Source organism: Bufo bufo, chromosome 4 (genome assembly GCF_905171765.1).
Source record: "Bufo bufo chromosome 4, aBufBuf1.1, whole genome shotgun sequence".
NCBI classification, from domain to species: domain Eukaryota; kingdom Metazoa; phylum Chordata; class Amphibia; order Anura; family Bufonidae; genus Bufo; species Bufo bufo.
In genome coordinates, this window is record NC_053392.1 from 244,426,762 (window position 1) to 244,570,940 (window position 144,179).

General features: G+C 44.6%; 3 protein-coding genes across 3 annotated transcripts; 1 reads left to right on the top strand and 2 right to left on the bottom strand.

Moving 5' to 3' along the window:
- Positions 1-1,245: 1,245 nt before the first annotated feature.
- Positions 1,246-20,094, top strand: EIF4E2 (eukaryotic translation initiation factor 4E family member 2). Its single transcript, XM_040428423.1, has 7 exons — positions 1,246-1,342; positions 3,085-3,199; positions 5,599-5,733; positions 8,727-8,831; positions 8,972-9,124; positions 13,342-13,478; positions 19,476-20,094. Exons 1-7 carry the CDS (start codon positions 1,323-1,325, stop codon positions 19,513-19,515), a joined length of 705 nt encoding a protein of 234 aa, XP_040284357.1. The 5' UTR covers positions 1,246-1,322; the 3' UTR covers positions 19,516-20,094.
- Positions 20,095-20,925: 831 nt separating this feature from the next.
- On the bottom strand, positions 20,926-49,952 carry LOC120999140 (phospholipid scramblase family member 5-like). Its single transcript, XM_040430013.1, has 8 exons — positions 49,819-49,952; positions 49,549-49,673; positions 48,383-48,457; positions 38,163-38,355; positions 35,581-35,692; positions 32,357-32,456; positions 21,463-21,521; positions 20,926-21,370 (listed from the first exon to the last, which is right to left on the bottom strand). Exons 1-8 carry the CDS (start codon positions 49,950-49,952, stop codon positions 21,344-21,346), a joined length of 825 nt encoding a protein of 274 aa, XP_040285947.1. The 3' UTR covers positions 20,926-21,343.
- A 52,048-nt stretch (positions 49,953-102,000) lies between these two features.
- On the bottom strand, positions 102,001-132,721 carry CHRNG (cholinergic receptor nicotinic gamma subunit). Its single transcript, XM_040428424.1, has 12 exons — positions 132,669-132,721; positions 130,703-130,842; positions 123,850-123,894; positions 123,511-123,620; positions 121,118-121,273; positions 117,846-117,943; positions 116,771-116,971; positions 116,052-116,166; positions 113,033-113,147; positions 109,959-110,197; positions 109,653-109,749; positions 102,001-102,300 (listed from the first exon to the last, which is right to left on the bottom strand). Exons 1-12 carry the CDS (start codon positions 132,706-132,708, stop codon positions 102,118-102,120), a joined length of 1,539 nt encoding a protein of 512 aa, XP_040284358.1. The 5' UTR covers positions 132,709-132,721; the 3' UTR covers positions 102,001-102,117.
- Positions 132,722-144,179: the final 11,458 nt, after the last annotated feature.

Here is a 144,179-nt window from a genome sequence, read left to right on the forward strand (position 1 = left end):
TAGGCCTAAACCATGTGGCGGGCTTTTCTAGCAATACCTTTTGGGGTACGGCCACATGATCAGGTTTCTTGATGCAGTTTTGAGAACGCTCCTGGTTTTCAAAGCTGTATCAGGAGGCCTGTCCGTGTGGCCGTACCCCAACAGCTATGGTAACAGCAGTAACAATTATCACCAGAGAGGAATATCAAATAAACAAGGTCATAGATAAAGGCTCATGGGCCCCGGTGCAAGAGTTCAGCTTGGGCCCCCCTTCCCTCAGTGCTTTGTGGCAAGCATATAGCTTTCATGCTGCCTGAGGCAAAAACTGAAACCGCACCCCCCATCCCCACCACCATGCCAAATTCTTGACCTAATCCCTCCAGCCAGAGGTGTAACTTGACCTGCATGCCCTTTCTCTAAAGGTACTTTCACATTAGCGGCAGGGGACTCCAGCAGGCTGTCCCGGCGGGTGAACAGCCTGTCCGATCCGTCCTGCCACTCTGTCTCCATTGACTATAATGGGGGCGGAGTTACGGCGGCAGCACGGCGAGAGGCAGCCGGACAAAAAGTACAGCATGCAGTACTTTTAGTCCGGCTGCCTCTCGCTGTGCGCTGCCGCCGGAACTCCGCCCCCATTATAGTCAATGGAGACAGAGCGGCAGTCCGGGGGCACACGTGAACTAGCGGCAGGACGGATCGGACAGGCTGTTCACCCGCCGGAACAGCCTGCCGCTAATGTGAAACTAGCCTAATACTGCTGTCTTGGAGGTCACTTATCATGACACCGTATGCCAGTTTTTGGTGTAAAAAAGTCACATGTCCCCAATGTGCAACTTTTTAAACCACTGTATATATAAATTTAGGCGCATGCTGTGTTTTTACACAGCCCTTGACACTTGGGACCATCAGTCACAGTAAATTCACCAACATGATTACTTTATATAGTGTGAATAAGGTCTTTTTTTTTTTTTATATGGATGAACTGTACCTATAGTAGGGAGGTGTAAGGGGAAAATGGTTTAGTGATCCATAGCAACCAATCAGATTCCCCCCCCCCCCCCTTCATTTTCCAAAGGAGCTTTGAAAAATAAAAGGTGGAATCTGATTGGTTGCTATGGGAAACTAAAACAGTTTTCCTTTACACCAATTTTGCTAAATCTCCCCCTAAATATTGACCACACTCAAAATGGCCGCCAGATATCGCTGTTGTGCATGCCCTGTATTCGTCCGGTCGGAAACCTATATTCAGCTGCAGAGTTCCCTCTGTTGCAGGAAGCGACGGCTAGTGTGCGGAGGAATGTTATGCTGGAAGCGGAAGTGGCCGGGAGAGGAGCACAGAGACGATGAACAACAAATTTGATGCGTGAGTTTGGGGCTTGGAGCGGCTGGGAGTGACCCCCTCATGGCCGGACTGTAATACCGCAGATGTGCGGTTCGGATATCTGTGGACTAGCGCTGGATCATATAGAGGCTGGCTGCAGCCCGATGTCTGGCCAGTATCTGGACAGTTTCTGAGACCCTCACACATGCGGAGATATTCGTATGGGCTAAGAGCAGCAATCTGCTTATCTCCATGAGCCATGACTGCTAGTGATAACAACAGGGCTCCATGGTTAACATAAGGCGGCCACAGGTTTGATGTACCATGAGCACCAAGGTGTGACTGTTCGGACCCCTCTCCAGTAGAGCGTTCAGCTGGCCAAGCACTGCATGTGTTCTCCATGGTGACAGACGCCTGCAGTGGCTTATCTCTTGTAGGAACAAAAGGATCAGGCACGATCCTTCTTTCCGCTTTCACATCTGTGTCTTTGCTGGATCCGTCAGGATAATACAACCGCCTGCATCCATTATAAACGGATCCGGTTGTATTATCTCTAAAATGGCCAAGACGGATCAGTCTCTAAAACCATTGTAAGTCATTGGGGTTCGGATCCGTTTTCTATTGTGTCAGAGAAAACGGATCCGTCCCCATTGACTTGCATTGTGAGTCATGACGGATCGGTCTTGCACTGCTTGCAGCACTTTTTTGTGCATCATGGGAACGCAATGAAATGGAACGGAATGTATTCTGGTGTACTCCATTCCGTTCAGTTCCGTTTTGTCCCCATTGACAATGAATGGGGACAAAACTGAAGCATTTTACTCTGCTGTTGAGACCCTATGACGGATCTCGATAGCGGAATTGAAAATGCTAATGTCAAAGTAGCCCTAGGGTCCATTCACACGTCTGCAAAATGGGTCCGCATCCATTCCACAATTTTGCGGACCCTTTCATTTTCAATAGGTCCGGAATGTGCTGTCCGCATTTGCGGATCTGCACTTCCCTTCCGCAAAAAAATAGAACATGTCCTATTCTTGTCCGCAATTGTACATTGCCGGTGTCTGTGTTTTCCGGATCCGCAAAACACATATGAACGTGTGAATGGACCCTTAGGTGGTTAGACAGTCCCACCAAAATCTGTGGGTTCGGCTAGCATTAATCTGACGTGATTGGCTCCTCTAGCCATACATAGTCACTCTGTAGGGCATACACATAGGATAGCTATCTACACATAGGTGCATCTGCTGTTGGGAGACCCCCGTGCACATGATAATATTGGTGGATATCATCTAAAGGGGTTGTCCAGGCTGCAGGGATTGATGAACTGTCCTTAAGACCGGGGCAGGGATCAGCAACCTCTGGCACTCCAGCTGTGGAGAAACTACAACTCCCAGTATGCTCCATTCACTGCCATGGGAGTTCTCACAACAGTCAAGCAAGTGTGCATGCTGGGAGTGGTAGTTTCACCACAGCTGGAGTGCTGGAGGTTGCTGATCCCTGCTATACAGTGTTCAAAGATGGGAGCAGACAGCTCCACACAATGTGTAGTGGCCATTCCGGGTACTGCAGCTCATCTCCCAGAAATGGGAACTGACCTGCAGTACTCCAGCAAGTGAAAGCACACAGTGTGCAGAGCCGGCTGGCCTGTGAGTGTGTCAAACCCCCACCCCTGTGATATTCATGACCTGTCCTGAGAAAAGGTTTATCAGTGGTAAAACCCATTTAACCAGTATGAAGTATATTCTTGTTGGCCTATGGCACTGATTGTGTTGTCTTGGGTGTAGTCTGAAGGATGATGACAGTGGGGATCATGATCAGAATGAGGAGAACGGCACACAGAAAGACAGTGAGAAGGAAAAAAACGACAAGGACAAGAACCAGAGTTCATGCAGGAAGAAGGTAGGACATCCGCTGTTCTTCATCACCTAAACATAGCGCATTGGGTGACAGTTCTGTGACACCCACCAAAGGGGTGGCTGCAAGCTCTGCTGCGAAAAGAAGTATTCAGCGCTGCAGCTCCTTTATACTGTGGAGCAGAGCGAAGTCTGCCAGTCAGAAAGTGAATGCATATTCTACAGGTGTGCCTTCGCTCTCTAGGAAGGGAACACCCCTGTAAAGAGGACCCTTTAGTTCCCCTGATATGTCTGTTTTAGTGACTACTTGCATACCTTATCCCACCACAATTCTCAAGCTTCTTTTCATATAACTATATGGTGCGTTGTTCCTCTATTAATTGTACTAGAAGTTTATGAATGAATTGCCAAACGGCTGCAGTAGAGCCATATGAAATGCTACAGAATTGTGATTATATGGGGAATGCACATAGTTATGAAAACAGACATGTCAGCCGAAGGGACAGGTTCTCTTGGTTTCCATGGTCGTAACTTGGGAGCAGGGCTGCGGAGTCGGAGTCGGAGTCAAAGCTAGTTTTGGGTGGATCGGTAGGAATGCACTGACTCCACTGCAAAGAAAATGTTCTGTTATTAGTATGTTATTTATTCACTTTTATATCAATTTAGAAAAGTATAGAAATGTTAATTATATATTTATATTCTATCAATCTAAGACCCCTATTTATCAAAAACAGCGATAAGCATTCTAGTAGTAGAACATCAGTTCTCACCTCTCCTGTGTTCTCCCCTGACCTTATACTATAATCAGTGATAAGCAGGGTGTCCTAGTGGTGATAGATAATCTGTTCTCACCTCTCCTGTGTTCTCCCCTGACCTTATACTATAATCAGTGATAAGCAGGGTGTCCTAGTGGTGATAGATAATCAGTTCTCACCTCTCCTGTGTTCTCCCCTGACCTTATACTATAAACAGTGATAAGCAGGGTGTCCTAGTGGTGATAGATAATCTGTTCTCACCTCTCCTGTGTTCTCTCCTGTCCTTATACTATAATCAGTGATAAGCAGGGTGTCCTAGTGGTGATAGATAATCAGTTCTCACCTCTCCTGTGTTCTCCCCTGTCCTTATACTATAATCAGTGATAAGCAGGGTGTCCTAGTGGTGATAGATAATCAGTTCTCACCTCTCCTGTGTTCTCTCCTGTCCTTATACTATAAACAGTGATAAGCAGGGTGTCCTAGTGGTGATAGATAATCAGTTCTCACCTCTCCTGTGTTCTCCCCTGTCCTTATACTATAAACAGTGATAAGCAGGGTGTTCTAGTGGTGATAGATAATCTGTTCTCACCTCTCCTGTGTTCTCTCCTGTTTTTATACTATAATCAGTGATAAGCAGGGTCTTCTAGTGGTGATAGATAATCAGTTCTCACCTCTCCTGTGTTCTCTCCTGTCCCTTACACGTGCCTCCAAGTCCTGAACCTGAATACGTTTGTAATTATATGCAATTAAGAATTTAGTATAGTTTCAGCTGCTGTTTGTTCTTTTCCCTGTTTGTCTATCCCCTTGCTGCGGTGGACGCACATGCTAAGTTCCATCTTTCTGCTGCTCCCAGCCCCATCTATTGTTAGAAGCTGTGACAGTTACAGGGAGCGAGCTGCAGCAGAAAGGACACTCCCACTAAGCTGCTAGCCCAAAATAAATCTGGCAGAGCAATGAATGGTGAGAGGATCCATGTGAAGTACAGGGCTGGTTCTTGCAGTAATTGGAAAGAGATTGTATGATTTTAATTTCTTACATGAATCATGGGATAACCCCTTTAAGGCAAGCACTAAATATAGCAGTCGCACTTGTTTCTTTTATTCCAATTTAGGCTTCTCATGACATTATATAGCTGCATAAAGTTATCTGACTCTGTCGCTGTGCTCTTTTCTTACATTACCAACTACACATACATGTATACACAGCAGACAACTGGTAACACATTTTATAAAGACCTATTGACTGGTCTTGCTGTATATTTTATCTATACAAAATGTACATGTAAGTAGAAAAATACTGGTGTGCTGCGCTATTTGCATATCTGCCATGCACTACGGACTCAGTGGAGCGCCGGCCGCTTGGACGTTTTCATAACTCTGACCGCTGCAGCCACTGCTTACTCTCATCTCGCCATGGAATCAGCGAGATAGGACAACCCCTTGAATTGTTATCTGGACCGCTTTTCGTTTTTATGAAAATGTTGGTTGTTCCATTCTCTTGTATAGTTTAATTGGAATATAACATTTGTTGTTGGCTTTTTTTCCGTGGTGGTGGTGGGGGGGGGGTTAGTTTGCAATTAGACTATGGTTGGCCACAGATCCAGTTTATGTATGGTAGAAGAGTGAAAATGAGCATGATTCTGTGCACAGGTAATTCCATGAATTATGTGTTATATGTTCTGTATCCACAGACCGTTGTGCCAGGCCCAGCAGAGCACCCGTTACAGTACAACTATACATTTTGGTATTCCCGCAGAACTCCAGGAAGACCAACAAGCTCTCAGAGCTATGAACAGAACATCAAGCAGATTGGTACCTTCGCCTCCGTGAGTGCCACTGTTATTTTAGAGTTGTTTTTTTTATTTTATAAATCAATAGAAAAATTCCTCTTTCTCCACTTATCAGACTTTCCTCCTACCGTTTAGTCTCCCACAGTAATCAATTAGTTCACTGCTAAAATCCATCTTTTGTGAAGAGGTTAGCAGCTCACGGATGGATCAGGTTACAGCTGCAGTGCATAGAAATCTGTGGAAAGGGGAAGGGAAGGAGATGCTTCTGCAATGGAGAGACAGAGGCAGAGAGATGAACACATATGCTGCTGCTGTTGCTATATACTGTATAGGCTTATACAGTGGCTACAATCACTCAAGTGTTAAAGGACATCTGTCAGCAGTTGACTTATTGCATTTGAGCTTGGTGGCTGAAGGCATCTTTGTGGTTCCCATGTTCATATGTGAAAAATAGTTTTAATATGTGCAAACGAGCCCCTAGGAGTAACTGTGGTGTTGCTGTTACTCCTAGAGCCTCTGCTCTCTCTGCAACTGCTGCTCCCTCTGGACTTTGATGCAGTTTCAGAGAGAGTAGAGCTTCTAGGAGTAACAGCAACCCCCCCTTCCGCCCCCAATTGCTCCTAGAGGCTCATTTGCATGTATTAAAACTTAAAGGGTTTGTCCAATTTCTCAAACAGCCTCCCCCCCCCCATGTGCCGGCCCCTCACAGGTAATATACTTACGCCGCTTCTGGTCCCTGCACCGCCGCTGCTGGCTACAAAAAGTGTTTACAAGCTGTGATACTTGCCAAAGGAGGCGCTACTAGGTACTAACCATGCTGGGTGCCCAAAGTTTTGCTACAGTCCCTTTTCCTTTTTGTTATTCTGAAAATGTAAAAGATTTTTTATTTTTTTTTTGCTTAAAATAAAAAGGGAATGTGTCATCATTACTTTATGCCTTTTGGAGATCAATTAATCTTCAACTTGCTTAACTGTTCACAGTTTAAGGCCCCATTCACACGTCCGCAATTTCGTTCTGCATTTTGCGGAACGGAATTGCAGACCCATTTATTTCTATGGAGTCGCACGATGTGCGGCCTGGCTCCGGAAATGCGAACCCACACTTCCGGGTCATTTCCGCTCCTGAAAAAAATAGAACATGTCCTATCCTATTCTATTCTATTAGTGCCGCAAAATGCAGAACGCACATTGCCGGTGTCTATGTACGGCGCTGGTGCAATGTGTAAACATGACGCCCACTCCCACGTGCGTCATGGCCGGCAGATCTCTGCTGTTTCATACAGCAGAGACCTGCGGCTAATTACCGTGACCGGCAATAATGCAGATAGCGGTAATTAAATGTTTTAGATCAAGTGACATCACGGCACCTAAATGTGCAAAAACCTGGAAGCTCGTGCTTCCGAGCTTCCTACCTATGCCCCGTGTGTCCAATCCGAGCATAGGTAGTTGCGCTGAATACTGGTAGCCTTACTGAGTAAGCTAACAATATTCAAACTGCAATTCTTATTTTGGCCACCAGATGGCAGGCCAGGATAAGAAATTAGCAAAATAAGCTAATAATAAATTCCTAATAAACCCAATTTTTTTTTTTTTTTTTTAATAATTATTAATTATTAATGATCACAAAAAATAATAATGTAAAAAAATATATAAAAGTTTAAATCACCCCCCTTTCCGTATAATTAAAAAATAAATACCTAAATAACAATAAATATAAACATCATGTGTATCACCGCAACCAAAAATTCCCATACTATCATAATAGAAAAAAAATAATTCCAATACGGCGAATAGCGTAACAGAAAAAAGGGTCAAAATGGCCGATTTGCCATTTTTTCATTGCTTCTCTTACCCAATTTTTTTTATAAATTGTGATTAAAAAAAGTCACGTATACTCCAAAATGGTTTTAATTAAAAGTACAGATTGTTCCGCAAAAAATGAGTCCCTAAACAGCTCATAAGACATAAGTATAAAAAAAAGTTATGGGGGTCAGAATATGGTGATATAAAAAAAATATATAATTCTCAAAGTTAAAAATGTATTTTTACACTATTTAGACATAAAGAACCTATACATATGGGGTATTGTTGTAATCATACTGACCCAGAGAAAGATGGGCATGGGTCAGTTTTGCCGTAAACAAAATGCCGTGGGAACAAAACCCGTAAAACGGTGGAGGAATTGTGTTAATTTTTTTTCATTCCACCCCATTTGGATTTTTTTTTTTACCACTTCCCACAACATTTTATGCCATAATTAATGGGGAATCTCTGCGAAAGGTGCACCACAATGATATACAACTGACAACACTGGCTAATCCCTCAAGCGGATGTTAAAAACTGAGACTTTAGCCAATGTATCCCTGTTAGGAACACATCGGAGCCCTCTTGGCGTGGCATGGGGTCCTATCACTAAGCTACCTACGGTGTGTGAACACGGTTTGAGAGGTGCTAAGATACAACTTACAGCCAAGCTCCCACATACCTCCGTAGTGAGATCACTCAGGTAGTGGGAGAGATGATAAGGCTGTAAGCCCCACCTATAACAGGCCATGTGAGCTACAGGTGCAACAGAATGCTACCAGCAGTACGCAATGGCACATTCTAAACATATCAAGAAAAATAACTGAAATAAAGTGACCATGGGAGGAAATGCTCAAAAACCCCAAACATTGTGGCGTGTTTATAACCGGTGGATTGCCGTTAGCAATGGATCACCAGCAAATGGGGGATGTCGGCAGTGGACCACATGTACCACAATGGCATCCTACACAAGATGGGATAATGTGTGGATGCAAATATAAAAATACATAAATCACTGCGAAAGGTGCACCACAATGATATGCAACTGATTAATGGTGGCATTAGAAAGTACAACTTGTCCCGCAAAAAATAAGCCCTCCTACAGCTATGTGACCTGAAAAATAAAAAAGTTATGGCTCACGGAAAATAGGAAAGAAAAATGAAAACGCAAAAACAAAAAAACTCCGGTAGCCAAAGGGTTAATATTTAATTTGCTGTAATTCCTAGGTGGAGCAATTCTGGAGGTTCTACAGCCACATGGTACGTCCAGGTGACCTGACCGGACATAGTGACTTTCATCTTTTCAAAGAAGGCATCAAACCAATGTGGGAGGTGAGTTAGTTTGTCATAAATATAGATAATATTACTACTGATTGGGCAAAACAGTAAGTAGAAGAGTGTTGAAGGACTCCAGTGTCCGAAGCCTTGTCCACATCAAGCATCTTGTGTCTGTATGGTTCCTTTTTGTCTAGGATGATGCAAACAAGAATGGAGGAAAGTGGATAATCCGCCTGCGCAAAGGGCTGGCTTCTCGCTGCTGGGAGAATCTCATTCTAGCAATGTTGGGGGAGCAGTTCATGGTTGGCGAAGAGATCTGTGGGGCAGTTGTCTCAGTTCGTTTCCAGGTGAGAACTAGCAGAGCTTAAAAACATACTCATGATTCTTAGAGGAAGTTTCCTTTTCTGAAGGATTTGTTTTCATTGTACATGTTTAACCCCTTCTCGACCAGCGCCGTAATAGTACGACGCTGCGGGAAGTGACTTCCTGACCAGCCTACGGTGCACTGATCGGGCGGGTGCAGGAGCTGCGCCGCCCGATCAGCTACAGGGGACCAGCTGTTCCCGTTAGCCGGACCCCTGCTGTATGTGCCGGCATTGGTGAAAACACAGATGCCGCTGCATTAACCCTCACTATGCCGCGGTCAGCACTTTTACCATAATTAGGTAATAAAAGAAATTGTAAAAAATAGAAAAAAAAGAAAAAGTAGACATATTAGGTCTTGCCGCGTCCGTATCGACCAGCTCTATAAAAATATCTCTTGATCCACACTGTCAGGTGAATGCATGAAAAAAAAACTGTGCCAAAACAGCCATTTTTGGTCACCTTCCCTCACAAAAAGTGTAATACCAAGCGATCAAAAAGGCGTATTTAGCCCAAAATGGTACCAATCTAACCGTCATCTCATCCCACAAAAAATGAGGCCCTACCTAAGACAATCGCCCCAAAACTAAAAAAAATATGGCTTTCAGAAAATGGCAACACAAAAACAAGATTTAATTCTGTTCAAAAATGCATTTACTGTGTGAAACTTAACAAAAATAAAATGATAGACATATTTAGGTATCGTCACGTCCTTAACAACCTGCTCTATAAAAAATATCACATGAGATGCCCCCTCAGGTGAATGCTGTGAAAAAATTAATTAAAAAAAACTATGCCAAAACAGCCATTTTTTATCACCTTGCCTCACAAAAAGTGTAATACAGTCCTGATCAAAAGTTTAAAGCGAACCTGTCACCAGTTTTATGGTGTCCTAACTAAGGGCAACATAAATAAGTGACTGATTCTCTTAGCACAATGCTGGGTCACTTTCTTTAATTGACCCAGTCAATCTGCCAACATCTTGTATTAAAAAGCTCCAGCTGATAATGATGAGTCATGAATATTCATGAGCTCCTGACTCTCCCCGCCTACCTGCTGCTGAGTGACAGTTTGTTTCCATAGGAATCAACAGCAGGTGGGCAGGGGAGTGGCTATAGCTCTGAATTAAATATACGCTGGACTCAATGACATCACGCTGGACTCCAATCAGCTCATTAGCATGCGGCATCTTTGTGTGTATATTATGAGGTAACCATCTGTCACACCAGTAAGTGAATACATCTAAGGTACTTTTTAGTAGTTAATGATTGTATATAATTAGTTAGATTATAATCAAATATCCACATGACAGGTTCCCTTTAAGACCACTTGAAAAATGGCAAAAAATCATAATTAGCATGGCTGGATCTTAACAAGGTTCCGAGTGGAGCTTCAACATGCAACAAGAAGAAATGGGAGTGAGACAAAACATTTTTTGAGCATTCAATTTATTGAAAACTACGAATAAACTGAAACAGGCTGTTTTTCAGCTGATCAAAAGTTTAGGACCACATCTCCAAAAAAAATAAAAAATCCAACTTCCAAGCATGAACTCAGTAATGAGTAGCTCCGCCGTTATTGTTTATCACTTCAAAAATTTGTTTCGGCATGCTTGATGCAAGCGTTTCCATGAGGTGAGTGGGAACATTTCTCCAAGTGGTGAAGACGGCCGCACGAAGGCCATCTACTGCCTGGAACTGTTGTCCATTTTTGTAAACTTCCCTTGCCATCCATCCCCAAAGGTTCTCAATTGGATTTAGATCAGGGGAACACGCAGGATGGGCCAAAAGAGTGATGTTATTCTCCTGGAAGAAGTCCCTTGTCCTGCGGGCATTGTGTACTGTAGAAAAACCCAGTCGTTACCACACAGACGAGGGCCCTCCGTCATGAGGAATGCTCTCTGCAACATCTGGACATAGCCAGCGGCCATTTGACGCCCCTGCACTTCCTGAAGCTCCATTGTTCCACTGAAGGAAAAAGCACCCCAGACCATTATGGCGCCCCCTCCATTGTGGCGCGTAGAAAACATCTCAGGCGGGATCTGCTTGTCATGCCAGTAACGTTGGAAACCATCAGGACCATCAAGGTTAAATTTTATCTCATCAGAGAATAAAACTTTCTTCCACCTTTGAATGTCCCATGTTTGGTGCTCTCTTGCAAAGTCCAAACGAGCAGTTCTGTGGCGTTCAAGGAGACGAGGTCTTTGAAGACGTTTTATGTTTTTAAAGCCCTTCAGTCTCGGATGCCATCTGATGGTTATGGGGCTGCAGTCAGCACCAGTAAGGGCCTTAATTTGGGTCAAGGATCGTCCAGCGTCTTGACGGACAGCCAATTGGATCCTCCGGCTCAGTGCTGGTGAAATTTTTTTGGGTCTTCCACTTGACTTTTTTGTTCCATAACCCTCAGGATCATTTAAAAAATTCCAAATGACTTACTGCGTCCAGAGGATAGATCATCAGTTTAAACAAACTGCAGAACCCCTTTAAATAATCCAGGGGGGCATGATCGTCACTTGATCCCATGATCTTTACTTGACCCCCTTGAGAAACATTTACAGCAGTGCTTTATACAAACTGCATACAGCATAATGCATGACCCATAAACTACATCTGCCACCAATCCACAGGATAGGTGATAAGTGTATGATTGCTAGCGGTCCGATAGATCATAGGAATGGGGGTCCCTAAATTAACGGTAATGTGCATGCATGGTCATCACCACTGCATGCACGGTGTATGGGATTGCCGAGTATAGCACTTGGCTTCCTCCAGCAGTCCCAAAGAAGTGAATGGACCATTGAACACACGTGCACTACCACATCATTCACACAGGGGCGCATTGTGGACCTCTGTTCTCCTGATCAATGGGGGTTGCAAAGGTTGGTCCTCAAGCAATCATACGTTTATCACCTGTCTTCTGCATAGGTGATCAATGTTGCTAGTGGGCCTAACCTTTTATGGTTTGCTGCCCCCTAAAATCAGTAGATCTAATTAGGGATCAACCGATATTGATTTTAGAGCCGATACTGATAACCTGTGAACTTTCAGGCCGTTAGCCGATAACTTATACCGATATTCTGTGCATTTTCATTTTTGAAGAAAAAAAATATTTCTGTTACGGCGTTCACCACATAGATTATTTTAAAAAATATATATTTTAATAGTTTGGACTTTTCGGACGTGGCAATATGTGATATGTTTATTTATTGTTTATATATTTTATATGTAAATTTGGGAAAGGGGGTGATTTTAAAGTGTTTATTTTATTTTATTATTTAATAACAATTTCTCCCCTTAGGGGCTAGAACCTGGGCTCTTTTAATCCCTTGTCCTAATCACCCTAATAGATCTCTATTAGGGTGAATAGGATCTTACACTCTCCCTGTGCATAGTGCACACAGCAGCAGGGAGATTACCATGGCAGCCAGGGCTTCAGTAGCGTCCTGGCTGCCATGGTAACCGATCGGAGCCCCGGGATGAAACTTCTGTGGCTGCGAACAGAAGCTGCCACTGCACCACCCATGAAGAGAGCGGAGGGGACCCTGTGGCCACTGCCACCAATGACTTTAATACTGGAGGGGGGAGGGCGCACTGCACCACCAATGATTTTAATACTGGGGAGGGCGCACTGCGCCACCAATGATAATTAACGTTTAATACAGGAGGCGGGTGTGTCGGCACAGAACATAGCCGACACCCTGCCTCTGACAGGGAGCTGCGATCAGCGGTAGCGGTTAACACCTCATGTGCAGCACCTGAGGAGTTAGCTGCCGCTGATCGCAGCTTCCTGTCATATAGGCTGGGCACCGCCTGCTGTATTTGTATTAGACGTTAATTATCATTGGTGGCGCAGTGCGCTTGCCCCTCCTCCTCCCCTCCTCATTGGCAGCGCGGCACAGGGGGAAGGGAGAGAGCGACTCCTTCTCCCGTGCTGCTGAGGGAACATGAGCGCGCTGACAGCAGCTTGCTCCATGTTCTGTAATAGCGTGCTGGACGCAATATCGGCAAGGTTAGATGCAGACACCGATAACTTTAAAAATCATGAATATCGGCCGATTAATATTGGTAACTCCGATAATCGGTCGAACCCTAGATCTAATGATAGGCTGGACTACAGTGCAGACAGATATTAGTCAGAGCTGTTTCTTTAGATTCATTTATCAGAAGATGATTTGTCGATGAATGATTTTCATGCATTTTAGGAAGACATCATCTCTATCTGGAATAAAACAGCAAGTGACCAAGCAACTACAGCTCGGATCCGGGATACGTTACGGCGAGTTTTGAACCTGCCTCCAAATACAGTTATGGAATATAAAACACACACAGACAGTATCAAGTACGTATGTAGCAACATGCATGTCCCTAGAGTCCTGCATCTAAAAGTAATAGCGTTGCTGTAAATTTGGTATGAAGAAAAAAGTGATATCCCTCCATATTCTAGTGGTCCTAAGAGTGAAATATCCAATCTTGACTTTTTCTGATTTTAATTTGATGCTATACACAACAGAAAGTACTAATACTGTAGTACCAGTATTAACTACTATTTCATGGTACAGATTAGATTCACCACTTATATCAGGGTAAGGCTTCCTGTGACTTGTCTATTTTTCATAGACGTGTGCTATCTGCTGTTTCTGCAGACAGTACACATAGTATACCCATTGATTTTAATGTGTTTGTTCACACATCAGTGTTTTTTCACTGACTGTGGGTAAGCCAAAAAATCTCGGAGACTTGCACCACTTTGGTCTGTGATGTGGACCAAACATGCCCCTTTGAAGCCTATGGGTCAGTGAAAAACCACAGATACAACATGGATGGTATCTGTGTTTGGTCTGTTTTTCACAAACCATTGGTAGGAGATGCTCTGGAAATTACTTTTCACCTGAGCAGCGTCCTTGGAATATGGATGACACCTAGAGGGCAAAAAAACGGACACACGGACCAAACATGGATCCATCAAGGATTTTCCATCTACGTCAAAAGGACACGGAAATGTGAACGAGACCTTAAGGTGCTGCCTAGGGTTGGTATTTGCAGTGTTTCATTTCTCTTTCAAGGCTATCTCCAGAAACTCTTAGGCCTCCTGCACTTGTTGTGGAATACATGATTCCTGTGCGGCAAAACCAGATCGTATTACAGTGCCAGAAAAGCGTATGAGATCACACTAATCTCATGTACACTTTGCGGATTTTTTTCTGTGCGGAAATTGACCTGCTGTGTGGATTTCAAAATAAGTAGCATATCAATTATGTTTGCGGTTTTAGCTGTGGGCTTCACCTTTTTCAAAGGAAGGGTGAGATCTGCGGAAAAAACACATCTAATCCGCACCAAAATCTGCAGAAACGCACATAAATCTGTGCAGAACTTGTGTGCGTTCACCCGCAATGGTGTGCAGGTGGCCTCATACGGAGTGCTTGCAGTTTAGCGGAGATCACATAACTTATTCTTGAGCATAATACATTGTGGACGGACAGAAAGAATTTTTGCATTTTGGTTTTTAAAATATTTTGATTCTGAGATGAATACTTGTCATATAACTGTAATTGAACCAAAAAGGAAAGTTCTTGTCACAAAGTTGAAATGAAGTAACATTAATAATGGTTTGTACGTTATACATTTTAATTCCATAGACGCGTGTACAACCACTTTATTTTTTGCTACAGCTGTGGATGTACCCTCCTAGAGAGAAGTAGGACTATAGGATAAGCTTGTCATACAATCATCTGAACCTGTCAAAAGTCCATTTTTGGCAAGGTTAGTTAACAGTCATATATATATATATTGAGGCCCCAGATGTTTGGGGGAAACGGAAGAGTTTGTTTTTAATACATCAAAATCTTTGATCCCCGGGGAAAATCCTTTGCTAGAGGCATCTGGCAGCGAGTATTATTCCCCCTTCTTCATTTGAGCATTCAGCAGTTACTTTAAGGGTACATTCACAAAACCATATGTATTCTGTGGTCCGCAAAATTCAAATGACGTCAGTGTGGCGTAGGTGTTGTATCCGTTTTTATTTTTTATTATCCACTGACTTCAGTGGGTGTGTGAACCACATTTTTCGGCCAAGTTTAGGACCTGTTCTATGTTTTGTGGAACAGACATACGGATGTCTTCAGTGTGCTTTCTGCATCCTTATGTCCATTCCACATAACGGATAGAACATGTAAGTCACACAGATTTCATCCATATTTTGCAGATTTTGAACGCTAAGTGCACAGCCATCTTAAGTTTAACTAGATCAAATCCATTTCTTATTTTTCCTTATATGTTGTTTAAAGGAGGACCTTTCGCCTCTCCTGACATTTCTAATTTAATTCCCCATGTAATCATTTTAGGGAGCAACTATTCCTGTATCTCTGGTGTGTTATTCGTATATTATTCCTGCTAGAGATTTGGAATGAATTACTAGCAGTTTGCAATGACGATCCAGATGGGTGTTAGGCTACTTTCACATCTGCACTTTCCCTTTCCGCTATTGAGATCCGTCATAGGATATCAATAGCGGAGAAAAACGCTTCCATTTTGTCCCCATTCATTGTCAATGGGGACAAAACTGAACTGAACGAAACAGAGTACACCAGAATGCATTCCGTTCCATTTGGCTGCTTCCCCATTCGCGGACAGAATAAGCTGCAAGCAGCGTTTTTCTGTCCGCAATGTACAGACTCAGAGCAAGACGGATCAGTCATGACACAAAATGTAAGCCAATGGTGGCGGATCCATTTTCTCGGACACAAAAGAAAACTGATCCGTCCCCCATTGGCTTACAATGGTTTTAGAGACAGATCCGTCTTGGCTATTTTAGAGATAATACAATCGGATCCGTTTAGAACGGATGCAGACGGTTGTATTATCATGATGGAAGTGTGTTTGCTGCTCCATGACGGATCCAGTAAAAACACTGGTGTGAAAGTAGCCTTACCAGTTGGGAATGTGTCCCTGCACAGTCTGACACTGGGTAGTGTCAGACTATGCAGGGACACACACCCAGATGGATTATTATTGCAGACTTCATTCACAAATGTCTAGTAGGAATAATAGTCGTCACTAAAACAGGCATGTCAGGATTGGTGACAGGTCCTCTTTGAAAGGGGAGGCCAGTGGGTTAGGCTACTTTCACACTTGCGGCAGAATGATCCATCTGATGGCATTTGTAAGACGGATCAGGATCCTGATCAGTCAGAAAAATGCATTAAAATGCCGGATCTGTCTTTCTGGTGTCATCCAGCAAAACGGATCCGGCATTTATTTTTTTTTACCTTTTTTTTTTTTTTTTGGTCTGCGCATTCAGGCAAGTCTTCAGTTTTTTTGGCTGCGGTATTATCTCCGTCCTTAAAAGTCAAAAAGACTGAACTGAAGACTTCCTGATGCATCCTGAACGGATTACTCTCCATTCAGAATGCATGGAGATAAAACTGATCAGTTCTTTTCCGGTATTGAGCCCCTAGGACGGAACTCTATGCTGGAAAAGAAAAACGCTAGTGTGAAAGTACCCTTACTTTGGTCTGTCAGACATGATGGCAGCCATATTTTCAACACTTTTAGCACATAGTGAATCTCAGAGACGAGTGCAGAACAGACATTATCTTGTTTGCCAGGAAAACTCTTCACTCAGATGGCGTTGTATTACTTTGATGTAAAACTATATAGCGTTTTACCAAACTGTAGGGGGGATACATTCATTTCACTGAGTCCGCTATGTGGAGAGACTGCATGTAAAGCCTACAATTACTCAAAACTGAAAATCCATGTACTCCAAGGGGTATAGGAAGCTGGGAACCACGCAGTATTCTCTTATTCCTGTGCACCTTCCCTAGCTGTCCCTGTCCGCTCAGGGTCATCATGACTAGAACAGTGTTGTTACCAGTGAATGTCTCATACTGATTTAGGCTCGGTTCACACTTTGCGCTGATGAGGTCAGTCCTGTATCTTTGAGGGCAAGAAAAGTGCAGCCTGCAGCTATGCTACTGTATCCCTGACCCATATATATTCAGTGGGATCCAAAACATCCACCGGCATAGCTGTCAAGACTCTGTGAGTGAAGTGCGAATAGCCTACAGAGCCACCGAGTTGTAAGCCAGTAAGGACATGTTCACACCAGCTTTGGCATCCTGTTGAAAAATGTTGCTTTTTTCCCCCCAAGATTAGAAAAATGGTACCTTTTTAAAACTGGATGCTTTTACGGGTACATACTGATTCCGTCTGGATGCTGGTCTTCAGCAGGACAGAAATACGGTGTGTCCTGTTGGATCCTGGTTAAAGTGTAATTGCAGTTTCAAAAAACCTTTGTCATGTCATAGTGACATCTGAAAAGTTTAGATTGTTGAGGATAAGGTGTTGACACCGCCACCCCACCGATCACTGAGAAGGCTGAAGCGCCTAGCAGAGTGCTGTATCTCCTCGCCAGCTGAAGACCGGCTGAGCAGTTCTGGAAGATGCCTCCTAGTCCTGGGCTAAGTTGAGAGGATGCATGGCTGAACTGGCAGATGGACTGCAGAGAAATACAACAAACGGTGGTACTGTGGATGGAGCAGCTTTGAACTCATCCCATATTACAGAGAGTCCACATCTCCGTTTCATTTTCCATTCCTGATCCGTCAGAAGAAAAAAAATAAGATCCAGTTGCGCATTTTGCATCCGTTTGAGCGATTTCCGTCTGAGATCCGTTTTTTAGATGGGGAAAAAATTGTACTGCATGCAGGACTTTTCTTTCCATCTAAAAAAAACGTATCTCAGACGTAAATAGCTCAAGCGGATGCAAAATTTGCAACTGGAAAGGTTTCTTTTTCTTCTTTCTTTCTTACAGGATCCTGTGCATAATGGATGCACCGGATCCAGTTTTTTTTTGTTTTTGTTTTTCCTGTTCTTTTGACGGATCAGAAGAACAGAAAATGAAACAGAGATGTGAACTCTCCCTTACCGTAATCTATAGTACATGCTTACTCTACAAAATCAGATTTTTTTTACTTGTTGGATCTTTGGTTGCTCAGGGCCTGGGAAGAATTTCACGGAGTGGTGAACAACAGCAGCTGCTGAGTGCATTCTCCCACACTAAAAAAAAATAAAAAAATCACGGAAAAAAGATACAAAACATCCTGCAGAATATGATAGTAAGGGTCCATTCACACGTCCTTAGAGTATTGCAGATCCGCATACACCCGGCCGGTACCCCCATAGAACAAGAATAGGACATGCTTTATTTTTTCAGGCAGGTCCTACGCTAAACCTACCTATGCAGTTTGTGCATCTACATTCAGGAGTGCAGATCCTGCACATATGGTGCGCTGCTCCTAGTTACCTCTGTGTGGAGCACACACCGCTATATGTACCACCTAATCAAGGTCGCCTGTGGGCTAGGCGGGGCAAAAGTGCACATGAATGCTACTCCCCAGATAATAGGAGTGCATTCACACTTGAAGTTGCCACTCCTTCAAAAGAAATTAAAAAAAATCACGGAAAAAAGATACAAAACATCCTGCACGATATGATAGTAAATATGCGGATTTAAGGTGGTACATATATCTGTGTGTGTTCCTCCCCTCATTGGTTGCTGATGCACACAGAGGTAACTAGGAGCAGCGCACTATATGTGCAGGGTCTGCTCTCCTGAATGTAGATGCCCAATGGCATAGGTAGGTTTAGGCTCCATTCACACGTCCGCAAAATCCGCAAAACACAGAAAGCTGCAATGTGTGTTCCGCATTTTGCGGACCGCACATTGCCGGCACTAATAGAATATGCCTGTTTTTGTCCGCAATTGCGGACAAGAATAGGACATGTTCTATTTTTTGGCGGAACGGAAATGCGGACCCGGAAGTGCGGATCCACAATTCCGTGTCCGGGCAGCACATCGTGCTGCCCCATAGGAATGAATGGGTCCGTAATTCCGTTCCACAAAATGCAGAACGAAATTGCGGACGTGTGAATAAAGCCTAAGCGTAGGACCTGCCTGACATGAGACCACCTTGGTGCTGGTAGGCAGGCACAGATGTGTTTTGATCAAAATATATTGGCTAAGTCTCCGATTTTATCATTAGTCCATATGTTGTGTTTGCCTCTATTGCTATAGTGCATTATTTTCTGTGACATTCTCCCACTCTCCTTGCACGCAGCAGTAGGGCTTACTTTTAATTCTTCCCAAAAGTCACCTTTCTGTCGATCATCTGTGGCAGGATGCCATTTTTGTGTGACTGTGTCCGTGTTTTTGGAGAAAAAAGAGAAGGTTGTGGCTGAGTTTTTCATGTCCATGGCCAATGACAGAGTCAAGTTTCCGTGATTTACCATTCGGCTAATATTTAACCTCTCCTTTTTTACTTCTTTTTCATTTCAGGGACAAGACAAGTTTCCGAAACACAAAAATTGCGTTATGAGAGAGAGTTGTCAACCTCCATTTTGCTTTGTCTGAGTTCACTTCCGGACAGTATTCTGCTTGTGTTCTAGTGACACCCCTAACCCATTCATTGCCAGGGAGCCTAGCAATCCTCCACCAGGGATGTGGGTGAGAATGGCCTTCCTGTCACTCTGCTGCACCAGCCCTCACTTTGTATATAACGTACAACCGCCACTTCATTGGGGAGCAAGAAAAGCACGAAAATGTTACGTTTCTTTAATACTCTTATTTCTGGTTTTATTTTATTTTTTAAAGGGATAGCGGATAATTCTCATGAAATATATATATATATAATTTTTTTTATTTTTTTTTTTAAACTATTGTTGACATGTAACTTGTGGTGACTCCCATGTGGAAGGAGTTAAATGCTTTCATCCCCACATTTGCCTTGTAATGTTTCTTCAGCACTTTGTTAGTTTCCTTTCATGTTTTACGCAAAGGATTTTGTCTGTGTATGATAATAGTAATCATCACCTTATCAGACCCATCAGCTTTATGAGCATGGGTGTAGGAGGTCTAACCTTCATTTCAGCTCTGCCATTAAAATATTGGGTCTTTCGTCCCGTGTTTGCTTTTTTTTTTCTCTTCCAACATGACTGGGCAAACCTAACATTTACAGCAGGATCAACCAACAATTTAAAAGGGTTTTCTAGGCTCTTGATATTGATGACTTAGTCTCACGATAGGTCATTAGCATCTGATCAATACGGATCTAATACCCGCACCCCCACAATCAGATGTTCCCTGCAGCCTTTTGCGCCAGAACTAGCTCTTGAATGGGAGCGGAGCTTTCTGATCGATTCAAAGTGAACAGCTGATCAAGGGTATGAAGGTTGTCAGGCCCCCACTGATTGGATATTGATGACCTATCCTAACGATAGATCATCAATATCAGGAGCCTGGAAAACCCCTTAAATATGTGTGGGGAACTCTCGACTTATGAGTGCATTGAATTTCAACGCCTTATCGATCTGTACTCCTGAGAGATCGAGATATAAGCCACCACTAGAGATGTCTGGCAGCGGCTTTCTCCTCTTTCCCGGTTAAAAACACATACGTGCAGAGCTGAACCGTCCATACGTGTATGGTGGAGTCCGGAGAGGAACATTGGCAAAGCTGAACACGTATGTGGGAGTCAGGAGAGATAGCTGTCTGCTGAATGGCTATTTAAGGTGGGCAGCCTAACCATTCAGCAGATGTTCAACCATCAGCCTATTTCTATCTAATGTGTATGGCTTCCTTTTGTATAGGCAGATTATTGGGCCACTTATTGGGAAGTTCATACGAACACTCATTCCTGATAATTGCCCATTGTAAATGTGCCACTGATCACCCAATGTTTGGGTGTTTTTTGGGTGATCCGATCGTTTATGTGGCACCAAAAATTTATAATTTGGAAGCTCATCGCCATTTAATCAGAGATGTGCTGCTGGCAATCAATGAATCTGTATCAGTATGTAGGATTGCAGTAGCCATCATCAGTCCTCATAAGGAGGGGATGATTGCTGCGTGTAAATACAGCTGATGGTGAATGAGCGGCTCTTTACCGATCATTGCCCCATGCATGTGATGAGCCCTTAGGCTTCATTTAGATTGGTGTGTTGTACAGGTATATGACTATCTGCATTTTGGACCTCCAACGTTTCTATGATAGGGTCCTATGTTGCCATAGGTTTTGTCCAATACATTTTCGTCTACAATATGGGCAGTTACAGGTATGCCTGGCAGGATGAAGCATGAGGGTTTATTACAATTTTGTGCAGTATCTGCATCTCTTTAAATGTCTTTTCCATTCTTCTACATCCCTTTCAGCTCATCTCGAAAAACATGTAATTCTGAAATGAAACAAAGAAATAGACATTTTTGACATTTTATCCCGAGTTGAGAGAGCAAGCGTTCCCCCCCAAAAACAATTCGGCTGTCTTACCAGCAGAAATGTCGCTGACAGAAGAAGAGCCTTGTCTGTTGGACTGATCGAAGCTAAAACTGAAAAGTATAAAAGACATAAATGGCAGGCTTTTACATGTAAAACCATAGCAATTGCAGAGTAAGGCCTTTTTCACACTTGCATTGTGGCTTTCTGGTTTTGAGGTCCAGCAGAGGATCTCAAAACCAGAATTAAACGGACCCGTGCCATTTAATACATATGTATGTATCCGTTTTGGCTGGATCTGGTTGTATTAAATCTTAACTGAACAAACCAGATTCCTTATGAAAATCATTGTAAGTCAATGGGCGTCGGAGTGACTTACATTGATTTTCATGCCAGATCCGGTTTGTCCCGTTTTGCAGATCAGACACAAAAAAGCGCAGCTTGCAGTGTTTTTTTTTTTTGTCCAGTCCAGAAAACGCAACATGCTGGATCTCAAAACTGGAAAGCCATGATGCAAGTGTGAAACAGGCCTTAGACGAAACACTTTGTTCTTGGAGTAGAACATATAGTAATGATTAAAGAGGTTGGTCCATCTCACACATTGGTGGACATATTGCTAGGAAATGCCACCAATGTCAGATAGGTGTAGGTCCTATCTCTGGAACCGTCACCTAGCTCTAAAATGGGACCCCCAAAGTGATCAAGGTGCGTATTCCATTTACTTCTATGGGAGTTCCAGAAATAGCGGGGCATGCTCACAGGCTCTGTTCGGAACTCCCATATAAGTAAATAGAGAGCACGCCACGCATGCGAGGTGCACTCTGCTTTGCTTTGGGGACCCCATTCTAGAGATATGTGCCTGCACCTATCTGACATTGGTGGCATATTCTAGTGATATGCCACCAATGTGTGTGAGATGGGCCAAACCATTTAAAGGTTTTCTCCTAGTTTTATGCAAAGAAAGCGTATTCATTGTGTGATACAAACATATGCATCTTTCTGATACTTCAACTACTTTATAAACTTAATTTCGCCACTCAAGATCCCTGCTGCCTCTTATTGAATGTTGATTGTTTGCAAATCCATCTATAAGGCTGGGTTAGCATCATGATTTTGCCATCCATTTAACGTATACGTTAACATGATGCCTCAGACTGATGCCATTCAGTGCCATCTGTTCATCAAAGATTTCCATTGTAAAAAAAAACTTACATGTAAACATATACTTTTTTTTACAGGACTCGGCAGGATACAAAATCGTGTTGTGCTGCGCTTTTGTATCTTTTTTTTTTTTTTTTACATATCCGTTAAGCAGATCGCAAAAATGTGATGTAAACCCACCCTTAGGCCCCATTCACACGACTGTAAGGGCTCTGTGCTTGTAATGTGGAACGCAGCATTGGCACAGAGCCCTTACATTTGTCTGAATGAGTCCTTACCGTTCCAGGTTCCAGCCCTATGATCCTGCTCCTGACCATGCAACCAGCAGTTCCTACCTCTCCCGTTTGGTCTCCTGGTCATTGCTATGCAACCAGCAGAGCCCACCCATTCCGCTCTAGGCTGGAAGCCTCATGCTGGCCAGTGGCGGCACCAGTCTATGGTGTAATAAAAGGATTCCCAGGTAAATAAGTTTAATATAGGGATATGGGAGTATTACTGGAGTTAAGTCATCATATCTGGGCCATTGACCAAGTCTTTCCAGGGGCATCATATACAGTATCTCACAAAAGTGAGTACACCCCTCGCATTTTTGTAAATATTTTTATTATATCTTTTCATGGGACAACACTGGAGATATGACACTTTGATACAATGGAAAGTAGTCAGTGTACAGCTTGTATAACAGTGTAAATTTGGTGTGCGCTCAAAATAACTCACACAGCCATTAATGTCTAAACTGCTGGTAACAAAAGTGAGTACACCCCTAAGTGAAAATGGCCAACGTGTCAATATTTTGTGTGGCCACCATTATTTTCCAGCACCGCCTTAACTCTCTTGGGCATGGAGTTCACTAGAGCTTCACAGGTTGCCACTGGAATCCTCTTCCACTCCTTTATGATGACATCACGGAGCTGGTGGATGTTAGAGACCTTGTGCTCCTCCACCTTCTGTTTGAGGATGCCCCACAGATGCTCAATAGGGTTTAGGTCTGGAGACATGCTTGGCGAGTCCAGCACCTTTACCCTCGGTTTCTTTAGCAAGGCAATGGTCATCTTAGAGGTGTGGGGTCGTTATCATATTGCAATACTGCCCTGTGGCCCAGTTTCCAAAGGGAGGGGATCATGCTGTGTTTCAGTATGTCACAGTACATGTTGGCATTCATGGTTCCCTCAATGAACTGTAACTCCCCACAGCCGGCAGCACTCATGCAGCCCCAAACCATGACACTCCCACCACCATGCTTGACTGTAGGCAAAGCATACTTGTCTCTGTACTCCTCACCTGGTTGCCGCCAGACACTATTGACGCCATCTGAACCAAAGGACATGGTCCCAGTAATCCATTTCCTTACTCTGCTTGTCTTCAGCACACTGTTTGCGGGCTTTCCTGTACATCATTAGAAGAGGCTTCCTATTGGGATGACAGCCATGCAGACCAATTTGATGCAGTGTGCGGCGTATGGTCTAAGCACTGACAGGCTGACCCCCCACCCCTTTCACCTCTGCAGTAATGTTGGCAGTACTCATACGTCTATTTGGAAAAGACAACCTCTAGATATGACACTGAGCACGTGCACTGCACTTCTTTGGTCGACCATGGCGAGGCCTGTCATGAGTGGAACCTGTCTTGTTAATCCACTGTATGGTCTTGGCCACCGTGCTGCAGCTCAGTTTCAGGATGTTGGCAATCTTCTTATAGCCTAGGCCATCTTTATGTAGAGCAACAATTCATTTTTTCAGTTCCTCAGAGAATTCTTTGCCATGAGGTGCCATGGTAAACTTCCATTGACCAGTAAAAGAGTGTGAGAGCGATAATACCAAATTAAACACCCCTGCTCCCCATTCACAGCTGAGACCTTGTAACACTAATGAGTCACATGATACCATGGAGGGAAAATGGCTACTTGGGCACAATTTGGTCATTTTTCACTTAGGGGTGTGCTTATTTTTGTTGTCAGCGGTTTAGACATTAATGGCTGTGTGTTGAGTTATTTTGAAGGCACACCAAATATACACTGTTATATAAGCTGTATACTGCCTACTTTACATTGTATCAAAGTGTCAGATCTTCTGTGTTGTCCCATGAAAAGATAGAATAAAATATTTACAAAAATGGAGGGGTGTACTCACTTTTGTGAGATACTGTATGTCTATGAATGGTTCAGTGTCGAGGTTGCACAGTTCTTCTGGTCTAGCTCCCTGAGCAACCAATGGGAAATCGGGGGAGCAGAAGTTTTCCTCCAGTTCAATGGTATCGTAGCTGTATGTACCACCTGTAACCATAAAGCTTTATTAAAAGGAGTTTTCGATGGAGGGAGTATATTTAAAAAGAGTTGCTCATCCAAGTGATTTCCTGCCGCTGCATGCTTCCTGGAGATATTGGTATTTGTTTTGCAGGTTTCATTCTGACATTTAGTGACTTTGTCATGCCCCTCATTGTTGACCTTAGCGTTAGCGTGCCTATTGTCATACCTCCGTTATACTCCTTGGACATCTGCTTGGCACTTGTAGATCCACATGGTATTGACCTTTTGGCTTTTTTCTTGACTACGCTTTCTATGTCTTTTGCTGATTCCTGCCTCATCTCTTCATACCTGTCTGTTATTGCTGTGCTACCGCTGCCAGACCCAGACTACTCAGTCTGTGCCTGGGTATTCCCTGCAACGAGATCCAGATCCCTGTAGGGCTCAGCACCTCGGTTTACACAGTACAAATTGGATTGCTGCTTAGTGAGACCATTGCGTATTAGTAGTGTAACACCATCCTGACCATATCCTTATGCCTCATTCACACATCAGTGTTCGGTCAGTGACTTCCATCAGTGATATTGAGCCAAAACCAGGTGCGGCTCTAAACACAGAACAGGAGCAGATCTTTCCTTTTTACCTTATGTCTGTGGATGCTCCAATTCTGGTTTAGGCCGAATGCACGCTGCATTCGGCCGAGAACCAATGACGCTGTGCGCTCCTGCTGTCAGCAGGAATCCCGGCCGGGTTACCACGGACCGCTCTCGGCCGCGGAACACGCCCGTGTGCATGAGGCCTTAGGCTCACAATCACTGATGGAAATCACTGCACAAAACACTGACGTGTTAATGAGACATTATGCAAAGAGGGATTTTCCAAGCCAAGAGAACCATCTCGCTAGCGCCACCTTGTGGAAGTGGTTCTCTATGCATCAAAATCTGACTTTTTATCCAAGTGTTGGGATATGAAAGGAAATATTGCCAAGCCAAATTTCCATCTGCAGACCGCTGTTTCAGGGTGCTTGCCCATCATCAGTATGGAGTAGGATTCTGGCTGCGAAGCCTTGGTAGTGGCTTAGGCGGGGTTCTGGCTTACCTTAAAGAGACCAGCTATGTCTGGAGATTTATTAGCAATGCTCCATAGGAAAAGTATCCAAAGAGGTATTTTTCCTGGGAAAGTGAACCCACTTGCTAGCGCCACCTTATGGAAGTGGCTCCCTATCAGTCAAAGGCCTCTTGCACGTGGCAGTTCCGTACATTGGGGACCGCAGTTTGCGGTCCCCAGCGCACAGGCACCATCCGTGCGGCTACCGCAACAGATCCAGAACTATTCAACTTGAATGAGTCCATGATCCGTCTGCACCGTAAAAAAAACTAGAACAAGTTCTATTTTTTTGCGGGCCGCAATATGGGCAACGGCCGTGTGCATGAGCCTTAAGTCTGACATTTTAACTAAGCCTTGGGAGTGATCTGTGGATGGATATTTGGCTTGGCAATATTCCCTTGTCATGTCCCTTAGTTAAAAAGTAAGATTTTGACTCATAGGCAGCCACTCCAAGGCGGCTGAAGATTATCTCCCTTGGGAAATATCTCTTGGCATATTCCTTTCCCATAGAGCATTGCCAATAAGTCTCCATACATGTTTGCATGGGTTTCATTACCCAAGAGCTCTGATATCCTATTTTCTGCCATGGACATGGGCTACAACTGTTGCATTCCTTGTGTCAAGCTCCTCATAACCCAAAGACAATGTAAAAAGCGTCTTACCTGAGCTAAGGAAAAAAAGGACAGGACTGTTGCTCAGTGGTCCAAAGTCATGTTTTCAGTTTAAAGTAAGGGCTCATGAACACAAACGCATCCGTTTGCAGATGCGGACCCCGCAATCTGCAAGATTCAGTCCGCACCACAAAAAGTGCCCCCCGTAGATGATCCCATAGTACCCACCATAATGTGTCCCAGTATAAAATGCTACTGTACAGAGTCCCCCATATAAAATGCCCCTTCTTTGTGGCCTCAATAGATGCCCGTATAGTGCCCACCAATAATGTGCAAGTAAGAAGTGCCCCCAATAATGTGCCAGTAACAAGAGCCCCTCCTCCCAATGTGCCAGTAACAAGAGCCCCTCCTCCCAATGTGCCAGTAACAAGAGCCCCTCCTCCCAATGTGCCAGTAACAAGAGCCCCTCCTCCCAATGTGCCAGTAACAAGAGCCCCTCCTCCCAATGTGCCAGTAACAAGAGCCCCTCCTCCCAATGTGCCAGTAACAAGAGCCCCTCCTCCCAATGTGCCAGTAACAAGAGCCCCTCCTCCCAATGTGCCAGTAACAAGAGCCCCCCCTCCCAATGTGCCAGTAACAAGAGCCCCCCCTCCCAATGTGCCAGTAACAAGAGGCCCCCCCAATGTCCCAGTAAAACTATTGTACAAAAAAATAAACACTTATACTTACCTCCTTGGCAGCGATGCAATGCAGGCCTCTTCCGGCCTGTGTCCCGCGCTGTACGGCTCAGGCGGCGCGATGACGTCATTGCGCCGCCTGCGCTGGACTCTGATAGGCTGCCGGCCTAGTGCCTGAAGCCTATCAGAGGAAGGGGAAGGGACACGCCTCTCCCTCCCCTGCCCCACAGCACAGGCATCTGTATCGCTGTAGGGAAGCGCTCATCTCCCTGTGCCACATTGCCCAAGGACCCCCCCCCGGATCCGCCAGTGGCCAAAAGTACCAATACCTGGTTTAATAACAATAGTACCAATGTGCTTGACTGGCCAGCAAACTCACCTGACCTAAACCCCATGAAAAATCTATGGAGTATTGTCAAGAGGAACATGAGAGACACCAGAACGAACAATGCAGACGAGCTGAAGGCAGCTATCAAAGCAACCTGGGCTCCCATAACGCCTCCATGCCACACTTTATCGATGCAGAAATTCAGGCAATGGAGCCCCGAAGTATTGAGTGCATGTAATGTACATACATTTCAGTGGGCTAACATTTTTGTATTAAAAATCGTTATTTAATTGGTCTTATATAATTATTTTTTTGAGATACTAACTTTTGGGTTTTCATTAGCTGTAAGCCATAATCATCAACATTTAAAGAAATAAACATTTAAAATTGATCAAACTGTGTGTAATGAATCTATATAATGTACAGTCGTGGCCAAAAGTTTTGAGAATGACACAAATATTAGTTTTCACAAAGTTTGCTGCTAAACTGCTTTTAGATCTTTGTTTCAGTGATGTAGTGAAATATAATTACACGCACTTCATACGTTTCAAAGGCTTTTATCGACAATTACATGACATTTATGCAAAGAGTCAGTATTTGCAGTGTTGGCCCTGCTTTTTCAGGACCTCTGCAATTCGACTGGGCATGCTCTCAATCAACTTCTGGGCCAATTCCTGACTGATAGCAACCCATTCTTTCATAATCACTTCTTGGAGTTTGTCAGAATTAGTGGGTTTTTGTTTGTCCACCCGCCTCTTGAGGATTGACCACAAGTTCTCAATGGGATTAAGATCTGGGCAGTTTCCAGGACATGGACCCAAAATGTCAACGTTTTGGTCCCCGAGCCACTTAGTTATTACTTTTGCCTTATGGCACGGTGCTCCATCGTGACGGAAAATGCATTGTTCTTCACCAAACTGTTGTTGGATTGTTGGAAGAAGTTGCTGTTGGAGGGTGTTTTGGTACCATTCTTTATTCATGGCTGTGTTTTTGGGCAAAATTGTGAGTGAGCCCACTCCCTTGAATGAGAAGCAACCCCACACATGAATGGTCTCAGGATGCTTTACTGTTGGCATGACACAGGACTGATGGTAGCGCTCAACTTTTCTTCTCCGGACAAGCCTTTTTCCAGATGCCCCAAACAATCGGAAAGAGGCTTCATCGGAGAATATGACTTTGCCCCAGTCCTCAGCAGTCCATTCACCATACTTTCTGCAGAAGATCAATCTGTCCCTGATGTTTTTTTGGAGAGAAGTGGCTTCTTTGCTGCCCTTCTTGACACCAGGCCATCTTCCAAAAGTCTTCGCCTCACTGTGCGTGCAGATGCGCTCACACCTGCCTGCTGCCATTCCTGAGCAAGCTCTGCACTGGTGGCACTCCGATCCCGCAGCTGAATCCTCTTTAGGAGACGATCCTGGCGCTTGCTGTACTTTCTTGGACGCCCTGAAGCCTTCTTAACAAGAATTGAACCTCTTTCCTTGAAGTTCTTGATGATCCTATAAATTGTTGATTGAGGTGCAATCTTAGTAGCCACAATATCCTTGCCTGTGAAGCCATTTTTATGCAACGCAATGATGGCTGCACGCGTTTCTTTGCAGGTCACCATGGTTAACAATGGAAGAACAATGATTTCAAGCATCACCCTCCTTTTAACATGTCAAGTCTGCCATTTTAACCCAATCAGCCTGACATAATGATCTCCAGCCTTGTGCTCGTCAACATTCTCACCTTAGTTAACAAGACGATTACTGAAATGATCTCAGCAGGTCCTTTAATGACAGCAATGAAATGCAGTGGAAAGGTTTTTTGGGGATTAAGTTAATTTTCATGGAAAAGAAGGACTATGCAATTCATCTGATCACTCTTCATAACATTCTGGAGTATATGCAATTTGCTATTATAAAAACTTAAGCAGCAACTTTTACAATATTTATGTAATTCTCAAAACTTTTGGCCACGACTGTATGTGTTTTTACTTTGAAATGAATTATTGAAATAAATTCATTTTTCGATGATATTCTAATTTATTGCAATGTACCTGTAGCTCCCACTTCTGGCTCTTGCTTACAAATACTTATGCAAAATGTTGACCCTAAATAGCAGTCTTGGAATCAGGATGGATTTTCAGTGTTTGATTTGATTAAACTTTATTGTCATTACACATGTAAAGTACAGGGTAACGAAATTCAGTTTGCATCTAATCAGAAATGCAAAGGGCAAGTGCCATAAAAACAAGTTATATACAGAGAAGGATAGTGTAGAAAGTAGGGATAGTTATGTACAGATTATGTACAAATAAGTTAAGTATACAGGTGTTTACATTGCTATATAGATAGCAAATATACTGATGTATACAGATAAACTGTTCTATTGCTATACAGATGGCAAATATACAGATGTACTATGAACAGTTATACAGATGTGCTACATATATACAAATTTACAGATGTATAGTAAACAGATCTGCAAAATGCTATGAATATAGCTCCAGAAATGGAAGAGTAGCGCTATGGACAGACGTGCCATTTATGTGGATGGGGTCATGGGTGTCTCTCTTCTCCTTCCTGAAGTCCACAATGAGCTCTTTTGTTTTGCTGGTATTCAGGAACAGGCACCACACAGGTAGGTGCTTTACCTCTTCCCTATAATCAGACTCATCGTTATCAGTGATGAGACCACTGTGGTATCATCTGCAAACTTGATGATGGAATTGGATCCATACCTAGGCCTGCAGTCATAGGTGAAAAGGGAGTAGAGTAAGGCTACGTCTACACGACGACAATAAGTCGCGCGACAGATAGGGCACAACTACACTGCAACATTAGTGCGACAAATGTCGTCGTGTAGACATAGCCTAATGGGCTCAGCACACAGACCTGTAGAGTGCCAGTGTTGAGTGTGATAGTGGAGGAACAGTTATTTCCTGACCTAACATGCTGGGGTCTGTTGGTCAAAAAGTCCATCATCCAGTTACGGATAGGGTTGCTGATTCCAAGATCCACAAGTTTAGTAATCAACTTGGAGGGAATGACTGTATTGAATGCTGATCTGAAATCAACAAACAACATTCTTTCATAAGTATTCTTGTTGTCCAGGTGTGAGAGTAGATACAGCATCCTCTGTACTCCTATTACTTTGATAGGCAAATTGGTGAGGATCCTGTGTGGGGGGCAAGCATAACTTTAGATGTGCCAGGACCAGCCGCTCAAAGCACTTCATAACTATAGGCGTGAGTGCTCCAGGGCCATAGTCGTTCAGGCACATTGGTGATGATTGTTTCGGCACTGGCACAATAGAGGTGGTCTTGAAGCACGCTGGTACTACTGCCTGGGCAAGCGACAGGTTAAAGATGTCATTGAAGACCCCTGCAAGCTGCTCAGCATATGCTCGAAGCACGTGTCCAGGAATGCCATCAGGGCCAGCAGCCTTGAGAGCGTTGATACTGCTCAGTGCCTTATGGACATCTATGATGGTGAGGGTAGATCATCAGTTTAAACAAACTGCAGAACCCCTTTAACCATGAGTAAGTCAGCTGAGCAATGTTTTCCAACAATGACAGAGTTTGTACACAGCCTTGTTAACATACATGCACAGTCCTCCGCCTCCTGTCTTACCGGAATCATCTGCTATTCTGTCCGCCCATAGAGTATGGCGTCCGACCAGCTCGACAGCACTGTCAGATATTCCGCTGTGTAAAGCTTCAAATGAGGAATTTCCAGCACGTAGTTGAATGGAATCTTGCACAGTCTTTATTTGATATCCAAAAGGTAGATACAATGTAGTGGACACAGACCTCCAACATCTCCCATCAGACCGACATGTTTCGAGCCAGTAGGCTCTTAATCATGACCGCTGTGTAGCCATGTTTCCGTGAGTATCATGATATTACAGTCCATAAGTTTCCTGTTGTCAGTGATCCATAGTCGTAACTCATCCATTTTGTTCACCACATTAGCAAAGAAAATGCTGGGTAAAGAAAGCCTTATCTTAGGTGTTAGCCTGCTGCGATTCCCCCGCCTTTGTTTGCGGTCCCTGCGCCGTCTTTGAGCACTTCCGGTCGGCCGAGTAGCCTGCAAAGCATCGAGTGTTCTTATTTCAGGGATGAGTCGAAGGTTGCTGATAAAACAGTCAGAGTTGTGTAATCCTATATCCTCTTGTCGGGTGTAGGATGTAAAAGCGAAGTTGCTCTGAACGAACAGACCCGAAATGAGCAGGAATAAGGCTAGTTTCACATTAGCGGTAGGGGACTCTGTCAAGCTGTTCCGGCGGGTGAACAGCCTGTCGGATCCATCCTGCCGCTAGTTCACGTGTGCCCCCGGACTGCCGCTCCGTCCCCATTGACTATAATGGGGGCGGGGGCAGAGTTCTGGCGGCAGCGCACTGCAAGAGGCAGCCGGACTAAAAGTACTGCATGCCGTACTTTTAGTCCGGCTGCCTCTCGCCGTGCCGCCGCCGGAACTCCGCCCCCGCCCCCATTGTAGTCAGTGGGGACGGAGCAACAGTCCGGGGGCACACGTGAACTAGCGGCAGGATGGATCCGACAGGCTGTTCACCCGCCGGAACAGCTTGACGGAGTCCCCCAACACTGCTAACTTGCAAAAATCTGAAGAGACGCTGGGCCTCGCGTGGTGCACGCGCCGCCATCTTATTCTGTTTGTGTATAATCAATGAATGTTTCTGTTTACTAAAGCAAGCAGAGATCTTAATATGGCCTGACATTGAAACACAAAGTAGATGTTATTAGACTTTGCTGTGTAATTGTGCAACTCAGTTTATGAAGCATTGAAGCATTGTTTGACCCCAGGTCAGTAAAGTTACTTACTGTCAAGACCAAAGAAGTCATGATCCATGTTATAATCTTCATTAAATCCTGGCCACCTCTTCCATATGATAGCAATCTTCTGACCATCCACTGATGTCACCTGCATTGAGAATTAAATATTGGGCATGCCTCACATTTACGTCACTGGTTTATGAGTCTACCCCCTAATACACTATAGTCACAGAAGCCACAAGGGTGTGACTACAGGAGTTCTTATTGTTCTGTCCTAGGAACTGTAGGGACTCTGAGCAGTGCCACTTACACAGCATTGTTTTATAGAGGTCGTCTACTCTAAGGCCACGTTCACATCTGTAGTAAACACATCCGGTAGGCTCTTCCGGCAGAGATGTTGCTGGATGCTGGTGTTCACCACCGGATGCCATAGCCTATAATGGGATCCGGTTGCTTTCTGGCATGAGTGCTGGTTTTCAGCTGGAAAAAACTATTGCATGCGAAGTTCTTTGTTTGGCCGAAACCCTGGCGGGTCTCATTATAGTCAATGGGGTCTGGCTGTGAATGGCAGTATCCGGTGAACAGCAGGCTTTTTTGTGCCGGATACGTTTACCGCAGATGTGAATGTAGCCTAAGAGTAATGCTTCTAGGTGAGAATAAATTTTTGTAATATGGAATGTGCTCAAACATGTTACAGTCTTCGCATTTATGTCAGATTTTGTATGAATATAAATATAATAAATATGTAAAACCAGAGATTATAGCCCTATTAGCTTCTATGGGTGCTGTGTTACTGCTCTGTGCAAGCTATGAGAGGTATATAGGCATGTGCCCGAGGCCTAAGTCACACAATACTGGTGATACAGATCATAGTTCCCTAACTAAACACAGCTTGGAAGGGGTTGTGAAAGAATGGCGGGTTTATGGCAAACCCCCCACTTGGCTGCACCTGTAAAGGGAAAATTTCCCAGCGCTGGCTCTCTGCTCCCTCTCCACCAGGCCTGCGATGCTCTGCTGGCCTCCCTAAGGCTGGGTTCACACCTGAGCGTATTGGGTATGCGCATTTTACAGGCGTTTTTGAGGCATATTTTGGGGCGTTTTTGTATTTAGGAAACGCTCGTAATACGCATGTTTGTGTGATTGACAACAGAGGCATCCAATGAAAAACTGCTGTGTTGTGGGGGATCTGCGGAGGACGCTGTTGTGGGGGATCTGCGGAGGACGCTGTTGTGGGGGATCTGCGGAGGACGCTGTTGTGGGGGATCTGCGGAGGACGCTGTTGTGGGGGATCTGCGGAGGACGCTGTTGTGGGGGATCTGCGGAGGACGCTGTTGTGGGGGATCTGCGGAGGACGCTGTTGTGGGGGATCTGCGGAGGACGCTGTTGTGGGGGATCTGCGGAGGACGCTGTTGTGGGGGATCTGCGGAGGACGCTGTTGTGGGGGATCTGCGGAGGACGCTGTTGTGGGGGATCTGCGGAGGACGCTGTTGTGGGGGATCTGCGGAGGACGCTGTTGTGGGGGATCTGCGGAGGACGCTGTTGTGGGGGATCTGCGGAGGACGCTGTTGTGGGGGATCTGCGGAGGACGCTGTTGTGGGGGATCTGCGGAGGACGCTGTTGTGGGGGATCTGCGGAGGACGCTGTTGTGGGGGATCTGCGGAGGACGCTGTTGTGGGGGATCTGCGGAGGACGCTGTTGTGGGGGATCTGCGGAGGACGCTGTTGTGGGGGATCTGCGGAGGACGCTGTTGTGGGGGATCTGCGGAGGACGCTGTTGTGGGGGATCTGCGGAGGACGCTGTTGTGGGGGATCTGCGGAGGACGCTGTTGTGGGGGATCTGCGGAGGACGCTGTTGTGGGGGATCTGCGGAGGACGCTGTTGTGGGGGATCTGCGGAGGACGCTGTTGTGGGGGATCTGCGGAGGACGCTGTTGTGGGGGATCTGCGGAGGACGCTGTTGTGGGGGATCTGCGGAGGACGCTGTTGTGGGGGATCTGCGGAGGACGCTGTTGTGGGGGATCTGCGGAGGACGCTGTTGTGGGGGATCTGCGGAGGACGCTGTTGTGGGGGATCTGCGGAGGACGCTGTTGTGGGGGATCTGCGGAGGACGCTGTTGTGGGGGATCTGCGGAGGACAGTGTTGTGGGGGATCTGCGGAGGACACTTATGGGGGACCTGCGGATGACGCTGTTATGGGGTGGATCTGTGGATGGCACTGTTATAGGGGATGTGTGCTATGACACATAGGGCCATGAGGGGGGCCAGCATAAGACACACATATAGCATCTTATGCTGGTCCCCCTCATGTGTCCTAAACTGCGCACATAACTGCCTTTGTGTGTAAAGTATTTTACTACTGTCTGAAACAAGCTCTCTCCTATTGATAAAATGGCCAGCCTCTGTACTCACTTTCACTATGAATGCACTGCAGCGAGCGGCAGCGAGCTGGCCGGCCGGCACGTGACTGACGTCACTTAGTCACACTCCTCCCACTTAATTCAGGAAGCAGGAGCGTGACTAAGTGACGTCAGTCACGCGCCGGCTGGCCCGCTCGCTGCCGTGCATTCATAGTGAAAGTGAGTACAGAGGCTGGCCATTTTATAAATAGGAGAGAGCTTGTTTCAGACAGTAGTAAAATACTTTACACACAAAGCCAGTTATGTGCGCGGGGCCCCTTCATATATAATCGCGCGTACGTACTCGCGTTTTTAAATGAGGAAACAAGAAACGCCCATTTAGGCGCGTTCCTGCTGAAGTCTATGGGCAGGAACGCGCGACAATACGCCCCAAAGAAGCTCCTGTACTTCTTGGGGCGTAGGGCGTTTTACAGCGCGTTCGTACGTGCTGTAAAACGCTCAGGTGAGAACCATGCCCATAGGGAATCATTGGTTCTTGCCTGTTGAGCGTTTTACAGCGCGTAGGAACGCGCTGTAAAACGCTCAGGTGTGAACCCAGCCCAATGTCAGCATCCGGTTTCACAACGCGGCAGCCAATCACTGGCTGCGGAGGTGACCAGCTCCCCTTACGACATGAAAAATTGTCACGTGATACAAAGGGATCCAGTCTCTGACGCAGCCAGTGATTGGCTGCAGCGCTGTCAAACTGGATGTTGACATTGAGGAAGCCGCCTGCAAGAGAAGGAAGAGGGGAGACAGTGCCAGGAAGCAGGTAAGTTACCTTTCCTTTACAGCTCCGGCCAAGTGGAAGGGGTTTGCCAATCCCCCCATTCTTGCACAACTCCTTTAAGCAGATGCCATCTACAGAATCAATCGTACCTGGAACTCCTGGTCAGAGTGACAGCGTGCCGCACTCCAGGGACCTTGGATCTCCATTGTTCTCTTTCCGTCCGAGTCATGCACTGAGAGACTTAGGCTAAACAAGCTCCATCTAAACCAGAAAATAGGAGACAACTCTGGACACGGCACAAAGCAAGACCTTATTCACACAACCATGTCTAATCTTCCACCTGCAAAAAATCACTGGGGGGCATTTATCAAAACTGGTAACGGAAAACTGGCTTAGATCCCCATAACCACCAATCAGATTCCACCTTTTATTTTTCAGAGCTCTTTTGGAAAAGGTGGAATCTGATTGGTAGCTTTGGGGACCTAAGCCAGTTTTCCGTTGCACCAGTTTTGATAAATCTCCACCACTGAGTTTCTAGGATCAGGAACAGGGATCTGTGAAAAAAACAGTCAGCGTGAATATCCCCATCAAGTGATACGGGTCTATATCCTCTCCATTTCTAAAACAGCACACGGAAGAGAAAGTGGTCATGTGAATAAGCCCTAAGTTGGTTGTTATAGGTGGCAGGTGTTTCACAACTGGTATATGTGGAAAAGTCGTGAACAGTCTGTTGTCTGATCGGCGTGCACTGTCTACGTGTTTTTTCTCTATATTTCCTGTGGTCACTACCCACATCAAGTATTCACAGTCTGTAGAAAATGTACCAGTCTTGTACCAGGCAATAAACACATGCCGGTGCAAAATGACTGTTTGCCGCCACTTTGTGAAATGCGAAGTGAAAGAGGACCTGAAACCTCTCCTGACACGTCTAAGTAACTACTTGTATTTCCCCAAGTAATAACAATGCTGGAGCATATATTTATATGACTATGTTGTGCCATTCCCCTATTATTCCTGCTGAACAATATGAATAAAATGCTAGCAGTTTGCAATGAAGGTCCAGATGGGTGTTACCAGTTGGAAAAGGGGGGAAGGGGCCTGTACAGGCTGACACTGGCAGTACTGATTGAATAGTGTCAGACTGTGCAGGGACACCTCCCCAACTGGTGACACCCAGCTGGACCTTCATTGCAAACTGCTCGTAATTTATTCATAAACTTGTAGAAGTAATAGTGAATGAATAGTGCAACACAGAGTCGTAAGAATATATGTTCTTCTTATCACATGGGGGATGACATGTTAGGAGAGGTTACAGGTCCTCTTCAAAGGGAGTGTCACCTATATTCCACCTCTATGAGGTGCTGTTTAAAGCATACATTTATCTGTATTACTGATCAGAACAAAGTGAAGTTTGTATGATATGCAAATGAGGCACAAAGTGCACAGCAGGGCGGTTCCAATCTTTCAAAGAGCCCAAATCGCCCCCCCCTGCAACGTCATCTCTGCTTGCCAGGTGATCTTGATGCAGTGTCCAAATCCCGCACAGGAGCAGAGTGCGGCTATCAGCCTTACTGTATGTACTGTACATGCGCTACGCCCCTGAATGGCTGTCTTTCCACTTCCGCTGGTCATATGTTGACGTTGTGCATGTGCAGTACATACAGTGAGTATGTATTGCGGTAAGGCAGTCAGGATGTGTACATAGCGGAGAAGTGACGTTGCGGGCAGAGGTGGAGGGCATTGGTGATGTCACAGGCTGAGGGGACAGAGTTGGTAATGTAAGGGGGGGGGGGGGGGGGGTACTGGAAGCTGGACTCCCAGATTGGGAATGCCCTACTGGGGACTATATGCCCAATTTGCATATCGTACAAACTTTTTTTTCTTGCCATCAGAAATGCAGATAAAGGTACTCACGGTAAGCTTTAAATAGGCTTGAGCGAATCGACCTTCGAAACACAGATCTGTAGTTAATTTGTTAAAATACTTCGTATCTGTACAGCATTAAAATGTATTGGCTCCGTGGACTCAAAGTTCTTCTCGCCCAAAGTTGCGTGAGACTTCGGTTAATTCCTACTGCATGCATGTCTGTGTATTGAAAAACAATCTGAACTGGGCTCTGGTACCGAGCTTAGCTTGAAACATTATTTGAGTGCACAATAGCACCTTAGCATTGGTTATATAGGCAAAATATACTTCACAGATTCCCTTTAAAAGTCTATTTTCACACTCGCGTTTTGTGCGGATCCGTCTTGTATCTGCACAGACGGATCCGCACCAATAATGCAAACGCTTGTATCCGTTCATAATGGATCTGTTTGCATTATTCATTCAAAAAAAGTCTAAGTCAAAACGGATTCATCTTCACTTACATTGAAAGTCAATGGTGGACGGATCCATTTTCAATTGCACCATATTGTGTCAGTGAAAAACAGATCCGTCCCCATTGACTTACATTGTAAGTCTAGACGGATCCGTTTGGCTCCGCATCGTCAGACGGTCACCAAAACGCTGCAAGCTGCGTTTTAGTGACCGTCTAAAAAACGCAACGGAGACCAAACGCAGCCATATTGATGCATTCTGAACGGATCCTTATCCATTCAGAATGCATGGGGGCTGAACTGATCCGTTTTCGGGCCGCTTGTGAGAGCCCTGAAACGGATCTCACAAGCGGACCCAGAAACGGCAGTGTGAAAGTAGCCTAAAGCAACCCATAGTAATACGAAATACTGACCTCTGCTGGACAAAGCCTAGGAGAGCATTAGACTTGGAGAATACTCTGATGACCATAAGGCAGCAGAACAAGCAGCACACATCCACCCGGTAGGGTCTACACAGTCTTAGTACTTCTTCTCTGTTCTGGTCATAGAGTCGCAGGCAGCAGGAGCGGGCAGGCCCACACAGCTGGTAGCACAAGCAACTAGACTCTACAAGAAAGAAGCAGGGTTCAACCAAACAGTGGCCCACTAGTCACATTACTGCAGATTTACTCCAACTAAATTGAGCCAAATTTACCACAGTGGCTCAGGCTGGATGGTAAATTTGGTGCATCTTTAGACACTTTTGTTTAACTTAAAGGGGTATTCCGGTTAAGTAACTTAATTTTAATTTAAAAACTGCATTAAAGCTGCAATCTGTGACCCAACCAGAACCCATACCTATACATATACCTTGCAATCCATTTGTCTAGCTCCTGTGTGAGCCTGCAGCACACTGAGAGGATCATGGCGCCTGATCTTCCCTCACAAAACTACAATCCCCACAATCCCTAGCTTTCCGGCTGTGAGTGTTGATGTTTACTGATTGGCTGCCTGATATACAGTGCAGTCACGCCCTCTCTATTCAGTAATCAGCAGCACACTGACACGCCCTTTGTTTCACAAGACATTTAGCTAGAGAATGGATAGCAACACACTGAGCATGCTCGACCACACAGAGGCTCAGAACTACAGGTCGCTGCCATGGTAATTTATGAGGAAACACAGTGGGTAGTAGAGAAAGAAAACTACTTTTATAACTACTGGACGGTAAATATGTGAAATTTACATTATATTAGGTAATTATTGATGATGAATTTGTCTAAAACATAAGTTATATTTATGGTAACCGGAATATCCCTTTAACACCATATATCAGTTGGCTAACTTTTTATCCAAATTTTAACACAATTTTGGTTCATGTTGACACATCTTAAAGCAGTTTTCCCACAAATAATACTGATCCCTCTATCCACAGGATGAACAACCACCATTCTATTCACTTCTATGAGACTGCTGGCAGTCCCACAGAGGTGAATGGAGTGGGGATCACATGTTTGCACCATCGCTCCATTCTCATGGGGCTCTCTGGGACCTCCAGTCCAGTGTAAAAAGCGATTTTTTAAAATATGCAAATTACCTTGCTACCAGCAAGTAGGGCGGCTACTTGCTGGTAGCAGCCGCATCCTCCGACCCTAATGACGCCCCCTCCGCATTGTGATTGACAGGGCCAGGGAACGGAATCGTTCTCTGCTAGCCCTGCCTGTTTTCATTCAATATCTGGCGCCTGCGCCGCGGCCGTACCTATCTTCAATCTGCGCAGGCGCACTGAAAGACGGCCACTCGCTCGGCCGCTCCATCCTCAATGCGCCTGCGCCGATGACGTCACATCTACACCCGGCGCAGGCGCATTGAGGAGAGAGCGGCCGCCTCTTAGTGCGCCTGCGCAGATTGAAGATACGTACGGCCGCAGCGCAGGCGCCAGATTTTGAATGCTAACAGGCAGGGCCAGCGGAGAATGATTCTGTTCCCTGGCCCTGTCAATCACAATGCGGAGGGGGCGTCATTAGGGTCGGAGGATGCGGCTGCTACCAGCAAGTAGCCGCCCTACTTGCTGGTAGCAAGGTAATTTGCATATTTTAAAAATCGCTTTTTAGCAAATTCTACTGAACAGAAATGATTATTTAACTTATGTATGCATAAATCGCAGTGTAGGGATTATTAGTAAACAAAAAAAAAAAAAAAACGGTTTAGTGGGCTGACAGAAGCCCTTTAAAAGTGCCTCCAATTACCCGATTCATGCAGTCACCTAAATCGTTGTTTGCCAACAGCAGATTGTGCCGTTTAAACACGCTCTGCTACCGACAAACAATGATTTTTTAACGGGACGACCAATGGCATAGTGATCGCTCCTCCCCATACTGTGGAGGAGATCACTGCATGTAAATCCAACGGTCTCCACTGACGAGCAGGCGTTTGTTAGGGAGGAAAGTCTGCAAAATTGGCCCATGTAGAGGGGCCTTTAAACATTAAGAAAATGTGTTGTGAAGCATGTACACCAGCTTTTATATGCAGATTAAGGAGTTCTACCACATTTAGCTTACTGTGACCATTATCTCCATGGTTTGTGTGCAGCTGCCTGGTTACATACAGTGGTGCTTGAAACTTTGTGAACCCTTTAGAATTTTTTATATTTCTGCATAAATTTGACCTAAAACTACATCAGATTTTCACACAAGACCTAATAGTAGATAACAAACCAAATCAAAGAGTCAACATTTTTATTTGTAGAGAAAAATAATCCAATATCACATCTGTGAGTAGTAAACTTATTTCTCGTTAATGTCATTGGGGGACACAGCACCATGGGTATATGCCCAGCTACCACTAGGAGGCGACACTAGATATGAAAAAGGTTGGCTCCGCCCCGGGGGGGCTATAGCCTCTCCACAGACACTAGGCTAACAAGTTTTAGTCTAGTGTCCGTAGGAGGCAGACACAACCTGTTCTTCTCCTGCAAGTCTTGCTGCTACTTGTTTGCTTTTTTCTTTATTTTTTTTATTTTTGCTCTTCACTTTACAGGTGCAGGTTTTATCCTGCAGCAGGGGGTCTTCATCGTGGAAGTCCACTTTAGTAGCACCCCCTGCAGGCGCGTACCTCGGTACCTTGCCGGTCACCCAGTCTCCCATTACTGCATCCGCAGTGGAGTACCGGTAATCCCACTCTCGTGTGAGTTTACTGAAGGGGTGACCCTGTGGTGCCCGAAGACGCCAGATGGTGAGTATGCTCCCTACCCTAGTTAGGGACTCCTTCTCTCCCATCCATTCATACTCCATCAGGGTCCCCTCGCCCCTGGCCGTCCTTCCCTTCCTCGGCCTCCTAATTACTCTGCCTGGACTAGGCCGCGCCAGTTCCCGCCTTTTTCCTGGCATCCAGGATCTCTGTGTGGCTCATTTTCTCTCTATATGTCGCTATGACCCCCCTTCCCTCCCCCTCAGGGCATTCCCTCCTCCCCTCCCCAGGTCCCGTGGTGACCGCCCATTTAGGGTGCTTTATTTTCGGCTGCAGCGTATACTTTAGTCCCCAGCTCCAGCTGTGACAAGGCTGCATCTGTTTTCCGATTTTTCCCTGCCATCCAGGGGTTCTAATGGGTAATTTTTTATCACCAATGGAGGTCGCTTTGACCCCCTTTCCGACCCTTTTTTGTAGCCTTTTAGAGCTTTTTTTCCGTTTCCCAGCACCCTGCAGCATCAGTCCACCGGGGGTGCCTCATTTTCGGCTACACTGTCTACTCTAGCCCCCGGCTTTTGCTGGGACTAGGCCAAACTCTTTCCCGCCATTTTTTCTGGCTTCCTGTTTTTATTCTAGGGGTGTTGCCTTTCTCATGGCCATCTAGAGGTCTCTGCACGCAATTTCCGGTGGGAGGACAAGATGTCGTTCTTCCCAGAGGGTGCTTTCCCAATCTTCACAGTGCCCCCTGCCCGCATTTAGCATCACTGGTGGGACATATTATCTTGGGCCCCTGTTCGATGGTTCATGTTGTGGCAGGTCCCCTTGCTCTCCATCCCTCCCCCTGGGTTGGATCTGCTCCTGCAGTGGCTGGCGGTTGCTGTGCTATAGGCCTTACTGACCTGCATGCGGTGACTGGATACTGGACTCAGTCTGGTTACCCTAAACTCTGTTCAGGGGTCACCTCCCCACGTGGGTCCCTCACCTCCACCGTAGCCTGCGCCTATCTCAGCTATAATGATATTATGGCGCTCTTTTCTGACCTCATGCGGCAGCATCGGCCCCTGGGAGTCCTTTGCTTCCTGCCTCGGTCCATATCAGGGGGGAGAGTCCAATAGCGGCCTAGGGTCTCCCCTCATAGGTCTTGCTCATCCCCTGCATCCTGGTTTCCTCCCAGGACGGGACTAGCACTGAGGGAAACGTCTCAGGTTTCTTCTGCCTCATCGGGGGACTCCTCTACACAGATTGTGACTCGGAACAGAGCATCAGGCGGTCTTCCACCATACAGAATCTCTCTGGGTGGTCAAAGACAAATGTCCACTGAGGAACCTCTCCTCTCCAGGGTTGGTATCCCCTTTAGTGGATTTTCCAATGGCACTCCCCTGGTTGCACAGGTAATTATCCACACAGGTAAGTCAGCTTGCTGCCTGTCCAGTAGGTGGTGCTTTACTCGCCACCGTGTTTAGCACGCCGGCACACCTATGTGGTGTCCCAGGTATTTACGCCTTCCCCTTCACAGGGGGGTACTTGTACCACTGCCAAATGCTGTATCTGGCAGATTTTCCTGGTTCCAATTTATCTCCTTTTCTGCTGGAGTAATTTCACTATTACCAGGGGCTATATTCAACACACCCTCCTAGTCCGAGAGTGTTCCAGGCCACCGTATTACTCCTTCAGACGCTGTAGCCAATACACTATCCTGGTCCTAGTGTGCACCACGCAACCATATTACTCCCTTATTAAGCGGAGTGCCTGTACCATCTTCAGATGCTATAGCCATTTCTCCTGTCTGGTTCTAATGCACCATATTACTCCATTATTGGGTGGAGTACCTGTACTAACTCCAGAGGCTGTAGCCATTATACCTGTCTGATTCTAGTGTGCACTATGCAGCCGTAGGTCTCCCTTACCAGGCGAAGTACAGATGCCATCTTCAGATGCTGTAGCCATTGCACCTGTCACGACAGAGGGAGGGATAAGTGCTGCCCTAAATTCCACCCCATCTCTGTCCCTGCCTACTTGCACGGTCGTCCTAACCGACAGCGTACAACTTGGCAGCAGTCCCTCACTTAGATAAGAGGGGCTCAAGAAGATAAGAGGAATACCGTAACAGAGTCAGGCAAGCCAAAGTCAAAGCCAGGAGGTCACGCAGGTACACAGGGAGCAATACAATAACGAGGTCAAAACACAATCCGGAGTCAGAAGCCAAGAGGTCACGTCAAATCCAGGGAGGTCACAAGGTCGAGGTAAAAAAACAGAGCCAAGGTCCAAGAACACAGAAATGCACAATAGGAAACTGCTGGTGAGGGTAGCAAGACCAATCACAGGCAACCTGTGACCAGCAGGTTACCTGTTTAAATAGGTCCTCCTGATGGGTCATGTGACGTGGCCAGCTGAGCGCTGACTCATCAATATCGGCACTCAGTTCCCCACGTGTTCATTGCCTAGGGAATGGAGGACGCTGGCTACGCCGAGGAAGTCTGTGCGGCCGGGTCCTCCCCGCCCTCTGGTTGCTATGGAGATGAGGACGCCGGCCGCCTCCTCGCTCCTCTTCACTAGCGGGATGCCGGCGGCGCTGCAGAGGGGAAGCACGTCGCCAGCTCCCCGTTACAGCACCTGTCTGGTTCTAGTGTGTACCATGCAGCCACATTGCTCCTTTCTTAGGTAGAGTACCTGTACCATCTCCAAATGCTGTAGCTATCACACCTGTCTGGTTCTAGTGTGCATCACGCAATCATATTACTCCTTTATCAAGCGGAGTACCTATACCATTTCCAGATGCTGTAGCCATGTCTCCACTCTCATTATAGTGTGCACGTGTGCACCATGCAGCCAGATTACTTCTATTCTCAGGCAGAGTATTTGTAGTATCTCCAAGTGCTGTTGTCACAGGTAATGGGGAGGGGAAAACACCAGATAACACACAGAAGGAAATAGACCGGAGTCTAGGCCTCAAAGCTAAGGGAGAGGAATGGTGACCTCCTAGGAATCCCGAGACCTCTCCCTGACTCCTGCCAATATGAGTAGACCCTGAAGGTCTCATACACCGGAACCTTAGCCCTAGAGACCCTTGAAATCCCTAGGAGTGGTGGCAGGGAATGAGACTACTAGTTCCTTCCCAGATGAAGGAACCAGCGTCTCCCTGAGGCCTAGAAAACAACAAAATTCAAAACAAAATGCACTTAGCTTAAAGAAGAATGGAGGAGCAGGAGATCCAAAGAAACAACACACCAGCTCAACCAACTCCAGCAGGAAATATTAACTGCATGTTAAGCAGTGTGAGTCAGAACTAAATAGAGTCTCAGTAATGACCACAAGCTGCACATGACAAGAGGTGTGGTCATTACCAAACAACAACACTGCAAGGAGAAAACAGAGAGACTGTCAGATACCCTCACGTCTCTCAGATCTTCTCACCTCTGTCATGGGAGGGACCATGACAGCTGGGCCCTATTGATGCAATCTGTTGACCATACGGCTCCTACATTGCCCTTTCCTGGCTCTAATGTGTGCTAGGCAATCATGTGGCCCCTCTTCATGCGGAGTGATGGTACCATCCCCAGACACTGTATTCATCATTCTTTTCTGGTTCTAGTATGCATCTGGCACCCCATTACAGTCGTCCTCGGCGGTGTACTTGTACTATGTCAAGGTGCTGTATCCGACAAACCATCCTGGTTGTAGTATGTACCTGGTAACCATATGTCCCCCCCCCCCTTCTTGGGCGGAGTAGAGTTGCAATTGTTAGATCCAGTATATGGCTGGCCTGTTCAGATCTGACACCCGGTGCAGTACCTCCTGAACCAGGCCCTCTGAGTGCACCAAGTCTTCTCATTGCCCCTGTACTAGGCATGATTTTTACTTTATTGCTTGACGCACTACTTAACAGGACTTCTCAGTCCTGTTATGCACCAGAAAACCACACTCCCTCCGCCATGGGCAGGTTGTTGGCTATCATGCTAGGTTTGTTCTTTGTCAGCACCTTTAAAATACTACTATATTCCGCACAGCTGCATTACCCCATTTCATGGATGGAGTACTCGCGTTGTTACGGCCTCTCTGCTTTTTCACAGAGTTACATGGCCCAGTCCTGGCAGAGTACCTGGATCACCACTGGATGCTCTATCATGCAGGGATACGCAGCATTGTGAGCACCAGCCGCTACTGCAGTTTTCGGGGTCATCGCTGGACGTCCACTAGTGAGCGCCACACACCTACTTGGTGGGTGGAATTTTCCGCTGCTCGCTCTGGTATTGGACATGGTCCCGTAGTTCTTCCATGGTCCGGGCGTTCTTGGTACTCCCTAATGTTCTCTGTTGTACATGACAGAAGTGCTGTTCGCTTGAGCTTTGCGGTTGTCTGCACCTGTCAGTTTCTTCCCCCTTCCTTGGGGGTTTCATTGTACTCTGCTGGTAGCTGGTTTCTACATGTCAGTGTAGTCTCTCCTGGCTTCCCCTGACGAATTCCGCATCCTTTTCTGACATATGGATGTCTGGCGATTCTTTTACAAAATCCAGTGTGCCTTACTTGCCTCTTCCGGGGCAATGTTTTACAGTATGCTAGTCACTTACACTTAGGATGGTTGGTAAACCATGGCTGATGTTTTTTTTCCCTATGGTTGCTACATTTCATTTTTCCTTTGATAATCGGGCTGTTATTGTCCTCATGTGGTCCAGTTCTGTGGACCCTACTTGAGCCTCTGACTGGGTAATCCTGCTTCTTGGAGTCTCTGCCCCAAGGATTCTTAGACCATCTAGCTGGCAGGTTCCCTCTGGGAAAGCTACTCATGGCATCTCTGACCACTCATGCTCTGTATGACAGCTGCTTCTTAGGGCCCGGTTTGGTTCTTTTTCCTCCTGGGTCCTCATAGGCTTGTTTCCCTCCTGAGATTCTAACCTCTCTTCCCATCTCCCCAGGTTCAGATCCTGGTACCTGGGAGTTTGTTGCTTCGGTTTGCAATTTACATTCATAGTGGCCACTTCTGGGATGGAGCTTTCCCTCGATTTGAGAACTGTTCCTCCTTAGGCTGTTTGGAGTCCTTTCTCTTCTACTCCAATATCTCTCAGACGAGTGTGTCCCCACTTGTATTACCAGGGTCTGTGGCTGGTTCCTTTTATCCTGAGACTTTATGTGGCCAGGGATTTCTCTGGTCTTACATTTCACAGTGCTATTTTGTTCCAGTTTTTCTGAGGCTCGATTCTCACCTTCTTTGCATGGGAACCATGTCTTTACATTCCCTTCTCCTGGCCATTACCAAGGACCCCCTTCTCCCCCAGAGGTTGGCTGCTTTCTCTGGCAGGATGGGGTTTCCACCTTCTCATAGGGTGTTTCTCTTTTCCCACCTGCCTTTCAGTGGAAGAAGGCTTTCTACCCCTCCCATGGTGAGTCTTTGCTATTCCTTCTCTCAATTGTTCAGCCTCCAGTGCTTCCTTGTTTCCTCTCTACCATGGCCTTCACATGGTGTTTGCCACGGACAGGCCATGTTTTTGGTCTGAGACAGTTTAGAGTTTTTTCCTTGCTGGGTCCTCTTACTGGTCGGGTTCCATTGCTTCCAGGCCTTATGGAATTGCCTTCCTTTTGCCGGGGGTGGTCCACAGGGTCTTCCTTTAGTTTGTCTCCAGGCCCTTTTCCCAGGCATTTTCTTTCCTGCCAGGTTCCCTCATGGTCTAATTTTTCTTATTGGGTCTGTCTTCTTATAGATCCTACTCCTGGAGTATCCTTCTATATGCAGAGCACTAGGCCATTACCAACAGATGCCTTCCGGTTGTGCTGCTCTCCTGTTTCTTCAGGGGGAGCCCTGGTTCTTCCAGGTCATTCCTCTGGCTCTCTAGTGCGCACTTGTTCAACTCTCGGTTCTTGCGCAGGACATCTAGCCCTGCTCCCTATTTTCTAGCTTCTTTATTTTTCCCACCTTGGGTGGAGCTGGGTGTTTCCCTTTGTTCCTTTCTTGCATATGGCCTTTTTTCCCAGGCACTTGTCCTTAGGATCCTGGCGGTCTCCCACAATTTTTTTCTTTGGACTCTTCCTGGTCCTGGAGCCTCTCAGCTCACTTACTTATTTTTCTATCTACCATTTCATGCTATGGCCTCTCCTGGTCCTGTTGGGTCACATGTTCTCCTGCACCTGTGCGCCAAACTTTTTGCATGAGATTATCTTCCCACCCTCGGGGACTGCTTTGGGACGTCCCATGGTGCTGTGTCCCCCAATGACATTAACGAGAAATTTTGATTTTTGTACTTACCGTAAAATCCGTTTCTCGTTCAATTCATTGGGGGACACAGATCCTACCCTTTGTTCTCATTTCTCTTTTTGTCACCGGGCTGCTGTTCTTCTTCCTTCCCCGATCCAGGACATGTTGGTTCTTTGCTTTTGTTTCTCTCTCCTACTGCTATTGGGACAAACTGATTGGCCTAGTGTCTGTGGAGAGGGTATAGCCCACCTGGGCGGAGCCAACCTTTTTGTTATCTAGTGTCGCCTCCTAGTGGTAGCTGGGCATATACCCATGGTGCTGTATCCCCCAATGAATTGAACGAGAAACTGATTTTACGGTAAGTACAAAAATCCAATTTTGAACTTGCACACAGTGCAGTTCTGACATGCATTCAGAATGCATTTTTTTTTATTGTAGCTAGCTGAAATTAATTAAATCATTCCCACATTGCAGAACACCAGGGGTTAACAAGGCTGCTAAACTGGCTACATTGTAAACTGCATCCTGAATGCATGTCAGAACTGCACTGTGTGCCAGCACCCCAAGGAGATAATTTGTGGTCAGGTGTTTGTCATCCCATTGATTAAAATCAGTGAGTGGGTGACCTGTTTTATTTAAGAAACATGAATCTACCAAAATCTGATCAAACACGGGGGATGCAGGTCCAGCACAGCAAAAAAAGGCAACAACTGTTTTGCACCTCCTGCGCTTCCGGAGGCCTGAGGAAGCGAAAGAGGCGCAAAACGGCTGTTGCCTTTTTTTGCTATCTGTACCCGCATCCCCCGTGTTTTAGGGAGGGTAACAATAAAAGCTGCAAAAAGAATGTTGGTGAGTACAGCTGTGTTCTTTTTCTCTATATTGTGGTTCAAGAGTTGGAGCTATAAGTGGGCTGAGCACCGCCAGTGAACACTCACTTCTGAACGCATGTTGTTCCTGTCAATCTATGTGAATACACTCGCGGCAGTGCCGACTGCCTTCTCTACTTAAGTTGTAATGTAATACATATAGCTGTATTATTTATCATGTTTAACCACCTTACTTGGACTTACTTTTTTACATTACTTACTGTAAATACATATTGTATTATGCTACTTGTTGTATGGACAAGATTGATCACTATATTAGGTTATAGTCGCGCAAAATACCTAGAAGAGTTCCAACTCTAAACACTATCTTGGTGGCATAAAAACATGAATTTGAAGCGCACCCAGAGAGATAGTTCTCTAGATTGCTATGTTTTTATAATAACATGGTTACCTTCAATAGCCACAAGTAATTGCTTTGCTGTACGACTGGAAATAATATATAATCTCTTTGAGTGGCAGCCCAATCCTGAAACAGAAAGCAATGATTACATCCATGCGTGTAATAAAATCCATATAACAAAATAGACTCTAATCGTAATGACATTGTGCTCTTGTGTAATGAATGTAGAATGCATTAAGTCATCCGCTGTATGAATATTCAGAACAAACATTGAGCACCCAATGTGAATTACGAGGTGCACCCATTATCATCAATGTTGTGTATAATTTAGGTTTATGTAGTTTTAAAGGGACACATAATTATCTATTTGTGCATACATTATGCAGAGCAGTCTCACTTTTTATTGCTTTATTGTAGAAATTGTTGCTTTCAGTGAACGCTTTTATAGCAGCAGGATTTTTACCAATAGTCTTAAAGGGGTTCTGCAGTTTTGTTAAACTGCTGATCTATCCTCTGTATAGATCATCAGCATCTGACCGACGGGAGTCCGACACCTGGGACCCCTGCCGATCAGCTGTTTGAGAAGGCAGTGGCGCTGGCAGTAGTGCCACTGCCTTCTCGCTGTTTACCGCAGGCCCAGTGACGTCACGACTAGTATCAATGGCCTGGGCGGGGCTAAGCTCTGTTCACTAGTCATGACATCACTGGGCCTGCGGTAAACAGCGAAAAGGCCTCGTCACTACTGCCAGCGCCGCTGCCTTCTCAAACAGGTGATCGGCAAGAGTCCCGAGTGTCGGACCCCCGCCGATCAGATGCTGATTATCTATCCAGAGGATAGATCATCAGTTTAAAAAAACTGCAGAGAGGGGGGCGTGGCCAGCCATGAGAGAGTGAAGACGTGCTCTCCCTGAGCTCCTCTGCATCCCTGGCGAAATCTATCTGCACCCAGCCTCTCCAGATGGGAAAAACAATCAAAAAGGGTAGAGCCCGACCATCGTCTCCCCTAGCAGCCTCACAGGGTGATTTACCCCTTCTCTTTGCCTGGCAAGTCTCCTCTCCGGGTTCCGGACCGACAGGCCTACATGCAGCCTCACAAGATGGCGCCGGCGCTCAGACCACGCGCCCGCCTCCGATTCATTCGGACACACCGGGGAGCCCCACTACACAGCTCCACCGGCACCGATCCCTCTCTGTGCCCCCATTGCCCTTCACCTCACCTGCAGTTGCAGAGCGGCGGGCCCGGGATCGGACCTCCCCGGCCTCCCTGGAGCCGCGCTCATCGCCGCCTTCCTCCCTCCTGGAGTGCGCACCTGTCCTGGACCTGCAGGCGCCCGCCGCAGCGCTGAACACAGCCGATTCGCAGGTCAGTCATGGGGGCTCCCCACAGGACTCTAGCAACGGGGGACTAGGGGCTGGGGACCCCACCACCCCACAAAGTTGCGCCCTGAAGCCCCTTGCCCGCCCTTTCTGGCCTAGTCAGCCCTCACCTGGCAGCATGGACGACTTCACCCTCCAGAGGGGCCCTTTGGTCGATCCCGCAGGCGCTCATCACCCTCCTGGGGAAGGCCCCCACAATGGAGGCACTCCTGCTGTGCTGGACTCCTTCCGTCCTCCCTTCCATTCTCCTGGGCCCTCTCTGGCTGCCTCGCCACACTGGTCCACTGGATCCTCCTGGGACGGGCCCCACCAGCTACCGTCCGGGGCTTCCCCTAAGAAGCCGAGCCTCACACACACTTCCCCCTATGTAGGGGTCCCTTCTGCCTCAGCTGACCTGTTTGGCGATGAAGCCAGGCCACCAACGATGGCAGTCTTGCGCACTCTTATTTGCTCTCTGCCCACCAAAGCAGATTTATCCAGTTTTGCCACTAACATACTGCAGGAATGCAAGCGTGAATTCTCGCAGGTCTGCTCTGAGATGGCCGTGATTGACTCCAGAATGGACTCTGTCGCTCAAGACCACACATCTCTAACGGCCACGGTCTCGGCCCTCCAAGACACCATCCAATCCCACGAGGCCCAGCTCTATACTTTACATCAGCACCTGGATGACATTGAAAATCGCAATCGCCGTAGCAACATACGGATTCGAGGCCTGCCAGAATCGGTGACGGCCCCTGACCTTCTATGCACCATAGTTGTATTGTTTAACAAAGTACTGGGTCGTCCGCCGGGCTCTCACATAGAAATAGATAGAGCGCATAGAGCCCTTAGACCCCCCCAACCCGGATGGTTCTAAACCGAGGGACGTCATCTGTAGAATCCATTTCTACATGATCAAGGAACAAATCCTGAATAAAGCTAGGCAGTCCTCGCCTTTGTCATTTGACGGGTCCACTCTCCAGCTTCTGCAGGACCTTTCCCGCTACACTCTGGCCCAGAGAGCTGCCTTACGACCCCTCTTGGACCTTCTCAGGGAGCAAAGCATTCCCTACCGGTGGGGCTACCCTTTCGCTCTTTATGCGGGACCCAAAGGACATGCTGCGACACTCCGCAAACCTGCGGACCTTCCCGAGTTTCTTCACCTTCTGAACCTCCCGACGGTTGATCTCAGCCCCTGGCCTTCTATTCTCCAATCCGCGCCATTGCAACAGGGCCGCACCCGCCCACTCCAGCCTGTCATTTCCAGGTTGCCGAAAACAACCCTACCGACCCCCTCTAGACGGGGGCAACGTCGCTCCCCAGCCCATGGTGGCAGATCTCCACCCACAGAGGGCATGGGCTCCTGAAGTCGGACGGTTCGCCTTGTTTGAGACTTCCGTTACATTGCTAGTGAGGCGCCCTAGTACAACTAACCCTCATTTACCCTCTTGGTAGCAGGCATGGTTATTATTACTCTTGTTTTAGGCCAGGGTTTGCAGCTGGCTCGCTTTCTCCTGGTTGTTACTTTCTCCAAATAGTTTGAGACAACCTCTGGGGATTGGTTGATCCCTAGCGAATGTCTCTTTGGATCTGTTTGATCCGGGTAGTTAACTATCTATTGTCTTCTTCTTCTTTCTTTCGTCTCCTACTCTTCCTTTTCTTTCTCCCTCTTCCTTTGTTCGTCCATCCTTCCCCTTGTTCCTTGTGTTTTTTCCCTTTGCTACAGATATGACTCCACTCAAGATTGCGTCATTCAACGCAAAAGGCCTCAACGCTCCTGAGAAGAGATCCCAGGTCCTCCATCACTTCCACCACCAAAGGGCACAGATTGTATGTTTCCAAGAAACCCACTTCAAAGAAGGTAAGGCCCCTACCATCCGCCACAGGCACTACACGTCCTGGCACCTCGCGAATAACGCTGAGAGCAAATCTAAAGGAGTCGCCATAGCGATCCACAAATCTCTGGCTCACCAGGTGCTGGGATGTGTTGCTGACCCTGGGGCGCGATACTTGATCCTCACACTTCTTATAGGCGGACGGGAATTCACCATTCTCAACGCTTACGCCCCTAATTGCCATCAGGTCCCCTTTATCACGGATTTAGTGGACAAGGTCCTGCCCCTGATTCGTGGAACGCTCGTGTTCTGCGGTGACCTTAATCTCACTCTCGACCCCACGCTTGACAATTCCTCAGGTAGGGCCTCCCTCTCTTATGCTGCCATCAAAAAGGTGAAAAGAGCACTGCTCCAAGTACAACTGTATGACCCATGACGCATTCACCATCCCGCAGATAGAAATTACACATTTTTTTCAGCTCCCCACTCCTCATATAGCAGAATAGATTATATCCTTGTCCAGCAACCCGCCCTCTCGTGGCTGGTTTCCACGTCCATCGGCAATATCCTTTGGTCTGACCATGCCCTGGTTTTCTGTTCCCTGACGCTCCCTTCCTCAGCTAGAAACGAATGGACCTGGCGGTTAAATGAGTCCCTTCTCCTAGACGCAATATGTGCTGCGGACCTCCACACCACTGTAGCCAACTTTCTCTCTGACCATGCCTCAGACCCAACCTCCCTTCCCATGCAATGGGAGGCCCTAAAATGTGTCCTCCGTGGGATTCTCGTCAAGCATGGCACCCATCTTAAAAAGGAAAAGGCCATTACTCTGAAGACTGCTCTGCAGAAGGTTGCATCTTTAGAGCTCCTTCATAAGCGAGCCCTTTCTCAGTCCGTCCTTTGTGACCTTCAGAACGCGCGCATGGACGCGCGACGCCTTCTGGAAGTGTCCTACAAACGAATGATCCAAACCTGTCGCAGTAAATTTTACGAGTATGGCAATAAATGCGGACGCCTGCTTGCGAGGGCTCTCAGAGGCCATATTGCCGCTTCCCATGTCCCTGCTGTCAAAAATCCAACGGGCCACATGGTGCACACTAATGAGGAAATCGCCTCCTCCTTCCACTCTTTTTACTCCCGATTGTATAACCTTCCTTGACCCCATGATGCGGAGGTTGACCTGACCCCCGATTCACTATCTCGTGGCCCTAAATTGTCTACTGAACAAAGCGCCAGCTTAGAGGCCCCGTTCACAGAAACGGAGTTACAGGGCGTGATCAAGTCCTTACCAGGTGGTAAGAGCCCAGGTCCTGACTGATTTACCGCCAGTTTCTTAAAGTCTTTTTCGGCTCCCCTCACTCCCTTTCCGTTGAAGGTCTTCAATGCTGTGTCCTCTGGATGCCCTTTTCCGGCGCAATCTACCATGGCCCACATTGCAGTCATCCCCAAGCCCGACAAGGACCCACACCTCTGCGCCAGCTATCGTCCCATTTCTTTGCTGAATGTGGACCTTAAGTTATTCAAATAAATTATTTCCTTTATTGGATATCCAAAAACATTAAATTACCCATTTTTGTACTTCGATGTCTGGATCATCACAGAACCACCAGGTAAGATGGGTTCATTTTTAATTATTGTTATTTATTTGTTGATGAAATGACGTATATTTCTTTTAGCAGTGATTTGTTTATGTTTCTTTCCCTTCTTTGACACCGGTGGTGGGCTGCCTATACTTATGCAGCCACACGGTGGTTCTTTTCCTGTTATGTGTTTTAATATGGATACTGATCTTCTATGTATTCCTGTTTTTGGTTCTGGGTTTTTTCAGTATGTTCTGAATACCTGGATAACATGTACCTTGGAATATGGAGCTTTCTGGTTTATGGACTGATATGAGAAAAACTTGCGGCATCAAACATACAGGGCATCAGGAGAAAAAAGTATGAGAGAGAAAAAGTGAAGAAAAAAGAGAGAAAAAGAAGAAAAAGATGTGGAGAAGATCAAGGTGGTCTGGATCTTTCCTATCTGTGGAAACTCCTGAACATGTATATAAACAGGGACACTATACAGTGTCCCCTTGTTTATAGACATAGTCAGAGAAACGATTAAAGGGTTCTTGGAATGGGGTATATGTTGGTTGGGTTTTAAATGACTATAGTGATTTAAATATGAAAGGGCGAGCTGGGCTCTTATACCATCAATGTAACTCTCCTTCACGGAGCACTGGCACTGGGCACCTTTATACTTACACACCCTTTTACTTTTTTTCTTCATTTCTATTTTCTTTCACGCACTTGCACTTGCACTTGCACTTTAATAATTGGTGGTATCAGAACACATTTGGACCCTGAATAGTTATTTGAGGTATGGGTCTACATGTGACCAATTGGATCTTATGTATTAACTTAATGGTTCCTGTGTCGGGATACTTCCATGCTGCAAATTAGATGATGGCAGATATTACGGAATGTCACAGATGTGTCATCAATAATTGATTTTTAATAATCATACATGCACTGGATTCTTGGGGGGGGGGTTTATCATTATGATGTAATCAACACTAAAGTATTTTAAGTACTGTATCGTATTTGTTACACTATGTGGGATATGCAGTATTTGTTCTGTATAATCAATATAATATGTATAATTTTACACAATTAGGTATACACTAAATTGTATATGCACAGGTTATTTTTATTATTTGTAGAGATATATGCCCCAATTTTATGGGTCATATAGAATACCCAACTATTCATGTACAGCAGAGAGGGATGACAACAAGCTATATAGTTATGGACCTTATTTCTCCGTAGGTGGGATGTAATAGTAACATTGAGGATTTAAGATGCCGCTGATCCGATCATGTGACCCGCCTCGTGACTCGGTTGCTAGGAAATGAGGATGCCATGGGAGTACAGAGGGTGACGTCACTCTCTGGCGCCGCTACCTTGTGAGACCGAGTCATGATGCGGATCGCATGGTGGTATGCGATCATCCGAGTGCTACCCATGATCCAATACATAATCACAAGGAGTGATACGGAGGTATAGTAGAAAGAGAAAAGCAGTAGTGGTTGATGCTCAGGATTGAATGGTGCGGCGCTAAGGTCCGGAGAGGTAGGTGAGCGGTGCCAATATTTTGAGATCAGGTGACTGATGACGTGACTGAACATGACTGACTATTGGTTGGGCACTCCCCCCGCTGCCAGGAGCAGCTGATCCGCTCAATTATGGAAAGCTGGGTAGGTGTGTTTTGATTGGTTGAACCTAGATGTCAGGGTATATAGGAGGTCAGTATGGAGGAGTTCAGTATGCCCCAAGAGGAAGCATTAGCGAAACGATCGTCCGGCGGCTGCTTCAGACCAGGGTCAGTAGGTACAAATTGCACTTGCACTTTAAACTGTGTTTTTCTCCCCCGCTCCTTTTGCAGTCCCTGCTTGGTGTGGGCTGCACCCAGGCTTACACTCCCTTAAATGTTTGGAGTGTTGTTGTATGCATGCCCTGGGTGCTACTACTACTATATGTGCCCCACTAAGCTGATACTGCTTTATTTGTGTATGGGGGGATACTAGTCCCTTATTGGTTTGAAGCTTACTCTGTTTTTATACAATTATTTGTAACACCGTAGTGTTCCCATTATGTGCTGTTTTTGTATATGTTTTAATTGATATACCATTTAATGTTTTTGGATATCCAATAAAGGAAATAATTTATTTAAATTGCTCTCTGTGTGGTTGCTCTTTGAGCTGTGTAGGTGATAATACGAATAACTCCATGCGAGATATTTATGATATAGTTGTTTTTGGTGTTTTACCTTAAGTTATTCGCCAAACTGCTTGCCAACAGACTAAATACGTTCCTGCCCTTTTTGATACACCCTGACCAGGTAGGCTTTACCCCCGGGAGGGAAGCCCGTGATAATACCCTCAGAACACTAGACATCGTCCACCACGCCCCTTATGATCTTATCCCTTGACACGGAAAAAGCCTTAGTTTAGTGATGGAGCACCTCCTTGCTTCTATCCGTGAAAATCCAGACATTGCTGGGGTCAAGATAGGTAGCGTGGAGCATAAATGCGCAGCCTTTGCGGATGACCTTTTATTGTACATAACCAACCCACGTATTGCGCTCCCGTCCTTACTCCGTGAACTCATTGGTTTCAGCGAATGGACGAACTTTAAAATAAATATGTCCAAGTCCGAGGCCCTGAACGTCTCCTTGTCTCAGGAATTAGTTTCCTCCCTTAAATCCTCGTTCCCTTTCACCTGGCCGCCCGTGGGAATAAAGTATCTGGGCATAAAAGTCTCGGCGGACCTCTCCCAGCTCTTTCAGATGAACTTCTCTCCGCTTCTCCGGCGGTTCCAGGCGGATCTGGACTCCTGGCATCGCCGCGACTTCTCATGGTTCGGCAGGGTCAGTATCCTGAAGATGAACTTGCTGCCAAAGCTGCTCTACCTCCTGCAGACCATCCCTATCCGATTGATGTCAACCTACTGGTTGCAGTTGAAACAATGCTTTACGCGGTTTGTGTGGGCCCCAGGCAGGCCACGGATGAAATATGAAATACTGACTAGGTCCAAGGAGTTGGGGGGGGGGTGTCTGCCGGACTGTAGATTGTATTATTATTCCACGGTGTATGCCAGACTTCTAGATCTGCTGAGAGTGAACTCCACTAAGACATGGGTCCACATGGCACGGGATTCCTCCCCTACCTCGCTCTCGGCGCTTCCTTGGTTGATCGGGTCGTCTAGCGTCTCTGCCCCAAGCCCCTCTTTCACGGTCAACCATACCCTCGCAATACTCGCCTCCATACATAGCCGCCTTTCCCTCATTGATGCTACGGGTCCTTTAACCCCAATCACAGATCTCCTTCCCGCCTGGAAGCTCCTCTCGTCCCTTTCTGACAGGCACAAGCTTGCGCCCTCCGATTTTGTCACGTCCTTAGCGGGTCATCTTTAAAATCCCTTAATCAGCTAATAGAACCTTCTGCTACTCGCCCTAGACACACTTTTGAGTACCTCCAACTTCAACACTTCTACTCATCCATGCGCAAAACCCATGTTCTGTCTAGAGCCCTTACTGCGTTTGAACAAATGTGCTTAGCCCCATCGACCGGTATTTAGGGGCATCTCCACTATATACAACCTGCTCATACTGCAACACTCTTCCCACCTTCCCCCCTTTTGCCAAGCCTGGGAACGCGACTTAGGCGTCCAACTCACCCCTTCTCAGTGGAAGAGAGCCTTCTTCCTGGCCCACAAGGCGCTGATTTCCAGAAAGGCGCAGGAAACAAACTACAAGGTCCTCTCCAGGTGGTACAGGGTGCCCACTCCTTTACATAAATGGTTCCCGTCTGTATCCGATAGATGCTGGAGATGTCTGTCAGAGGAAGGCACCATGATCCATGTCTGGTGGCAATGCCTCACCCTGCGTCCTTTCTGCGACTCCATACACAAAATCACACGGACAGTGACAGGGATTCCGATACCTAACACTCCTGAATCCCTCTTGTTGTTCATCTTTGACCTGACTATCCCAGCTTATAAGGCCTCCCTTCTGAAATATATGCTTCAAGCTGCAAAAACGGTTATCCCCCGTCATTGGAAATCACCCCCCCCCCCCCCTTTACTGAAGGAGTGGTTCGAGGAAATTGCTCTCCACCAGAGGATGGAGGACCTAATCTGTATCACCCCGCTGGACGTTGCCCGTTACACAAAGGCGTGGAGCCCTTGGGAGACGTTCAGCACTTCTGACGAGTTCCGGGATGCCTATCTGTAGCAAGCGCATTTGTCTGTACCCTGCCTCCCCTCCCCACCTTTCTCCCTCTTGTTTCTTTTCTGTTGTTTCTAATGTTTCCTGACATTTTGTGCTTCATTTTCTTCAGAATTTTCTTCTGCTTTCTACTGCTGATATTGTATTCTGATTATCCTAAACTCATTGCTTAGTATTGTATATTTCATTATGCATTTCTGTCATTGTTTTCTCAGAAAATTCAATAAAAACCTTGAATGAGAAAAAAAAAATGCAGAACCCCTTTAATAAAGGTTGTTATTTTGTACAAAGGCCACATAGACTGGTGCCTATGGAAGCGGAAGTAAAATGGGCTCTTTTAGTTTCAAACGTTTTTGGGTTTGCTGTATTTGTATGTGTCTCACCTAGTTAACTTTTAAAATGCCTGTAATGATTTCCTTCACATTACTTGTGGACTACTCCTAGGGTCGTTATCTAAGTGCCCCCCATGGGCTTTATCCTTTAACTGCAGGGGAACCACCAGGCTGCTATCTGGTCAGTAGCCTACTGACCAAGGGACAAGCTGAAGGCAGGCAGAGTTTGTGCAATCCAAAGTCAATTTGAGGGTCAGTATTGAGATCAGGTAGAGGTCAGGTCAGACAGTGAAGGGTCAAATCCAGAGACAAGCAGAAGTCGGTACACAGGAGAGCAAACAAGACAAATAGTGGACCTTTGCAGGGAACTAGACAACTAGAACATATTGCTCAGGCACCCTCCCACAGGGCAAGGTGCCTTAAATAACCCAGGGGCAGACATCCGTAGGTTGGGGAAGATCTAGGTGCGCACTGGTGCTGCAAGAGGAGAAGGGAGCATGCATGCTCTATGAGCAGAGAGTAAGTGTAGACCAATAGCATGCCTCAGCCGACATGTAGTAGAAGAAGCAGCACATACCGAGCAGCCATACTTGCCGGGAGGGAGGATGAGGCAAGCAGGCATGGACTGCCAGGTTCCCAACAGGGGTAGGAAGGTGATCGTTGCAATGGCTGCCAGGAGAGAGGCCGTGGCAGGCGCACTGTGATAGCAGTTGTGTATATCTTCTATTCAGGTCTGTAGGACCCTATAGAGCAGGGGTCAGCAACCTTTGGCACACTTGCTCAGCTGTTCTCAGACAAATGAAACATGCTGGGAGTTGTACTTTCACAACAGCTGGAGCGCCGGAGATTGCTAATCCCTGCTATAGAGCTACAGAATGCTCTGCACTTGACGGACCACTGCTGCCTTATGATGTTTGGTAACACAGTTATTCTAGAAGACACACCAAAGACACTCTCACAATCAGTGTTGGACTGGGGTACCTAGGGCCCAGCAGTAAAAATTTATTATGGTGGCCCACCTTTTGATACATTCAAATATAATAAATAATCTAACATGTTTTTTATATGCTAAAAAATGTTTTATATGCTAAAAAATGTTTTTTATATGAACATAGGCTGGTTGAGGTGCTGTACATTGGATATATTCACAGAAAACATATTTTTAATTTTTTTTGTCTTTTTCTATTTCATGTTGGCAGTAATATGCCATTGAAAAATAAACACAAAATATTGTCCTTCTGTAGGCATCAGCACAGAGATGTGATGAGAAAGATGTTATCTGCTAGTAGAATATTAGATGTAGAATTGGGATGGCATTATGATAGCGCTATTGTTCTCTAGAAAAAGATGCCCACAGAGTGCATTGCACTTAACTGTGCAATGCTCTAATTGAGTTACTCATCCTACTTCCCCTTTCTGACCACAGTGAATGGTCTGACTGAGAAAGTCAAGTCAGGCTATCTACTGTGCTAAAAGTCCAAACAGGTAGAATACAAATACATGGAGTGACTTAAAAAATGTTATCCAGAAAAAAGAAACACCAGTTTTTTTTTTGTTTTTTTTGTACAAACCGGATTCCAAAAAAGTTGGGACACTAAACAAATTGTGAATAAAAACTGAATGCAATGATGTGGAGATGGCAAATGTCAATATTTTATTTGTAATAGAACGTAGATGACAGATCAAACGTTTAAGGCTACTTTCACACTAGCGTTCGGAGCGGATCCGTCTGATGTTTCATCAGACGGATCCGCTCCGATAATGCAGACGTTCGCATCCGTTCAGAACGGATGCGTCTGCATTAAAACTTAGAAAATTTTCTAAGTGTGAAAGTTGTCTGAGCGGATCCGTTCAGACTTTCCATTGTAAGTCAATGGGGAACGGATCCGCTTGAAGATTGAGCCATATGGTGTCATCTTCAAGCGGATCCGCCCCCATTGACTTACATTATAAGTCTGGACGGATCCGCTCGCCTCCGCACGGCCAGGCGGACACCCGAACGCTGCAAGCAGCGTTCAGCTGTCCGCCTGGCCGTGCGGAGGCGAGCGGAGCGGAGGCTGAACGCCGCCAGACTGATGCAGTCTGAGCGGATCCGCATCCATTCAGACTGCATCAGGGCTGGACGGAAGCGTTCTGCTCCGCTCGTGAGCCCCTTCAAACGGAGCTCACGAGCGGACAGCAGAACGCTAGTGTGAAAGTAGCCTAATCCGAGTAAATGTTCATTTTAAAAGAAAAATACGTTGATTCAAAATTTCACGGTGTCAACAAATCCCCAAAAAGTTGGGACAAATAGCAATAAGAGGCTGGAAAAAGTACATTTGAGCATAACGAAGAGCTGGAAGACCAATTAACACTAATTAGGTCAATTGGCAACATGATTGGGTATAAAAAGAGCTTCTCAGAGTGGCAGTGTCTCTCAGAAGCCAAAATGGGTAGAGGATCACCAATTCCCACAGAAAGATAGTGGAGCAATATCAGAAAGGTGTTACCCAGCGAAAAATTTCAAAGACTTTGCATCTATCATCATCAACTGTGCATAACATCATCCGAAGATTCAGAGAATCTGGAACAATCTCTGTGCGTAAGGGTCAAGGCCGTAAAACCATACTGGATGCCCGTGATCTCCGGGCCCTTAAACGACACTGCACCACAAACAGGAATGCTACTGTAAAGGAAATCACAGAATGGGCTCAGGAATACTTCCAGAAACCATTGTCAGTGAACACAATCCACCGTGCCATCCGCCGTTGCCAGCTGAAACTCTACAGTGCAAAGAAGAAGCCATTTCTAAGCAAGATCCACAAGCTCAGGCGTTTTCATTGGGCCAGGGATCATTTAAAATGGAGTGTGGCCAAATGGAAGACTGTTCTGTGGTCAGACGAGTCACGATTTGAAGTTCTTTTTGGAAATCTGGGACGCCATGTCATCCGGACCAAAGAGGACAAGGACAACCCAAGTTGTTATCAACGCTCAGTTCAGAAGCCTGCATCTCTGATGGTATGGGGTTGCATGAGTGTGTGTGGCATGGGCAGCTTGCATGTCTGGAAAGGCACCATCAATGCAGAAAAATATATTCAGGTTCTAGAACAACATATGCTCCCATCCAGACGTCATCTCTTTCAGGGAAGACCCTGCATTTTTCAACAAGATAATGCCAGACCACATTCTGCATCAATCACAACATCATGGTTGTGTAGGAGAAGGATCCGGGTACTGAAATGGCCAGTCTGCAGTCCAGATCTTTCACCTATAGAGAACATTTGGCGCATCATAAAGAGGAAGGTGCAACAAAGAAGGCCCAAGACGATTGAACAGTTAGAGGCCTGTATTAGACAAGAATGGGAGAGCATTCCTATTTCTAAACTTGAGAAACTGGTCTCCTCGGTCCCCAGACGTCTGTTGAGTGTTGTAAGAAGAAGGGGAGATGCCACACAGTGGTGAAAATGGCCTTGTCCCAACTTTTTGGGGATTTGTTGACACCATGAAATTCTGATTCAACATATTTTTCCCTTAAAATGGTACATTTTCTCAGTTTAAACTTTTATTCCGTGATTTATGTTCTATTCTGAATAAAATATTAGAAGTTGGCACCTCCACATCATTGCATTCAGTTTTTATTCACGATTTGTATAGTGTCCCAACTTTTTTGGAATCCGGTTTGTAAAAAAAAAAAAAAAAGAGGCATAGAATATTCACATATAGGCTGTTAATATGTGGGGGGGGGGGGAATTTGATGGGGGCCTTTAAGTGTCAGTACAAATACAAGCACTCTCCTGTGAAATACTTATGTAATTATTTTAGTACTATATGTGTCTCCCAGGGACTCCGCAAGGATCATATAAAGAAATCAAATAAAATAAGAATATGTTATTAAATGTTTCCTACATTATTGGGAAACTGGGAGCAATAAGATTTTTCTTTCGAGCTTAGAAAAAAGTACTTACTTTTAATGATCAGTAGGTGGCACTACATTACCTCTTAGTTGAGTACCTTCAGAGAACACCACATATTACATATGCACTATCCTTTTTCTTATTTATAGCTATTTGTAATTGAATTTCTAATTATTCAGCACTGTGTATAAACTCCATGAGAAATGCCCCAAATAAACCTCCCTACCAACAACTTTTTTTACAACTGCAATTTTCTTTGGTGTGACAACAGAGGATACGTACAGAAATGTCTCCTGAATATGACAGATATTATGTGCCACTATAGTCCTGAAAATAATCATTATGCCCAATAAAAGAAAATCAGCGTCATGAACTTGTAGCAAAACAAAAGTTAGATTCCCATATTTCCCGGTAGTCATAAATAATACATTCATATGGACAGTGCGTTATTTAGCATTGTCGCCTCGTAGGTCTGAAGTCCTGTTTTTGAATCAGAACAAGGACAACATCTGCATGAAGTCTGTATGTCCTCCTTATGTTGGCATGAGTGTCCTCCTGGTCTCCTCTCACCCCAAAAACCAATTGGTAGGTTAATTGGTTTTCCATGAAACTTCTCCTATTATATATGTGTTTCAGGTTGGTATATTAGATTGTGCGCCCCTTTGGGTCAGATGTAATGACAATCTCTATACAGTGCTGCAGATAATCAACATGAATAAATAGTGTCTAATATCATTTAATTCCTGGCCAGGTTAGAGTGACTTCTAGGCCAGGGCTGCCAAAAGAAAGTAGGGCTCACACCCACCTGTCAAATACCGTCCTACTTTCTGCCAGTCACTATAAATGAAGGCTCTTTTCTGTGAGGTCAAACTGCATGTGCTGTGCATCGGCCCGCAGGGGAAGCGTGAAGTGGAGAAAATAGGAGTGGTAGCTGCAGCAATGAGGGTGATTGTAGTCCTCATGGTGGCTAATCCCTGCTCCAGCGCACTTCTGGGCTGTGCGGGCAGTGAATGGAGGGGCGCACCCTTTGTTGCCCTTGGAGCAAACCCTGGTTTTGCAGTTCCTGCCTGTTAATGGTTGGGGTGCCCTTGATAGTGCATGGTTGGCTGGATGCAAGACAAGAGGACTGGTGCAGGGTCTGGCTTTGGGGGGAGGAACAGGGCACCATGCCCAAAGTGACCCCCTTCTAGTGGCCTTCCAGAGGTCGGGAGTTTATGGCAGGGCACAGGAACATATGCCTTCCATCCTCACCGTTCAGCCTCATAGGCCGCAGGAAACTAGGCCCGAAGCCTATGAAAAAGTAGAATGGCGCAGGGGGTCACAATGACATCTTGTCATCTTGCAGCCTGAGACCCGGCACAGAAAGTCGCTACTCTTCCAGCCTGTGGTCTGCATCACAGATGGTGGCAGTTAAGTATTTTTTTTAATACTATACCTTGGTATTACTGGGTGCACTATGGGGCGAGGTGAAGAGGAGCATTATATGTACTGGCACTACAGGGAAGACATTATATTCTGGTACTACAGGGGGCATTATATACTGGCACTACAGGGGGCAGAGGAACATTACATACTGACATTACGGGGGGAGCATTATATATATATATATATATATATATATATATTGGCAGTACAGGGGACACAACAGGGGCAATATTATTTACTGGCACTATGGGGGAATATTATATACTGCTACTACATGGGGGATGTAGGAGCATTATATATTGGCACTACAGGAGGAAATTATATACTGGCACTACAGGGGGGAGTGGAGAAGCATTATATACTGGCACTACGGGGGAGGGGGCGGTAAAGCAATATATACTGCCATTAAGTGGGGATGGAGCAGAATTATATACTAGCACTACTGGAGGGGGGGCAGAGAAGCATTATACACTGCGTGCAGAATTATTAGGCAAATGAGTATTTTGACCACATCATCCTCTTTATGCATGTTGTCTTACTCCAAGCTGTATAGGCTCGAAAGCCTACTACCAATTAAGCATATTAGGTGATGTGCATCTCTGTAATGAGAAGGGGTGTGGTCTAATGACATCAACACCCTATATTAGGTGTGCATAATTATTAGGCAACTTCCTTTCCTTTGGCAAAATGGGTCAAAAGAAGGACTTGATAGGCTCAGAAAAGTCAAAAATAGTGAGATATCTTGCAGAGGGATGCAGCACTCTTAAAATTGCAAAGCTTCTGAAGCGTGATCATCGAACAATCAAGCGTTTCATTCAAAATAGTCAACAGGGTCGCAAGAAGCGTGTGGAAAAACCAAGGCGCAAAATAACTGCCCATGAACTGAGAAAAGTCAAGCGTGCAGCTGCCAAGATGCCACTTGCCACCAGTTTGGCCATATTTCAGAGCTGCAACATCACTGGAGTGCCCAAAAGCACAAGGTGTGCAATACTCAGAGACATGGCCAAGGTAAGAAAGGCTGAAAGACGACCACCACTGAACAAGACACACAAGCTGAAACGTCAAGACTGGGCCAAGAAATATCTCAAGACTGATTTTTCTAAGGTTTTATGGACTGATGAAATGAGAGTGAGTCTTGATGGGCCAGATGGATGGGCCCGTGGCTGGATTGGTAAAGGGCAGAGAGCTCCAGTCCGACTCAGACGCCAGCAAGGTGGAGGTGGAGTACTGGTTTGGGCTGGTATCATCAAAGATGAGCTTGTGGGGCCTTTTCGGGTTGAGGATGGAGTCAAGCTCAACTCCCAGTCCTACTGCCAGTTTCTGGAAGACACCTTCTTCAAGCAGTGGTACAGGAAGAAGTCTGCATCCTTCAAGAAAAACATGATTTTCATGCAGGACAATGCTCCATCACACGCGTCCAAGTACTCCACAGCGTGGCTGGCAAGAAAGGGTATAAAAGAAGAAAATCTAATGACATGGCCTCCTTGTTCACCTGATCTGAACCCCATTGAGAACCTGTGGTCCATCATCAAATGTGAGATTTACAAGGAGGGAAAACAGTACACCTCTCTGAACAGTGTCTGAGAGGCTGTGGTTGCTGCTGCACGCAATGTTGATGGTGAACAGATCAAAATACTGACAGAATCCATGGATGGCAGGCTTTTGAGTGTCCTTGCAAAGAAAGGTGGCTATATTGGTCACTGATTTGTTTTTGTTTTGTTTCTTAATGTCAGAAATGTATATTTGTGAATGTTGAGATGTTATATTGGTTTCACTGGTAAAAATAAATAATTGAAATGGGTATATATTTGTTTTTTGTTAAGTTGCCTAATAATTATGCACAGTAATAGTCACCTGCACACACAGATATCCCCCTAAAATAGCTAAAACTAAAAACAAACTAAAAACTACTTCCAAAAATATTCAGCTTTGATATTAATGAGTTTTTTGGGTTTATTGAGAACATGGTTGTTGTTCAATAATATAATTAATCCTCAAAAATACAACTTGCCTAATAATTCTGCACTCCCTGTATACTGTGGGGACTCGCTCTGGTAGACAGGATTAGCGAACGCAGTATAGAGGCAACAACAAGTTCTTTGGATCAAACAGTTCAGCGTTTTATTCACACTTTAGGCAAGTGACAAACAAACAGTCATATTCAAACAAAAAGTCACCTTGCGGTGTTGGTGGTAATTCAAACCATGCGGCAATTCTGCCTCAAAGAGTCTTTGCTGATAGCAACACCAACCTGTTTTCACTCCAAACAGGTAGCAAGCCTTTATCCACACACAAGGCTCCCAGATCCCAACACAGAGACCTGGCTTCTGAGCCCAGCTGCCTATTTAAGGACAGCCAGGTGCTGCCAAAACCCGGACCGACATTTAAAATCCGGTCGGGTATTTGACCTCACCTGGCTGTAAATCAGCCCAGCAACACATGCTGGGAGGAAAATACCTGTTTTCCCAGACCAAACCTCTCACTGTGACACATCCCCCCCCCCCCCTTTGTTCAAACCTGAGGGGGGTTACACACGCCGCCCAGACAGTGTACCCGGGACAGGACATCCGTGTTTCCCTGTAACCAGCCTGCTCTGTGTTCCACCGAAAACTTAAAGTTTTGTAGGGAAAGAAACCATTGGGTGAACCGGGCATTTGAGAGAGGAGTGGTCAGTCACCAGGCGGAATTTTCTCCCCAATAAATAATAGCAGAGAGATTCTAGTGCCCACTTGATAGCCAGGCACTCTCTCCACTATACTATACCGGGTCTCGGCTGGGGTGAGCTTACGGCTGAGGAAGACAACGGGATGCTCCTCCCCGTGTACTTCCTGAGACAGTATAGCACCGAGGCCTACTTCGGAGGCATCGGTCTATACTATAAACTCCCAAAACTGGGGACCCACACAGGTAAATTCAAAGCAGAGAAAGCCTCTTCCGCCCGATCATCCCAGCGAACCATCATTGACTTGTGTCCCTTCAAGAGTCCTGTCAAGGGTGCGGCTAGAGTAGCAAAGTGGGGAACAAACCTCATGTAATAGCCCACCATTCCCAGGAATGACTTTATTTGCCTAGTGGTAGAAGGTCAGGGCCAATTCCGTATCGCCTCTATTTTGTTCACTTGGGGTTTGATGACTTCGCGCCCATGCAGACTAAAGGGTAAGACCATATATTGATACAGCCCCTCAGGCATCATGAAGGCAGTTTTCTCTTTGGCAGCCTCCGTTAAGGGCACCTGCCAGTACCCTTTCGTGAGGTCCAAAACAGAAAAATACCGGGCTTGTCCTAACCTCTCCATGAGCTCATCTACCCAGGGCATGGGATACGCATCGAATTTGGAAACCTTGTTAAGTTTTTGAAAGTCGTTACAAAACCGTCCGGCTTGGGTATCAATACTATAGGACTGGCCCACTCACTTTTTGACTCCTCAATGATGTCTAGCTGCAACATTAGCTGCACCTCCTCCGATATGGCTTGTTGCCGAGCCTCGGGCACCCGGTATAGTTTTAATCAGACTTTTGCCTAAGTCTCAGTGACAATGTCATGCTGGATTATTGAAGTGCGTCCAGGGAGGTCCTGAGTCTGTTTAGAGGAGAGGATTGTCAGCAATTTTTACTGTGGCAGCCGCCTCTCTTGATTTCGCCGCCCTGGCTGGTGTACCTTGTAGTTTACATCTCCAATTTTCTCAAGTACCTCGTAGGGCCCCTGCCACCTAGCCAGGAACTTGCTGTCCACGGTCGGCACCAGAACCAAAACCGTATCACCCGAGTTAAAGATCCAGACCCGAGCCTGACGATTATAGACCCGACTCTGGGCTCGCTGAGCTGCCTCCATATGCTCCCTAACAAGAGGCAACACTGTCTCTATCCGATCTTGCATCTGGGTAACGTACTCAATGACACTTTTATGTGGAGTGGGTTGTTGTTCCCACGCCTCTTTGGCCACGTCCAAGAGACCGTGAGGGTGTCTGACATATAGCAGTTCAAAGGGCGATAACCCAGTAGAGGCCTGGGGTACCTCTCGTACTGCGAACATGAGGTAGGACAGAAGGAGGTCCCAGTCCTTCCCATCTTTAGACACTACCTTTTTCAACATATTTTTTAATGTTTGGTTGAACCATTCTACCAGACCGTCCATTTGCGAATGGTAAATGGACGTCCGTAGTGGTTTTATGTGCAGCAACTTACAGAGTTTCCTCATCACCTTGGACATAAAAGGGGTCCCTTGGTCGGTCAGAACCTCTTTAGGTAGTCTTACTCGGGAAAACATCTCCATTAACTACTTATCTATGAGTTTGGCCGAGGTATGTTGCAGTGGCACCGCCTCCGGGCACCGAGTGGCGTAGTCTAGAATGACTAAGATGTGTTGATGCCCTCTGGTGGACTTCGGTACTGGGCCCATGAGGTCCATAGCTATTCGGTCAAACGGTACTTCGATAATTGGGAGAGGTACTAGGGGACTACGGAAATGTGGCTGGGGCTAGTTATCTGGCAGGTCGGGCAAGACTCACAAAACTCTTCCACTTCTTTGAATATGCTGGGCCAGTAAAACCGCTGTAGAATACGATCCTGAGTTTTCTGCAGCCCCAGGTGACCCCCCGAGAACGTGTTGGTGGGCTAGATCTAACACAAGCTTGCGATAAGCCTTGGGGACTACCAACTGTTCAATAGACCCCGTAGTTGGTTTACCCCATACAACATATCTTGATGAACAATTAACACATTTTCCCAGGCGTGGGATAGGGTTGGGTCCCGACGTTGAGCGGTACAAAAATTATCCCCGGAGACATTGAGGTCTGCCAATTCAGGACCCGGCGGCAAGTCCTCCACGTCTCCCACCATCACACTTAGCAGGGTTGTCTCCCCATCTTCCACCGAAGTGGCGGTCACCCCTACTGCTGGCCCTTCGGTCTCAGGTTCCAAGGGTTCTGGTCTCCCCCCAGAGCCGGGCCACTCTGCTAGGGTTACCCCTGTCTCATGGGTATCAGTCACTCTCATAGCAGGCCACAGTGCCGGGAAGCCCGGGAAATCTCTCCCTATTATGAGTTCTTAATGTAAATTTATGGCGACGGCCACCTCTTGGGTTCACCTGCCGGCCACCATGGACAGAGACACCAGGGCAGTGGGATAGTCCTTTAAGTCTCCATGGATGCACACGACCCCGACTTCGGCCAGTATACTGGGCGGACTGCACCAGGGAAGATCTTAACAGGGACACCAGACTCCCTGAGTCCAGCAGAGCTACCGCCAGAGTGTCTCCTACTTCCACCTGGCACAGGTGGCTATTGTCTATAGTCTCTGGGGTACCTGTTGCACACCGCTTCCTGGCATACAAGGAGTGGCGGTAGCCATAGTTAGTATCCATGGGTTCGCCCCGATGGGGACAGTCAGCCCTTATGTGGCCAGGTTCCTGACACCGCCAGCAGATTATCGGAGCTAGGTCTGTAGGGGGTATATCCAGGGCAGGTTTTTCTGGCACCAGTCGCTGGGTCTGGGGTGGAGATTTCTGGGGTTTGACTGCCCCCCTCCCAAAAGAAACCCCCTGTAGAGTCCTGGTAGCCTCATAGCGCTCCAACAGATTGACCATCTCAAGGGCATTACCAGGAGACACCTGGCTGATCCAGTGCTGGAGAGGGTACGGCAAAGCCCTCCATAATACATCAGCCCACAGACGGTCCAGCATAGCAGTGGAACTCAGCACGTCATTTTTGCAACCGGTGTAAGAGATCATAACACTGAGGTCTTCCGGGTTAAACTCCCACTGATGTACCCGCTGGGCCCAGACCTACACATTCACCCCCAGTCTTGCCAGAATATCACCCTTTACTGTCGTGTAATCGGCCGCTTGATCGTCTGGTAAGTCCGGAGGCCAGGAACGGAGCGACGACCTCAGCCCACTGATCGCTGGGTAGTTTCTCCCTCACGGCCACCTTTTCAAACACCGCCAGATAGGTCTCAACGTCGTCCGAGGGGGTCATCTTAGGGATCGCCGCACGGACTGCTTTTCGGGCATCCTGGACACTCTGGGATGCTCCTGCCGCTTGTAAAGCCATCACATGTTGCAATAGCAGCTGGTTGGTTTCCTGCTGCTGCTTATTAGCCTTCCGCTGTTGCAAGTTAGCCTCCACAAGGGCTTTCACGACAGCTTCCATCTTGTCGAGAGACACGGGTTGTAATCTCGCTGGTTTGATGTAAGACATACAACCGTGCCTGGAAAAATATTTCAGCCTTCACGCCAGCCTCACTACACTTCCCCGCATCCTCTACCAATTGTGGGGTCTCGCTCTGGTAGACAGGATTAGCGGACACAGTATAGAGGCAACAACAAGTTCTTTGGATCAAACAGTTCAGTGGTTTTTTTTCACACTTTAGGCAAGTGACAAAACAAACAGTCATATTCAAACAAAAAGTCACCTTGCGGTGTTGGTTGTAATTCACATCATGCAGCATATCTGCCTCAAAGAGTCCTTGCTGATAACAACACCAACCTGTTTTCACACCAAACAGGTAGCAAGCCTTTATCCAGACACAAGGCTCCCAGATCCCAACACAGAGACCTGGCTTCTGAGCCCAGCTGCCTATTTAAGGACAGCCAGGTGCTGTCAAAACCCAGACCAACATTTTAAATCCGGTATACACTGTAAATAAACAATATTGACACACATCTCCCACAGTAGACAACTATATACTAATGTGTGAGAGATAACAGTGAAATGGTTGCTGTGTCCTTATAATTTGTGGACAAACAACGCCCTCTCACATTGAGCCTGTTTTTGTAAATCTAGTGGAGAGCCACAAGTTTTTAATAAGTAGTATTTAATAAAATTGTATTTTAAGCATTCTATTTATTCAGGCAGTTAATAAATGGCATTAAAAAATAATACAATAATTACTCACCTCATCCGCATGATCGCGCAGCCGTTATCGTCTCCTTTCTTCTTCTTGCAGGACCTGCAACAGGACCTTCGATTACGTCATCGCGCTCACCACGTGGTGAGCGCGGTGACGTCAGAGCAGGTCCTGCTGAATGAATATACAGGACCCTTCTATCTTCATTCAGCAGGACCTGCGCTGAGCACGTGGTGAGCGCGATGACGTCATCGAAGGTCCTTTTGCAGGTCCTGCAAAAAGAAGAAAGAAGACGATAACGGCTGCGTGATCAAGCGGATGAGGTGAGTAATTATTTTATTATTTTTTAACCCTCAATGGACATTTTACTTAGCATTCTGTATTAAAGAATGCTATTAAACAATGTCATTGAATTTGTGGCCAGTGGCCAGCGGGGCTCAAGAGGCAGCTGCCTTGGGCCCCCCGGGAGCAACTGGGCCCGGGGCAGCTGCCCATTTTCCCTTGCGTTAAAGATGGCCCTGATGACACTATTGGGGCACTAGGATGGGAAGTATGTGTGGAGAAGGGGGAAAAGATAATGCTAAAATCAGGAGCCTAAGATGTCTGTGTGGCAAACTCAACAAAGACAAGATGTGGCTGAAAGAACTTGTCAAGGCGGTCTGCTCCCAGTGAACAAGAGAGGAAGAGAGCATCCACATCACAGGAGACATTACTGGATGTAAGAGGCATGCAGCGCTGTGTTCTCAGTATGTTTGGTAGCGCAGAATGTATGTCCATTCAGGCAGCCTCAAGCAGTAGAGAACCCATAATTGGTCTAGGCCTTTCTCCAATGTAAGCAGGCTCTTCCTACTGCTCTACCATCCATCCAGAAGCCGGTAACCAATCTTATTTGTGCTGGTTCAGATGCCTGAGAGAGGGAGCACCTCCCTGTAAAACACTTAGATTCTGCAGTCATTATTTACTGCAGCCCCTACGAGGTTAAATGACCTAGATCGGCGCTTTGATGCTGGCTGTCATTTGAGAGCCGAGCTCTAGCTCATCGCTGCACGGGAGACTAGGCCACCGTAAAAATGCCGCTGCCTAGCCTAGGGCCTGTTAGTGAATGCCATAAAAAGACATATTGTCTATGGGTTAACTTTATAGAAAAATATAGCTACAAGCAATAAAGCCTATTTTGTGAAGAAATACAATAGGCACAAAAAAATCTCTGTTGCAGTTATGTTTATATGTTGCAGTTTACTATTAAAGTGACTGCAGGGTATACATGAGCCACCTAGAGGGCAAGAAGGCAGCATTTCCATGGGTATCAATGGGCACTACACTGCTACCTGTCACTTCCCCACTTCCCTTGACCTTTCATGTGTGATGTACACCCTTCATTGATCAGCGAATGTGGACCAATGGTGCCACTGAATGAATCTCATTTATGGCTACAACTAAGTGTGTTATCTAAGGAGTCCCCCTGGTTTTTACCCTCTAGCCCCTATGCAGGGATCTGGTCTTCACTGCAGGAGAACTACCAGACCACTACCTCTTTGAGTAGTCTGTGTTCAGTGACAACTGACCCAGGTGGGTCAAGAGACACCAGTGTGAGGCAAATTGTGGTCAATGGACATGCCAAGGTCAGGGCAGACAGAGTTCATTCAATGTGGTATACCTGCATTGGGGCAGGGCAGGTGCACAGTTCACTATGTGCAACAGGCAGAGGTCAGGGTGGGTGGAACACCACAGTAAACAGCCAGATGTCAGGCATGGGAGTTCAGACAACAATACACCTGTGAAGGGACTAGACTAGCTTATTGCTCAGGCACATTCCCATAGGGGAAGGCGCCCAAAATAATGCAGGGACCGCAAGTATTGGCTGAAGAAAGATTAGGTGCTGCGTATGTGTAACACCCCAGAGTTGTGTTACTACACGCCTCTACCCCGCTACTATCTTCTAAGAGCCATTATATTGTCATCTGATGTAATCTATATTATGTCTCCACAAATGTGCATCTAAAACCATGTTAAATTCAATTGTTCTTGTAATTACCCAGGTTCACCAGAAGGTGGCAGCAACACTTTGGCAAGGTACTAGTTACAGTTTAGTGTATCTAGGCTGGAATGGATTATTCCAGCTTAGCTCCCCCTCTGTGGAAGAGGTGGTGTGTTCCCACATCCTGCAGCATGGGTGGAGAAGGAAGTTAGAGTCAGTGTGTAGCCTCCCCCCTGCTAGGGGAAGGCTGTGTGATAGCGTTCAGGAGAATCCCTGCATAGGGAAGACAGCAAGGATCTTGTCTCGGCTGCGACTTGATCATATTCTCTCTCTTCCATTTTCTAACAATTGCTCCAACAGTTTATCTATTTTCACCAAGCTGCTTGGCAATTGCCCCGTAGCCCTTTTCCAGCCTTGTGGAGGTCCACAATTTTGTCTCTGATGTCTTTTTACAGCTCTTTGGTCTTGCCCATGGTAGTAGTTGGGGTCTGACTGACTGTGGGGTGGACAGGTGTCTTCAAAGAGCTCAGACAGGTGCTACTAAGCTAGATTAATGAGTGGAGTAGACGTGGACTTTTTAAAGGAACAGTAACAGCTCTTTGATAGCCAGAATTCTTGCTGTTTTCTCACGTGTTCAAATACTTAAGTTCAGCAGTGCAAGAAAAATAAATTCTTTAAAAATCCTACAATGATTTCTTTTTTTTTAAATTCTGTCTCTCAGAGTGGGAATGCACCTACAATGTGAATTTCAGACCCCTCCATGATTTCTAAGTGGGAGAACTTGCAGGGTGTTCAAATACTTCTGTTTCTCACTGTATATATGTATTTTTTTTTTTCATTAAGTGTAGGAAATTTTTAAATTTTTAAAAGTGTAGGAAAGATTTAAAAAATCTCTAACCCCATAACAGTCACGTGGTCTGTCTTTGTGATGAGTATGCCAATGGATCTCACAGACTGTTCCCAGGACAGATAACCCCTTTGTCCACTGCTCACAATCCATGAGTCTCTCATGTCCTATGACCTGTTTTTAGGGGGGCTGGATCAAGTTTTCCGTAGCCGAATCCCATCTCGTTATGGATGTCTCTGTGCTAGATGATGGCACCTGCACAGGATCTCAGGAGCATTGCGTACACATCATTAAGGACATGATTACCAGAACTGTGAGGTACTTTTGGTGGTTGGCAGGCCATTAGGGTGGTGACAGGTTCCCTTTAACTACAAGAAGCTAAACTACTATTTAGAAGACAATCAGGCCATAGAGAAGGCCATACATTTACATTGTATAGGTAGATTTATCCAGATCACATTGACATAATTGTATACAAGCTTGCTGCATTGAAATGTTACAAAGGAATACTGAAGCAAAGCTGCTATACAACTACATCCTGATATCTGATACCTTTTTTATACTTATGACTGTGACTCCAGAAACATTCTTGGCCAACAGACATGCTCGCAGCACCTGTGATTTATTATTAATGAGTCATAACCCTTTGCATATGTCATAGCTGGTCTGTGTTTTAATAAAGACGCCTTTCCGAAATCTGAGCTTTGAGGTTACCAGAAGACAGGTGCAGGGAACTGTGAATATGATCGGACAAGAATTGTGCAATATATGACATGAACCAACTCAGTTCATTGTACAGTTATGTAGTCATTGAGGTTGAAACACTATACTGTACGTGTCCATCATGTTGAAACGAACACCTACAAAAAAAGCCCTGATTCTTAATATAACCAATGATGAACATGGATAAACCTCTACAATACCATATACTAATATTTATGTACCGTAGATCCTGATCCGTCCTTAAGGAATTTGTCTGGGATAAAAGGAAAACACTAGTCAATAAATGAGAAATCTGCTCCTTCTTCGTTACAATATGGTTTCTACATGATGCAGCTAGTGGCTAGGATGGGAAAGGTTTAGCAAATGGGCATGATGTGCCAACTAACAAAAATATTAAGGTGCTTATAGATCTCCATTGTACAGTTTTCATACCCAGCCACCATTTGGATCCATCAGGGATGACATCAGTTTTAGATTATGTTTACTGGAGCCTAGAGCCAGCATTATGAAGAGACAAAGGAGGTATTGCTGATACCCTACCCAGGGTAACCTGGGAGATCTCATTTGTCCAGTAGTGGATGTGCTTGCTAGTATTTAGAATGGTCATTACGTGATATTGATATTTTATGTTTAGTATACTCTAAGGAATTAATTTATCAACTCTTCTGCACCAGTTTTTTTGAATAAAAAAGTTACAAATCATGTGTGACGTCTTGGTAGGTATCAGTTTTGAAAAGTCCTGTGAACGGTAGACTGAATTTATGGAAAGATGGGGGATTTAACAAATTTCAGACAGATTTATAAATTTGAAAGCCAAAAAATGGTTTGCTCATAGCAAATTAAATTTTATGACTTCACAATGTGCCAAATTTATTACAAAGCGTACATCATGTCATAAATTTGGTACCAAATACTCCAACAAACTTTATTTAGATTGGTGTCACCAATATTCATAGATGTAGACCTAATGCCTCATTCACATGTCAGTGTTCCGTCAGTTATTTCCATCAGTGATTTTTAGCCAAAACCAGGCACGGCTCTAAACAGAACAGGCACAGATCTTTCCCTTATACCTTATGTCTGTGGAGGCTCCGATCCTGGTTTTGGCTCTCAATCACTGATGGCAATCACTGATCAAAACACTAACATTTGAATAAGCCTACATGCACACGAACGTGGTTTGGTCCCGAATCCGAGACGCATTTTTTGCATTCACTTCAATGGGGCCGTAAAAGATGTGGACAGAACTCCATGTGCTGTCCGCATCCGTTGCTCCGTTTCGTAGCCCCACAAAAAAAATAGAACATGTCCTATTCTTGTCCGTTTTGATAGGCATTGTTACAATGGATCCGCAAAAAAAAGGATGTCATAAGGACGTCATCTGTTTTTTGGCGGATCCGCAATTCGCGGACCGCAAAACACAAACGTTCGCGTGCATGTAGGCTAAGGCATAAGTGTATTTTTAAGATATATAACAGCAACTGGTATTTGTATCACACAACATATTGTATTTTTTTTCAACAGCCAATGATAGGATGAATATGATGTATTCACTTTCAACCAAAATTAATATTCATGTAGTATCATGGATTTTTGTGAGCTTTTCTCCTCAAAATATCCTCCTATATCAGGGAATGCCTATTGCTAACAATATATATCAGATATACTTTGCATATACCAAATATCTGAAGTGGAATAACCCCTTTCAATGAGTTGTCCAGCATGAGATCAGCAGTGCAGTAACCAGCTATGTCTACTACACAATGGATGGATCTGAGAAGTTCTGGTGCGGAAGCTACCCCTGAACTGATGATTAGAGGTGTTGTGGGGTGTGGGACCACCAGATATTGACGGCTTGCCCTGAGGATAGGTTTTTAATAGTAAAATCCTGGACAACACTTTAAGGATCAGCATTGAAATTATACTCTTCTTTTTAGTGAGTGTTACGTTGTACACTGTACCTCTTTTAAATTTCTTTTACTTTAAATTAATTGATATTCAATATTATAAAGGTCTAATTTTTTTATGAACCATTCTCAGAATAGGTAATCAATATCTGATCAGTGGCGGCCTGGCACCTGGTATCCCCACTAGTGTTGGGCGAGCATGTTCGGCCGCACACCATTTTGACTCGAGCAAACATGATTGATAAAAAAGAAAGAAAAAAATGGCTGCACACCATTATACATACAAACAATCTACCTGCGACTTCTGAGCAGAGTACTTATGTAGCTGGTTCCTACACTGCCCTGAAAATTGTAGGCTTAGGTAAGTCCAAAGAGAGGCGGTATATTAGTGTTAGGGACCCATCTGTGGAAGCCACCTTGACGCCTGGTAGATGGGCCTGACACACGTTTGATCAAATATGTGCGCTAAGAGCTTCCATTGACTCATTTATAGTAGGTATGATACCACTTTTATTTAGAATGAGCCCCATTTCTTAGCTCTATTGTTTGTATGTATAATGGTGTGCAGCCATTTTCTTTTTTATCAGTGACACAACCACTGCTACATCTGTTGTGTTACATTTGCGCATCCTAAATATCTGTGACATTCAGAGCAATTGTTTGGCCGATGCTGACAGCGACATTACCTGCACTACATCTCCTGTATAACGTTTGCGCATCCTAAATATCTGTGACATTCAGTGTAATGTTTTCTTAGCCGTTGGTGACAGTGGCATTACCTGCGCTACATCTCCTGTATAATGTTTGCTCATCCTAAATATCTGTGACATTCAGTGTAATTATTTCTTAGCCGTTGGTGACAGCTACATTACCTGCGCTACATCTCCTGTATAATGTTTGCTCATCCTAAATATCTGTGACATTCAGTGTAATTTTTTCTTAGCCGCTGGTGACAGCGACATTACCTGCGCTACATCTCCTGTATAACGTTTGCGCATCTCAAATATCTGTGACATTCAGTGTAATTTATTTGCGCATACACTTACAAAACCTGCGCTACTGTACGTGTGACATACTTGCAAGCATATATACCATTTAATATGCTCAAGGCAAGCAGTAAGGGACGGGGAACTGGCCGTGCTGCTGATTGCAGCAGATAATGCTTCCAGTCGGTTAAGCACCACCTTGTCTTCCACAAAGTCCAGTCTCAGTAGCCAAGAGTCTGATCAACCGAATCCTCACCCTGATCCTCCTTCCTCCCACCATGGCGTGTCTTGGCAAACAAGTGATCCCACACTCGGATATTCCGAGGAGCTCTTTTCAGCGCCATTCCTTGATTTGGGCCTCTCTCAAGCCCGCTTGAAGAGGGACATGAGGAGATCTTGTGCACTGATTCCCAAACTCTTAAGCATCCACAGTCAGAAGAAGATGATGGTCGGGAACGGCAATTAGTGTTTCACAAGGTGGATGATGTTGATGAGACACAGTTGCCAATAAGTGAGGTTCTTGTTAGGTCAACAAATCAGGAGGATGACCAGAGTGAGGAAGAGGAGGTGGTGGACGATGAAATCATTGACCCAACCTGGGAAGGTGGCAAGCCGAGTGAGGACAGCAGTACAGAGGGGGTGGGATCTGCAGGACCGCAACAGGCTTGAAGAGGCAGTGGGGTGGCAAAAGGGATAAGGCGGGCCACACCAAACAGTCCCGCAACTGTTCCCCACAGCACCCCCTTGTGGCAATCTCCCTTGCCAAGGGGTAGGTGTGCCGCAGTCTGGCTCTTTTTTGAGGAAAGTGCAGACACTAAAAGAATTGTCATTTGCAACCTGTGCCGCACCAAAATGAGCAGGGGCGTGAACACTAGCAACCTCACCACCACCAGCATGATCCGCCACACGGCATCCAAGCACCCTAATAGGTGGGCCAAAAGCCTGTGTCCACAATCAGTGTCTACGGGTCACACCACTGCCTCTTCTTCCTTTGTGTTACGTGCTCGCCAATCCCCTGTCCAAGACGCAGGCCTGGATGTCTCCCGCCCTGCACCTGGACCTTCGCAAGCACCATCAGCTAGCACATCTACCTCTGTGTCCCAGCGCAGTGTACAGATATCGATGCCCAAGGCCTTTGAATGAAAGCCATAGCACTAAATGCGCATCTTTCCAAATTGCTGGCCCTGGAAATGTTGCCATTTAGGCTTGTGGACACAGAGGCTTTATGCAGCCTAATGTCGGTGGCCGTCCCTCGTTACTCAGTCCCCAGTCGCCACTATTTTTCCCGGTGTGCTGTCCCCACCTTACACCAGCATGTGTCCCGTAACATCACCCGTGCCCTGACCAACGCAGTTATTGGGAAGGTCCACTTAACAACTGACACATGGACAAGTGCTTTTGGCCAGGGACGCTACATTTCCCTGACAGCACATTGGGTGAACGTTGTGGAGGCTGGGAGTGAGTCGTACCCTGGGATGGCACAGGTGCTACCGACGCCAAGGATTTCGGGCCCTACTTCCATGAGGATTTCCGCCACCACCTACATTAGTGGCTGCAACCCCTCCTTCTCTTTCTCCACCTCCTCCTCCACTTACACCTCTGAATTCTAATGGAACTCCATGTTACACATGTTGGCCAGGCTTTGTGAGCAGGAGAGGGCAGTAGTGGAATACCAGCTGCAACATGGTTGTCGCCTTTCCAGTCAGCTTCTGCTTTTCACAAGCGACGAGTGGGCATGGATGTCTGACCTCTGTGAGGTTTTACGCAACTTTGAGGAATCAACACAGATGGTGAGCGGCGATAACGCTATTATCAGCGTAACCATCCCACTTCTGTGTCTACTGAAATGCTCGCTGCTCACAATGAAGGCGGACGCTTTGCATGTGGAAGAGGTGGAAATGGGGGAAGACAGTACACAGGGTGATAGTTAGACCACCCTCAGTTCGTCTTCTAAGCGCGAATTGGATGATGATGTAGAGGAGGAGGAGAAGCAGGAGACGGTTGCCTCCGCTACAGAGGGTAGTTCGCATAGCAGGTTTATTCCATCTGTTCAGCGTGGATGGGCCAAAGAGGAGGAAGAGGATAGGAGATTGAGAGTCATCCTCCTGATGAGGACAGCAAAGTCTTGTCTGTTGGGACTCTGGCACACATGGCTGACTTTATGTTATGCTGCCTTTCACGTGACCCTCGAGTTATACGCATTTTGGCCAAAACCGATTACTGGTTGTTCACTCTTCTCGACCCCCGCTACAAAGAGAACTTCTCATCTCTCATTCCTATGGTGGAGAGGATGAGCAAAATGGTGCAATACCAGAAGGTCCTTGTGGAAAAATTGCTCCAAAAATTTCCAGGTGATAACGCTGGCGGCAGAGTACGTAGTTCCTTGGACAACCGAGGAGGGGAGATGAGGGGAACACACAGCAGTTCCAACAGAGGCAGGGCAACACACTCCAAGGCCAGGGGCAGTTTCATGACACCCTGCCAGCACCCTCAACCTGATGCGTGGCCTAGTGTCACAAGGAGGGAAAAGTTTTGGAAGATGTTGAAGGAGTACGTAGCAGACCATGTCAGCGTCCTCAGTGATCCTTCTGTGCCTTTGGTGTGTCCAAGCTGGACACGTGGCATGAACTGGCGCTTTACGCCTTGGAGGTGCTGGCCTGCCCTGCCACCTACGTTTTGTCAGAGCGGGTATTTAGTGCTGCAAGGGGCATAATAACTGATAAGCGCATCCGCCTGTCAACTGAAATGCTGGTTGACTCTTATAAAAATGAACAAGGTCTGGATTGCCCCTGACTTCTCTACTCCTCCAGAGGAAAGCGGCTGAACATAAAGGCACTTTAAATGTGGCTTTTATGGTGTATTGAATACACTGTATTCCCATGCACCCCTTCCACCACAAAAAAGGGTATATGGTTCAATCTTCCTTTTCTCGTCCTCCTCCTCTATCATATCCTCCATCATATCAACATGCTTATTAGGCTGCCCTCGCTCCTAATGTTTTAGAGGGTCAGCAGCAGGCCCTCTCCCATAATGTTTTAGATGGTCAGATCAGCAGCAGGCCTTCGCCCCTAATGTTTTAGATGGTCAGATCAGGAGCAGGCACTCGCCCCTAATGCACTCGCCCCTAATGTTTTAGAGGGTCAGCTCAGCAGCAGACCCTCATCCCTAATGTTTTAGATGGTCAGATCAGCAGCAGGCCCTCGCCCCTAATGTTTTAGAGGGTCATCTCAGCAGCAGGCCCTCACCCCTAATGTTTGAGATGGTCAGCTCAGCAGCAGGCCCTCGCCCCTAATGTTTTAGAGAGTAACCAGCAGTCCCTTGCGCCTAATGTTTTTGAGGGTCACCAGCAGGCCATCAATCATAATTTTTCAAGGGTGTGTATGATGCCCTCCTTTATGTGTAACAAAAGGTGTATTGGAGTGCCGGTTCCTTGTAATTTTTGGCAGCCCTTTCACTTAGTGCATAGGCTTTATGAGTGTAGGAGTCCCACTACCTGAACAATTGTACCACAATGTGAACGAGGCCCTCCTTTATGTGATATACAGGTTGTATCAGAGTGCCTCTTCCTTGTAATTTTTGGCAGCACTTGCACTTTATATACAAGTAAATATACAGGAAAGAATGTTTCCTAACAATTTTTCCTCTAAAATCAATTTTATCTTTGGTTTTGTCAGTCTGTAAAAGTGGCGTTTCCATGGTTACAGACCACCCTGCAATCCAGCAGTGGTGGTCATGCTTGCACACTATAGGCAAAAGCGTCAGCCTCTCTGGTGGCCGGGACCTTGGTAGCACGACCACCACTGATGGATTGCAGGGTGGTCTATAACCATGGAAACGAGCAGTGTATAATGCGATGGAAAAATGAATCCAGCCAGCAAAGGAAGCAATATGGATAATAACAATATATTAGTAAGTGGCTTGTATTAACTTTCTCTACATGATTAATCGGACTTACTGAAGTGAGACAACCCCTTTAAGACCATGTTCCCTTGATCATGGGGGTCCCAGCAGTCAGACCCCCACCAAGCAGACACTTGTCACCTGTCGTGTCTTAGCTGTTTCACCTTTTCACATTCCCTATCCTTAAAGGTTTTCTTTGGGTGTAAAAAATATAAATAAATAAATGAAAATTAAAAATCTGGCCCAAAATACATGTCAAACTAAAATAGAAATGCTCGCCTGTTAAAGGGCTTGTGTCCACTTTTCTAGTTATCCTCTATCCACAGGATCGGGGATAACTAAGTAATCCGTGGGGGTCTGAACCCTGGAGCCCCCACTGATCCCTCTTCTTGACTGAGTGGCAGGTCGAGCATATGCCCTGCCTCTCCATCCATTCTCTATGGGGTCGCCGGAGATGGCGGAGTACAGCGCTGGCTAATTCCAGTGGTCCCAAAGAGAATGAATGGTGCAGCAGGGCATATGTGTAGCCTGTCACACCATAAAAAGGGGGAACAGGACCAGTTCCTGGGATCAGTGGGGGTTGCAGAATCGGACCCCACTATTCATATAGTTATGCCTTATGGTGTGGAGAGGATAACTTGAAAACCTGCACAACCCCTTTAAATCCTCCACCACTCCACCACTAGTATCTCTCTACATGACAGCAGTGATGCCTGTAAATGCGGACTATCATCACTGCCGCCATGTAAACCATACATGTCAATACTGGAGAATATGACCCACTGTGCAGAATTTTTCAGGCATAAGTCCAACCCCCTTTTCAGGTCATAACCTTTAACAAAGTCCAAGCAAAGGTGCTAGAGGAGCAATGTGAGCAAAGGGCACAAATGGAGGGTCATAACTGAAGCAGAGACATTAGGGTCAACTGAGACAGGGTAATAGTGGGGATCCTGGAGCAGGTGTAACTGGAGAAGAGGCAATATTAGGTCTGCATTTAGAGTGGGGGCATCTGGAGCTGGGGCTCTTATGGGGTGCACCTAAAGCAGAGGCATTAGGGTCACCTGAGGCAGGATAATAGTGGGGATCCTGGAGCAGCTGCAGGGGTATTAGAGGGGGCAAATGGAGAAGATTCAATATTAGGGGTGCTTTTAGAGTGGGGGTATTGGGGGGTATCTGGAGCTAGGGCACTTATGGGGGTGCACCTAAAGCAGAGGCATTGGGGGGACCTAGGGCAGAGTCCCCCCAATGCCACTCTGAACTCTGCAGAGAGCAGCAGACATACATAGATCAGTGTCTGCTATAAACAAATCCCCTATTTCCCCCCTTACAGTTTCCAACAGGTCACTACTGTCACACACCTGAGAAATCAGCCCTGCACCGCAGAGGAGTCCTTCTCTCCAGCAGCCACCATTTCCCGACGGCAGGGAGGACATGAGGATGGCCAGACATGTTCTCTTCTCCTTCACTGCCAGCAGCCCATGAAGTTTAGAAGATACTGTGGGGCCTCCTGTACAATTTACACCAGTAGGAGGCTGCATCACTGTGCGATACTGCCACCTAGTGGCTACAATAATTATCTCTCCTGAGTAACAAAAGAAATAATTACGGTACTCCTCCGTCTTATCTCTGGGTGCAGGAGACTGAGGGCCTACCGAGGAATCCCCCGCCTCCGCGGTGGGCCAGTCCGAGCCTGACTGTGCTGTGTTACTGCAGCTCAATTCCCATTCCCGACACCAGAAACTACACTGTGAAAGGAGTCTTCAGCTTCCTCTCTATACACTGTGCCTGAAATAGCTAATTATTGAGGGTGCCGGCTGTCAGACCCCACTATTCTGATATTTATAACCTATCCTGAGAAAAGGGTCACCAATATCTGTAGCCTGGAGAACACCTTTAAACAGAAATGTACTAGAAATAATGATCAGTACTCATTGTATAAACCATTGCTTGGCTTATGTACATGTGTGCAGGGAACATGTTAACAAGAACAATTGTATATATACACACAGTGTATTCAGTGACCCAGTGGATCACTGCAAAATAATAATTGTTTGCAAAGAGTTAAATGGTGTGATTTAATGTCAAAAGCACTTATCTTTCTATGCACTATGTATTCCAAACGGTTGTGTATGGACAAAAACAGTTAACACTAGCAGTCTTGGTTAGGTTGCCATGGAGACCGGATGGTCTGGCCTCTTTTGGTTAGTTAGAGAGTTTTTGCTGAGCATAGCTAGAGTCAAGACCTACATGTGTGAGCTCCTGCCAAGTAGGCCCAAAGAGAAGCCCCATCAGGAAACACCATCCCTGAGACTGATCAGCTGCCAGAGAAAAAACTTAACTGAGAGACTATCCCTGAGGGAAAGAAAACAGATGTCCACAGAAGGTTTAGAAGCATCAAGGCTGTTCACTGATTCAGACAGTAAGGTACTACTTGTTTATGGCATTAAGCCTTTACTGCTTGTGGAAAGGGTTAATTGCATCCAGGACCCACCACACTTTGAGACCGACTGGCTATCTGAATCTAAGATCTGCACCCATCTGCCTGGGAACTGCAGAAAAAGTTAATGAGAATTGAATTACATGCCTGTGGTTATTTGGAAAGATTGCAAAGAGAGTGCTACTGCCAGCAGTGTTTTTTAGTTTGTTTGCACTAAAGCTTGTGCAAGTAATTTTCCTTTGAAATTATAAAGTATAAGTGGTACACCTTCAAAGGGGCCAGAGGTAAAATACTGGGGTAACCACATCTGATGCTTGGGGTTTGACTCAGTACAAGTGATCTACATATAGATAAAGACATAGGAAATAAGAAGTATTCTGGAAAACACCTTACCTTGGGGTTTGACTCAGTACAAGTGATCTACCTATAGATAAAGACATAGGAAATAAGAAGTATTCTGGAAAACACCTTACCTTGGGGTTTGACTTTGGATGTTATACAGAATTGCTGGGCACTTGCTAAGATCTGTAGTTCTGAACAAACTGATTCATCTAATTCTTCCACTACTGTAAGAGTTCTTTGAACCCTTATCTCCTTGTCTCTGGGTCTTCTTTGAGAAGATGAAGCAGACCCAGAGCTGATGTCTTTTCTTGAAGATCTTACACTCGTTGGATCTGAATACTTTTCAGTTTCTTTTGTTCCATATTCTAGACTATTTTCTTTCATTCTGTATGAATGTCTGTGGTTATCATCTTTCTGATTAGAAGGTTGTCTTTGCGAAACTTCCATACATCTGCTGCACATCTTCTCCTTAGGGAGCTTAGTATTATGCTCAATGTGTTTCTCTCTCTTGAGGTATCCAAAGGGTGAGGGCTGGGAACGTACAACTGACATGTCAAAACGTTGCTATACTGAGTAAGGCGGCAGTGATATGTTCCTGCTAGTCTAAGTTGTCTGACTGTAGCATCAATCCTCCTGAGATTTTAAGAGGAGTTATCTCCTTTATTTATCTCAGTCCACATTGCCTATTGGTGTTTCCATCTCAACCAACCGGATGTTGTTTAATGCTCTGCAGGAGGCTGTCCGGCCTGTCATCCAAGGAGATGGGTTACCATGAAAAGAGAACAGTCAACTAAATTCTTGCATGGATTATGGGCAAGAAAAGAGACTGTAGACATTCTTTACTCAGGACAACTGTCAATCAGTTTCCCAGGTCAAGATCTGCACATATTCCTATTTCACAATTTTGTAGCAACATGTCACCCTAGCAGACATCTTCTGTTCTCCTTGAGAAATAAATCCAGAGCAGTAAAAAGTACACAAGGTTTGAGGGAGCTTCACTGATGGGTTTTACATACAAACAAGACAAACAAATGACTTCCCTGTGTATCCTATAGGTATCATTGCTCACTAATGAAATGCAGTTAAGTTTGTGTAAGAATCTCAAGACTAGAATCAGGATCAGAGGGACTTATTGTAGTTTCCACATTACATCAGTTAGCTTGTTAGAGCGGAGCCTATGCTGTGGGATGAAGCACAATGCTCTTATTGAGTACATTGCGGGAGCTGTTCTGGGAAATGAGGGCATTGTTGGCTGTCCTCTACTCTAAACTCCACACACAGACAAGAGAAAGAGAATTCATTGCCGTGTTTACTTTGGATGAAGTACCAAGAAAGATTCTCTTTACCATCTGACAGTATGACACATCCACATGGGCTGCATGTTTATTCAAAGACCAGTGTCTTTTGCAATAGGACTGTGGAATTGAATTTCTGCTTACTGAAGCTTGCACTGCCAATTTCATCAGTGATGCCAGCCAGGGTCCACGATATAGAACAGATCTTTTTGAAACCCTCATAAAGCCCAGGTATGGATTCTCATTTCCAGTTTAAAGGGGTTATCCAATGATTAATGTAAAATGGAAATCATACATAATCTAGTATATGACAACTTTCTAACAAAGCTAGAACCAGCACTGGACCTTGATCCAGAGATCGCCCCAATTGTTCTGCTGAATTTATTTCATGCTGGCAGCTTAGGGGTCGTGTCCTTTCTCAGAGGGTGTGTTCTGTCTGCTGCAGTTAGTGGCAGTTGAGGGATGGATCTGATGTGCTTCCATCTCAGTTAGCAGGACAAAGCAATTAGAACAAGAGCAAACAGCAGGTGGCGCTTTACAGATAGATTTCAGTGACTAACTCAGTGGCTATACTAAATTTTTAAATACATGCAATTACAAAAGTATTCCGATCCAGATGCTGGTTTGAAAACTGTAGAATATTATTCGTGAAACAACTACTTTAATGCTTGACATTCCACCAAAACCGCGAGTTTTTATATATAATATATCCAGAGCATCCCAAACATGCTCCATGGGAGAGATGTCCGGTGAGTATGCTGACTATGTAAGAACTGGGATGTTTTCAGCTTCCAGGAATTGTGTACAGATACTTGCAATGTGGGACCGTGCATTATCATGCTGCAACATGAGGTGATGGAACAATGGGCCTCAGGATCTCGTCACGGTATCTCTGTGCATTCAAAATGCCATCAATAAAATGCACCTGTGTTCGTTGTCCATAACATACGCCTGCCCATACCATAACCCCACCGCCACCATAGGGCCACTCGATCCACAACGTTAACGTCAGCAAACCGCTCACCCACACACGCTGTCTGCCATCTGCCCTGAACAGTGAAAACCGTGACTCATCCGTGAACAGAACGCCGTGCCAACGTGTCATTACTCTCAATGGAACCTTAAAGAGAACACACCATACCTCCAGCTTAGGCCATTCTTGTTCCCTGGTGCTGCTGCTGAGACTGTTCGGTCTAGCACCCAATTTATTGGACTGCTACTCTCAACCATACTAGGACTGTAGATGGGACAATTCACAATTTATCACTGACATTACCCAAAAAAAGACCTGATCATATGCACTGGTGTCAAGAAAGTGACACAACAGCCCATATCCTTGACATTCCTCTTCCAATGACATCACAAACTGTATTCTGCCACAGATGTACATTAGAGATTATCCCCTGATTGGTTGTGAGTGATAGCCCCTGTACAAGCAATGGTAGATAGCTGAACTCACTAATATCTCCAGATATAGGCACCAGTTGCATGTGATGATCCAGTGAGGAGAATACAATGGTGAAGCTTTGATCATTTATTGATTTGCCTTGAAAACAAATGCAGGGAAATGAGGGTATGCTAGAGGATATTAGAGGTCAAAAAGAATAGCTCTCACCAGGTTGAAGGTCTGCGACAAAGAGGAAGTACGAAGGACCTTACAGAGGATGTGATGTCACAAAAGAGGGAGGAGAAAAATGCAATGGAAATTTACATAACACACTATAAATGGTATTATAAGAATAACCACAGGGTGGCAGCGTAACACAACATAGTAAATGATAATATAATGCAAACACAACAATTGTAGAATACAAGCATAAAGGCTGGAACAGCACACTCCCCGTCTGAAATCCTTGGATTTCACTATATATGCAACTACAAAAATGTCCATGAAATGTTGAAACCTGAAAGACAAAAAACAAACAAAAAGAACATACTGGAAATGGTGAACTGGAACAGTCCAACGCCTTGAGTCTTCTGGTTGCCAGGAATAAAGTTCCTCAAGTAAAGAATCATTCCTCTACGGGTAAGAGGAGAACAATCTCAGATGCAGGCCTGATAAAGGATTTGGGATGGCCTTGTTTTGCGATGGTCACTTCCACCTTGCAAACTTTGCCATCTTCACTGATGAAGACCTTTGAGATGAGTCCCATGGGCCAGGAGTTTCTTTCCACCTTTTGGTCTTTCATGAGTACAAGATCTCCTATCTGTAAGTTTGGCTTGACCTGTTGCCACTTTCTACGTGCTTGCAGAAGCGTTAAGTACTCTTTTTTCCACCTGCTCCAGAAACAGTTGGCCAGATGTTGAACGTGCTTCCACTGTTTCAGATATATGTTACTAGAAGAAGACTCTTCAGGTGGATTAGGAACAGATCCAAACTTCTGAGTGAGAAGAGTTGCTGGAGTAAGAATGGCAGGGGATTCTGGATCCATAGATACAGGTACAAGAGGTCTTGAGTTGACAATAGCGGATACCTCAGCCAGGAAGGTAGTCAAAGTCTCATGGGTGAGCCTTGAGAAGTTTGAGTCCATCAGCATACAGTCCAATATTTTGCGGGTGATGCCTATCATTCTTTCCCATGAACCGCCCATATGAGAGGCATGCGGGGGGTTAAAGATCCATGTACAACCATTATTGGCTAAGTAGTCTTGAACTGGTTTAGAGTCAATTTGCAACTCTCGACAGGCTCCTATGAAGTTGGTTCCACAGTCAGATCTTATTTGCTTTACTGGTCCTCTGATGGCGAGGAATCGTCTTAAAGCATTGATGAAGCTAGAAGCGTCCATGGATTCTATTGCTTCAATGTGTATAGCACGTACACTTAAGCATGTAAACAACACTGCCCATCGTTTGCTTTCTGCATGACCACCTCTGGTCTTACGTGCAGTGACTGTCCATGGCCCAAAGACGTCCAGACCAACATAAGTGAACGGTGGTTCGGTGCTTGTCCTATCAACTGGCAAATCAGACATTTGTTGATGTTGTAATTTTCCTCTCGCCTTGCGACAGTTAATGCAATGGTGAATAATATGAGCAACCTGTCTTTTTGCTCCCACTATCCAAAGACCTGCGGCTCTTAAAGCGCCCTCAGTGAAATGTCGGCCTTGATGCTGGACTCTTTCGTGATAATGCCGTATCAACAGTATAGTAACGTGGTGTTTGGCAGGAATAATGAGGGGATTCATTTCTGCAATCTCTAGCTTAGCCTTGTTTAGGCGACCACCAACTCTCAGCATGCCACTATCATCAATTACTGGTTTCAAGTTGACAATGGGGCTGCCTTTTGGTATATCTTGCTTGTCATGTATACATTTCAGTTCCATTTTAAAGGCACTCTGCTGTACGTTACGTATCACAAGCAATTCACTTAGAATAATGTCTTCTGCCGTTAGAGGTTTATGGCACAGGTGCCAACTGCGACAGTCAGTATTATGCTTCTCAGCATGAAAACAATGAACAATGTGGACTAACCTTGCAATGATGTGAATGAGTCTTGACCATCTAGAGAAGCGTTCAAAGCGATGACAGCCCAAGCCAGCGCTCCTTTTAGACTTTGTGACGAAGGTACTAACTTCAGGCCGAATCTCTGGATCTTCATGAGGGTCCTGGAGACTGAAGACGTCTTGGGTAGGAGTTTCTTCAATCTGGTTCAGCAGAAACCCTGGACCTGTCAACCAAGAAGAAGTTGCAGAGACTCTTCCAGATGCCGGTCTGGTGGCGCAATCTGCGGGATTGAGATGAGATGGAACATAGTGCCACTGATCAGGTTTAGAGGATCTTCTAACCCTTTCGATGTGGTTACTGACATAAACGTAGAAGCGTTTTGACTGGTTGTAGATGTAACCCAGGACAACCTTACTGTCTGTGTAAAATTGAATGTCATCCACCTGAATATCCAGCTCACGTTGTATAAAGTCCGCAATCTCTACGGCTAGCACAGTCCCACAAAGTTCGAGTCTAGGAATGGTGTGCTCAGGTTTTGGAGCTAATTTAGCCTTTCCAAACAGAAATCCAACATGTGCTTGATTGGAATAGTCTATTACCTTTAAATAAGCAACAGCTGCGATGGCTTCAGTAAACGCATCTGAGAAGATGTGGATTTCTCTCCTCCGAGTGGCTGTAAGGGATGTTGGAGTGTAACACCTTGGTATGTGAATACTGTCTAATGCATGCAAGCATTCCTTCCACAACTCCCACTTTTGTTGTTTGTCAGAGGGCAGTGGAGCATCCCAGTCAGATACAGACTTTGAGAACTGTCTTAACAGGAATTTGCCTTGTACAGTCAAAGGTGCCACAAATCCCAGGGGATCATATAGGCTGTTCACCACTGAGAGAACTCCCCGTTTAGTAAATGGTTTATCTGCACAGTTAACTTGAAATCCAAGGGAGTCATTTGCTAAGTCCCACCTCAGGCCCAGACTTCTCTGTACTGGTGGATTGTCTATCCCTAGATTCAAATCTCTGAATTCTGTGGCATGATCGCTGGGCTGGAAGGCTTTCATTACGGCAGCGCAGTTAGAGGCTATCTTATGTAACCTTAGACGAGACTTTGAAAGCATACCTTGTGTCCTTTTGAGCAGATCTATGGCCTCCTCCGCTGTAGGAAAGGATTTGAGTGCGTCGTCCACATAGAAGTCTCTCACGACAAAGTTTCTGGCATGTTCCCCAAATTCTGACTCACCATCTAAGGCAGCCCTACGTAGGCCATATGTAGCAACAGCAGGTGAAGGACTGTTACCAAACACGTGCACCTTCATGCGGCATTCAACCATTTCTTTGCTGGTGTCATTGTCTCTATGCCAAAGAAACCTGAGGTAGTTTCTATGATCTTGCCGCACGATAAAGCAATGGAACATTTGTTCAATGTCAGCAGTAATGGCTACTGGCTCCTTTCTGAATCTCATGAGCACTCCCACCAGATTATTGGTCAGGTTCGGACCGGTGAGAAATACGTCGTTCAGAGATACGCCGTTATGTTTGGCACTTGAATCGAATACCACTCTAATTTGGTTTGGCTTCCGTGGGTGATATACCCCAAAGGATGGAAGGTACCAGCATTCTTCATGCTCTTGTAAGGGTGGAGCCAGCTCTGCATGATCATTGCGAAATATTTTTTCCATGAAGGCCACAAAATGACTTTTCATTTCTGGTTTGTTTTTTAACGTACGTTGCAAGGAGATGAATCTGGAGAGTGCTTATTCCCTGTTGTCAGGGAGTCTGGCTCTTACAGCACGGAAAGGTAAAGGTGCAACCCAGTGGTTAGATGCATCTTTGAAGAATTCATCGTCCATTATTTTAATAAACTCTTTGTCATCCATGGACAAGGCCAGTTTGTCGTCGTCTGGTGTTGTACAAAACACAGTTTTTCCCAAGTTGTCATAACTGGTAGGAATGATGTCTGGTGTCTTTAAGAGGTTAGAAAGCCTTTCCTTCACCTCATAATGATGAACACATGGCTTAAAATGAGATGTGCGACCATTGTTGAGCACAAAGGTTTTGAAGGAGTTCACTTGAGATGGTTTGTGGCTCTTATTTATACATACATCGCCCAAGATTACCCAGCCTAAATCGAGTCTCTGTGCATATGGGGCATTATCAGGACCGTTGCATTGTTGACGCACCTTGTGGACCCTCAGAATGTCTCTCCCGAGCAGAAGTAGGATGTCAGCATTCATGTCCATAGGGAGGATCTCACTAGCTAGATGTTTCAAGTGGGAATGATGATATGCAGCTTCTGGAGTAGGAATTTCATCTCTTTCATCTGGTATTTGGTCGCATTCAATTAACGTTGGCAAGGGTATATGAACGTTCCCTTTTATGGAGGAGATAAGGTATCCAGTGGCTCTTCTGCCATAAGTCTCTACACGACCAGAACAAGTGTTGAGTGTATATGGTGTTGCTTCTCCTGCTATGCCGAAAATCTCAAAGAATTTAGGTTTTGCCAGAGACCTATTGCTTTGTTCATCAATAATTGCGTACATTCTGATGGCTCTTTCAGATTGCCCTTCTGGGTAGACGTTGACCAAACACACCTTTGCACAGCACTTAGAATCAGCATCCTTGCCACATATCGCCATACAGGAAGAGGAAATAGTAGTTGTAGCTAATTCTTGAGCCGGTGGCTCTCCGCCATGAAGTGCGACGGCATTGGTCGCAGCTTGAGACGGTGCGTTGTCTGAAGGCAAGGTAGGATGCATTGCTGTAACGTGCTTGTCACTGTTGCATTCTGCACACTTGATAATAACCTTACAGTCTTTCGCCATGTGATTAGATAAGGCACAACACTTGTAACACACTCCAAGCTCTTTGAGTATCTCTCTGCGTTCTTGCAAGGTCTTTGCCCTGAGCCCACGACACTCCTTTAAAGGATGAGGTCTTTTATGGATGGGGCACATGCGGTTAGGGTCCTTTTCTTTGAGGACAGGGTATTCCTTCCTAGTAGTGCAGGTTGAAATGAGTGGAACATTGGTTTTCCTAATGGATACTGTCCCCCTTAAGTCTCTACGTTTATTTGTGGTGTTGTCATACCTTGAACATGAGGATGAAGCAGGTAGAGTGGATTCAGTGAAGTCAAAGCTGGGGTCATTCTTCTTTCGAGCTTGGTCACTGATGAATCTGGTAAAATAAGAGAAAGAGGGAAAAGACACATTGTGTTCTCTCTTGTATCTGGAGCCCTGGTCTGCCCATTTCTCTTGCATGCCATGTGGTAGTTTCGACACTATTGGATTGACGCCATGGGCGGTATCAAGGTAACTCAGTCCTGGCAGACGTGGGTCCATTTTTGCCAATTCAAGTTCTTTTAGTAGGTCGCTCAGATCCTGGAGTTTGCGATTGTCTTTGCCAGTTATCCTTGGGAAGGCTTGAAGTCTCCTGAATAAGGCACTTTCTATAGCTTCTGGACTGCCATAGGTCTGTTCAAGTCTCTCCCATGCTGCAGCGAGACCTTCCTCTGAGTGGCCTACATGAACCACTCTTAATGTCTTTATGCGTTCTGCAGATTACGGGCCTAACCATTTGATGAGCAAGTCAAGTTCCTCCATGGCAGTGAGGTTTATGTCACCGATTACTGCTTTAAAGGTCGATTTCCAGGCCCTGTAGTTTTCGGCACAGTCATCAAACCTTGAGAGACTAATGTTAATCAGCTCCCTGCGCATCATGTATCTGGCAAAGTCTGACATGTCTGATCTCCCATTCCATATTGCGGTATTGCATTGTGGTGTCTCTAGAGCATGTAGGGGCTCTGGCAGATAAGGTTGAGATTGATCAGGATGGAATGATGTGGCATAAGGATTAAGCTGCGGTTTAGTCTCTGGATGATCAGCCCGCTTGGTGCTAGATATTACCTTATTACTGGGCTGTGATGATTTCTGGTACTCTGTGGGTTCGCCCAGTTGGTGAGCTAGAAGTGGCGTTGGCGCATGTAATTTAGCAGGAGGAGTAGGCGATGGTTGCCTTAGCACATACCTGGCAGTGCGGTCGGCTGGGTCTTCCTCTTCTCCTGGAACGAAACAGTCTGGGCCGGTACCTTGCCCTAATGCTTGCTCGATGACCTTTAGTTTAGCTAAGGTAGCTGCTTCTTCCCTTTCTGTCTGGAGTATCTTTAGCTGGGCTTCTGTCTCAGCCTCCATTTCTGCTTTCTTCTTCGTAATCTCCGCCTCCTTCTTAGCAAAGGAACTTCTTATGCTAGCTTCCTCTGCTTCTGCCCGGATTTCTATAAGCTTGTCATGCAAGGCTGACCTTCCGGAACGCGAGGTTTTGGAAGATGAAAGGGTATGTTTACTTGAAGTTGATCGATGGGATCTCGCCTCCTGTAAATGTGCGATGCGGAGTTCCGCCTTGCTCTTAGCATCTTGTACTAGGGCATCCTTCTCTTCAAGGAGATTCTTTCTCTCACTCAGCTCCTCTGAGGCTTCGTCAAAATCAGAGTCGCTCAGGAAAGTGATGTACTTAGCAGAGAGTCGTTGATAGTGGACATAGGAGTTAGTTAAGCGATTCAACGTTGTGGTTAACTTTGTTGGGTCGTTGTTATATCGTAAAAGAGCTGCTATATAGTGTTCAGTTCTCTGCCATAAATCGTTTGAATTGTCACTGAACTCTTCTTTGGTCGTCTCAAAGTTCTCTCTAATCTTTTGTGTTGGCTTGATAACACGTTTAGATCGTACTGCTTGTTCTTCAGTTAACATGGACTCTGCTTCCTGCATATCTGAGTTTTTGGGAGCAGGGTGACTTTCTGTATGTTCAGTTACTGAGACCCACTAAGCTTCTTGTGGACATGTTATTCCTATTTAAGCGGTACTGTCTCTTTAAGAGGGTATTCCAGCTTGTGCACTGTGCTTATGAAGCTACATGCGTGTAAGATGGCGGACAGCTCTAAGCTCGCTGGCAGACTGTGTGTAGACATGCAAGACTGTAGATTTAAGCTTCTTTTTGACTATTCTGCCACAGATGTACGTTAGAGATTATCCCCTGATTGGTTGTGAGTGATAGCCCCTGTACAAGCAATGGTAGATAGCTGAACTCACTAATATCTCCAGATATAGGCACCAGTTGCATGTGATGATCCAGTGAGGAGAATACAATGGTGAAGCTTTGATCATTTATTGATTTGCCTTGAAAACAAATGCAGGGAAATGAGGGTATGCTAGAGGATATTAGAGGTCAAAAAGAATTGCTCTCACCAGGTTGAAGGTCTGCGACAAAGAGGAAGTACGAAGGACCTTACAGAGGATGTGATGTCACAAAAGAGGGAGGAGAGCAATGCAATGGAAATTTACATAACACACTATAAATGGTATTATAAGAATAACCACAGGGTGGCAGCGTTACACAACATAGTAAATGATAATATAATGCAAACACAACAATTGTAGAATACAAGAATAAAGGCTGGAACAGCACAAACTGTGACATCACCAAAGCAGTCACAACGGCACCTGTGACAACACACCAGTTTTTAAGACCTAAATGGGAACTATCATGACTCCTGCATGGGCCAAACTTAGGTGACAGCTGTGGGTCTTGGCACTCAATTTAAAAGAAAGGTATGAAGTCCTACCAGTGTCATCTACATTTTTTCACATGGAAAATTCAGGAGATGTCACTGACATGGCCTATTATGACTTCATTATCATCACATGCATTGGTAAATGGGTTATCCCATGAATAATGTAAAAAATGAAACTCAGACATCATATAGTACATGACAATCTCTAACACAGCTAGAACCAGCCCTGTACCTCACATGGATCCAGAGATCTCCCCATTAATTGCTCTTCTAGATTTATATCAAGCTGGCAGTTCAAGGGAGTGTCTTTCCTGCTGCAGCTAAGGGGGCGTGTCCATGCTCTCCCTATCACAGCTCAGGAGGCGTGTCTCAGCGCTTCCTACCACAGCTTAGGAGGCAGTTGAAGGATGAAATGTGTGGACTTCTCAGTGATCTAGTCAAAGAAATAAGAAATTAAGTGGCACTATACAGATATATTTTATTGAATAACTCACTGACTATACATAATTTTTAATTACATACAATTGCAAAAGTATTCAGATCCAGGTGCTGGTTTCAAAAGCTGTACAATATATTACATGAGACAATCCCTTTAGGTGGGCCCATCAGCTCATGTGTCTGATACCCACCACCCTCATGATGCTATCTGCTTGTAACATCATTAGCCACTTTGGAGTCTCCAGCATAGGCCAATCCTGGGTATCGCCTCTGCAACTGTCTGGCAGCTTAATTACTAGAGCTGGTGCCCCTTATGATGTCAGCATGCACCATACTCTCACCTTTGACATCGCTGTGCATTTTCAGGCCTTAAAGGAAATGTGTCGCCAACATTTTTTTGTTCCAGTTAAAACCAGATGGCAACACTTTTTTTAATTCTATTTCCTGAACATGATTATGGGGGCTGCCATCTTACCCGAGCTTATCTTAACAGCATTTACAAAGCATTAAAACAATTGCTTTATGGCAGCCCTATGGTCCATAGACACAATGGTTTGGGGCAGTGGCATACATAGAGAAGTAAGGGCCCCATAGCAAGGATCAAACCAGGCCCCCCACACAGGACAGAAGGGTTTCCACCTAAACTCCTTTCAATGACCCCCTTGGGCCATTTTTTGCCTCATTTGTGAAAAGTTTTTCCTTTTAGAGGGTAGAGTCCTGACCAAGTTTTCACCCTAAGAAGAAGAGGGGATAATCCCAACTGGGCCCCCTCTTGCCGTGGACCCCATAGCGGCCACTATGGTAGTTCTGTGGTATCCTGTCTTCAGTTTCAGGAACCGGAAGTACCTATTTGACAGGTAGCACTGGCAGCCATATTGGCTCACGTGGCTCTGTCACACTCTGGGGGGGACCTCACTGACTTCTGTGGGTGAGTTTTCTAGGCATGCTCTGTGACCTGTGCAGAGATCATTGTACAGGAAAATAATACATAATTGTGATTAGTACATCTTGTCTTATCTGTCATTCTAATCTTGCCTGTAAGGATATCACCTCTGTGTATATCATTAAGCAGGTAACTGCAGTAAAGTGATCTGTACAGATCAAGAACTAGTACCTATTATTAGGCTTAGTGACCAGTGTGAAAACTTTAGGATTTCTACACGTTTTCATAAGCATTAATGTTGCTTACTTTTAAGAATTCATCTAAACCCTTTTTTAAACTGTCCACTGTTCCTGTTGTGACCACATCCTGAGGAAGTCTATTCCACAGCTTTACCGTTCTTACAGTAAAGAAGCTTTGACGCTTCTGGAGACTGAACTTTTTCTTCTCCAGTCGGAGGCAGTGCCCCCTTGTCTTTTGAGGGCATTTTACATGGAACAGTTTTTTTACCGTATTTTTTGTATGGCCCATTTATATACTTGTATAGGTTAATCATGTCCCCCCTTAGACGTCTCTTCTCAAGACTAAATAAATTCAATTCTTTTAATATTTCTTCATTACTAAGACCCTCGATGCCCCTTATCAGTTTAGTCGCTCTCCTCTGTACTTTTTCCAGCTGCAAAGCGTCCTTTCTATGGACTGGTGCCCATAACTGAACTACATATTCCAGATGAGGCTGCACCAGCGCTTTGTAAAGTGGTAATATTACATCCCTGCTCTGCGAGTCCATGCCTCGTTTATTACATGACAATATCCTGGTGGCCTTAGAAGCAGCTGATTGACATTATATGCTGTTATTTGATCTACCAACTACAAGGACACCCAAATCCTTCTCTATAAGTGACCCCCCCAGTGTTACATCACCTAGGACATATGAAGCATGGAGATTATTACTACCAAGATGCATAACTTTACATTTGTCCACATTGAACCTCATTTGCCAAATTGATGCCCAATCACTCAGTGTTCAAGTCAGCTTGTAGTTTATGGACATCTTCCATAGACTGTACAGTTCTACATAGCTTAGTGTCATCTCTAAAAATAGAAATAGTGCTATTAATCCCGTCCTCGATATCATTAATAAATAAATTTAATAATAAGCCCAGCATTGAACGTTGGGGTCCACCACTTATAACCCAGGACCATTCTGAATCGGAATCATTGGCCACAACTCTCTGGACACGGTCCTTCAGCCAGTTTTCAATCCAATTACAAACTATACTTCCCAAGCCTATAGACCTTACTTTACCCATTAAACGTCTATGAGGGACAGTATCAAATAGCTCTTATTATTTTTCAAGGATTGAAAGATATATGTGAACCCTTAATGTGACTACTTGGACATCAGGGTGCAATGTATTTAAGATGATGGCTGTAGACAGGCCCCTCAGAGCCTAGTCCATTCTCACAATTCTCACCATGCTTAGTGTATACATAAGTAAACCTTCTTACTGGCAGACGTCCCATCATCTTTTAATGACAGGCAATGATCCGACACCCAAAACATTGTTGACCTTTCCTGCTATGTCTGATGTAGTATCGTGTTGTCAGCAGCACCTCAATATGCTGCAGAACATAAATAGCGTGCTCTGTTACCTCCTATAAATACACAGTTGCCACCTATACACAATTATATAGAGAACTCCTCAGTCTAACAAACACCAGCACTTTATCCCACCATGTATTTACCCTCCTCACTCCAGGTGCCATTGCACTAGGTCCCAAAACTGTCAAAAATCAGGACTTGGAGCACACAATGTTCTGACACTTGATGGACCCCTTACATCAGTGCCTGGAGCTGAACAAGAATTGGCAGCAATAAATATACAAGGAGCAATCTATTTAATTAATCCAATGGATAATGCCTGATTTTTCCCTGTGTCTGCTCCCTATTCCTAACCTCACAAAATCACAGAAATATCGTGGCAAATATGGGGGAACTGCTCAAACCTCAAACACTGTAGCGTGTTTTTCATTGGGGGAGCAGTCCCACCGCACGTGGACCGCAGCAAACAACTATCCCCAGCAAAAATATGCATACAATGGAGGATTTCGGCGCGGTCCACATGCACCACAAAGGCATCCTACACAAACCGAAGCATTGTGCGGATGAAAATATAATCATATAAATCACAGAAAAAATGCACCAAACAGATATGCCACTGACTATACTGGCTAGTCATACAAGCAGATATTAAAAGCTGAGACTTTTGCCAATATATTCCTGTCAGGAAAATATCGGAGCCCATCATGCACCACGTCACGGTCACTCAGCATGGCAAGGGGTCCTACCACTACGCTAACTATGGTGTGAACACGGTCTGAAGGTGATGAAATCCAGCTCACAGCCAAGCTTCCACACAACCGCATAGCAGGACAACTAGTGCAATGTGAACAAAGCAAGACTGTAAGCCACACCCATATCAGACCGTGTGATGGAGGCTACCAGGTGCAAAAGAGTGTTTGATATGTAGTGTATGTGCCTTTACCTGGCATTCAGACACTCCTTTGCACCTGGTAGCCTCCATCACATGGTCTGATATGGGTGTGGCTTACAATCTTGCTTTATTCACATTGCACTAGTTGTCCTGCTAGGCGGTTGTGTGGAAGCTTGGCTGTGAGCTGGATTTCATCACCTTCAGACCTTGTTCACACCATAGTTAGCGTAGTGGTAGGACCCCTTGCCATGCTGAGTGACCGTGACATGGTGCATGATGGGCTCCGATATTTTCCTGACAGGAATATATTGGCAAAAGTCTCAGCTTTTAATATCTGCATTTATGACTAGCCAGTATAGTCAGTGGCATATCCGTTTGGTGCATTTTTCTGTGATTTATATAATTATATTTTCATCCGCACAATGCTCTGTTTTGTGTAGGATGCCTTTGTGGTGCATGTGGACCGTGCCGACATACTCCATTGTATGCATATTTTTGCTGGGGATAGTCGTTTGCTGCGGTCCACGTGCGGTGGGACTGCTCCCCCAATGAGAAACACACTACAGTGTTTGGGGTTTGAGCAGTTCCCCCATATTTGCCACTATATTTCTGTGATTTTGTTTTGTTTTATATGTAGTGTATGTGCCTTTACCTGGCATTAAACATTCCTTTGCACCTGGTAACTTCCATCACACGGTCTGATATGGGTGTGGCTTACAGTCTTGCTTTGTTCACATTGCACTAGGCGGTTGTGTGGAAGCTTGGCTGTGAGCTGGATTTCATCACCTTCAGACCATGTTCACACCATAGTTAGCGTAGTGGTAGGACCCCTTGCCATGCTGAGTGACCATGACGTGGTGCATGATGGGCTCCGATGTGTTCCTGACAGGAATATATTGGCGAAAGTCTCAGCTTTTAATATCTGCATTTATGACTAGCTAGTATAGTCAGTGGCATATCCGTTTGGTCTATTCCTAACCTCCCTCCACAGCAATAGGTGAAAACTATACGTCACTATGAGGGAGGCTAAAAACAGGTGACTTACAGTAAAACTGTTTGACCTGTCTGAAACTGGTGTATATCCTCTCCTCAATGAAGTACAATCTCTCCTCCCCTCTCTGCAGCCCATTCTCTTCCCCCCCCCCCCTCCACAGCAGCACATCCTCTTCTCTCCTCTCTACAGCACATGCTTTTCTCCTCTACAACAGCATATACTCTCCTCCTCTCACTGCAGCTTATCATCTCTTCTACACAGCAGCACATCATCTCTTTCCCTCACTGCAGAACATCCTCTTCTCTCACTGCAGCACGTCCTCTCCTCCCATCACTGCAGCACGTCCTCTCCTCCCCCTCACTGCAGCACAGCATCTATTTTCATCACTGTGGCGTATCCTTTCTCATCACTGCAGCACATCCTCCCCTCTCATCACTGCAGCACATCCTCTCCTCCCCTCACTGCAGCATATCCTATCCTCCCATGATTGCAGCACATCCTCTCCTTCTCTCATTGCAGCACATACTCTCCTCCTCTCACTGCATCAAACACTATCTTCCCCTCACTGCAGCATATCCTTGCCTCCCATCTGTAGTTTATCACTGCAGCACACCCTCCCCTCACTGCAGCACATCCTCTCCCCCATCTGTAGAATATCAATGCAGCACATCCTCTCCTCTCCTCACTGCAGCATATCCTATCCTCCCATGATTGCAGCACATCCTCTCCTTCTCTCATTGCAGCACATCCTCTCCTCCTCTCACTGCATCAAACACTATCTTCCCCTCACTACAGCATATCCTCGCCTCCCATCTGTAGTTTATGACTGCAGCACATCCTCCCCTCACTGCAGCACATCCTCTCCCCCATCTGTAGAATATCAATGCAGCACATCCTCTCCTCCCATCTGTAGTTTATCACTGCAGCACATACTCTCCTCCCCTCACTGCAGCACATCCTATTCTCCTCTCACTAAATCTAATCTGCTGTTCCTCTCACTGCAGCACATTCTCTCCTCCCCTCACTGCAACACATCCTCTCCTTCTCTCACTGCAGCACATCTTCTACTAGGCTCACTTTAGCATATCCTCTCCTCCCCTCACTGCAGCACATCCTCTCCTTCTCTCACTGCAGCACATCTTCTCCTTGGCTCACTTTAGCATATCCTCCCCTCCCCTCACTGCAGCACATCCTATTTTCCCCTTACTGCAGCATATCCTCTCCTCCCCTCAGTGCAGCACATCTTCTCCCCCTCCACAGCAGCACATCAGAGTGATTCATTCAGGTCACTGTGACTTTGGACTCTTACTTTTGGCCAGTTTGACACTAAATCAGAGAGTTGTCACTGCCTGCCAACCAAAACTTGCAGAGCAAAATATGGGTCAGTCTTTCCCTGTGTTGTGGGTGTATTTACTTAAAAATCAAGAGGCTCACAGTATAGCAGGGTCTGAGTGCCAATGATAATTCAGTCTTGACGCCAGATAATGGACAGTTACAGATATGGTAAACCAGTCATAGTATTTATTAAAGTATACAATGATACAGACAATGTGTGAATTAAGCGATGAGACCTTTAATAGCTGACAAAGCACAGCATACAAACTACTTTACAGAAATCCTGAAACATGGTATCTGTTCTTATCTTCAAAATTATTCTGTCCTTATAGCACAATGGCAGATGCCTTTACTTTGTGAACAGTGGGGGTCTGGGACCCTTACTAATCTTGGTAAGAAAAGGGGCAGAAGTGTAAACCAAGTCCAGGCCCTTTAACAATACACAAACAGTTTTTCTGATCTTTGTCAAATGATGTAAGACATATTTGATACAAGTAAATAAAAATAACAATCTACTCTAGTGTAAATTCTAAGTTCTATCCAGCAGCATCGGATACAGAAAATCCTGTACCTTAGTAAACTGCTCATAAATGGATAGTTCTATACCATGGTCATGGGTAGTAGCACATAGGAGACATGTGTTCCCTCTCTGTTACTGTCTTGTCTACATATTTAGTGCATGTATGTGACTTTATAAGATAAATAGCAGTTCAAGTAAAAAGAATGGGGGACATTTATATAAATTAGTGCAAAATATGGATATAGGGTTTGGCCTTAACACCAACAAGTTCACAGTTTCAACCTTCTAAGGCTCTGTCCACATCTGCAGCTTCTGTTTTTGATAGGAGCTTTGATGCTGTGCTGGATCCATCATACAACAGATCCAGGGGCGTAGCTATAGGGGTTGCAGAGGTAGCAGTTACTACCGGGTCCAGGAGCCTAAGGGGGCCCAAAGACCCTTGGGCCACATAAAAAGACACTGGTATTATAGAAAGTGCATGCTGGTCAAGTTACACTTCTGGCTGGAGGGAAGGGGTTAGGTCAAGAATTTGTCATGGCGGGGGTGCCATTTCAATTTTTGCCTCAGGCAGAAGGAAGGATATGTCCCTGTCCCTGGTCACAAAGCACTGAGGGAAGGGGCCCCCAAGCTGAACTCTTGTACCAGGGCCCATGAGCCTTAAGCTATGCCCCTGATAAGATCCCCAACATCTCTGACAGACCCCAGAGACTTGCTGTCAGTGTGAAAGCAGAGAATATCCTTCCTATCAAATGTGGCTTAAATGCAAACAGGGGCTTCGGCCAAAGTGTGAACAGAGCAGAACATGCACTAGAAATATGGTTGCTATTGGCAACTTTGCAAAGTCTTCTACACACTACTTGCCATTATATCATTCATTAGCAGGGATGAGAAATCCAGTCTATTCCACTTTTTTGAGGACATCATTAAAAGGAATCTGTCACCAGGTTCATGCTGCCCTATCTGTAAGCACTGTGTGAGCCAGGAGTCCTCTTAATGATGTACTCGTGCCCTGGTGTCCTCCATATTCATGGGCAGCCGGCTTTACCGCCCAACCTTTGTTGGTTGACTGCTTTCTCACTGTGCACTGTATTAGGGAGAAAGCTGTCAGTGACGGCAGAGCAGGCTACTCACAAATACGAGGACTCCTGACTCACATAGTGCTCAGCTCGTGCTACACCTGATAAAATGGGGGCTTATGAAAACTATAATCAGGGTATCTATCACTACTTTATGCTGTCCTCAGACAGGACAGGATAAAGCTGGTGACAGGTTCACTTTAATGTAAAAACAACCACTGCAATTCAGGTTTAGATGGTAGTGAGGCTTAATCAATTTGTAATTATCACCCCAATCCCCCATTAACAATGTAAAATCCATGTAGTGAGAAGGGCCGAGGGGCAGGTGGAAATTTCCGGCAATGCTCTTTCCCAGGGACCAACAAAATATAATCATTTGAAAATATCCAAGATGGTCAGTAGTCTTTCTCCAACTATAGACACCCGATGGGTATCTAAAACTAATGGCTGCCAGTGTCCAGCTCCCTACTAGGCAAAGGAATGTTTTATCACCAGAGAATTGAAGTGGTGGTAACTTGTCACTGGATAAAAAACTGTATCAACACACAAAAAAAACCCACAATAAATTAAACACAACACACATTTCCCTTCCCAATGTCATCAGCATAGCACATCACACATTTGTGACATATGACAGTTGCATGACATGACATCCTCATCCTTACCATCCTCATGCTAGCCCTCAAATCAAAATGCATGATAAAACTCATGATGTAGAAAAATAGTACATCATATTCAAAAGAACACGGTCCTACCATTCACAATCTCAACGAAAAGGTGTCATAGGTCGTGATTTGTCCATGCATTTCCAACCATCAATTTTCCATTCAAAATGGACCATAAACCCACAGAATATACATGAATTCCAAAGCTACTTTCAGATGTTCCACATTATTCAACCATATAGACCACCAAATCCAGATAAAACTTTTTTTTAACTCTAGATTTAAGTCACTATCCTCTTCAAGTACAGGCAGATGTATAGTGCCTGTAACATATCAAGTACACACAGCCAAGGCCTCTCATAAGCACTTGGAAGGCGCAACCATATCTATCAATAGGTCTAAAAGATCACAGTCTCTACTGAGTACATAATTGGTCGTCCATGAGGTAGACTCATATCTAGGCTCGTGAGCAGATATCACCCAATGATGCAGTAATATTTTCAGGTAGAACCTTGAGACTGTGGCAGATAGAGTTTGGGGTCTCCAGGGAAGGGCTGTGTCGGTGCTTGATTGTAGTGACCAGCAAAGAAGGTTCCGATGGACCCAAGGATGAACAGTGAGAACATGATTAAGAAACAGACTCTGTCTATTACACGACCAATTAAAATCCACTCTTCGTTGGCCTAGAAACATTAAACACAATGTTATTACATGTGTGCAGCCAGCTCTGCATGCTTGCATCAATATCTTGGCAGGTGTCTAGGTAATATAGAGATGGTGAAATAAAAGTAGCACTTTTTTTATGATCCAAAAAAAATTACAACACCCCTATTAAAACGTCTTACACGTTTCCATCTGGATGAACCATCCAGACCAAAATGCATAAGCAGTTTTAATGGGAGTATTGTAACTTTCATCCACATTGAAACACGTAAGGTTTTGTACACATACTGTGGAGGTACTGTAGGTTTTTAATCTTCTCTACCACCCGTAATGAGTCACTAAATCAAAAGTCATTTTAGAGGCTGTTCATATCTTGTTGTTGTTCGTTGAGCATATTTACGTCTGAATGGTGGAAAATCATATTGAAAAGTACCACCTGATATACAGTAATTGGCAAATTAAGTGCAAACATGCATACTTTCGACTACATTTGTCCTTGTTTATGTTCTTGTATGTTTCTTTTGTTAAGTGTAGCATACCATGGGATTCTGTTCTGCAGAACCAAACATACACCTGAGGTATACTTTTTAACACAGCAGTCTATAAGAGACAGATCGAAACATAAAGCATTACATTTCTATTTGTCAAACATATCTGTCTTTCAAAAACTAAAGCCTGGGGCATTGACAAAATGTCACAATCACCACATCCCACCTACTTCCTTTGATAAATCTTAAAAAAAAAAAAAAAAAGAGGAAAATGTAAAATAAAAACAGATACATTTTTTATAATACTAAATAGACACAAGCATATCAAAACGTACATTCAAAATAAGACATGAACAGCCCCTTAGATACATCAGTTCTTAAATAGTTACTGTAGTTTTACTCAATTTTGTATAAATCAATTGTACAGGTAAATATAAGAAAAATATAAGAAAAATGTCTTGTCCCCCCCACCCTCCCCTTTTCTAAACAAAGCTTCTCTCTGAAATGTGGGAGAAATCCATCTTGTGATACCCAGACATGCTGCCTGCTTATTGAAGGACCAGTTTACATTATCCCATAGAAGTCTATGGATTAGTGTCAAGACTGAGGATGGGGGAAACCCTCAGCCGTGCGATATTCTGAAGATGTCCGGTCGCTACTCGGCCAGGACGAGAGAATTAGGGAGCAGGTCACCTCCTATTGCGTACCTAACACTGACCCTGTCTCCTAGCCGTATGAGCCGACCCCAATGGTAGGAGGGCTCATACTCTGGAACCTAATAGTCCCTAGAAGCCCTCAGGCTGGCCCTGAACTAGGAGGAGGGTAAGACTACCTATTCCTCCTAGGCACGGAGGAACAGGAGTCTCACTGGCCAAGCAGCAGGGAGAAGGGGAACAAGAACAGACCTATGAATATGACAGGTGAACAAAACAGTTCCACACTAACCTGCCACAGCCTTGCTGACTGGAACCCGTGTCCACACAAACATTAGACAAACAGCACACACATAAGAACACAGAGGAACCAGGACATTCATAGCTGCAATAAAAACCAAAAGCATAGGACATCAACTAAACATCAGGGATTTAGATTTATGACCGGAAGGGTGGCCCTTACTGGAAGGATGTAACAGGATACCAGGAGGACGACTCCAGCAACATGCCTGGAGTACCCCTCAAGCTTCTGCCATCCAGCAGGAAGCTAAATAACCCAAGCGGCCACACCCACACACACACACTAGGAAAGGAGCTTAACCCTTCCATCACCAAACCAGGTAAGTGTCACTTAAAGGGGAAGTGTACAAACATCAAACTCCCTTTCACCAAACATAAAAAGTGAACACTAAAACCACACGTTGCCAGAGGCAACCGCATGCCGTGACAGCGAGCGCCTAGCAACCGCTCAGGTCGCTCCACTGCCAACAACCTTATGTTGCCAGCGGCAACCACACGTGAGGCAAGATACAGAGCCCACACCTGTGGAAGACAACATAAGACAAACCACTGACAACAGCATGCGAACCAAGGAGTCACGACCACAACCATGGTCGTGACAATTAGAGAGGGGGATGAGGAGGGGGGGGGGAGTGCAGAGATAAACAGAGAGACAGACACAACACATGAATGATTCAGCAAATTAAGCAGCTAATAGTAAGTGCTCTATATCAAGTGTTTTATTCAAATCTATACTGCTCAGCTCTTCTCCATAATGCCCTATATGGTGCTTCTGTGTGATGCTGAGTGAGTAAGAGACATAAAGCAGAATCTCCTGTCTCCGTGTATAGTATATGGGGGTTCAGCTAGTATAACCCCACCAGCTCAAAGACAACTGAAAATTAGAGATACAGCATACAAGGGAGAAAACTGCTAAAAATGCCATACACAGGTCATATAATGTAAAAATAGTGAAAATAGTGAATGTGACGCACAGGAGTGACTAATGACCAAAAGAGGTGCACTCAGTCAAGTGGACTCACCCTGTCCACTCAAACACAAAAATGAGTAAACAAAGGTAACTGGGCACTCTCAGGATATCTGAACCATATGGAGTTTATTTGCATGTAAAATCAATAGATATAGTTCAATAGGTGGCAATATACACTGCAGCGGTAAATATTAAATAATATCACAAATGACTAAAAACTATACCCAAAATACACAACAGGCAGTAATACCTAAAAATATCATAAAATTAATGGGATACAATATGTTATAAAAAATCGAGAAATAGATGGAATGGAATAATCGATTCACAGTTAATAAATGTCAATGGATGCAAACCGTATAAATATTTAGTATAAATATTCGTATGGGAAAAGTCTTGAATCTATTGGTAGCGATATAGGAAATGTCCTAAAATACGCCCAATTCGATAAGTCGGCAGTGGTATCCGAAAGTTTTAATGTCCCAGTAAGCAAGGAGCAAACAGAGCGAAGCGGCGTCCCACTGGAATGTTAGCAACGAAAGTTTGAATTATGCCGGATTAAAATCGAACGGTCTTACCATCTCACTTGCTGTGTCAACAAAGTCGCTTTATACAGTGGTCCTATGAATATGTAGACCAGTAATATACGAGCGATATTCGTCCTTAATTCCCACACTGGCAACTGTTTGGCACGTGCAGTCAGACCTTCACCATGGAATCAGGTCTTACAGGTTGCTTTTCGAATATACTATTCGTGTGGCGGACGATTTTTCTTTGCGAAAATCCGGTACAATCCTCCAGCTTCCCAAGTGGTCCCAGAATTTGGGGTCCTGTCTTATCTAGACGCGTTTCGGGGTATCGAATTACCCCTTCCTAAGTAGCTACAGGTCCCCCAAAGACTCCTTTCTTATATAGTGGATAAGATATTCCAAAAACCTGGATAAGGTATTTCCAAAAACCTGGAATGGATCACCTTTTGGGCAACTCTTTGGTCATTTAATTTATTCCCATTTCCTAAGTTGCACCATAAAATCCTCATAATACAATACATTATTTATTTGCAATACATCCCACCTATAATATACACATATACTTTTAATAACCATAAAAAGCAATCATAAAAACATGAAAAAACATGAAAAAACATAAAAAACATGCAAAAACCCATCTTTGCAACTTGATATAAAAATTGGGCGTATTCGAATTGGGCGTATTTTAGGACATTTCTTATATCGCTACCAATAGATTCGAGACTTTTCCCATACGAATATTTATACTAAATATTTATACGATTTGCATCCATTGACATTTATTAACTGTGAATCGATTATTCCATTCCATCTATTTCTCGATTTTTTATGACATATTGTATCCCATTAATTTTATGATATTTTTAGGTATTACTGCCTGTTGTGTATTTTGGGTATGGTTTTTAGTCATTTGTGATATTATTTAATATTTACCGCTGCTGTGTACATTGCCACCTATTGAACTATATCTATTGATTTTACATGCAAATAAACTCCATATGGTTCAGATATCCTGAGAGTGCCCAGTTACCTTTGTTTACTCAGGTCATATAATGCTTACATATAGTGCTATATGTATATGTACATATACTCATATAGCAACTTATTCTGAAAAGTTATCTACACTTTAAATATGCGCATTAATTACTGTGATGCCATACAAGGAATGGACATCGCAGTGCGCATGCGCCGGCCGACGGACTGAGTGCGCAGGCGCGGGATCTCGGCGGAATAACAAGTTAGTAGAAAGGCGGTCAGAGGGAAAGGATGGGCGGGCGGAGGGTAGGAAGGGGCGGGGGGACGCAATGAAAAGGCTGAGCAAGCAGGGCACCTACGAGTGTAACGCCACCCCTGGGCACTTGCGAGCCCTCATTTGCATAAGTTATAAAGATCGTTTTTGATGGTTCTATATGTCCAGGATTGATGCCAGAGGTAATGTTTTTATTAAATGTAAGCATGCTAGGGAGCTGTGGGAAGGGTTAAAAAAGTGAAATGCTGATGACAGACTCCCTTTAATAACCATGACATACAGCCATTTGCTAGAAAAAATCTAGACTATTCTTGCAGTCATTAAAAGCTACTGTATGTAAAATGTTTGCACACTGGTGAAACAGGGTTAAAGAGGACCTGTCACCTCTCCTGCCATGTCTTTTTAAGCAACTGCTTGTATCCCCCTTGTAATAACAATTGTGGAGACTCTATTAATATTAATCTATGTTGTGCTATTCCTTTATTTATTATGCTAGAAGTTATGAATTAATTGCTAGAAGTTTTCAACAAATGTCCAGATGGGTGTTACCAGTTGGTAGTGTGTCCTTGCACAGTCTAACAGTGGTAGCACTGATTGGATAGTGCCAGATGTGAAGAGACATATTCCCAGTTGGTAACACCCAGATGGACCTTCATTGCAAACTGCTAGCAATTCATTCATAGCTTCTAGCAGGAATAAAAAAGAAATGGCACAGCATAGAGTCACACGAATAGATGCTCCAGAATTGTTATTACATGGGGAAATACAAGTAGTTACTAAAACTCTATCTATCCCCAATAGTATATCCCTCAGTGTGTCCTGGGACAATAGAGGAAGCTTAAGAATCTTCGTAAAACTGATGTAGGTCGCCCAATGGAATGAGCAACCCCAATAGTGTCTGGTGTTCTTATATATGAGCTATGATTGTGATGTCATGGAATGTGGTGATGTCATGGAATGCTGTGATATCATATCATTTGCACATGCACCTGCCAATCTTCTGTATTTTAAACCCCTACAGTTGTCTCCTAGAACGAAGACTGAAAAAGAACAGTTATTAGCTACTATATGGTGTCTGTAGTAAATTGGACGTACAGTGCACGTCATTATCTACAGTGGATATAAAAAGTCTACACACCCCTGATAAAATGTCAGGTTTCTGTGATGTAAAAAAAAATCATTTTAGAACTTTTTCCACCTTTTTAATGTGACCTATAAACTGTACAACTCAATTGAAAAACAGACTGAAATCTTTTAGGTAGAGGGAAGAAAAAATATAAAAATAAAATAATATGGTTGCATGAGTGTGCACACCCTTAAACTAATACTTTGTTGAAGTACCTTTTGATTTTATTACAGCACTCAGTCTTTTTGGGTAGGAGTCTATCAGCATGGCACATTTTGATTTGGCAAGATTTGCCCACTGTTCTTTGCAAAAACACTCCAAATCTGTCAGATTGCAAGGGCATCTCCTGTGCACAGCCCTCTTCAGATTACCCCACAGATTTTTAATCTGATTCAGGTCTGGGCTCTGGCTGGGCCATTCCAAAACTTTAATCTTCTTCTGGTGAAGCCATTCCTTTGTTAATTTGGATGTATGCTTTGGGTCGTTGTCATGCTGAAAGATGAAGTTCTTCTTCATGTTCAGCTTTCTAGCAGAAGCCTGAAGGTTTTGTGCCAATATTGACTGGTATTTGGAACTGTTCATAATTCCCTCTAGGATAACTAAGGCCCCAGTTCCAGCTGAAAAAAAACAGCCCCAAAGCATGATGCTGCCACCACAATGCTTCACTGTGGGTATGGTGTTCTTTTGGTGATGTGCAGTGCTGTTTTTGCGCCAAACATATCTTTTGGAATTATGGCCAAAAAGTTCAACCTTGGTTTCTTCAGACCATAGCACCTTTTCCCACATGCTTTGTGGAGACTTCAGATGTGTTTTTGCAAAATGTAGCCTGGCTTGGATGTTTTTCTTTGTAAGAAAAGGCTTTCGTCTTGCCACTCTACCCCGTAGCCCAGACATATGAAGAATAAGGGAGATTGTTGTCACATGTACCACACCGCCAGTACTTGTCAGATATTCCTGCAGCTCCTTTAATGTTGCTGTAGGCCTCTTGGTAGCCTCCCAGACCAGTTTTCTTCTCGTCTTTTCATCAATTTTGGAGGGACGTCCAGTTCTTGGTAATGTCACTGTTGTGCCATATTTTCTCCACTTGATGATGACTGTCTTCACTGTGTTCCATGGTACATCTAATGCCTTGGAAATTCTTTTGTACCCTTCTCCTGACTGATACCTTTTAACAATGAGATCCCTCTGAAGCTTTGGAAGCTCCTTGTCGACCATGGCCTTTGCTGTGTGATGCGACTAAGAAAATTTCAGGAAAGACCAACTAGAGCAGCTGAATTTTATTTGGGGTTAATCAGAGGCACTTTAAATGATGGCAGCTGTATGCTGACTCCTATTTCACATGGTTTTGAATGTGATTGCTTAATTCTGAATACAGCTACATCCCCATTTATAAGAGGGTGTGCACACTTATGCAACCACATTATTATTATTATTATTATTATTTGTTTTCTTCCCTCCACCTAAAAGATTGAGTGGTACAGTTTATAGGTCACATTAAAGGTGGAAAAAGTTCTGAAATGATTTATCTTTGTCTCATTTTTTTACATCACAGAAACCTGACATTTTAACAGGTGTGTAGACTTTTTATATCCACTGTATCTATCTATCTATCTATCTATCTATCTATCTATCTATCTATCTATCTATCTATCTATCTCATACACTAAAATGGGGATTATGGTGTACATAACTTTTTTAGTTTTTTTTTTTATGACCAAGCCAAAACTCTGTAAGTAACACAAACCCTAAAGCCTAAACCGAAACTGAACGCAGCCAAACAGTAAAATCTAACCCCTATACATTTTACTATACACTACCCCAGTCCAACACTGATTAAACCAGAGCTGCAGGTTATTACTGGATGACTCCCATAGTGACAATGAGTGTATCCAATCATAACATTTTCTTAGGACATTGGTGCTTATACAATACATATAATATTCTTAAAATGTATCGACAGGGGGTTCTTCATGTTCAGTAGATATTGAAGAATTGAGAACATGGGATTATATATGATCCTCAAGAACATGTAGTTTTATACATTTTGAAGACTTACACTTTTAAACTCATTCTTTTCTCTGGTGGCCCTTGTGATGTGGTTACAAGCTTCCACTATGTCTCGGATCTCTGGAGCAGCTTGCCTCAGACTGTGAATGAGGTCTTGTACAGTTCCATTTCTTATTCCTTTGCCTTGAATTAAAAAAACACCTAAATCAGCTCAGAAGCAGTCTTACATTTAGAAGCAGTGATAGATCCGCCAAAGTTATGCAGAGGCTCCACTGTCTAAAACGCCAGTCTTAATAAATGTGCCCCCAAATGTGTATACTCATGTTATTCTTTGTTTCATATTCAAACTATGCATCAGAATTCAGAGAGAGAAAGAAACGTACCGATTTTTTCAAACACGACCTTCATAAGCCCATCTCTCAGTTTCTGCTTCTCAAACATAAGTTCACTCCGTGGCTTCCTCATCATGTATTCATCAGCCTTTATTATCAGCCCAAGTGAACTGCTGCGACGTGTGAGCGGAGCTGGTTCAGGGGCCATATCACTTTGGCGGAGGTGCATTTTAAGAAGCCGTGGCAGCTTTTTCAAGAAGAGCTGAGCAAAATAAATTAATTGAAGTTATAAAATGTGATCATAGTTACCAGGAAAGTTCAAGGACTAAGTAAAGGATCATCCTGTATATTTTTGATATGTCAACATTTTTTATTAAAACATTGGCATCTATTATAAAAAGAAAAATCCAATGTGCGTCTCACTATTTGATAGCTTGCAAACCCGACTATGCTCTCCACCATTTAGTTAAAGGAATGGCAGTCTAAATCCAGATGCATCCATAATTTAGCTGAGTGTTGGCAAATGTGTTCTATTTTATTAGCCATCATCAAGAAATATCTTGTGCTTTTCAAGAAATATTATATTAACATTAAAAGTTAAGCTCCTATTAAACTGGTAAGGCTACATTCACACCAGCGTTTTTGCTGGATCCGTCATAATGCAACCGTCTGCATCCGTTCTGAACGGATCCTGATGTATTATCTCTAAAATAGCCAAGACGGCTCCGTCATGAACTCCATTGAAAGTCAATGGGGGACGGATCCGTTTTCTATTGTGTCAGAAAAAAAACCATCTGTCCCCATTGACTTACATTGTGAGTCATGACGGACCGTCTTGCTCCGCACCACATTGCAAACAGATAAAGGCTGCTTGCAGCATTATTCTGTCCGCAATGGGGACGCAGTCAAATGGAACGGAATGCATTCTGGTTTTGTTCTGTTTAGTTCGGTTCAGTTTTGTCAACATTGAGAATGAAGGGGGCCAAAATGGATGACGGATCTCAATAGCGGAAAGGGAAAGGGAAAGGGGAAAGGGAAAGGGAAAGCGCAATTTATCAGAAGTCTCTCTGCCAGGATCCCCTACAACCAAAAGTTATTGTCAAGGAAATGAGCTCAGAGGCCAGGAAGCTTTGGCATAGGAGTAGAGGAAGATCAGTAAGATAAGTGTGGTTGCTTTTATTATTTTACACCATGCAGAGCCTTTTTTTTTAATCGCCAAAGAACTTTAAAAGGCATCTGTCAGCAGATTTGTACCTATGACACCGGCTGACCTGTTACATGTGCACTTGGCAGCTGAAGGCATCTGTGTTGGTCCCATGTTCACATGTGCCCGCATTACTGAGAAAAATTATGTTTTAATGTATGCAAATGAGCATCTAGGAGCAAAGGGGGCGTTACCGTTACTCCTAGAGGCTCAGCACCTTCTGCAACTGCCCTCTGCACTTTAATTAACATGGCCAAGCAGTGTAAATGTGATTATGCTTTGCCCTGTCAATCAAAATGGTGGCAGAAAGCTGAGCCTCTAGGTGTAATGGTAACACCCCCATTGCTCCTAGAGGCTCATTTGCATGTATTAAAACTTTTTTTTTTTTCTCAGCAATGCGGGCACATATGAACATGGGACCAACACAGAGACCTTCAGCTGCTAAGTGCACATGTAACAGGTCAGCCAGTTCATAGGTACAAATCTGCTGACAGAGGTTCTTTAAAGGGATTCTGTCACCTCTTTTTACCCTATAGAGATGCGGACATGCACGGCTAGATCGCTGCTAGCATGTCCACAATATACCGGTCCTATATCTCTGTGTGGTTTTATGGAGTGTAAAAAAGGATTTTATATATACGGTATGTAAATCAGCCTGGTAAGGAGCCCAGTGGTCTGTACTAACCGTTCTGGAGCCCAGCCATGCCCCCCTATGAAGGAGCCCTGCACCGCCTGTACCCACGAATCTCCTCCTTTCTTCACAGTTAGATCGCCGTAATCTCGCGATACCCGAGCTCGCGCATGCGCAGTGCCGGCATAGTGTTCCTTCCCTGTGCTGGCATCAGCATCAGGGAAGAAACTGCGCATGAGTGAGCTTGCGCACCGCGATATTACAGCGATCTGACTTCGTGAGCAAGGAGGAGATTCGTGGATACAGGCGGTGCTGGGCTCCTTCACAGGGGGGCATGGCTGGGCTCCAGAACGGTTAGTACAGCCCCCTGGGCGCCTTACCAGGCTGATTTACATGTATATAAAATCATTATTTACACTGCATAAAACCACTCCGAGATATAGGACAGGTATATTGCGGACATGCTAGCGGCGATCTAGCAGTGCATGTCCGCATCTCTATAGGGTAAAAAGAGGTGACAGAATCCCTTTAAGACCAAATTCAGAGTTCACATTAGAGCCCACTTGTCTCCCCAATATTATTCTTAATTACCTGAAGTTTCAGTCTATGAAATGTTATGTACCCTGAATCAGTGCAGATTCTACTATTTTTTTAATGTTTCGAGAGGACCAATGCTTATACTAAATTCGTTTTTACTATATCTGTTTTTTTATAAGCATATTTAGAGTACGGCTACATGGTGATTTTGAGGGCAACACATGTTGCACATCCAAGTATTGGATTGTAAAGGCATGTCATAGGAATGAATGGGGTCATAGTGCAACTTGCACTGGATACTTGGGCGCGACACAGGCGTACGACAGGTGTCACGCCCAAAATCGCAGTGTAGCCATACCCTACAGGTTCATGCATACAACCGTTGTTTGGGTCTGCATCCAATCAAAAATTTTTGTGGATTGCACACAGACCCATTCATTTCTATGGATCCTTAAAAAATTCTAACAGCACATGGATGTCATCCGTGTGCTGTCCACATCCATGTGGCCGTTCTGCAAATTATAGAACATTTACTATTCTTGTCTGTTTTGTGACAAGAATAGGCAGTTCTAATATGAAAATGCGGCATGCACACGGCTGGTATCCGTATTTTACAGATCCATGGTTTGTGGACTGCAAAATACATACGGTCATGTGCAGGAGGCCTAGTTACAGAGCTCACACAATAACATGCAGCCAGTAATGCAACAAATGCCTCCTCGTACCTCTCTTACACTGCTGGACATGCTGTGAGTATTTGGAGTGCGGAGAGAAACGTTTAAAACAACAACAGCATTAACGACGATAGTGATTGTGACCACTATAAGAAATGTTAAATACCTGGAAAAGGGAAAAATACAGTTACTAAGCAGTATTTATCTTTACACATAAAAACCGTAATGTAGTGTTCCACTGTGGAACTCACAAGATTGCTATATACTTATACTTAGAACCAGTATCTGTGCTCTAGCTATTATATATTTGATAGACATTTATGGAATGGTTATATGCCACTTGCTGCTACTACTTTATTTATTATTAGTGTTGAGCAAACTTGTGTTTTAAGTTCGGTGTACAAGGTTCGGGTTATCTAAGAATTCCGTTATGGATTCTTCTACCACTGACCATAAGTTATAGTCCATAGTAGTGGAATTCTTAGATAACCAGAACCTTGTACGCCGAACTTGAAAACAGAAGTTTGCTCATCACTATTTATTATGGGTTCCTCCTGTTGTATGTGATTTGCTGCCTTTTAATATCTTTTAATGGAATATGAAATAAACAATACTGTGTGGTTATGTGTATAGGTGTTATATATTTAGAGTGATATTATAGTTTATTATAGTCTCCAAGAAGTGGTGGAATATACAGTAGCTCTCTTTCCCTAGAGATTTAGGCCACTTTCGCACATGTGTCAAAGAAATCCAGAAGAGAAAAGTCTACTGAAGTTCTCTGGATCCACTATAGCCAGATAGTGCCGCATACCTGTCGGACCCCATTCACTATAACAGGATGTGGTGGGGACCTGACTGCTGCCCGGCATATCAGCTCAAATCAGCTCTGCCAGAACAGCCTTCCGGACTTCTTTGATGCATGTGTGCAACTAGCCTTATTTAGATGTATAGTGTTCATGTTCTGCCTTAGGCCTCCTGCACAAGACCGTTTTTTTTTTCCCGTTTACTGGCCGTTTTTTGCGTTCCGTATACGGTCCGTATACGGAACCATTCATTTCAATGGTTCCGCAAAAAAAAACGGAATGTACTCCGTATGCATTCCGTTTCCGTATTTCCATTTTTCCGTTCCGTTTAAAGATAGAACATGTCCTATTATTGCCCGCAAATCACGTTCCGTGGCTCCATTCAAGTCAATGGGTCTGCAAAAAAACGGAACACATACGGAAATGCATCTGTATGTCTTCCGTTTCCGTTCCGTTTTTTGCGGAACCATCTATTGAAAATGTTATGCCCAGCCCAATTTTATCTATGTAATTACTGTATACTGTATATGCCATACGGAAAAACGGAACGGAAAAACGGAACAACGGATCCATGAAAAACGGACCGCAAAACACTGAAAAGGCCATACGGACATGTGCAGGAGGCCTTATATAGGTATCCAGCAGTATAATAGAACTTTCACTTCATTGCCCACCCTCTAATGATAATGAGATAACTCTGCTCTTTCTAAGCCAGTCTATACAGCAAAGCTGACAAGCAATGCCAACACAGTGTACAACATATAAATTCTGTAAATGAAAAGAGTGAAGACGACCACCACATTTGCTATAATGTTTACCCTTATCTATTCTACTTAAGCCACTTTATATCCACAGGTACTGGCCTTCTTTTGCTGTATGTGCAAACTTATGCACATTGGCAGCAATTTTTCTCAACATTCTGAATGTAAATATGATCTGTTGACTGATCTGTCATAAACAGTAGTGTCACACTTAAAGGGGGTTATCCTACAGGACATGCCATAATGTCCAAAAGATTGGTGCCTCACTCCTGGAACTCTCATCCTCTCATATGGATACACCTTAATAAAATGGGAATGGTTGGTGATATTAACTTCCTGTTTGTGGCACATTAGTATATGTGAGGGGGGAAACTTTTCAAGATGGGTGGTGACCATGGCGGCCATTTTGAAGTCGGCCATTTTGAATCCAACTTTAGTTTTTCAATAGGAAGAGGGTCATGTGACACATCAAACTTATTGGGAATTTCACAAGAAAAACAATGGTGTGCTTGGTTTTATTGTACCTTTATTCTTTCATGAGTTATTTACAAGTTTCTGACCACTTATAAAATGTGTTCAATGTGCTGCCCATTGTGTTGGATTGTCAATGCAACCCTCTTCTCCCACTCTTCACACACTGATAGCAACACCACAGGAGAAATGCTAGCACAGGCTTCCAGTATCCGTAGTTTCAGGTGCTGCACATCTCGTATCTTCACAGCATAGACGATTGCCTTCAGATGATACGAGATGTGCAGCACCTGAAACTACGGATACTGGAAGCCTGTGCTAGCATTTCTCCTGTGGTGTTGCTATCAGTGTGTGAAGAGTGGGAGAAGAGGGTTGCATTGACAATCCAACACAATGGGCAGCACATTGAACACATTTTATAAGTGGTCAGAAACTTGTAAATAACTCATGAAAGAATAAAGTTACGTTAAAACCAAGCATTGTTTTTCTTGTGAAATTCCCAATAAGTTTGATGTGTCACATGACCCTCTTCCTATTGAAAAAACAAAAGTTGGATTCAAAATGGCCGACTTCAAAATGGCCGCCATGGTCACCACCCATCTTGAAAAGTTTCCCACCTCACATATACTAATGTGCCACAAACAGGAAGTTAATATCACCAACCATTCCCATTTTATTAAGGTGTATCCATATAAATGGCCCACCCTGTAGATATTTAGTTAGGACAGGATTTATTTTTTAACATAAAGGACAACATTTTGCTTTACTCATTTAGATTTTAAAATTGTACCATAAGATTGAATGTGATCATTTAGCCTGTTTACTCACTAGCCATCGTTACATGTTTACACGCCCTATCTTAGAAAGGACAGAAGTCGAAAAACTGTATATAGGACACCAGAGTGGAACAGTGGGTATTGGGCATCATATACCACATAAAGGTCACCTTAAATGGATCAATATTGTCCAAGTGCAACTATAAAAGTAATCTACTCCTACAATAGATCTAGAGCACATACCGTAGGATGCACTTACTTTACTATGAGTGGCACAGCTGTGGACGTTTCTGGAATTTTTTTGGCTATTAGGAAGAGAAATATAGTTTGTGCCAGCAGGATGTTGATGGATACTGTACATTTCTGACCTCCCGCTTTAAGGAGACAAAAAAAGGTCACAAAGTGGTAGATAATACAGCTCCTTCCATTTTTTCTTGGATTCTTTTTCTTCTACTGAGCAGTTTTCCCCTTTTATTAGTTAAAGGAGACCTGTCACCTCTCCTGATAGGTTTGTCTTAGTAACCACTTGCATTCCCCATGTAATAACAATTCTGGAGCATTTATTCTTATGACTCTATGTTGGGCCATTGCTGTATTATTCCTGCTAGAATTTTACAAATAGATTGCCAATAGTCTGCAGTAAAAGTATCAGTAGATATTGTGTCTGACTCTGTCCAATCAGTGCTACCAGCGTGAGACTGTGCAGGGACACCTCCCCAGCTGGTAACACCCATCTGTACATTTACTGCAAGCTGCTTCCAATTCATTTATAAACTTCTAGTATAAATAACATGGGAACGGCACAACATAGAGTCATAAGAATTGATGCTCCAGAATTGTTATTACATGGGGAATACATGTAGTTACTAAGACAGACATGTCAGGAAAGGTGACAGATCCTCTTTAAAAGTTGCCATTGTAGAGTTTGCTCAGTACAATAAAAAGTGCTTGTTATATCACACAAAAGCTGAGTGCTACCTTTTGCAGGGAGAAAATAAACCAGGACACTAACGAATGAAATGAGAACACAGGGGACAATGATGTTGATGATGTAGAAGAGAGGCTTCCTCTGAATGATGAGATAGAAGACGATCGCCTGGTGATTGATGTCATCTGGAGTATACCGATGGTCTATGACCTTCTTGGCGGGCATGTGTTTTATTGCCCATTCACCGTTTTCTAAAAAACAGATTTCAAGAAGATTTATACAAAAAACAATATATTAACAAGTTCCAAGGGCTCTTGGAGAATTGATCAGTTCCTGCAAACCTGTTTTCATAATAAAAAAATAAAAAAATTCAAGATTGCACGGCCATTTTTGCACGAGTAATTCTCCTTATGATAATTCTCTCCCATACTGTCTCTGAAAACTGCTGCAGTTTATTATGACTGAAATTCAGTGGAATCATCACATAATTTTGCAGACTGACTTTAAAGAGGACCTTTCACCACTGTTTTAATATCTTTGTGCATTCCCCATGTAATAACAATTCTGGAGCATCTATTCTTATGGCTCTATGTTGTGCCTTTCCTTAATTATTTCTACTAGAAGTTATGAATGAATTGCTAGCAGTCTGCAGTAAGGGTACAGGGGGGTGGTAACCAGTTGGGGGTGTGTACCTGCACAGTCTGACAATAGCAGCACTGATTGGATAGATTGAGTCTGTGCAGGTACACCCCCCCAACTGGTTACCACCCCTCTGTACCCTTACTGCAGACTGCTAGCAACTCATTCAAAACTTCTAGTAGAAATAATATAGGAAAGGCACAACATACAGACATAGGAATAGATGTTCCAGAATTGTTATTACATGAAGAGTGTGTGAAGCTATTAAAACAGACATGTCAGGAGTGGCGAAAGGTCCTCTTTAATTGTTAGACACGCCATGTTGGATATTTTTCCTGGCACAAACCATTGAAGAAAAAAAGATCACCAGACATGTAAGATTGCTGATACACATCCCGCCCAACCACACATCAGTTTCTATAGAAGACACTATTTTTCTCAAGAAGGAGGTCTTAACTGGAGAGTGATTTGGACATTGCTTTGTACCTGTGAATGCTTCTGGGTCTATTTCAATCCATTCTATTGTCTCCCCCTCTTTCTCTGTTAGGAGCAATTCGATCTCATTGGCGCTGTATGTCTGGGACCTAGGTAAAGAGTAAGATTTAACAGCTGCATGGTATTATGGGATAAAATGACATATGTTGGAGAGTAGTCGTCACCTTTGTCTCCATATTCATACATAGGATCACTTGATTCTTTCTGTAAGGGATCTATGATGGTTAGTATAACTGTCAGCAACATTTAGATCTGAGGAACAATGTATCACAGTAAATGTATTGGTCCAAGATCTGTTATGTTGGACCTCTACAATATGGTCTGCAGATGATGTAACTTCAGAATACTAGACTATGCCACAGATTAAAGGGTTTGTCTCAAAGATAGATCCTCCGAATAGGTCATCAGTATCTGGTAGGTGGGAGTCCGACTCCTGCCCCCCCTGCTGATGAGCTGTTTGCACTAAGTTGCCGCAGCCTCCTCGCCACTCACCAATCACAGCGCTGTCCATTGGATAGTGGCTGTGCTTGATATTACAGGTCAGCCCCATTCATTTGAATGGGACTGAGCTACGTCTAAGCCACGTGACACATGAACGTGTCGTCACTGGTCGAGGAAGAGGCCACGGCACTCACAGAGCGCTGCTGTCTGTTCAGAAAAAGCTGATTGGCAGGGGTGCTGGGACACTTGTCGATCAGATACTGATAACTTATCTTGAGGATGTCATCAATATTAAACACATCTGTACAAATAGATTTGTTCATATTTCATAAGATTTTCCATTTATCAGGGGCTTTGACAATAAATAATTTTGCATCCTAAATAATAAAAGCGCAGTGTCAGTGTTTTGCACTGGACATGTACGCGGGGCAACCAATCAGGCCGCACCACCCACAGCATCGCGCCGACCAGTCAGGTCATCGTACTGACACTGCTTCAAATAACTGTTGAACCCCTTCCATGCCGTGGACCTTAGGGACCATTGTCTGGAAGGGTCTAACCATCAGGCCGCTGCTCTGCCCTGGCAGCAGCCCGATGCTTGAAGGGTTAATGCCCCCCGCACACAACACCCCCGCCCCCCCCCCCTTTCAAGATGCAGAGCGCGCAGCACCCCCGCCCCCCTTTCAAGATGGCAGAGCGTGCAGCACCCCCTCCTTTCAGGATGGCAGAGTAGCAGCGGGCAGATCGTTAGTTGTAATGTCCAGCTAACACTGCTTGAAATGGCCGACATTGGCCGTTTAACCCCTTCCATGCAGTGGTCCTTAGGGACCGCTGTATGGAGGGGCTAACCATCGGGCCGCTGCTCTGCTGTGGCAGCGGCCGATGCTTGAACGGCAAACTGAGGGAAGTAGTTCCCTCCCCCATTGGGCTGCTGTGCTGTGGCAGCGCCCCGATGGTTACCATGGCAACCAGACGCCTTCACAGTCATCCGGCTTGCCGTGGTATATCTAAGCTTGTTCAGGCTCCTGCTAAAGGCAGAAGCCTGATCAGGTTTAGTGTAAGTTCAATACACTGCAGTACACTATATAGCAGGGCTGGCCAACCTGTGGCTCTTCAGCTGTTGTAAAACTACAATTCCCACCATGCCCTGCTGTAGACTGTCTGGGCATGCTGGGAGTTGTAGTTTTGCAACAGCTGAAGAGCCGCAGGTTGGCCTTCCCTGCTATATAGTGTACTGCAGTGTATTGTAAGCCATCAGACCCCCTGGATCTTCAAGAACCAAGTGGGTCTGGGTCCAAAAACTGTAAAAAATTGTGAAAAAAGTAAAAAAAAATAAAAACTTCTTATATACACAAATAAATTGGTTAAAAATGTAAAAAATAAAAAGCACGAAAACATGTTTGGTATCGCTGTATCCCTAAGGACCTGATCTATAAAAGGATCATGTTACTTTTACCGCATGGTGAACACCATAAAAAATAAAATAAAAACTATGATGGAATTACAATTTTGCCCACCGCACTTCCCAAAAAATGGTATAAAAAGTGCTAAAAAAGTCATATATATCCAAAACCAATTAAACCGTGACCTTATCCCACAAAAAATGAGCCCCTACATAAGCCAATCGTCCAAAAACTAAAAAAAATATGGCTTTCAGAAAATGGAGACACAAAAACAATTTATTTTTCAAACATGCTTTTATTGAATAAAATAAAGTTAGAAAAATGCACATATTAGGTATTGTCATGTCCGTAACGACCTGCTCTATAAAAATAGCATGTGATCTAACCCATCTGGTGAATACCGTAAAAAATAAAATAAAAAATGTGCCAAAAAGCCATTTTTTATCACCGTACAACACAAAAAGTGTAATACCAAGTGATCAAGGCCAGCAGTCTCAGCTGCAGCCAGCAGTCTCAGCCACAGCCACCAGTCAGTGCCAGCAGTCTTAGCCACAAGCCACAGCCAGCAATCTCAGCCACAGCCACCAGTCTCGGCCACCAGCCACAGCCACCAGTCAGTGCCAGCAGTCTCAGCCACAGCCACCAGTCAGTGTCAGCAGTCTCAGCCACAGCCACCAGCCACAGCCACCAGCCACAGCCACCAGTCTCAGCCACTAGTCAGTGTGGTCAAGTTCATTTTCTTATAACTGGTTGTGCTCTTTCCAATTAGATATTTATGGGTAAGTTGCCAATTGAGTGTCACCAATTGGGGGTGTCTTTTCACCGTTTGACACTATCCAGTTAGTGCTGGCAGTGGCACACTTTGACAAAAGGAATGGTAACACACAGTTGTAAAATTAGTTTTAAAATGTATTTCTGATAGGAATAACAATAAGATAATTGTTACTACATGTGGTATTCAATTATTACTAAAACAACAAACATGTCAGCAGAGGGGATAGACCCTCTTTAAATAGGAGAATGTAATTGCCTAAAGAGGACTTTTCATGGGTCCAGACATTATAAACTAGGTATCAGGATACGTAGGGGACAGTGCAGGGATCTAACTGCACTTACTATTTTTTCTGGGCACCGCTCCGTTCGCCCGCTGTGTCCCCCGTTGTATTCTCCCACCTGGTATGCTAATTTTAGCATCGGAACAATGAGGAGGAGACTGAGTCTTTCTCCGTGGGCGTCTCCTTCTCCATGGCTGTAGCGCTGTAAAATCGCAGCAGAGAGCGTCACTCAGTCTCCTCCTCATTGCTCCGATGCTAAAATTAGCATACCAGGCGGGAGAATACAACGGGGGCCACAGCGGGCGAACGGAGTAAGTTAACAATCCCATACATTGAAGCTGCAGACAGATATCCATATACTTACTGAAACACCATGGAGCAGTTCTGCCAATCAAAGGGGAAATATGTGACAACAACGGGGCAATAGCTTTGATAGATGGCAGGAGGCAGCCAGTAGATGGAACCATCAGAAGAAACCAAGGTGTTGGCATACAAAGCAATGTGAAAGATGCCATCCACACTACAAATGTAGAAGAAGGAGCTGTTATCATTCTGAATATCTCCAACAATGCATTTTCTAATATATTAAACCATTTTCACATTTGCTGTTGAGGCAAATATTTGGTCAGAGATTTATTGCATTCCTGCAGCTGTGGGCTCAGACAGTGTAGGATTTGTAAATCATCTATATTATCAGTGTGTTCAGGACAGTCCTAGGTTCCCACCACAGTCCCCGTACATCCCACCTCTTCTTTGTGGTTAGTTATAGATCACATCTAGTGGAATCGCCCTATAATGATTGATATATTTAAGTAGCTGTACATTAGCTGCTGAAATTTAAAAGGACATTTTATAGTGGAGTAAGGGTGGGTTTGCATCAGCGTTCGTAATTCCGTTATACTGTTCCGTTATAACAGGGTTATGACGGAATATAACAGAATTTAAGGACAGAATGCAAAATGGAACCCTTCAGAGGCATACTGTTTTGCTCCGTCCTAATACATTTCTATGTTCACAATATTGACAGGACTTTTTTTTCTGTCATGTATAGCGGGAAAAAACGGAACCGTTATTTGTGACCATAGACACGTATTAGGAAGGAGCAAAACTGAATGCCTCTTAAAGGGTTCCATTTTGCATTCCGTTCTTAAATTCCATTATATTCAGTTATAACCCTGTTATAACGGAACCATTGGTGTACATAGAGAAGTAAGGGTCCCATAGCAAGGATCAAACCAGGCCCCCCACACAGGACAGAAGGGTTTCTGCCTAAACCCTTTTCAATGATCCTTGGGCTATTTTTTCCACTGCCTCATTTGCTAAAAGTTGTTCCTTCAGTGGGTAGAGTCCTGGCCAAGTTTTCACCCCCAGTAGAAGAGGAGATAATCCCAACTAAGACTGGGCCCCCTCTTGCCCTGGGACCCATAGCAGTTGCATGGTCTGCTGCCATGGTTACGCCCCTGAATAGAAGAATATAACGGAATTACGAATGCTGATGCAAACCCGCCCTAATTTAGTAAATTCTTTATTTTGATTGCTTTCAACACTTTCAGTAGTCCAGAAACCTGCATGTATTGTCTGGACCAGGCAGCAGTTTAGCTCCAATCCACCATCTGACTCACATCTTACTTCTGAATGTTTCACTGTCCTCTAAGCTCCCATCATGCACTGTTCTCTGGTAACGGGAGTCCAGCTCTATTTTGAATTTAAGTTTTGAAGAGACGATTAAAACAAAATGTAAAAAAATGTGGTACAAGATAAGTGTTTACAAGGTAGTATAAATGTGTGGTACTATAGGACCACCATGTCCTACATGTTTAAATGAGCACTGCTGTAGAGGCATGGGTCATTCTGAGTGGAGGCATGGATTAGGGCATTTCTATGTGGTATTTATTCATGTGATGGCATTACTGTGGCCTATCCACGATTTAGGGACCTCAGTCTGAAATAGTGTAGGTGTCTCTTCTTCCTCTTTCCAGCAGTCATTGGTGTGATAGACTTGGGCACTCGGAGGACAAAGTACGCTTGATTTTACACACAGGGCTGGTTTGGGATGTTTGGCCCTGGTAATAATGGGTGAGGAAAGAGAGGGTTTACGTTAAAGGGGTTGCCCAGCCTCTTTTAAGTGAAGGCCTATCCTCACTAGCTGATTTGCAGGGGTATGACAACCTACACCCCACAGATCAGGTGTTCTGTTTAGCTCCATCTCTGGAAGTCAGCAAGACTGTAGTGGAGGGAGCTTGCAAAGAGTAAGGATGTATCTACATCATCTGAAATGTGTAAGGATCTTGGGTGAATGATTTTATGGTTTTTAAAAATGTGCAAATAAAGTTTCTGGAATTTTAAAGAGTTCTGGAGGCCTTTGAAGTTGTGAAAAGTTATGGCTTACCTGTGGTTCAACTTTGGAAACTATGGCTAATGTACTGCTGTGAGCTATCACTTTATTAAAAAAAGAAATGCTGTTGACTTTCTACAGTAACTAGCCCTTAGAAAGACTCAGAATAAAAGAATGAGTCCACCACACCTGCTATAAGAGTTACTAATACACAAGATATTTGTATCTAACACCCTTATAAATACTGTAGATCCAAAACTGGACAAATAAAGTTTATATCAGCATAAAAATCAGATATCCTTGCAAGTGAGAGGTTGGGTCAATGATGAAGTCATCTAGTAAAACAAGCACCACAAACCATAGAGCAGAGCAATCCACATCACTTTTAACACTTGGCCCAGATGGTCTTGGATATTACTAACTTGTTTTCCAGGCCAATATCTGGAAGCCAAACCATGGTGGACGGTATACGTATGACTTCAATGCCACCATATGCAGCAGGGTTCCAGCTCAGACGATAATCTGTCCATTGCTAAAAGAAGAATATAACAGAATATCATCAGGATGACACATAGAGGTGAATATGTACAATAGTGGGGGTTAATGTGAACCCTTTAGTTAGTATTTTTCCTCCGTTCATGAAAGTGGATAGCAAGCTAGTCAATGACTAACCATCCAGAATAAATTCATCAGGAACATACCAAGGTTCCTGACTGACACTTCTCATCACGGTGTCTTGTATCGTTATTTAACATACTTACCATTTCAACCCAGACATTGGTGGTCAAGGCTTCTTTTCGTTCATTCTGCAAGGGGAGTGAAAGAAAAAAATTATAACAACAAAGTAATATAAGGATCATAAGGTATATCATCCAGTGAGTAAAGATCAATGTGATCTGTCAAGTGAGGAGTTATGTAATGCATGAACAGTTTTTTCTGGTAAATTGATTTCTAGATGTTATCTTTATGCTCCATTATAAGAGCTGAGCTAATCTGTGCCTGACAACAAGCTTTTTGCTTGATTTCGGTGCAGGTGAGCAGAATTGTGAATACAGCTCTGGACTAAAATGCATATAAAGTACAGAATAAGCAATACAATGTATTTGTAACATTACACAACTTTGTATGAGTCTTATATCTAAAGGTGAACATACCCATAGGTACTTGTTAATACTATGTTCACCCTTTAAGGTAACCCATCACCACAAAACGAAGTGCAATCTGCAGGCAGCGTGTTATATCAGCATGTTATAGCAGTATGAGCTGTGCAGATTTATACAGTATATCGTTTTGTAGGAAAATATTCAGTAAAACATGCAATGTATTGATTTACACCTCTGCGCTTTTTATATTGCTGTATGGTTAGTCATGCAGTTAGTTGTCAATCTCTGAGTGGCACTGCCCACATGACTGCAATGCATAAAAAGAGCAGAGGTGTAAATGAATACATTGCATTTTTTACTGAATATTTTCCCACAAAACGATATATAAATCTGCACAGCTCATCCTGCTGTAAAACACGCTGCTTGCAGATTACACTGCATTTTAACGGTGACAAGTTCCCTTTAAAGGTTATGCACACTTTTGGTGCTAATTATTTATTAATGCATTTTAATGCTTTTTGGCTAAATATACATTTTTTTCAGTTGTTCTTTAATAAAGCTTTTCAACCCTTTTTCTTATACAGCTTTCAATTTCAGCAGGCTCTATGCTTCACGTTGAATTGAGCTGCTCTGTCGACTGGACCTGTACTCCTTATCTCTGGACTCCTGACAGCTCATAAACGCCCATTATAGCTCAATTCTTATCAGCTTGATAAATATTTAGCTTAAAAGAGAGCTTGATGAGATAAAGGCTACAGAACCAAAAAAAGAGCAGTTCTCTGGTGGATACTGTCTAATGCAGAAAGCCCACTAGTCTGCATATGCAGTGAAAGTGAAAGCTGTAGAAGAAAAACTGTTGGAAAATGGGAATAATTGAAAACATGATTTTGTAGCCTGAAATGAGTAGAAAGCAATAATAAAAAAATGTCCCCAAGAGTGTCCATAGTCTTTAACTTGACTTTGTTCAGCAATTCAATAGAGCAAATCTACAAAAGAACGCTGCCATCTTATATTCCATATTGAGATATTATGGCATAAAGATATTCATGACTCCCTTAGGAGTTTTTGTCACATTTGATGGAAAAGATTTCAATTACTTACCGGTAATTGGTTTTTCCTCTAGCCCCCACAGCGGCACGACAGGAGGATACCCCGCCTCCCCAGGGACAGGAAACAACGTGGAGATCTTTAAATACTCCCCTCCCCTTACCTGCTCCAGTAAATAACCGAGAAACTCTGGAATGGATGCAACAAAATTAATCTTTATGTGTTATTGCAAAATAAACAAGGATACTCTCCAAGAAAGACAAAACAACTTTTTCCTTCTTTCATCCCTTTTTTTTTTTTACCGTAAAAGTTAGAATAATCATAGGGAGGGAAATTCCCCGTGCCGCTGTGGGGGCTAGAGGAAAAACCAATTACCGGTAAGTAATTGAAATCTTTCCTAACACCCCCACAGCGGCACGACAGGAGGAATAACATAGGAATCCCATATCAGGGGGGGACAACAGCAGATAACACTCTGCGAGCAAATGATAATTCCCTGTTCTTCAACACATCTAACTGATAATGTCTAAAGAAAGTAGAAGGTGACGACCAGGTGGCTGCCTGGCAAATTTGTTCTAACGAAACCTCCGCTGATTCAGCCCAAGAGGCTGCTACAGATCGAGTTGAATGGGCTTTTAAGCCTGCCGGGGGAGGAACCTCCCTTAAGTCATAACAAGTCAAGATTGTCGATCTAATCCATCGACTAACGGATGCTTTGCTTGCCGCATTTCCCTTATTTGGGCCTGCAAACTGAACAAATAGTCTGTCCGTCTTCCTGAGATCTTCTGTAGCCTTTAGGTAGGTAAGAACGGCTCTTCTTACATCCAGGTTATGGAAGCGTCTTTGCTCCTGACTGCCTGATGGGGATCCAAAGGAAGGGAGGGACACTTCCTGAAGACAGTGGAACTTAGAGACCACCTTGGGTAAAAAAGAGGGAGAATGTCTCAGTACTATCCTATCATCCTTGATGGACAGGTACGGGGGCCTGCACGAGAAAGCCTGTATCTCCCCCACCCTCCTAGCCGAGGTGATGGCCATTAAGAAAACTGTTTTAAAGGTAAGCATTTTTAGAGATATTTCAGATAAGGGTTCAAAGGGGCTGTCTGATAAGGCTGCTAAGACTAGATTTAAGTCCCAAGGAGGGACAGTGGACCTCACTATCGGCTGTTTTCTCCGAGCTCCTTTCACAAATCTCTTAACAAGGTCTATGTCTGCTAATTTTATATCAAGTAAGGCACTCAAGGCTGATATATGGACCTTTATAGTGATTACTCTTAGCCCCTTCTGAAGACCTGACTGGAGGAACTCTAGGACCTTAGTGATAATAAGGGGACCTCTGGTATCCCCCCCTGTAAATCTTCTGAAAGACTGCCAGATCCTGTCATAGATCTTAGAAGTCACCTTTTTGCGACTAAAAAGAATTGTGGAAATTAACCCGTCCGAGAGGCCCTTTCCTTTTAATATTTCCCGCTCAGTCTCCATGCTGTCAACTGAAGTTGTGTTGTCTTGGGATGCCATTCTGGGCCCTGGTGAAGGAGATCCGGGATGTTTGGTAGATGCCACACGTCTCCTGCTGACATTCTCACTAGGAGAGGGAACCATGACCTCTTGGGCCAGTAAGGAGCAATCAGGATCAGATTGTGGTTCTCCTGTAGTACCTTTTGCAGCACCTTGGGGATTAACGCAAAGGGAGGGAAGGCATACAAGTTTACTCTTGGCCATGGGTGGGAGAGAGAGTCCACTATAAGAGGGTGATCTGAATAAGCCAGAGAGCCGAACTTCTCTACTTGTCTGTTTTGACGCGTGGCAAACAGATCTATTTCTGGAAGGAACCATGTTTGTGCTATCTGATGGAATATCCTTGGGTTTAAGGACCATTCCTCTTCTTTCAAGACATCTCTGCTGAGAAAGTCCGCCACTGTATTGTCCTCTCCCCTTATGTGAACTGCCGATATTGATAGTATGTTCCTTTCTGCCCACTGGAAAATCTCTTTTGAGACCCTCGCCAAGGATGGGCTTCTTGTGCCCCCCTGTCTGTTCAGATAGGCCACCGCTGTGGTGTTGTCTGAGAGTATTCTCACTTCTTTCCCGTGGACTTCTGAGTGAAGGGCCTTCAAGGCCTCCCATACTGCCCTTAACTCCTTCAGGTTGGAAGAGGCTAGGATTTGATTTTCTTGCCAGCCCCCTTGTATTACGGATCTGTCTGAAAAGGCCCCCCAACCGTTCTTGCTGGCGTCTGTAGTGATAGTGACTAAATCTGTTTGCTGCCACGGGACGTCTGTGTTTAGGTTTTGGTTGATCAACCACCAATTTACGGAGTCTCTTACATATTGAGGGACTCTTACTCTCCGTTCTAGAGAAGCTATGCTCTTGTCCCATTCTCTGAGCATGAAAGCCTGAAGGGTTCTTGAGTGAGCCTGAGCCCACTTTACTGCTGGGATAGCTGAGGACATTAGACCCAAGATTTTCATTATTGACCTGATTGTCACTCTTGATTTGCTGCGGAACAGCGTAAATTCCTGTTTGATAGTCTGGACTTTTTCCTGTGGGAGGAAGGTCCTCATGAGGCCTGAATCCAGTAGCATTCCTAAAAAGATCTTCCTTTTTTCGGGCTGGAGGTCTGACTTTTCTATGTTTATTAGCCACCCCAGGTCTGTTAGGCTCTGCTTCACTATTTCTATCTGTTCTAATAGGAGACTTTCTGATGCAGCCGCTATAAGGAAGTCGTCTAAGTACGGCACAACTAATATGCCCCTTAGATGAAGATCTGCTATCACCTCTGCCATCACTTTGGAGAAGACTCTTGGTGCTGACGTAATGCCGAAAGGAAGGACCTGGAATTGATAATGGAGTACCACCGAACCCTGTTGTACTGAAAATCTTAGGAATTTCTGATGCTCTCTGCAGATTGGAATGTGGTAGTACGCGTCGGTAAGGTCTAGGGTTGCCATAAAGGTGTTTCTCTGTAACAGACTTATAGTGGATTTTATGCTCTCCATCTTGAACCGTTTGTAGAGTAGATGTTGGTTCAGTCCCTTTAAGTTTATAATGGCTCTGTATGAGCCGTTCGGTTTTTTGACTAAAAATAAGGGGGAATAATAACCTGTTCCCTGTTCTGCTAGGGGAACTGACGCTATAGCTTCTTTTTGTAAAAGGATTTTTACCTGATCTAGTATTAGGGCTTGGACTGGACCGGCTTTTTTGGTGATGTGGAACACCTCCTGGGGAAGAGTGGAAAACTCCAACTTTAGGCCTGATGAGACTACGTCCAAAACCCATGGGGAATTGGAGATATTCTCCCAGGCTGGAAGGAAGTACTTCAGCCTTCCTCCTACCCTGCATCTGGCGTCATTGCTTTGATGACCTTTGGGAGGAGTCAGAGGGGTTGAATAAAAACCCTCGACCTCTTCCTCTTCCCGAACGCCACCGGGGGGAAAAATCCTTTCTCTTTTGGTCTTGTCTGCCCCTAGATGTGGGAAAAAACCGTCTCTGATGAAAATTCTTTTGTTCCGAGGGAAACCCCTTCTTTCTGTCTGTGGCTTTTTCAAGGATGTCATCCAGTACTGATCCGAACACCCTATCACCTTCGCAGGGGATGCCGCAGAGTTTGTTTTTGGATGCCGCATCACCTGACCAGGACCTAAGCCACACCGCCCTTCTGGTAGAGTTTGAGAGGGCCGCAGACCTGGCTGATAACTTAATAGAGTCGACCGAAGCATCGGCCAAAAATTTTGCCGCCTGTTTAAGAACTGGAAGAGAAGCTAAAATATCCTCTCTAGGGGTTCCTGATACTAGGTGCTCCTCCAGCTGGTTTAACCAGATAGACATGGACCTGGCTGTATACGTTGCGGCTACGCTAGGTCTAAGGATGGACATGGAAGCTTCCCAAGATTTTTTTAGTAGGGCCTCGCTTCTCTTATCCATTGGGTCCTTTAAGAGACCTAAATCCTCAAAGGGTAAGGCTGACTTTTTCGTAATTTTTGCTACGGGGGCATCCACCTTAGGACATTTGTCCCAAGAGGACGTATCTTCCTCAGCAAAGGGATATTTTCTTTTTAGGACCCTAGATACGCTTGGTCTCTTTTCCACATCGGTCCACTCCTTATTAATTAACTTTATAATATTAGAGTGGAAGGGGAACACCCTCTTCCTTTTTTCTCCTAAGCCCTTAAACATTAAATCCTGTATAGTTTTGGACTGTTTAGACTCCTCTAGGTTTAGAGTTGCCCTAATGGTCTTTAATAATACTTCGGTCTCCTCAATGGAACAAAGAGGCTTCCCGGATTCATCTTCAGAGGAAAGAGGTTCAGACTCTGAGAGCAACCCTTCATCAAAGTCCTCTTCCTGATATTCCGACTCTAAAGTCGCGGGCATCTCCGTCATAGAAGTAAAAGGCTTCTGGGACGTAGCAGCTAGTCTTTGATCCACAGCGCTGCTTACTTCATCCTTAATAATATTTCTAATATTATCCAATAAGGAAGGGGACTCTTCTGCCACAATCTTTTCCAAACACTTGGCACAAAGGGCTTTTTTATACCCTGACGGTAAGGCCTTTTTACAAATGGAACACTTTTTGACACGCTGGGCCTCTGACTTCTGAACTTCCCTGACCTATATTAGATATAAGTCAGAAAATTTGTTTAATAAAAAAAGGGGGGCTGCCTAGTCTGTAGAAAGGGAGAGGTACAGTCCCTTATCCAGTGCAGAAGGTCAGAAAACCTAAACCCCACAGTGAATCACAGGCAATATAGACATTTAGCTTACCGGGCTGCCGGTCTTGGAAGGATCCGAGGGTCTGCGCATTGCGTCCTCTCCTGATGCCGACATGCTGCAGGCTGTTCTCAGGACGCCGCCGATTCCCGCCGCTTTTTTGAAATTTGTGCAGGGAAGTGACGTCCAACTCCGGCGCCTGTGAGCTCGCGCTCATGTGACCCGCGATCCTGTGGCTTCCTTCTCGCGATATCAGCGAGGAAGCGCTGCCCGGGGCTGCCTCCACCGGAGGACTTGTGCCTGGGAGACAGGGAGAACCGCACCGCAGTCCCGCGATCCTGCTCCCCTAACGACCTGCCGGCGATCCTGCTGATGGGCGAAAGAATCCCACCAGCGAAAAAAACTCCACGTCTTGCTTCCCAGAAGGACAGGAAACAACTGGAGCAGGTAAGGGGAGGGGAGTATTTAAAGATCTCCACGTTGTTTCCTGTCCCTGGGGAGGCGGGGTATCCTCCTGTCGTGCCGCTGTGGGGGTGTTAGGAAAAATAGTGCAGCATGCAACAATATTTTTTTTCGATAGAATGACAGACACCATGGCAGACATGGATGGACCCCATTAGAGGTAAATGAGGTCCGTCTGTTGCTGTTAGTGTCCGTCATGTATAGGATACATTACACCTTATATTCTCTTTTTCTGCTCCTATGACAAAAGCGAATATTTATATCTCAATACAGCTACGTAGTTAGCACTTACCAGTGAGATAAGATTTGTAAGGGTTAATTTCAGGCTGACACTGATAATGTCTCCATCCTTTCTTGCGGGTCGTAAGTCCTTGTTGTAATTCTTCATCAGATCGTCGAGTAGCCTCTCCTCCTCATTGTAACATAGGACCACTGGGAGAAAATCAGATAGACAATGCTATATATGTTGGGTTGTGTATAGGGAGTATAAGGAAGAGTAGACATTTCTATCACCATAGCTGTGATTGGTCTAAGTCTGGAGCTACACAGCGTTCTTGGCTGAGACACCTGTCGTGTGATCAAGGATTGCTGTGTAGCAGTGCAGCCATCGATCTGAATGTGGTTGCATCGCAACATGCAAGTTGTTGAGACTGTAAACCCAGAATCGCTGAAACAATCCAACACAGATTTTTTTGAGGTCGTGGCAACTTGCGAGTCATGCTGCTACCCCATTCAGTTCAAGGACTACAGTGCTACACAATGATCCTTGGTCATGTGACGGGTTTCGTGGCCAAGATCACCACGGAGCCCCAGCCTTTTATTTGTGCATTGACATAGTAGCCAAATGGATAGAGAATACCGATAAACATTTACATGTGTGTGTTTATGTATGATATCCTTATGGACAACTAGAAGGATATACATAAAACACTGCTTTGAACCATGTAGAGCAGCACTCTCGGAGACTATCATTCAGAAACAAAGTATAGTAAAGCTTGGACTGGCCCATAGGGGAACAGATGAATCCCATGGTGGGCCCCTGAGCAAGGGTGGGTCCCCAGTCCCCTACCACCTGCACAAGTGGCACATGGCACAATAGGTTGACTACACTACATACGAATAGGCAATTTATAGCATCTCAACCAGCCTATGTCTATATGAAAAACTGGGTAGATTATTTAAGAGACTACATAGTTTATTATTATAGATGCATTGAGGGGCGGAGAAGGCACAGAGGCAGGCCACAAAGTATCCCCTTTCCCCAGGGACCTGCCTTCTCAAAGCTGCGGCTACCCCATAATCAATCATCTTGAGGGTCTTGCTTGTACCTGAAACAGGTAGAATTTGTATGTAGCTATACATGGGGCCCCAACACTGAGTATAGTACATTTATTGTATTGTTAAAAATGTACAAACTGCTTCATCTCATTGTCTGGAAACAGATTAGCAATCACTTGTTGAAACAGGATCAAATTTATTTCTAAGGTACAATCACTTGTCTCCCCAACATTCAAGCTGTGCTGCTGTGCTGTTTCCTCCAAATAAGCCATGAAGATAAAAATAATTAAAGCAGGCATCCCACCACTACAAAGTATGACATACAGTGTATTGATAGGATATGAAATAAATGCATGATTGACAGATATCAGACTACTGAGATCTCCACCCATTGTCTGAAGGATTCTTTCAAAGTTCTACTTCATTCCTTGATGTTTCTTAAAAAAGCCGAGCATGGGTGTAGGCATAGATTCACCTCAACTCAGAGTGTTGAATTCCACAATATATAAATAGCATATTGTGTCGATATAGCAGTCTAGGAGACCATAGGTGACCATATTAAAGTGTCAGTACTGTAGGTGATCACCGGTCACAGAAACATCGTTCATTCTTAGTCTCTCTTTTGATGAGGTTTTTTTAGCTGCTCCTTGGCAGTACTACTAACCATCATTTAGTAGGCACAATTACAGAAAAAATAGTAGTTTGTAATCTGTCACTAAGGAGCAATGTAGGAGCAACTATTATCTGACAACACATCTCAGCAGGACTTGAGCTAACACAGGGACAGGTACAGATCTTTTCAATAAAATGGAGCCCTAAGAACACAGTTCCCAAGTATCAATTCCATATATGAAAACTTTCTCCATTGTGATGATGAAGGTATATCTGGATGTTAGTCCCGCATCCATAATCCTCTTAAAATTCTGTACTGTGTACTGTATTAATTAGGCAGATATGTGAAGGATCAGTTGAGGACCTACCTGTGAAGCACAGAGAGAGTAAGACAACCACGCTGCCCATGCTTTCATCTCGTGTCCTCTGCGTGGAGTGGATTAAACCTCTCTGCAATGTCTGGAATGGTTATTTTAGGGTTTGAGCAGACCTCAGGGACACTATCACCAGCTGTCCCAGGAATAGTCAGCTGTTGATACCAAAGAGGACAAAGGGAAATAACAATGTCCTGCTTTACTGAGTCCGGTGGTAGGATCAGAAAGTGATGGGGAACTTTTGCTGACAGCAGAGGGCTGCATTGTACTACCAAAAGCATTCCTGTAGTGAATATCATTGGATGTGTAGTGTTATAATACAGACCAGATGTTCATGAGATCTACATACCTTATAGTACATTAACACTTTATCAAAGACTGAAGGGGTGCACATATGTCATTTAGAATAGATGAAGAAATGAACACCTAACCAAAAAACACAGCAGAAAGACTTTTCCACAGGTATGTCATTCATTTAGCATCTGACGTGTCACAAAAAGGTTTGACAGTCAACAGGAAATGGTCTAAATTGGCCTTTAAAGGCTACTTTCACACTAGCGGTAATATTTTCCAGTATTGAGATCCGTCATAGGGTCTCAATACCGAGAAAAAACGCTTCAGTTTTGTCCCCATTTATGGTCAATAGGGACAAAACGTAACTGAACAGAACGGAGTGCTCCAAAATGCATTCTGTTCCGTTTGGTTGCATTCCCATACCGGAGAGCAAACCGTAACATGTTGTAGTTTGCTTTCCGTCCTGGGATGCGGAGCAAGACGAATCCGTCATGACCCCCAATGCAAGTCAATGGGGACAGATCCATTTTATCTGCCACAATGGAAAACGGATCCGTCCCCCATTGACTTTCAATGGAGTTCATGAAGGATCCGTCTTGGCAATGTTAAAGATAATTCAACCAGATCTGTTCATAACGGATGCAGATGGTTGTATTATCAGTAACGGAAGCGTTTTTGCTGAACCCTACCGGATCCAGCAAAAACGCTAGTGTGAAAGTAGCCTGACCTATAAAAAACCTCTATGGTCAGCTTTAGGGAAGGTTCACCACCACTGCAAATTCCAGCTGAATTTCGTCTGGCAAAATGCCAGTATCTATGGCAGAAACCTGTGAGACCCCACTATAGTGCATGGAATCTTCTGTATTGACGCCAGCAGTATCCGGCATATGGGACAGAATACCAGAATTTGACCGCAGCTTTGTACCTAGATTTTCCCATCAGTAAACAGGAGCATCATCATGTCTACCGGTCTGACACATAATTGTATATTAATAATTAATAGATGATTGAACTTGACACTGAGTTATTTCCAAGGTTTAACAGTTTTTTTCATTATAATTGGACATATGCCTTAAAAGAGTTGTTTCACTTCAGAAAATAGCATTTATTATGTAGAGAAGGTTAGTATAAGCCACATACTAATGTAATGTGATTGTCCATATTGCCTCCTTTGCTGGCTTCATTAATTTTTCCATCACATTATACACTGTTCATTTCCATGGTTATGACCACCCTGCAATCCATCAGTGGTGGCCGTGCTTGCATATGAAGTTTCTCTAAGAAAATAGCACTATCAGTACAGTAATGCCATAAAAACAGACAGAAGTAACAAGCCACGTAGCAGGTACAGCCATATTATTCCAGGACAGTCACAGGAATACAGGCCACCTTGAGGCCACCCTTAGTGTTTTACCAGGAGGGGCATCAAATATAACCAGCAGAGCTGTAACTTTCTTTAACTTGCGCCGGAAGCAATCAGCAGAATATAGACTATCATTTAAGAGAAGCTGCATATTCTGGATTTACAGTAGAGCTGTTGTAACGCATGTCAGCATAGCCTTGTCATCTTCTATAGGACATGTGCTGTGAAATTCCTTACAGTCCTGTAGGTTATTATTGGGTACTTCCTACTTGTAAAGGCAGTGATTTCCATGCTAACATCATATTATCGAATCTCGGCGGCTGTGCACAGACCAGTCCTTGGACAGCACTGAGGAACAGGACATGTTATTACGCACACATACAACAGTCTGGATTCTGATGACAGTTGACTTGATCTCGCTCTGTACTGTTGCATTCTGTTTGATGGTGACCCCAAGCCACTGACAGCAAGGATTTATCGACAGTACTTTCCACCAGGCTTGATGAATTTCATTTGCCAGACCTTGAACAATTTTAGATGTAAGGTTAACCTGTGGTTTGGTATGTGTGAAGTACCAGGACCAGTAGGTGCTTCACTATCATATGTAGTTCATATATAAGAACCAGGATGAATGATTTGAGATCCATCAGAGGAGCTCAAAACCGGAGGAAAACGCATCAGTTTTGTCCCTATTCATTGTCAATGGGGACAAAACTGAACAAACCGGAACGGAGTGCACAAGAATGTATTCCATTCCGTTTGGTTGCCTTCCCATGCCGGACACAAAACTGCTGCGAGCAGCATTTTTATGTGCGTCATGGGATATTGATCAAGACGGATCCGGCATGAAACACAGTGTAAGTTACAATGGTTTTAGTGCCGGAGAGAATACAACCGGATCTGTTCTGAACGGATGCAGACAGTTGTATTATTGACCTGATGCGTTTTTGCTGATCCCCTGCCAGATGTGAAAGTAGCCTTACTGTAGGCTTAGATTTCATTTCTTTTCTGGCGCTTTTGCACACGTAAGAGCTATGCACTGTGCCTGTATGGCAATGTACGGGGTCTGTATGGATCCCTAGTAAGGAGCTGGTGAGACTCCATGTGCTGGTGTGATGCTGTATGTACAAATGTATTCTCTCCTAGAAGCAACGCCGATAAGGAAGAATATCTCTGTACATACAGAGCCCAGTGAAGCATGCTACAATTTTCATATAAGCACAGACTCCTGTTTTAACAGATGTGTAACAAGCAACCATGGCGGCTCATAGCAGAACTTGGAATGTGTCCTCGTTCCACCCTGACCACTTTCAGGAGCATGTTCAGAAAAACGTATGATTGGTCACTCTGATGCATAAGGCTAAGGCACACATTAATGTATAGGACAAGCATAGTGCACACAGTGATGTAATTGTGGAATAATGTGCATAGTGAAGGGACAGTATAGAGAGTGCACACATTAATGTCACAATATTGGCAAAATACACACAGTGATGTCACAATGCAGGAATAATCTACTCAGTGATGTGTTACAACACTAGATTTATACAAACAGTGATGCCACATGCAAGTATAATGCCCATATGATGGTGCACAAATAATAATGTACTGATGTCACAGCACAAAAAATGTTTTGTCGGCGTTCAGTTGTTCAGTTTTTTCCGCGCGATGCGCAATGCGTTTTGATGTGTTTTTCACGTGCGTGATAAAAAACTGAAGGTTTACAAATGACATCTCCTAGTGCAGCGAACCAGACCGCAGGGGCAATCTGTGAGCGCACGGTGGGCTGATGGGGGTAGTAGTCGTACTCACGACTTTTGTAGCTCCCTGGGCCGGTGTGCAGCACTAAATCCTCCGGGGCACTCTCTAGTGCAGGGATCCCAAGCCAGATGGTAGTTGAGGTGCCCTTGATGGTATAGGTGTTTAGGGTGCTTTGGCGGCTGGGCCCCTGTGTTCGTGACGCCAGCACCATAAGGTGCAAAAGAAGTTGGTAGAGAAGATAAAGAGTGAATTGTAGTAAACAACAATTGAACTTTTACTAGATCAATTGTCTTCAGGTATTCAGTACAGTTCATATATATGGCAAGGCAATAATCCAAATATTGGTTCAGCTGTATTCCTTATAACAGGATTGGTAATTGTAAGTTGAGGAGTTTTCCTTTCTTTCTTATAACTGCCTATACTAGGTCCTACCTCTAGCACTCAGGTACTGGATATAATAAACTTCTTACTTGTATTTAGCAATCCACATGGTGGTCTCCCTAATGGCAGGCAAAAACAGCTCCATTCTTTGTACAGGATGCCTTCAGAAAAACTCTGATCCACAATGTCCATAGAGGCATGTGGTAAAGGACGACTTTGCGCATCAATCATCCGGCTGTGTCCAGGTGCTTGTAGGCCTTGCCCGGTCACTGTTGCTTGTGAAGTCCACTGGCTACTTTAGCTCTGATCTCCACTAGACTTTCCTTATACCAGACGTAGACTTACTGGTCTATGCTGTGCTGCTGTAATGCTGTTCTGGTTCTCCCTTGGCCTGGCCAGAGCCAAGGGGGTGAAATAGCAGCTACATGGTGGACTAGGCCTGTTCTACTCCTCCTCTGCCTCACACACTGACTCTCTTCCAACTCTACTTTATCAACTCAACTCCATTTATTAGCAAACCCCAACTATATATATAAGTGATGCCAGCACGATCTAGGGGCAAATGGATGTGATGACAACCTAAGCCTGTTAATAGGACTTACAGGTAAATACAAAAGGACATTTGATAAGCAAATTAAGCATATAAAAGTTTAAAGTGCCCACGACCACACTAAGTGGGACACTGCACTAGCAACCATCAGTGAAAAACACACTTGCTTCCGGATGCAATTCCGGATGCAGAATATAGAACATGCTGCGTTTTTCACGCAACGCAGAACTGATGCGTTGCACCCGCACGGAAAAAGGGGCCTAAACGTTAAAATGGGGTCAAAAATACATTTTCCATGGCATCCTATGTGTATTTTACCAATAACTGCATCATGTCTGGGTGGAAATGGGTCTCCTTAGTTCCTGGGCCACATAGCAACTGCTATGCATGCTACCCTGCTAGTTAAGCCCATGCCTGTATGCCTCATATTGTATCAGAAGCACATGGAGGTACAGTACAGGGCTCATATATCTCTATAGCAGCCCTATTATGTCTCTGTACAAAATGCAGCTGTAATACAGCCATGTGCATGATGCTAGATTAGAGGGGTATTCCCGATCCAACCTCAGGGATACCCCTGATTCTGAGAATAAGCATCATTTGTGCTGCAGCCTTTTCTCTGTTTTTACCCGCTCATCGGCGCTCCAAGATAAATTATCAAATTTGGGGGTTTTCATTTTGAAAGAAGGGTGGTTTTGGGGAGATTGAATTATTATGAAGAAATGAATAAAAAGATAGTACAGAGATCTGTCTAATGATCTTTTCATGCCCAGGCCTGTAACCATGACAAGGAAAGACCTTCTAATGTCTAGAGAAAAGAAGCTATGCTAAGGATAGACCATAAATATCGAAGTCCTGGAAAGCACCTTAAAGGGACACTGACAGGCCCAATAAGCATATTTAGCTATATATATGACTGCACAGGTCTTCTAATGTGTATTAAAATCATATAAGTATACCCCCTGTCCACCTTATAAATACAGTAAACTCATGTTTTATAGCCTGATAGAATCGTCTTCTTTCTGCCCAAGGGGCGGCGTTTCAGCTTCACTTGCGCCCAGCCAGCCGCCCCAACCGCCATTTTGAAGCGCCGCCCAGCTCATCAATATTCACTTCGCTGGTCGGCTTCTGCTGTCCCCATACAAAGCTATGGGCATCGGACTCCATTTCATCTTCAGCGCATGCGCCCGGCACCCTCACTGGCCGGGATCACATCGCGCCTGCGTCCCCTCTGCTTCTTTGAGGCCTCTTCAGCCTCTGCGTTCTGCGCCTGCGCCAGGCACTCTTCAGAGCAGCGCTTCAGAGCGATCTGATCCCGGCCAGTGAGGGTGCCGGGAGCATGCGCTGAAGATGAAATGGAGTCCGATGCCCATAGCTTTGTATTGGGCATGCGCCGGATCTCGTAACGTCAGGGACAGCAGAAGCCGCCCAGCGAAGTGAATATTGATGAGCTGGGCGGCGCTTCAAAATGGCGGTTGGGGGGCGGCTGGCTGGGCGCAAGTGAAGATGAAACGCCGCCCCTTGGGCAGAAAGAAGACGATTCTATCAAGTTATAAAACATGAGTTGGACAGGAGGTATACTTGTATATGTTTTTAATGCACATTAGAAGACCTGTGCAGTCATATATATATAGCTAAATATGCTTATTGGGCCTGTCAGTGTCCCTTTAAAAAGAAAAGGCGAATTTATTAAAGCTGTTCTCCAGTTTCAATCACAAAAGTTTGCAACGTTTTAGATTTTCCACCACTCATAGTGATTTTCAAAAATAGACTGGGCTTAGCGGAAGGGACATGGCCTCCTCTGCCTGACCCACATAATAATTATGCCAGAAACTATATATTATAGCTAAAATACACTGCTCAAAAAAATAAAGGGAACACAAAAATAACACATCCTAGATCTGAATTAATTAAATATTCTTCTGAAATACTTTGTTCTTTACATAGTTGAATGTGCTGACAACAAAATCACACAAAAATTAAAAAATGGAAATCAAATTTTTAACCCATGGAGGTCTGGATTTTGAGTCACACTCAAAATTAAAGTGGAAAAACACACTACAGGCTGATCCAACTTTGATGTAATGTCCTTAAAACAAGTCAAAATGAGACTCAGTAGTGTGTGTGGCCTCCACGTGCCTGTATGACCTCCCTACAACGCCTGTGCATGCTCCTGATGAGGTGGTGGACGGTCTCCTGAGGGATCTCCTCCCAGACCTGGACTAAAGCATCTGCCAACTCCTGGACAGTCTGTGGTGCAACGTGACGTTGGTGGATAGAGCGAGACATGATGTCCCAGATGTGATCAATTGGATTCAGGTCTGGGGAACGGGCGGGCCAGTCCATAGCATCAATGCCTTCGTCTTGCAGGAACTGCTGACACACTCCAGCCACATGAGGTCTAGCATTGTCTTGCATTAGGAGGAACCCAGGGCCAACCGCACCAGAATATGGTCTCACAAGGGGTCTGAGGATCTCATCTCGGTACCTAATGGCAGTCAGGCTACCTCTGGCGAGCACATGGAGGGCTGTGCGGCCCTCCAAAGAAATGCCACCCCACACCATTACTGACCCAATGCCAAACCGGTCATGCTGGAGGATGTTGCAGGCAGCAGAACGTTCTCCACGGTGTCTCCAGACTCTGTCACGTCTGTCACATGTGCTCAGTGTGAACCTGCTTTCATCTGTGAAGAGCACAGGGCGCCAGTGGCGAATTTGCCAATCTTGGTGTTCTCTGGCAAATGCCAAACGTCCTGCAGGGTGTTGGGCTGTAAGCACAACCCCCACCTGTGGACGTTGGGCCCTCATATCACCCTCATGGAGTCTGTTTCTGACCGTTTGAGCAGACACATGTACATTTGTGGCCTGCTGGAGGTCATTTTGCAGGGCTCTGGCAGTGCTCCTCCTGTTCCTCCTTGCACAAAGGCAGAGGTAGCGGTCCTGCTGCTGGGTTGTTGCCCTCCTACGGCCTCCTCCACGTCTCCTGATGTACTGGCCTGTCTCCTGGTAGCGCCTCCATGCTCTGGACACTACGCTGACACACACAGCAAACCTTCTTGCCACAGCTCGCATTGATGTGCCATCCTGGATAAGCTGCACTACCTGAGCCACTTGTGTGGGTTGTAGACTCCGTCTCATGCTACCACTAGAGTGAAAGCACCGCCAGCATTCAAAAGTGACCAAAACATCAGCCAGGAAGCATAGGAACTGAGAAGTGGTCTGTGTTCACCACCTGCACAACCACTCCTTTATTGGGGGTGTCTTGCTAATTGCCTATAATTTCCACCTGTTGTCTATCCCATTTGCACAACAGCATGTGAAATTGATTGTCACTCAGTGTTGTTCCCTAAGTGGACAGTTTGATTTCACAGAAGTGTGATTGACTTGGAGTTACATTGTGTTGTTTAAGTGTTCCCTTTATTTTTTTGAGCAGTGTATATGACGGCCCATAGCTGGTGTAGATTTCAATTTGTTTTACACAGACACATGCAAGCAATTCTTTAATAGGCCTGTGCCGTGACCTCGTCTTCAGCCTGTGACGTCACATCTATGTGAGCTTTTTTTTGTCAGATTCAGGTGTGTCCAATTGAGCTGCACTACCATGTACATCGACTATACAAAGTATGGCACTGTGCTTGGTAAGAAGAGGCCACAGTGTTTGCCCAAATACAGTACCATGGCCTCGTCAAACAGCTGGTTGGCGGGGGTTCTTAGAGTCAGACCCCCACCAATCTGATATTGATGACCTATCCTAAGGATAGTGACAAACCTGCCATTCTGTTTTCTGTATGTCTTGAGAAGAAGTAACTAGATCTGGCATTGCAGCACAGCTGTAGTCACTGAAATGGCGTTTAAATGCAATACCAAGCAGAACCCACAGAGGAGAGTGGTTCTGTTTCTGAAAGGAAACATAGACTCTTTCTTTCCTAACCCTTGGCAACTCTTTTAAAGGGAATCTGTCAGCAGTTTTCACCATGCTATTTATTTAGTATTTAGGAGTTGGGAAAAGCAGTACAAATATACCTTTTTTGAAACTTTTAGCATCAGGAGCAGTGAGAATATGAATGTTTATTCTTCCAGATTCTGCATAGATTTTTTAATGTACAGTCGTGGCCAAAAGTTTTGAGAATTACATAAATATTCGAAATTGGAAAAGTTGCTGCTTAAGTTTTTATAATAGCAATTTGCATATACTCCAGAATGTTATGAAGAGTGATCAGATGAATTGCATAGTCCTTCTTTGCCATGAAAATTAACTTAATCCCAAAAAAAACTTTCCACTGCATTTCATTGCTGTCATTAAAGGACCTGCTGAGATCATTTCAGTAATCGTTTTGTTAACTCAGGTGAGAATGTTGACGAGCACAAGGCTGGAGATCATTATGTCAGGCTGATTGGGTTAAAATGGCAGACTTGACATGTTAAAAGGAGGGTGATGCTTGAAATCATTGTTCTTCCATTGTTAACCATGGTGACCTGCAAAGAAACGCGTGCAGTCATCATTGCGTTGCATAAAAATGGCTTCACAGGCAAGGATATTGTGGCTACTAAGATTGCACCTCAATCAACAATTTATAGGATCAAGAACTTCAAGGAAAGAGGTTCAATTCTTGTTAAGAAGGCTTCAGGGCGTCCAAGAAAGTCCAGCAAGCGCCAGGATCGTCTCCTAAAGAGGATTCAGAGGATTCAGCTGCGAGATCGGAGTGCCACCAGTGCAGAGCTTGCTCAGGAATGGCAGCAGGCAGGTGTGGCTCGGGGACCAAAACGTTGACATTTTGGGTCTATGGCCTGGAAACTCCCCAGATCTTAATCCCATTGAGAACTTGTGGTCAATCCTCAAGAGGCGGGTGGACAAACAAAAACCCACTAATTCTGACAAACTCCAAGAAGTGATTATGAAAGAATGGGTTGCTATCAGTCAGGAATTGGCCCAGAAGTTGATTGAGAACATGCCCAGTCGAATTGCAGAGGTCCTGAAAAAGAAGGGCCAACACTGCAAATACTGACTCTTTGCATAAATGTCATGTAATTGTCGATAAAAGCCTTTGAAACGTATGAAGTGCGTGTAATTATATTTCACTACATCACAGAAACAACTGAAACAAAGATCTAAAAGCAGTTTAGCATCAAACTTTGTGAAAACTAATATTTGTGTCATTCTCAAAACTTTTGGCCACGACTGTATATTCTACCTGGATCAACACCTTTATTATTTCTTGTGTCCAAAATTGAAAAGCTAATGTAAATGTATCCCTATCCATGTATATAATTTTCTAAATACATTCCTTTATCATGTACAGACACATCCTTTTCACTCGGTGCTAAGCATTTGCTCTATTGGTTGTTCCTTGTTTTGTCAGCTTTATTTTAACAGACAAACAACTTTGAGTCCATTTACACAAACAGATGATTGGGCCAATTATTGGAAATGTATATTTGTAGAAATGGACTGTGTAATTGGCTTGAAAATTGTCCTGTGTAATTATGTACTGTCCATCAGATGACAAACTGATCCAATCATGTATGCTGCACAAAAAGCAATAAAAAAAATAATTGTTTCTCAACAGCACATCTCCCCATGTAACAGGAATGTGTTGTGAACAAAAATGAATTTGTATGGGGCTAAATGATCATAGTAACAATCATTCATTCACGTAAAGAAGCCTTGTTTGCTGTTCGTTCCCAATCATTGCTAGGTGTATCGGACCACAGAATGGATGCCTAGACTGGATCCATATTTTGGCGCTGTATTTCGAGCCAAACACTGATCACTGCTCTGTACTGCTGTGCTCGCTGGGGAGAGCTGAAAAGTCTTGATCGGAACTGAAGGCTTTCTTAGGATGAACTGAGATGGTGTAACCCAGTGGGTCACAACATGGTAGAGTTAGTGCAGCAACTGGAGCCTGTGTAGTTTCTTTTAGGTGAAGCTATACAGTTCAAGTTACTACAGTAAATCATCCATATAATTACTCTTCTTTCTCTTATGTCAGACTGAGCAGCATGATGCTGTTTACTATCAGTGCAATCAGTACATTTTGCATACAACGTCCTGGTGCCGAATAGCATCAGAACCCAGTGCAATGGCACATAGAGCTGAAGAAAATTGACAGGGAAGTAAGGAGTGGTAAATAAATCTAGGGGTCTGATTTAAAAAGTCACTGTACTTTAACATAGCTTCATTTCATTTAATAGAGTATGGTGTTACTAGCAAATTTCTAAATCACTTAGTTTAAAAAATATGCCTCCAGCCACTCGAAGAAAAGCTGTAAAGTTATGCCCACTAGAGGTCTCACTTCCACCACTGCCTGTTGTAAGGCAAGATCCAGCCCTAGCAACAGAGACACAAAAGAGGGTTTACAGAAAATGGTGACATGCAAGAGCTAGATGAAATCCTGGGCCTGATAAAAGAACTGCTTCTACACAATTTTTGAAGATTATAAGAGCATCCTATGTGTCTGTAAGTCTCATTCCCCCCTCCTTATCTGTTCTGTGAGCTCCGAAGCTGAAAACAAACATAGTGGAAAGTAAGGGAAAGAAGGTCACAGTAGTACAGTGCTGCCAGATTCCACAGAAGGAAAATGCCCCTATTTGTGAGAGAAATGCATCTAGCTGTGCACCTGAAGAGGGGAATAATTAGGCTAAGAAAAAGACTTATTCCTTCACAGTTATGATTGTACAAAGAAGCACAGCCATTATGCAAGCTTTTTGGGGAAAACTCAGGTACATTTTAAGGTCTGAATAGGTCTGGGAGTATGGTCTGGGTCTGAATAAATTTAGGAGTTTCTTTTGAAGTCTGAAAAAATGTTAGGGTCTGGTCTAGAGTCTGAATTCATGTCTGGCCTGATCTTCGTTCTGAATTTATTTTGGGGTCTGGTCTGGGGTTTTAATTTATTTTGTGGTTTGATCTGGGGTCTCAATTTAATTAGGGGTAATTTTTGTGGTCTAAATTATTATTCCAATCTTTGGTACTGTATGTATAACATTATATTACAGAAATATTTCCCCTAAAATACCTTTCTATACTATAGCATGTGATGGGGCTGAAATAATGATTTTTCTGATGAGTATGTAATGAATTCAGCAAAAAACAAGTTTAAATGCCTCCTTACATGAGCCTCAGAAAGCCTCATAGAATAGAGCCATACAATAGCCACGA

Bases quoted from the DNA above. Each gene is read 5' to 3' on its own strand.
- EIF4E2 (XM_040428423.1), top strand. From the start codon at position 1,323: ATGAACAACAAATTTGATGC. The intron at 3,200-5,598 runs GTAGGACATCCG...CTGTATCCACAG, and splicing joins AGAGTTCATGCAGGAAGAAG to ACCGTTGTGCCAGGCCCAGC. The intron at 8,832-8,971 runs GTGAGTTAGTTT...CTTTTTGTCTAG, and splicing joins GCATCAAACCAATGTGGGAG to GATGATGCAAACAAGAATGG.
- LOC120999140 (XM_040430013.1), bottom strand. From the start codon at position 49,952: ATGGAAGGGAGGACGGAAGGAGTCCAGCACAGCAGGAGTGCCTCCATT. The intron at 32,457-35,580 runs GTACGATTGATT...TTCTCAATGCAG, and splicing joins ACTCTGACCAGGAGTTCCAG to GTGACATCAGTGGATGGTCA. The intron at 21,522-32,356 runs GTAAGTAACTTT...TATACTTTTCAG, and splicing joins TGACTTCTTTGGTCTTGACA to TTTTAGCTTCGATCAGTCCA.
- CHRNG (XM_040428424.1), bottom strand. From the start codon at position 132,708: ATGGGCAGCGTGGTTGTCTTACTCTCTCTGTGCTTCACAG. The intron at 121,274-123,510 runs GTTAGTAATATC...CTACATTTGTAG, and splicing joins GATATTGGCCTGGAAAACAA to TGTGGATGGCATCTTTCACA. The intron at 116,972-117,845 runs GTACAAAGCAAT...TCTGTTTTTTAG, and splicing joins AGACCCAGAAGCATTCACAG to AAAACGGTGAATGGGCAATA.